Below are 144,179 nucleotides of genomic sequence, written 5' to 3'. Positions count from 1 at the left end.
TGTGGTGAACACTTACTCTAGAACATAGCCATGAGTCCCTAAAGGAAGATCCAGAGGGCACGCGCGCGCGCACGCGCGCGCGCACGCGCACACACACACACACACACACACACACACACACACACACACACTGAGATGCCCGTCTCTTCATGGGATCTGAGTCTGAGGACTGACGCAGATGTAGAAAGTACATGAGGACTTATGGTTCTGGCTGTGGTGGATGCCATCTGGCTTCGCTCCTCATTTGTCTGGTTATGCAATCAAATGCTACTTAGTCAGCTTCCTTCTCTCTTCCCCCGGAGGATGCTGCCGAGGGTTAGTCATCGCGACAGATACTTCTGTGTCAGGGCACCGTGGCTTCCAGTCCAGGAAGTACGACCACCTTAGCTCTGAGAAAGTGCCTCCACCAGCCTCTGCTGTTCTGGAATCTTCATTCCCATTTACACTATGAGGTCCTGTCCCCCTTGGGCTGTGTGAACCCCACCTTCAAGTTTCTCACTGACAGCAGACACCATCTCACTAGGGTACCCTGCACTGCATCCAGGGTAAAGGACCACGGAGCTTTCTCCTTATTCTCAGGCGGGCCAGGTAACCAGATGTTGAGAGCAGAGAGAGACGAAGATGTCAGAAACAGGGAAATCTGAAGCAAGTGGCTTTATCTGCTGAGCTGTCTCGCTAGCCTTAAAAATACTGAGTTTTCTAGTAATACTTTCTGCTGAGTCATTCTAGATGGAAAAATGTTAACCGTATTATTTCTTTATTTTTATTTTCAATTGTACGTGTGCGTCTGCGCACGTACGCCGCCGCCTGTTTGCAGAGGTCAGGTTGCCTGGGGCTGGAGTGACAGGTGACTGTGAGCTGCCTGACTTGGGAGCCAGGAACACTCTTCCTGGGCCTGTGAGGAGGCCCTGCCTCCAGAATGCTCATTTCCGGGCATGTCCCTCAGAAAACACAGGAGCCACGCTACTATATTTTCTGTTTCTTTAGCATCAAATTTGAATTTACTAATTCTTTCCTTTCTGTTATTGTCTTTGTCTTTTGGTTCTTTGAGATAGGATCTCCATATCGAGCCCAGATTGGCCTGAAACTCGAGATCCTCCTGCCTCAGCTGCCTGAACGCTGTGATCACAGGGCTGCACCCCCCACACCCGCCATCCACTTCTGTCCTACTGCTCATTGCACATCAAGGGCTCAGACTTGGGCCAGTCAAAAGAAATTTTCTGCAATCCATTTTGATTGTTACTTGCGGCCCACACTTATTTTATTTAAAACAACAACAACAACAACACAGTAAACACTTATGTAGCTGCTGCCCAATGCCTGGACTAGAAACAACAAAGCTGTCTGTCCCTTTTAAACTGAGGAACACTGACTTATCTGACCTCATGACACGCAGTTACCACTTTTCTCAGTGTAGCCACTTTGACTCGAAGAAATAAAGGAGCAAACATACTTAGCCTTGGCTGCTTTTGTGTCTGGTAACAGCACCCAAATGGTTTCCCGGCAAAGGATCTTTGAAGTTCCGAGTGTCCTTCCTTGTTCTGGGAGATCCCTTGTTTGGCCTCAGTTCAGCTCCACAGAATTTGGGTGCTATTTGTTTACTTCATAAATGTCACAAAAATACAGTTGCTGCCCTGCTGTCGAGGGAATAATGACAAGAAAAAAATATCTGCACGTGTTCAATACATATTCTGAGTTGTTTCTAAATATTTTCGCTTTCTGACTGACTGAATCCATGGATGTAGGACCCATAAACACGTGGGACCGATTGTGTGGGGGACCCACACCCACTTTTTCCCCCCAGGGTACTTTTGAGCAGGGAGAAGTGGGAAATATTTAGATAGAAATATAGAGGGGAGAGAGACAGAAACACAGGATAGCCTCGGGAGGGCCTGAGTCAAAACCCACCAGCCCCTTCTGTCTCTTCTAAAGAGCTTTCTAAAGGAATGTCAAGGGGTGGAGCAAAAGACCTCCCCCCAGCACAGGCAAGTGCAGACCCTTCCAAACACCTGGTAATCACGCACATGGTCAAGCCATCCCCGTATGCAGCCCTGCTGGGTAAAGCAAGCTCAGATCTCACTAGGAAACCTCTGTGGACCCCAACACAACTGTAATAGACTATTACTATCTTTTCCCTGTCACGATTGCACTGTGTTCTCCAGAGATGTACCCAAACCTATGAGGCTAGTCCCGTGCTTTAAAATAATGCCATCATGTCCTTTCTCCGCAATTAACAAACCACAGTGTGCCAAAGCCTTTGAGGTCACATATTTGCCAATTTAAAAATTCTTCCCTGAGCAAGATGTGGTGGTGCACGTCTGTAACGTTAGCACTCGGGAAGCTGAAGCAAGGGGGTGAGTAGAAGGGGAAGAAGGGAAGAGGGAGGAGGAGAAGAGGAGGAGGGGGAGGGAGGAAAAAAAAGGAAGAAGGAAATTTATTTCCTGATTGTGGTTTTCTAGACTGAATTGCTGGGTTAAGAGGCTAATATTCCCCGGGTCTTTTAAGCCTTCCTGCTCCCGAGAAATGCCTTCCCAATTTACCCAGGGGCTATTGTCTAAGCACAGCTCCCTACACCCGCACCAACACTGAAACGTGGTCATTTGCTAAATTAAACACTACAGCATTGTGTTCAAAATACAAGTTCATTTCTACTGATCGTCATTTGAAAATATGGAGCAAGAAATTTATATTCTCTGAGCTTTAGTATAAATAACCTCAGCCTACTTCCAAGAAATATTATGAATAATTAAATGATGTAGCACACTTGAAAGTATTTTAGGAAAATCAAGAGCAATACAGAATGCAAGTTCTTAAAATATTGATGAAGGGATGGCAATCGCTAGGGTTTGTGATCTCTTTCCGAAAGAAAATAGACGGCATCGATGGTTGCTAGGCTGGGCACCAGGCAGTGTATGAAATGCTTGATGTAGTCTTTAAATAGCCCCACGGTGGTCAGATGAGCATTTCAGCCTCATTTGACAGGTGAACAACCAGGCTTCATGATATTGAAGAACTCTTCCTCCCTTCAAAGGAAAAAAAGCACTTGGAAAAAAATAATAACAGGAATCAGGGCTCATCTTCATTATTTTATTGCTGTTCTTTCTTTCTTTTCTTTTCTTTTTTAAGGGGCTGGAGAGATGGCTCAGCAGTTAAAAGCACATACTACTCTTTCAGAGGATCCAAGTTACTGAACTCAAAGGAGTCACTCATCACCCACTGTCTTAGTTAGGGTCTCTGTTGTCGTGATAAAACACCATGAGTAAAAAGCAAGTTGGGAAGGAAAGGGTTTATTCAGTTTACATTTTCACAGCACTGTTCATCACTGAAGGAAGTCAGGACATGAACTCAAACGGGAGGATCCAGGAGGCAGGAGCTCATGCAGAGACCATGGAGGGGTGCTGTTTACTGGCTTGCTTCATGGCTTTGCTCAGGTTATTTCCTTATTGAACCCACCAGCCCAGGGATGGCACCACCCACAATGGGCTGGGCCCTCCCTCATCAGTTACTAATTAAGAAAATGCCCGACAGCCAGATCTTCTGGAGGCATTGTCTGAATTGAGGTTCCCTCCTTCCAAATAACTCCGAAAGTTTGTATGTCAAGTTAACCTACAACTAGTCAGCACACTCAGATCATGTGGCTCATAGCTGCCTGTAACTCTAGCTCAGAGGGAGTTGACGCCCTCTTCTGGTATCCCTGGGTACTTGCACTCACATGCACACACCACACACAGATACAAGTACACATAACTAAAAAAAAAACACACAAAAACTTGTGTTACATTTATGTATGGTGTATGTGTTCGCAGTGCATTCATGAACAACTTTTAGGAGTCGGTTCTCTCCTTTCACCATCTGGTCTTAGGGATTGAACTCAGATTGTCAGGCTTGGCAGCAGGTACCCCAGTTGAGCCATCTCACCAGCCCAGGGTGGCTTTGTCAAAGCCTGTGCTCACCCACTCGTGACTACATTGTGAATTCTGAATTTTAAGTATGCATGGTGGAGACCAAAAGAGTTTTCATGGTCTCCTGGGAGAAGACGAGCTGCTGGAGGGCAATAGATAGTTTGGGCCTGAGACCCTCTCAAAGTGGTCAAGAGAGACCCCAGACTAAAACTGTGTGCTACAGCCACTTCTTTTGACTGCAAATACACCACCCAAACATTGCATGAGTGGATGAGTCCTGCCACATCTTCTCTGTCCCACGAATAAGAGCTGTTACGATGTGACAGACCACATGGAAGCTCTACCTCTTCCACTGAGATGCCAACACACAGCTATTCCCTGTGCCTGGGGGAATCTGTCCCTTTGGTGCTGCCATGCAGGAATTTAAAGATTCAGAGGTGACAATTTCATCACATCACCATTTAACTCTCATGCATGAACAAAATACAATGAGACATTTTCACAAATGCTGTCAGGGTGGTGGCAATGCTCAGTTGGGCCCATGGACAAGCGACTAGAGCATGTGTGGAAATGCCGCATGAGAGATGACCTGGCTATAGAGGAAGTAATGGAGTCTGTGCATGAGTTCAGCAGGATGGCCTTTCCTCTCACCAAGGCTGCCAAGGACACGGTCCTGATGAATGTCCAGCCCACTGTAAACAGAGGCCAGAGATGAGCAATAGAATTCTTGGAAGTGCAGCTCAGTCTAGCCAAGTTGTCACACTCCAAAGCATCAGGCCTAGTGGCCAAACTGCTTTACTAAGACAAATGGCCAAGAGAGGAGCCAAGAGGGACATTCTAAAAGCTCTGATGTGTGTGTGTGTGTGTGAGAGAGAGGGGGGGGGGGCTCTTGTTCTGTAGCCCCAGCTGACCTAGAACTATATAGACCACTTTGGCCTCAAACTTGCAGTGATCCTCCTGCCTCTGCCTCTGCCTCTGCGTGCTGGGATTACAGGTTTGTTGAGTATCCCAACTCTTAGTGTATTAGCTGGGCAATGTCTGAGGTTTTGCTACAAAAGACATACCACGGCAAAGCTAGTCCAGAAAGCAAACACGTGACAGTCCAGTGTGGAGGGCCACAGTTGTGTGCCCAGAGTGCGTGGATAAGAAGAGAACAGCAGCACGAGAACGTGAGAGAGGATGGCAAAGGTGAGCCACACTGACACCAACAGAGGGTGGCCAGTGTGGTGGGTGTGCCTGGGACTGGCAGAGCCAGTGCCCCAGGAATGGGGCTTTTTTCCCTGTGTGACTCACAGGAACCAACTCTTGGCAGAAGTCACAAGCCTGGCATTCAGTAGAGTCCTCCGCAACAGGGTCCTACATTTTGAGCCCAGTGTATGATGGGAAAGGCAGTGTTCTGCTCAGCGGGATGACAGACAGCCCGGCTTGCTCAAGGCTTGGCTCCAGCCAGTCTTCACTTTCTTCTTCCACCCCATCGCCTCCACCAGGGCAGAGGTCTTGTCTGTTTGTGTAATCTCCAAACTTAAAGTGGACAAATATATGCTTTTGTTCAATTTCTTTTTTAACTTTATTTTTAACTAATGCACAAAAACATAAAATGTGTACATATAAAGAGAGTTCTCCGGAAAGTTGTTATACATGAATACATTGCAGAATATTTTAAAAAGTTTACACATATCTGTCTCCTCAATGATTTTTCATTGCTCTATGACCAAAACTCCTAAAATCCTCTGTCTAGCCTTTTGAAATATAGTACATTGTATTACCATGCACTAACACACCAAAATGTTTGCTCCTGCCTAACTGTAGCTTAATGCCCATCGATCAGCCTTTCCTCATCCGAGTTTACATTTTTGAAGAGCTGCCAGCTTGGTTTCCAAAGCAGCAGCCCTGTCTCCCATTCCCAAAAGACAGATAATGCCACCACAAAGGCGGCCACAGGCTCTTTATGATTTCCCAATTCCCAATACTGCCAAACTTCTCATTTCTTCACAAATTACATGAAAGTCTTGATTTTCTAAAAAGTTAAGTGGTTTTGTTGAAATGAAGGCAAAACCCCTTAATGAAATAAATGTTAGTTGTGAGTTCTATTGTGTCTATTTTATTACTCATTCAACTATCACAAACCTCACAGATCTGAACAGCTAATGTTAAATGTAAACATTTTAATAAGTTGCCAATTTTCATCATATAAAAGCCAAAGCCTTATACTTTTTTTTTTTTCAATTTTGTTCATGTGAAATGTTATTTGCCACAGCAGGAGGCTGGCACACATTTCATTTGGCAGCTTGTTAACGTATTACTTTTGAATACTGGATGTGTTGGTGGGAGGCCTCTGTTTGCATTGAGGACTTGGATGCAAACGATGGGGCCCAGATGGGAGCTGCTGTCTCTGCTTTGGATCTAGGCAGTTAATCGCATGGTTTGTTTTTTTTCCAACCTGATAGATATTGAAAAGGAAATGCATGTGATGGAAAGATAAGGAACTAAGGTTAATATGAGAAAGGAGAGAACAACTCTCCCAAAGAAAGCTAGTGGGACCAAGTCAGTATTTGATTGACATGGGCCCCCTGTTCTCTCTCCAGGGCTATTGGATAGTACCAGGACAATGGCTTGAATGTGTTTTAAAGCAATAAGTGGGGCTAAAGTTCAGGAGAGTGCCTGCCTACATGCACACAATCTGTGTGATCCCCAGCACTCTGTGAAACCAGGTGCTAACATATGCCAGCGTTCCCAACTGCTTGGGAGGTGAAGACTGGATGATCAAGTTCAAGGTCATCCTAAGAATCATATTTTGTTGGAGGCCAGGCTAGGATTCATGAGACCCTCCATCTCAAAAAACACAAGAAAACAAAAGGCAGGGGCTGGAGAGATGGCTCAGTGGTTAAGAGCACTGGCTGCTCTTCCAGAGGTCCTGAGTTCAATTCCCAGCAACCACATGGTGGCTCACAACCATCTGTAATGAGATCTGACACGCAGGCAGAACACTGTATACATAATAAATAAATAAATCTTTAAAAAAAAAAAAAAAGGCAGAGACAGGGTTTCCCTGTGTAGCTTTGTGCCTTTTCCTGAAACTAACTCGGTAACCCAGACTGGCCTCGAACTCACAGAGATCCGCCTGGCTCTGCCTCCCGAGTGCTGGAATTACAGGCATGCGCCACCACCGCCCGGCTGCAGAGTTACTCTTGTTGGGATGTCATATTGTAGAAACGGCACAAACCTTGTTTGGAGGTGATTTCATTTGGTGTCACTTATTAATACTTCCATGGACAAACATGAAGAGACAGTGTCCCCTCTATGAACCAAGAGTCTCTCAAGGATTCTGATCATAGGAAGATGTGTGCAATGAAAAAGGTTGGCCGGGCAGTGGTGGCACACATCTTTAATCCCAGCACTCAGGAGGCAGAGGCAGGCTGATCTCAGTGAGTTGGAGGCCAGCCTGGTCTCCAAAGGGAGTTCCAGGAAAGGAGCAAAGCTACACAGAGAAACCCTGTCTTGAAAAAAAAAAAAAGAGTTTAGGGGTTGGAGATTTAGCTCAGTGGTAGAGCGCTTGCCTAGCAAGCACAAGGTCCTGAGTTCGGTCCTCAGTTCCGGGGGTGGGGGGTCGGGGGTGGGGAGAAAAAGGGTCTGTCTGAAGTGCTGAGGACCAGCAAGCAGCTTTGGGACTCATGGAATGTGGCCCTAGCACAAACAGGCTGGGTAAGCCTTGAGGGGCAGAACCCTGGAGTCCCGAGGACCTCATGCTGTTACTGAGCACTGCTCTGATGGTTGCCTTCGGGGTCACCACGTCCCTCATAATCTAAGGGTTGTATGAAAACTCTCAGGGGGCTTCTAGCCCCTCACTGAGCAGTGCTTACTCGTACTCACAATAATAGTGATCAATTTTTTTTCCAAGCATTGCTGCTAGAGCAGATTAAGGATTCAACCACCAGCCTTAGAAAGAATTTAGACATGTAGAATTGTTAGTAATGTTACGTTAAGATGTTTTTGTTAATGGCTTTGAGGTAGAAAATCTTAGGGAACAATTTAAAGTTTAGAAAGGCACACTTTTAATGGCTGAGCAAGGGACCTGTGGAGGTCAAGGAACAAGAACAAAGGTGGCCTGGTTATTACTAGCTGACATGCCTTTCCTGCTAGGATAGGTTGGTGATCAAAGGTGATGATTAATTCCTTGTACCCATTTCTGCCCTCAGCTTCCTGATGTAAAAAACTGTTGATGAGTGGGTGTGCACCCTGAGGATTGAAAGTAGAGGTGACTGATTGTTTTCCATATGTAAAAGTTTAGATTTATGATTCTTTCAAGATTTTTTATAGCATTGCCTTTTGAGGTATATAATAAAGTAACTGATCCTTTCTTTATAATCAAAAAATTCAACCAGCCAGTAAAAGAACTGGCTTGAGAAAAAACCTTGCTTGTAATCTATAACAAGATGTTTGGACATGAATGTATATGGGTCTTTGGGAAGAATTTGGTTTTCACCTGTAATATGTAAAATGTTTATTCAAGTAAGTGTAGTGAGAAACATGCTGGTTTTTTACTTGTATTCATTGTAATCCTTCACTTGAAAAATATAATGTAACCACATTATAATTTTTATATTTCTTGAAAGATTTTGCTGGGGTATATAAGGTGTAAGGGAAAAAAATAAAATTAGTTAGAAGGAGACATCAGGAAAAAGTTAGAAGGGGACATCAGGATAGAGGTAAAAAAGAAATAAAGATAGAGAGACCCTGCCATGTTGAAGGGGTGTGTGTGTGTGTGTGTGTGTGTGTGTGTGTGTGTGTGTTTCCCTTTTTCACCAGCCCCAGAGAATTAAGTTCTACCCCCTCAAATAAAAGAGTCAATTGAGTGACTAGATCGCCAGCTCCATGCCTCCCCTCCAGTTCCTGAGCTGCCAAAAGCTGGTCTGACCAACAGCACTGATGTTTCCACTTCTGACATTTTCCCAGTGGTAACCTTCACGCCTAAGAAAGCTGGAGAGGATGGCAGCTCGCCCTAGGAGGGGAGAGCAAGCCCAGAAAAGCCTGCTCTCTCCCAGGAAGGACAGCCAACACAGACTCATAATTGTTAAGGGAGGAAGACACCCCACAGAAGGAGTCTTGACTTGAAGGACTTGAATAGAAACCAGCAAAATACATTGATAAAGTCTCCAGTTTCTCAGGGAAATGTAAAAACCAAAATGCACAGAGTGCACATGCTCACAATTGAGTAGAAGATGAATGATGAGAAAAGTCAAAAGATGCAAAAATGTTGTTTAGTAGCTAAAAAACCTTGACTTTGGTTTTCTTTTTTTTTTTTTATTATGTCTTGCCTCAGTTCCTATCTGGTGGAAGAGAGGGAGGGTCAAGATCACAGGCTGTATAACTTAAGAGGTAGGAAGTAATTCTTTCAAAATAAAGACAACGGCACAGAAAACCACAGGGTCCTGAGATGCACGCGCAAAGGGCCTCCATTCATATAGGGTATGGGATGCAAGCTACAGGGCCTCCACCTGAGCAAATGGCTCAGTCTATGGAATACAAGATTGGCATGAAGGAGAAAATCCAAAGTGAAGATGACCTCACCAGGGAAGACTGACAGCAAAACTGACTCGGGATCATTTTATTTCTGCTGTAAAATGAAAGGGTAACCGGATAGAGGGCCAGGCTTCAAATATGAATTAGAGACCTTGAGGGGAAAAACCAGCAACAACAATAATAAAGATAAATCTTATATTCATTTTACTTTTTTGCATCCCGTGTCTGACTTGGCGATTTTTTTTTTCCCACTTAAAAACACATGCTTTCTGGGAGAAGTATTACCCTCTCACTCCATTCAAACTCCTTTCCAAAGGGGAAAATCATATATTTTTAATTAAGTGATGGGTTGTAAAGGCTTCCCATGCATCCTCAGTTGTTGTTGCCCCTCCCTGCACCCCTTCCTCTCCCCCACCCCCCATCGCCATCCCTGAGTCAAGCTCTCCAGCCAGCATCTGCAGCTCTGCCTTCATGTCTCTCAACCCCTCTGCCCTCTCATGGTCTCTTCCTAGTTTCCTGATCTCTGTAGCATGAATAAAACACACAAGTCAGGGCTGGAGAGATGGCTCAGGGGTTAAGAGCATTGACTTTTCTTCCAGAGGACCCGAGTTCAATTCCCAGCACCCACGCATCAGCTCATACCTGTCAGTAACTCCAGTTTCAGGGGACTCCGGCACCCATGGCAAAAACACATAAAAATTAAATAAAATATATTTTTTTTAAAAAACCACACAAGTCTAAAAATTCAAAGCTAAGATCTGCATATGAGAAAGAACATGCTGTCTTTTTCCCCCCAGATCTGCGTGACCACACTTACTATATTTCCAAGTTTCATCCCTTTTCCTTCGAATTTCATAATTCCATTTTTCACTACAGCCGAGCAAAATCCTACTGTGTGTTTGTGTGTACATTCCCATTATTCATTCATCATTTGATGGACATCTCTAGCTTCTGTGAATAGAGCAACAATGAAAACGGCTGAGCCAGTATTTCTGTGGTGGGAATAGATCCATTTGGGTAAATGTCCAGTAGTGCTCTCGATGCATCAGACGGTCATTCTATTTTTAGACTTTGAAGAAACCTCCACTTAGATTTGTATAGTGGCTCTCAGTTTAATAATGCTAAGTATGTATAAAATGCTAAGTATGGATGTCTGTGCCCTTAGCATCACTTTTTGTCTCTGTGTCCTTTCCTCTCAATACAGACAGATGTACACATTTTTCTTTTTGGAGCTACTTAAGAATAAGTTACATTTCCTTTTTCTTTTTTCTTTTTGGTTTTTTGAGCCAGGGTTTCTCTGTGTAGCTTTGCGCCTTTTCTGGAACTCACTCTGTAGCCCAGGCTGGCCTTGAACTCACAGAGATCCACCTGGCTCTGCCTCCTGAGTGCTGGGATTAAAGGCGTGTGCCACCACCGCTCAGCAAGTTGCATTTTCTTATGTTCATTCCTAAATACTTCTATGCTGCTATAGTTAGTATTGACTGTCACTCATCTTGACAGAGCCTAGAATCTTCTCAGAGATGAGGCTCTGCGTTTGTCTGTGAGAGATTTTCTAGATTGGGTAAGACGGGAAGGCCCACCCTACATATGGGTGGCAGCACTTCGTGGGCTGGTGTCTTTATTAAAAAGAGGAAAGAGAGATGAGCACCGGTACTCATGCCTCTCTGCTTCCTGACTGAGAATGCAACGTGACCAGCAACCTCACACCCCAGCCACTGTGTCTTTCCTGCCATGAAGGAGTAGACCCTCAAACTGTGAGCCAAAGTAAACCTTGCATTCTTAGTGAATATTTGTCATAGCAACAAGAAAAGTAACTAATGCAGATGTGAATCTCTTAAGAACAAGGACATGCATTTAGATGAACAAAATAGCATTCTCAAACTGAAGACATTTAACACTGATACACAACTGCCGTCTAACACACAGACCATGCCATATGTCTCCAGGAGTCCTGGGATGGCTTTTAGAGCTTCCCAGGGTCTTTTAACTGAGTGCTGTTCCCTGGGATTTGTCTGTCTTTCATGATACTGACATTATTCAAGAACCTAGAGCAGTCATTCACAGCGTCTCTCAGTTTCAATAAGGCATTTCTTAATTCAAGTGGGACCACAGTGAAGAGTTTATGGTACTGCTATGAAAACATACAGAAGTGGAAGCTTGACTTCTGTGGTGATCGGTAGAGAGAAGGATCTCAAAGGCACTCTTGACTGATCAGATAGCAAGGGGTAGAGGATCACACTAAGCTAAGCTTGGGATGGACAGGCCAAAGAATACAGGCCGAGTCTGAGGTCAAGCCCAGAAGAGGGCTCACAGGAGGCCGACTGAAGTTTGGTCTATGAGTAAGTCTTGGGCAGGTGTTGACTGGTGAAGAGCTACAGAGATGAGAATTGAAAAGAGAAGCCACATGGAAGTCATTGGCAATCTGGATAAAGCTCAGAGTTTGAGGATATTTTCCATCTAGAACTGTGGCTATACTAAAAGTACCAATTTTAGATATAATTCATTTTCAGTATCTACATAAGGAAATATTATGTAGCCATAAAAAGAATTAGTTGTTTATATATAATATGGAGTGACTGCAAGTTAAACTTCTAGATGAAAAGGAAAGGGCAGAACACTATATATAGTAAGGTAGTGTTTTTGTAAAAAGGGATAAAAATACACATTTATATATGTAGGAGTATGTCTGCACATGCATGCATTTACTGATATATGCATAAAATGTTTCCAAAAGGATAAAAAAGAAACTGGTAACCTTGGTTACCCATGAGGCGAGGAACACAGACCCAGAGCACCAGTGAAAGCCATCTTTTCAACACAAACTTTCTGAACCTTTTAAATTCTATATGATGTGCAACTATTACTTATTTTTAAAATTAAAAATGCTATTTAATTCTGAGATCACATACTTGTGATTTACATCTTATTGGACATTTGTTCAAATGGCAATGTAAGAGTTCTCACACTCTTTCTAATTGCTATATGCATCTCATTTTATAGACTAAACATTGTTCAATGTTCCCAGTTATTTGTTCTTGTAAACAATACTGCAAGATGTGCCTCTGGACATTCCGGTTTGTGCCCAGATAAATTTCTGCAGCGTAACTTCCTACAAATGGGACAAGATTCTTCTCCATTGCTTTCCACAAAAGGCTGTTCTAGGACACATAGTGTGACCTCCCTCACACTAGAGCTCAAGGTATTCTAGAGCAGTAAGTATTCTCTCCAGATTGTATGGGTATTCTAGTTTCTCTTCTGTTGTTGTGATAAAATACTCCAACCAAAAACAACCTGGGGTCGGGCAGTGGTGGTACACCTTTAATCCCAGCACTGGGGAGGCAGAGGCAGATGGATCTCTGTGAGTTCTAGGCCATCCCAGTCTACGGAGAGAGTTCCAGGACAGCCAAAGATACAAAGTGAAGCTCTATGTTGAAAAACTAAACAAAACAAAACAAACAAAAAACCTGGGGAGGAAAGTGTTTATTTGACTTACACTCCCAGGTCACAGTCCATCACTGACTGAAGTCAGGGCAGGAACTCAAGACAGGAACCACACAGGACTGCTGCTTGCTGGCTCATTCTCTGCCTGGGTTACTCATTCTTGCTTAGCTAGCTTTTTAAAAACTACAGCCCAGGATGTTTTGCTGAGGGATAGTGATACCCACAGTAAGCTGGGCCCTCCTATATCAATGAACGATCAAGATAATCCCTCACAGATATGCCCACAGTCCAACCTGATCTAGGCAATTCCTCAGCTGATATGTTTCCTTAATTGTCAAGTTGACAATTAAGGTTAACCAGGACAGTGGGACATCTGTGACAAGAATGGTACTGAGTGCTCACCTGCTTTCCTTCCAAAAAGTAGAGGTAGGCTACATTACTCAGCAAGACTTGCAATGAGGTAGGCCTGAGTCCTGATGAGAGTAACAATGATGGGCTTCTAGAAGCACTTCTAGAACTAGCCGCAATAAATGTCTCCCTGACCTTGAGCCTGACCTTTTCCTTTATCTGCTTGTTGTGTGAAGAAGGTTGGGTGGAGGACTCCAAACCCTCCAGTGTTTCCTGGCAGAGTAAAAAAGAAGCGGCCTGAGCACCTTTGAAGCACACGGCCAACTTATTCTTGGTGGAAACTCAGACTTCCTTTGACCCTTCCTGCCCTTGGCAATGAGTCCATCCTTGATGAACCTGCTGGTACCACTTACAACAGGAAGTAAGAGAAAGCCACAGCTGACCACTAGGCCCAGACCCTCTGCCTACCACACCATCACTACTCCAGTGTCTTCCTGCCCTACCCAAAAGCCAACCATGTTCCATGTTGAGACCTGGAGAGGTCATGGTGACCACTGCCTTCACTTGTCCAAAATGTTTTCCATCAACCAGGCATGGTGGCACACATCTGTAACCCAAGCACTCAGGAGAATGACGCTGGAGGATGGAGAGCTCAAGGCCAGCCTGGGTGACTTGGCAATACCTTGTCTCAAAAAGCTAAAAGAAAAAAATTCAAACACTTACTGTGTGACATACACTATTCTAAATGCCTTTAATATACCAGCAAACAAACCAACAAGAAAAAGATTCCTGCCTCCTGTCCCCTGCTAGTAGGAAAGATGGGAATGTGGTGATATTTTATGCATGCTCTGACAAACAAAGATTGCCTGAAGATCGGAGAAGCAGAACAGCCAGCCACTAGAGATCTTACCTCTACTGAATCCTCAGATCGAAAGGGCCAAGCTCCTGTCTTCACCCTGCCTTATCACTTCCTCTCTCTGCCCAGCCATATCACTTCCTATTTCCTCCTCCCAAGAGCTGGGATTGAAGGTGTGTGCCACCACTGCCTGGCCTCTAGTGGCTAGCTCTGCACTCTGATTTCCAGGCAAGCTATCACATAGATGGGTAGAGAAGCTAGTATCTTAAAAGGCATGAGGCAAGCCAAAGCCCAATGTGTTCTAAGAGTAGAATAGGGTCACATGCTTGGGAGCTTGGGAGAACATGGGTGTAGAGAGTAATGAGGAGGAGGAGCCCCATTGTGTTGGATTTTGGAAGCTGCTGTAAAAACTTTTGGGTTCTGCTTTGAGATTAAAAACTTTTATTATTGTTATTATCGTCATCGTTGTTGTGTTGGTGTTGGTGGTGGTGGTGGTGGTGTGTGTGTGTGTGTGTGTGTGTGTGTGTGTGTGTAGAGAGAGAGATTGAAGGTCAGCTTGTGGAGTCAGTTCTCTCCTTCCACAGTGGGTTCCAGGGATCTAACTAAGGTCATCAGGCTAGTGTCAGATGCTCTTTTGCTCTCTGAGCTATGTCCCTGGCCCTATCAGTACAGGGGGTGCTTGCCTTTGTACACTATTAGACAGAGAAGTGGTATATGTTCTGAATTCTGTCTTACCCAGCAGGCCTCCAGCTGTTACATCAAGGGCATCTAGAGAGACTGAAGCGGAGGAGAAGCTGAGTACCAGAATGGTGGCTGCCGCTGAAGCCACAAGACGATGGTGGTGGCTCCTCTGGGCGTGGTGACAAGCAAGCAGAGGAGTATCTGGACGGCAGGTATGTTTTGTAGGTGGTAATAAAGGGGGTCAGAGGACCCTGAAGTCTTGGGCCTGAGCAACAGGAAGAATAGATCTGCCTGCCTCAGGGAAGGGTGAGCATGGAGCCAGTTCAAGAGCAAGGTCAGAGGTCAGCCCTGAACACAGCAAGACCAAGACACTCTAAGACATCAGATGGAGTAGCTGGATGGATATAGACAAGCCTGAGTGGAGGTTAAGTTCCAGAAATTTGCTACCTTCCATAAGACACCACTGCTGCATTTCTGTGGCCCACACTTTCGAATCATCCACTGCAGCGCCCTTTTGAGTACTGTGACACACTACATGACTTCCTACCTTGGAGTTCGGTGTCGACAGAACTCTGACTATAGGTTAACTATTGCATTCTGTGTTGAGACGATGATGGCTTAATTGTTCAACATTGCAAATGTCATCACTTAAACAGAGAAATGAGGATGCTAAGGAGACTGTGTCAGCATGACCCAGATATCACTGAAAACAAAGACTAAATGATGATGTTGTTCGTTTGACAAGCAGAAAGATTTATACAAAGGGATTAGGAGAAAGAGAGAGTAAGCAAAGAACTCATACTATTCCACATAGAGAAGAACGTGGGATTGTATGTACTCAAAATACACACAATGCGAATGGAGACTGAGTCTCACAAATGCACAGCATAGGCAAACGCTCCCAAATCAATCAAAAGTGGCATTTGACCAGGTGTGGTGGTACATGCTTACGATCCCAGCCTTGTTGTGACACTCATAGGCCTCTCACATCTTACTGATTTTATGTCTTTAGGGGCCTCAGAATCAGTTGAACATCCTTTAGGACTACATTTCTAGGCAAGAGAATATGTAAACATACATACATACATACATACATACATACATACATACATATACATATACATACATATATATGTGTATGTATGTATGTATGTATATGTATGTATGTATGTATGTATGTATTCCTCATTCCAAAAATGAATTTTATCAGAGTGGTGGTTCTCAGACTTCACTACATATTCAATCAATTTTTAAGCTTTTTTTTTTTTTTTTTAAAGTTTGGATTTCATCCCAAGAGATTCTGGCTTAATTGGCATGAACACAACCCAGCTTTTAATAAAGCAGCATGCCGTGTGGTAAAAGCCAGCATACTTTCTTTCAAGATTGATTTTTCTTACAGGATCTGGCTTCTATTTGCACACATTCCCTCTGAATGACTTTTTGTTATTGCTTTGTTTTTGAGACAAGGTCTTGCTATGTATCTCTGCTGTAGATCAGGCTGGCCTCAAACTTACTATAATCCTCCTACCTTAATCTGTCAAGTGCTGGATTCCAGGTGTGTATCACCAGCCCTGCCTTCCCAAAAGTTTTGATGGTACTAACTGGTTTACTCATTGGAGATTGGTGCTGACAGATACTATCATTATTACAGTGAATATGTTCTGTAAAAGGATACATTCCATAGCAGCTCAGAACTCCATCTTGAAAGCCACCAAAGGTAAATAGGGGTTCTTGAAGACATACTTTGCTTCCTAGTTGACATCCCATATCTTTTTACACCCAAAGCCCATTGACTGGCATTTTTTGCCTCTTTAGAGTTCTAAATAACCATCAGTTGTCTTACAAACCACACCAGCACCAGCATATCTCCCTCCACATTGCTACCTGACTCCACCAACGTTCTCAGTTATCCCCCATCCTTCGTGCTCAGCATATCGACTTGGCATTCTTGGTTGACTGTTGCCATTCTTTGTGAAGTGAGTCAGAATTATCAAAGTCCTTTCACCAGTGATGGTGGCACTGGCAGGCAGGCAGGGTGGGTGGAGATGGTGGCACTGGTGGCAGGCAGGGGGGGGATGATGGGGCTGGGGGGAGGGGGGTGAGATGATGGTGGCAGGCAGGCAGGGTGGGTGAGATGATGGTGGCACTGGCGGCAGGCAGGGTGGGTGGATGAGGTGGACTGGTGGGGAGGGTGGGTGAGATGATGGTGGCCACAGCTGTGGCAGCTGAAGCAATGCACGGTGGCCATAATGGTGGCTGACACTGAAATGAATTTAGTGGCTGATAGCAGCCAAGAGAGCCACGTTTGGCTGACTGACAGCCTGCATGCATGGCAAGCAGGAGGTGGCAGGCAACAAAGACCAAAGCCCTCAACTAAATAGTCCTCAGTGAGAGGGAGGGTGGAAGCCGGTGTTTCTCACCCCTTAAGAGGGAATGTTCTGTCTCCCAGAGTTCTCCAGAGAACTAAGCTGTTGGCCACCATGACAGCTTGCTTGGTGAGACCCTTCCCTTCTTGGTCACATTTTTCTTTCTTTCCTTTCCTTTTCTTTCTTTCTTTCTTTCTTTCTTTCTTTCTTTCTTTCTTTCTTTCTTTCTTTCTTTCTTTCTTTCTTTCTTTTCTTTCTTTCTTTCTTTCTTCTTTTTTTTAGATTTATTTATTTATTATGTATACAGTATTCTGCCTGAACATATCCCTGCAGGCCAGATGAGGGCACGAGATCTCATTACAGATGGTTGTGAGCCACCATGTGGTTGCTGGGAACTGAACTCAGGACCTCTGGAAGAGGTTAAGTGCTCTTAACCACTGAGCCATCTCTCCAGCTTCCTGGTCACACTTTTCATTGTTCTACTACCATGGCTTCCTGGGAGATGTCCTGAATCCCTGCCTCACATCCCTAAGCTAAGATTATGATTCAAGAACATATGGCATATTAACAGAACTGAGTCTCTGCCAAGCCATAAAGCTGTGACAAATTTTAAAAGACCGAAATGTAAAAGATGTTACCAAACCGATTTAATTAGGCAAGATAACTAGAAAAATTCCCATATGGTTAGAAACTAAGAAATATACCTCTGAATTTCTAAATAATCCAATACCAATAAATAAAAATTAGAAAGAAATTTAAAAAATCAAATTTGTAAGCAATGTAATACATATCTCTTAGTAAAAGAAAAGCCTGAAACTTTCATCTCAAAAAGGTACAAATTATATGTGGTGTGGTGGCACAGACCTGTAATCCCACAGCAAGAGGATCAGGAGCTCAAGGTCAGTTTTTGCTACACAATAAATTTGGGCCATCCTGGCCTACAAGAGACCAGGTCTCAAAACAAACAAACACAAACCAAAATAAAGATCAACAAGCTAAAAGTAAATTATAGAAAAAGGTTTATGAACTTGACATACCCTTGTCCATATTGATAAAGAAAGAAGGAACAGGTCCAAGTACAGAGTCTGAAGCGAGAGAGGCGGTATTACAGCTGCTACAGTCCTTAGGATAACATGGATATTGTGAACAGATTAGTATAGCCCCAATCATAGACAATGTGACAAATTCCCAGAAAAATACAATTACCAAACCAGACACAGCTAGAGAAATAAAACACCATAAAGTTGTTGTTAGCTCACACAGGCACAGATTCATTGCAGCCAAATATCACTGGGAAGTGAAGTCTCCATTCTTGTAATGTGTGAGACCTCAAGAATGCTTGGGCCAATAGAAGGTAGCAGCATGATGCCTTTAAGGTTTCCCATTTCACTCTGTTGGACCCTTTAGTCCAGAAAAGAGGCCATTAAAAATGTTCTAAAATGTAGTCTGGACCTCCATTTTGTCTGTTCTCATCACACTCTTGGGAGAATGAGACAGAACCTCATTTGAACAAAACTAGCTGGCTGGAAACACCCTTCAAAGTCTGAGGGTTTAAGCCAAAGCCCAGGAAAAACGAGCTGGGAGCAGAAGGCCACCAGAACCAAGGCAGCACTTTCAGGCCTACAAGAAGCGATTTTCACCCTCTCCTCAACACCTGTTCCCCCGAGTCCTGCAACCCACGCCTGGTAGCTCCTCCAGTCTTGACAAGTTAGGACTTCCACCTTGACTCCTAGGCCAACAAATTTCTTTTGTTTTGGAGGCAAACATTGAGAGGGAACTCCCAATGGGTCGGTTCAGTTTTCTAAGCCATAATACTAATCTTGGGATTCAAGTGGCTGACTCCTTCTGGAGTCGCTTCAAGGGAGAAGAGATTTGACTCAATGGTTAGTCTGCATGGAGGTCATGGGCACTGTTGAACCAAAAATTCTAGAGATCTAGAGCTCTCTGAAATAAGGGGTTTACTGAGCCATTACAAACACTAGCCAGAAAAGCAAAGGTCCAGGTCCAAAGACGAGCTATCACCGTGGCCAGCAGTGGGCCAGACAGCAGTTCAAAAGAGCCTGCGGGACCAGAGCGAAACCTATTGTTTTGGGTTGTATTTCTGTGCCTTTTCAATAGCACTGGGGAAGGAGAGCAACATAGCCCCTCTTGTTCATATAATTTTCAGGATGGGATAATGCAAAAAGCCTTGGGCTGTGAGGACAGCCCATAGGAGTATTGTTACTGGTCTGGGGATAACCAATTGGCAGGGTGTTTGCTTACTGTGCACAAAGCTTTGGGCTGCATCCTCAGTACCAAATAAACTGGGCTTGGGGACACACTCTCTACCCTTGGGAGGTAGAGACAGGAGGAACATAAGTTCAAAGGCTTCCTTGGTTACATAGCAAATTCAAGGCCAGTCTGGCATACAAGACCCTGTCTCAAAATAAATAACGTATTTAGATTGGCTGGTATTAACAATCTAGAAAGTCCATACATAAATAACAACCCTAGTGGTCTGCACGATACAATTTAAGATTTTACTATCCTTTTGTCAACATAAAACAGCCCTTTCCTTTCATCTTATACCTGGTTACTGATCTAGCCACTCTCACTTACCTTCTGGCCTCTGCCCCTTAGCAATTAAATTTAGGGTAGTTAAGGTTTTATCAGAGTGCCACCCCTGGGCTTTCTTACCGCTGGATGCTGGACTGTTTCTTCATGACCTGACCAAGCACACTGGAGAGTCAGTGGACAACCAAACCCCTGTGCTGTGCCTGCGAACTCCAGAAGGTAGCACTAACTCAGATCTCTGACGAAGGCTTCTTACTGGATCCCATTACTCTGTGCCATCCTCTCCTGAGGAGGAGCTTGCTGAGTCACATGGAAAGAGGTGCCAGAGGGTCACCGCTGTGACAGTGGCCCTCTTTGACAGACAGGGAGCTAAATACACTGATTTTCCAGACACAGTAGCTAAGTCCTATGCCGTTCTCAGAAGTCTCATTTCTCAAGATGGTAACCAGCTTGATAATGCACTTTTTAAAATTACGTTTTATTCGTTTGCTTTACTGGGGTGGGAAGCAGGGGATGTCATGGCATACTTGTGGAGGTCAGAAGAAACAGAAGCTCTGTTAATATAAACAGAACTGCTTGTATGAGTTAGCTCTACCCTTCCAACATGTGGGTCCTGGGGTCAAACTCAGGCCCTCACGTGGCAAGCACCCTTACCCACTGACCCATCTTGCCACCCTGATAATACTTTGGACTGGCTGCCTTCTTGTCTCCCGTTCCCACTCCTCCTCACTATTTCTGGATTCAGACTGAGAATCTGTGCCCCATTCTGAGACCCGGCTTCTAGTTGTTTTCAATACTAAGGCCAGAGTTTTTACAACCACTGCCCAAGGCCCGTGTCTACTTCTCAACCAGTTCTGATTCAGCAGTGGAAAAGATGTGCTGCTATTAAAGATGAGCTTTTTACTGCTCCCCTCACAAGCCTCAAGAAAACCATAGAGAGTTGGAGTGAACGCAGGCTCAGGGCACATCTGACTGGCATGAGTGAGGGCGTGGGGAAGAAGGCGGGCATGGTGGTTCACAGCTGTAACCCTGGCACTCAGGGAGATTTTCTGAGTCTGAATCCAGTTTGGTACTGAGCTTCAGGATTGCCTAGACTCAAAAAACAAAAACCAAAAAGCCATCTGGTGAGTGTGATAGGAAAGTCCTTCCCCAGCGTACAGACAGGAGGGGACAGGAGGGACAGGAGGGGACAGGGAATGGCTGTCTGAGTCCTCTTAAGGCTAAGCCCAGATCAGGAGCACCTTGGCTCCTCCTGAGCTCTTACTTGACAGACCAAGTAAAGCTGGTGGGGCTGACCAAGCTCTCCTCCAGCTCTCCTAGTGCCTCCTTCAATGTCATAGGCTGAACCAAAGCCCAGTACTCAGTCTTTATTTATTTAGAGTCCTGAAGTCCAGGGAAGCCAGACCCACACCAGAGCCCTCAAGACTCCAAAATGGTCACTCTTCTAGATGAGAACATCAAGTGGGCTAGTCATGTCCAGTTTTCTCCAAGTCCAAGGGGGTCTTCAGGAGGCAGGAAGTGGCTGTGTCTGTGGAGAAAACATACCAACATTTACTGGCCTTGAGACCACTGATGGGGAAATGAGGCAGACACCGCAGAGGCTGTCCTCAAACCGTCCAGGACAGAGGGGAAAGGTGCCAAGTAGTGACCTTGGCCATTTGCCATGAGAACAAGTTGTCCACAGTAAGCTAAAACCTGGGGCTGGGACTCTGTTTCTTCTTTATTTTTGGAGGCTGGAGAGAGATGGGTTCTAACTCTAGCCCAGGTCAGCTTGGAACTCACCAGTAACTGAGGCTGGTCTAGAGCTCACTTGTGGAACCCACGCTGGCTTGAACTCCTAGCAACCCTCCTACCTGAGCCTCCCTAGTGCCAGGATTACAGGCACGTGGCAGCATCATTACAAGTGCTGGGACCCAGCAGGCAAAGTCTCTCATTCTAGGAAACTTCCTTTCAAAATCAGAGGGAGAGACATCCAAAGACTAAACTAGTCACCTGGTAGGCAAAGAGCAAAAGGCTGTATGCAGGAACAGGGAGACTTTTGGACCACCAGCACCATAAATACGAGTTCTCCCACCAAGGCCTTTCTATCACACGGTAGATGAAGACATTTGCATGTCTAATGATGTGAAGATCGGAGAACACAGGAGGCCTGAATCTCCCAGCCCTAGTCAGGAGGAAAAGCTGGAGTTGTGACGCCATCAGCACGAAGGAGCAGGACGAGGAAGGGATTGGGCGTTAGTCTGCCTAGTGCATTGGAGAGCCTGGAGCCACGAGAGCAGACAGGTGACTCCACTTCCATTTTGTTTTTCACTCTTACATTTGTTCATTCATCTTGGGGGTGCATGCATGTCAGAGGACAACCTGCAGGACAGGACTCAGGAGACCTGGCAGCAAATGCCATAACCTGCTAAGTCACCTCCCTGCCCTGATTTCCATTTTTAAAAGCTCTTTCAGTCGGGCGGTGGCGGCGGCACACATCTTTAATCCCAGCACTCTGGGAGGCAGAGGCAGGTGGATCTCTGTGAGTTTTAGGCCAGCTGGTCTACAGAGCGAGTTCTAGGACAGCCAGAGCTACACACAGAGAAAACCTGTCTTGAAAAAACGAAAAAAGCTCTTTTAGTTGTAGGGAAGAGGAACTGTGGGGTCACAGCGGGAATGGCCAGAGACGGAGAAGAGGATGGCTGCTTGTCTAGGGAGAACACCAGCCAACCTTAAAGGAGGAGGGGGCTGAAGAGATGAAGAGATGGCTCAGCACGTGTTCCTCTCACAAAGAACCTGGGTTCAGTTTCCAGCACCCACATGGTAGCTCACAACCAGCCACAGTCACTCCAATTGTGGTGATATACTGTGTACCCTAATAAAATTTGCCTGAAGATCAGAGAACAGAACAAGCCACTAGATTAAACACAGAGGCCAGGCAGTGATGGCACATACCTTTAATCTTAGCACTTGGGAGGCAGAGATCCATCTAGATCTCTATGAGTTCAAAGCCACCCTGGACTACATGAGATTGACTCAGTCTAGGAGAGAAACAGAGGCAGGCAGTGGTGGCATAAACCTTTAATACCAAAACTTAAGCTCTCCTGCCTTTGCTTGAGAAGCACACATGCCTTTAATCCCAGGAAGTGCTGGCTGGGCAGAGAAAGGTATATAAAGCTTGAGGAGACAGGAACTAGAAGCTTTTCAGGCTGAGGAGTCCTAGAGGTAAGAGGTGGCTTGATCATTTGTCTCTCTGATCTCTCAGCATTTACCCCAATATCTGGATCTAGGTTTTTTATTAAGACTATTTAGGAATTCGTGTTACACCAACTCCAGAGGATTCCAGGAGATCTGACACCCTCTCCTAACCTCCATGGGCACAAGGCACACACATGGTCCACATACATAGAGGAATAACACTGATGCACATAAAGTGAAAAATAAAAACTAAAATTAAAAACAAGAAAAAAAGGAATGAAAGGGCTTATTATCTAGATGCTGAAAACACTTGAAAGAAAGAAATATTCCTCTGAGATGGCTGAGTAACTAGTAAGGGCAATATGCAATCATTCCTGAACATTTCCTGTGGAGAATTAAAGTCCTTCTGTTCTCATAGCCTAAGTCTTTCATCTATTCCTGTTCTATACAAAGAACCAATGAATATCAGGTATAATTAGAGGGCAACCTTTAGCCAAGAACTCTCCCGAAGTTCGAGATACAAGGAAAACAGTGGAGCGTGACCAGGATGGAGGGAGCCTAAAAGCCAGGGGATAGGAATGGGGGAACAGAGAAGCTTTTCTGAGAGAAGTACCATGTTAAACAGGGTAAGAACTAGACAGGAAATGGACTGGGGAGGGCAGCCCAGGCAGAGCAAAATATCTAGAAGGAAGGCAGACACCCCAGCTGTCCACTGGGGATGGAACACGGAGCTGGAGGCGGAGGTGGAAGAGGTGGGACCAGAGTCATCGGAATCAGGTGGCACTGGAGATGAGAACCAGTCTGGTAGAAGGGAAATCACAGAGGTTTCCATGTAGAAGCAAACTTGGTAAGATTTCCTCTGAGAACACTCTGGGACCATCACAGAAGAAGGATTAGAAAGGACAAATGTACCAACACAGAAGTCCAGAAGACATTGAAGCCCAGGGTTGCAGGGACAGAGGAGCCCATGAGAGGTGCTCGGAGGAGGGCTGGTTTAGGGAGTGAATTTTCCCGTTGGAGTGGTCCAGCAGGAAACATCCAAAGGAGTGTTTCTCATGCTTCCATTTCTGCCAATCCCAGAGCATGTTAAGGCTTTTTCTAATTGCCCCATCAATAACATTTTATTATCTCAGATATACTGTATATGTGTTTATGTATTGTGTACATTAAGATCATTTTGTGTGTGTGTGAATCCCTCCACCCCATTCCTCACCCCCACCAGTACAGCTGAAAGCCATGAAGTGGATAAGATGGGCAAGGAAGGGAAGAACACAAGGAATCCAGTAAGAATCAGGAACGCGTTCCCAGTCTGAAGGGGAAACCACTGGAGAGTTTTAAGCAAGGGTGCAATGTGACCAGAATTCAGGTCATTATATGGAAGCAAGAGGTTCAGGCAAGCCAGGGAGAAGGCTGGGGCAGGTGCCCGAGCAGAGGAGGAGTGTGAAAGATGGTGAGACTAAAGGAGAGGCTGCAGCTTGGAGCAGAGAACCGTGCTTTGGGCTCTGGATTCACAACCAAGGCAGGTGTGGGAATCAGGTGTGGCTAGGACTTAAAGGGTATTTACTTTGAGCCAGAAAATGAAGGGAGTTGTGAAGGGAAAAAGATGATCTAGTGAGCCTCCTTTACCTCTCCAGTTGTGGGTGAACTTGGCGGCTGCACCTGCTCAGCACACTGCAGGAAGCGGCGCATGTGTTCGGCACAGTTGCCAACCGCTGCCTCATTCAAGCGAAGACACTCCTCAAAAGCTTCAAAAGGTTCAGCGCAGGCCTGGCGGATCTGGCGGATGATGGGGCTGTGGGAGCAGGGCATTTCAGACCCGGAGCATTCACACCCCACTGCCTGGCACCCTCTGGCCCCACTTTTACACTCACTGGGAGGATGTGCAGCGGGCAATGCTCATCTTAAGGTGGTGACAATCCCGGTGCCAAGATTCAGGCTTGGCTGCCACACATTGGCCATACTGATCCAGCTCCCGGCTGCAGTATCGAGCAGTGACTTCCAGGGCTGCCTGCCTGTGGGACAGGGTAAGCTGAAGATAATCTCAAAAGTAGACAAGAAAAAGTTCCGATCTGGGTCTGTGGTTAGCCTAGGGATCCAGGACAGATTTGTAAATTTTAAGGATCCTATGATAGGGACAACCAACGAGGGGCAGAAGTAAGGGCTGAGCCCTGAGCGTTGTGGTACAGGGTGGGAGTTTTTAGAAAGACAGTGGAAGTTCTGAAAGTCTGGTTACGGTGAGGCAGGCCCGGGGTATCTCCAGCCTTGAGTGCAGGCGTTTCCCATTGGGGATCATGCAGCCTGGTAAGCCTGACCTAGAGTTGTAGGGAGTTATAACTCACATCTCCAGGCGAGTTCAGCCGCCGATCAGTCAGGGAGAAGAGACCCGCCTTTTCCGGTATCAGGTTGACATGGCAGCGCCCAACCCATACCTCCCCGCCTCACTCTTCCGGTCGCCGAGAGTCCGGCCACTCATCCCACCTAAGTTCAACCATCATGGCAGCGCTCTGCCTCGCCTTCCGGCTCACGGCTTGTCCGGGCGGGACCTCACGTAACTACTTCCGGTCCGTCGGCTTTTTTTGTTTCAGTTTAGCTTTTTTTTTTTTTTAACTTCCGGCTTGCGGTGGTAGCGGCGGCGCTTGGAGCTCACCGGAAGTAGGAGATCGGAAGTGCCGCTGCAGCTCGGCGCCGGAGCGAGTCGGGTTAGCTGTGGGTCTCTGCGGTCTGCAGCCGCTGGCGCTGGCGCTTTCCTGGCTGGAGTCAGTAGCCTCCGGCCGGCGTAGCTGCTGCTGAGTCGGCAACCATGCCCGCCGCCGCCGGGCTCGGGAACAGGGGACTGACCTCTCAGCTGAGCCGTCGGCTTTACGCCGGTGCACACTCCCCTCCTAATAGCCACATGGGGCCTCCCTTACGGTTATTAACTCATACATGTCCTTTTCCTGGCGTAGGTGGTAAAGGCAGGATGAAAGCGGGTTTTATTGCTTGCTCTCCTTGCAATCGTGGACAAATTACTTCCTCTGTAATTCCCCTTGTTGTGGTTTCCACCCTCCATCTATGCCTTCAGATGATAAGGCTAGACCCGGGAGTCCATGTCCCTGTTTAAAAGGCTAAATGCTCCTTTCTCAGAGAATTGAGCGTCTGTTCATCTAGTAGGAAGAGGTCTTCTGAAAGCAAAAACCACCGCAGTATGCGGCTGTGAGATGGGGGATGACTGCGGTAGCCTCCTTCATACCAGACGTAGCTCAAGAGAAGGGCTCAGTGCCTGAACACAGCAGTTCCCGGTAAAGGAGGTGTTGACTGGAGGTTGTAATCTTGAGTTCTATGGTAGACTGTTGACAAGGGATGACAGCTCCCGGCCATCTGTGTCTGCTTCACGTGACAGATGTAAGATTGAAGCCACACCACACATGACACTTTCATCTTTGGGAAACATGACACTCGTACCTCCAGACTTCAGTTGCCTTTTGGCTAGTGACTCTGTCAAGAGTGTGACTAAGTCAAATGTAGAGAACCATAATGTTTGAAACGAAGCAGATCTGAGAAATGACAATCTCAGAATTGCTTGTTACTGGGGTTCCCTTTGGGGGAGCCGTCCATGAAAGACTTTTAAAATGTATTCGTTAGGAAGCTCAAGGACGATGTTGTTAGTTTGAGAGAAAACACCAGGGCAGGCAAGCTGTAAACAGCAGCAGCTGCTGAGGAGAGGGAGCTGGGAAAAGGACTCTAGTCAGACCAAACATGGCTGTCAGGCCTTGCCCTTCTCCCCCATTCTCGGCACTTAGCTAAAAACCATGAAATTCCATTCCTAAAGCTAGCCCTAATGTCTATTCCTTTTCTTGGCCACTTCCTCCTGAGGCTGACTACCAAGGTCCAGCTATCAAAGTATTGAAGTCCAGCAATCAAAAGCCCCCTTTGGCTCACCTAATTAACATATCCAGCCAAAATTGAACACCTCATCCTAACACAGGGTTTCCTTTCCCTTTATAAACTGCCATTTGTCTATGGGCCACATCTGCTTCCTCTCTATCCGGAGGCAGTCCTTTGTCCCTCCAGGACAAATATCCTTTCTCCTCCTTTGCCTGTGTCCTGTCTCTGTCTCTGATTCCCTACTTTTTGTCCCCCTGTAGCAAATAAATCTTTGTGCTGAGAACTTAGTCTTGGGGTTTCTTGTGCCAAATACCAGGTCCATTCAGTGTGTATGGTGTGTGTGCAGGTGCATGACTGCAGGTGCATGATTGTGTGTGCAGGTGCATGACTGCAGGTGGATGACTGCGTGTGCAGCCCAGAGGACAGTGGCAGGTGTCTTCCTCCACTGCTTTGCACCCTAACTTTTTGGAGACAGGGTATTTCACTGAACCTGGAGCCCACCAAAGTTTGACTGGCCAGTGAGCCCCTGGGATCCAGTCTCCACACCCCAGCACTGGTATTCCGAGTGTGCCCTGCCGTACCTTCTGTGTGGGCGCCGGCGATCCGAACTCAGGTCCTAATATTTGCATAGCAAGCACTGTATTTAGCCACTTCCCCAGCCCCACGGCTATATCTTATAGAACTATGACTCAGTAATTGTTCTCGTCAACATTTGTCCCAGATAAATGTTCTTCCAAGTGCATGGTTAAACTAGACCACCCATACTTTGGAATACTATACAGCAATACAAAGGCATGAATTAATATATACAATTTAGATGAATTTAAGGGGAATTCCGTTAAGTTAAAAAAAGTCTCAAAATATGATTTTTTACGATTCTATTTACAGTATTTCTCAATTATTATAGACAAGGATTGAAGGGTTAGCGATATTAACAGAAGTGTCCTATGTGTAACACCAGTCTACACAGAGAATAATATTCCATGCAACTATATGTAAGAATACATAAAATTGGAAAATTTTGAGAAATTTTTTTCGGTTGTCTTAAATTCATGTCAATTTATTGGTTAAGAAGCTACAAGATCAGCTGGGTGGTGGTGGTGCACACCTTGAATCCCAGCACTCCAGGCGGATTTCTGTGAGTTTGAGGTCAGCCTGGGCTACCAAGTAAGTTCTAGGAAAGGCGCAAAGCTACACAGAGAAACCCTGTCTTAAAACAACAACAACAAAGAATCTACAAGATCAAAAGTTAATTTTTGTTTTATTTTGTTGTTTGTTTGTTTTTTTAATAAATCCAAAGGACGTTAAGGAAAGAGCCTTTTTTTAAAAAAAATATTTATTTATTTATTATGTATATGGCATGTATGACTGCAGGCCAGAAGAGGGCACCAGATCTCATTACAGATGGTTGTGAGCCACCATGTGGTTGCTGGGAATTGAACTCAGGACCTCTGGAAGAGCAGTCAGTGCTCTTAACCTCTGAGCCATCTCTCTAGCCATCGTTTTTTTGTGTTTTTTTTTTTTTTTTTTTTTTTTTGAGACGGGGTAAAAGTTATTTTTTTAAAAATTAGCTGGTGCTGGGCAGGGATTGTGCACGCCTTTAATCCTAGCACTTGGGAAGCAGAGGCAGGCAATCTCTGAGTACAAGGCTAGCCTGGTCTACAGAGTGAGGACAGCCAGGACTACAGAGAAACCCTTTATCAAAATAAAACCAATTTAGCTGCGCATTGTGGTACATGTTGATAATTTTACCACTCTGGAGGCTGAGGCGGGAAGATGACTAGGCTGAGGCAGGAAGATGACTTGTTCATAGCCAATCTTGGCTTCATAGTGAATCCTACTTTCAACAAGGCCCTCAAAACCACACCTATTTGTGACACTAGATGTGAACAGTACCCTCAGCCACAGGACCGTGAGGCAAACAGAGAATGGGATAGCTGGGTCCAAAGCTGAGCTTCTCTTAATAGCAAGGGGAAGTATCAACCATTCAAGGTGTTTTCCATGGATGTTTCCAAACACCCATTAACAGGGAACAATACAGCTGGATAAGATATTATATACAAGCACACACAAAACCCTACAGAGTACAAGAAACTTATACAAAGGTTAAAAAAATAAGCAAAGGACCACAGCTGCTCACTAATCAGATACATTCAGCCTTAAAGGTGGAGGAAGTCCTGCCAATTTGAAGACATGGCTGAACCTTGAGGACACCATGCTAAGTGAAACACGGACAGGCCTGCATGATCCCACTGAGTTACTGAAAAAGCCGAACTCACAGACACAGAGTAGAATGGCTTTTGCTGAAGGTCAGGGAAATAGCTGCTTGTAGCTGACAAGTGCACTTGGAACTGTGAAGAGAACACAACACACACATGCATACATGCACGCACGTATGCACCACCCACCCAAGGAAACTTTGTACAAGGAAACTTTGGAGATGACAAGATATGTTTATTTACCTTGACCATGATGATATCACAGACTATACCTATGCTATAATCCATCAAATTATATACATGAAATAGCTTAACTTTACATGTATATAAAAATAAAAATTACATTTGTGGCTTCCATTTTCTGTTTGTTATACTGCCCTGCTCTGGATGATGACAAACACTGCTTCTGAAAGCGGGGAGCAGTGAACCTGGGCCTGGAAAGGAGGTGTCCCTGCATGATCTGTGATCAACAAATCATTGTAAAGAAGTCATTTAAGAACATTTTAAAACAAATATAACAGACCAACTTCAGCAGGTTTCAGAGGCACGGAAGTCTTGAATTCTCAGCTGCCTGTTCTTGGCATCAGTATTGAAATTCTTGTATAGATCCAGAGTGAACCCATAATATCTTCACAGGATTAAAGTCACCTTTTGTTCTAACCTCTTAACTCAGATGGCCGGTGTTGTTAAAAACAGCAGGCGAGAGCCGAAAGGCACACCATGTAATAGGGCTCACGAGGAGGGTTTATTGAGGGGGAGACAAGAGTTGAGAGAAGAAAAGGAGAAGGAGGGATTGGAAGGGAGAGACGCAAAGGTCTGCCTGCCTGCTGGCCTCTGGGAGGGGCAGTGGGAAAGAGGAATGGGCGGAGCTTGCCTTTAAAGGGGGTCTTAGCGCATGTGAATAGAGGCTTACACAGCCACAGCAGTGCGTAGATTAGGTAACATAGGACCCTAAGGCCCTGGGTGCTTGCTAGGTATTTGCCTGGAATGCTAACATTCCCTCTTTTGTTTATTAGAAAAAAGCGAGGAGTTAGGGTGGCAAGTGGGCGGGCAATGAGGGCGCTGGGTTATTGAGACTGCTGGAACACCTCAAACCACTCTCTCCTTATCATCAATTAAGCTTTTCTATCTCCACCTAACCAAACCTTAAAGCACCTGTTCCTTTCCCATCATCATAGTGACACCTTAGCCCCCAGGAGACACAGGCAGGCAATAGTAAAGAGTTATTCTGAAATTTGTTCTGTGAGTCTCCTTTTTGAGTCTGGGAGTTTCTCATAGTTCACTGGTTTAAGGGCAGTCTTACAGAGATCCTCCAGGAGCCAGGTTGTAAACTGGTCTCTAGCTAGAGCACCTCTTGGGGTGTTATAATCTCATCGTGGGTCTCCATCGATCGGGGACCACCTTGGCCCTGGGTGGACGTGCTGCATTAGTTTGATGAATTTTGTCTGCATGTATTTTAACCTGTTCCCAAACTTGCTTGTGCTCCTCAGGAAACAGGTTGTTAGTTAGGATCATGTATGTATCATGAAAGGTGAGACTATAAGATTGGGTAATATATTAAAATTCTTTTATGGAAAGCTTGTATGTAAGGCAACTCCTTCCATCTACCCATCCGCGGGCAAAAGCTGGAAAGCTCCTGTAAAATATTGAGGTATAAAGTGACATTAGGTGGCCATTTTAACTGGTTATCTAAGTGATATTTAGGCCATTTCTGGGTGCAAAGGCAGATGAGTTTAGAAGTCTTTAAGCAGGGCATTAAGCGTAGAGGTTTAAGGTTTTTCTAAAGACATTCCTGAGGAGATGTCGGGCTTATATTACTGTTAGGCTTATTCCCCATGGGGGTGGGGCAGAGGAGAAAAAAACAAAATGAAAAAACTGATATCCAATGGCTTGGGAATTTCTAGTATCCCAGAAATTAAGCGAGGATCAATTGAGATAGCATAGGCTTCTCAGTGATTCGTCAAACACAGAGCAGGGGTCAGGGCTAAGCCCGAGGGATGTTTGGGTCAGAGAGATGAGACATGAACAAGCTGCCCAGTGAGTCGTCACACAGAGGGCAGGGGCCAAGGGACACGTAGGTCCCATAGACGAGAAACGAGACCTCACTCATGGGGTATGGCCAGAGGTGATGGCTGGCAAAAGGGACCAGCGTAGCCCTGAAGGCGGTGCTGCCCGGACCCCGCCCCCATGGGGCACCGGAGGGTCATCGGTTGTTCCCACAGTTCCAGGGAAGTGTTTATGCTGACTGGAAGAGGGGAGACTCAATAATCATAGTAGCTGGTGTTGTGAGGAGGGGGTCGTAGATGAACCAGGTTCAGGGTTCCGGTGTACCCCAGACTGCCAGCACCAGGATGGCCTGCCAAGTCACACGTCACCAATGTCGTTTAAAAAAAAAAAACAAACAAAAGGTGGGCAAGAGCAGACAGACAGACATACTATGCGTCAGGGTTCACATGGAGGTCTTATGGGGGAGGGGGGGCGGACGAGTTGAGGAGAAAAGAAGAAGAGAAGGGAGAGGCGCAAAGGCCCATCTGCCTGCTTGCCTCTAGGGGGAGCGGTGGGAAAGAGAGCGAGGAATGGGTGGAGCTCGGCTTTAACAGGGTCCTAGCACAGTGCTCGCCACACAGTACATGTGCATAGATTACATCATGCACGGCCGAAGGACCCTGGGCGCTGGCTAGGCATCTGCCTGAAAGGCTAACAGCCAGGATCGAGTTAAATGACATCCAGTTTTACTTTGATATTCATAGCTGCCAACTCGGCTACGAAATACCGGAACACATACGGCACAGAGACAGTGTCGATGGTGTCACTGCGGCCACAGACAGTGCAGTTGTATTTTCTGTTGCGCATTGCAGACCACGACGGAGGAGGTTTCTCGAGCAGCGGGGAGAGCAAACTGCCACATTTCACACATACGTGGGCCACCGAGCGGTCAGAGCAGTTGAAGAGCCGATCGTGAAGGAGAAAGGACGTACCATGTGCCAAGAGAGCATCCCGTTCCATCTCCCCAAAGCGGATTCCACCCTGGACGTTTCTTCCCCCGACAGGCTGGTTGGTGACTTTGTCCCTGGCGCCAGTTGTCCTAACTTGAAATTTGTCTGACACCATGTGGCGTAAGCGCTGGTAATAAACCACACCGATGAAAATATCTGCTTCCAGCTCCATCCCGCTAATGCCGCTGTACAACCTCTCCGTGCCATAGAAGTTGTAGCCAGCCGCCTTTAACATCTCCCCAAAGTAACCCAAGGCGGAGCTCTCCTCAGAGAAGACGAAGGGCGTGGCGTCATGGCAGAGACCGTGCAGAGCCGCAGACTTCCCAGCCATACTTTCGATTAACATACCGATGGTCATCCGGGAGGGAAAGCCATGCGGGTTAAACAGAATGTCTGGCACCATGCCGCTCTCAGTAAAAGGCATGTCCTCAGCTGGCCACAACCTGCTCAGAATGCCCTTCTGTCCGTGACGGCTGGCAAACTTATCTCCAATAGTTGGATTCCGAGGGACTCGTATGGTAATACAGATAGACTTGAACTTCCCACTGCCCGTGTCGTTACTACACACTTTGATGTTGTCCACAACACAGTTTTCTTTACTCCTAGGAAAAAACCCATGAAATAAAAAGTCAAGCTATTTGCTCTGTTTGCCGAGTCTCACTAGGCTAGCCTTGGCTAGCCTGCAATGCTGACCTAGAACTTGCAGTGATCCTCCTGCCTCTGTCTCCATGTGCTAGAATCACAGGTGTTTTGACACAAAGCCTACCCAAGCTTCGTTTGAAAATAAAAATACTTAAATTTTGTTGACATGATTAATGTTCCATAGAGTGTATATGTAAATGTATCTCCTTTATGCTCACCAATATAAATAGATCTTAAAGTTATTCATGACTAGAATTACTAACTATGTTTACCTGAGAGAATATTAGCTATGGAAAGCAATACCAAGCAAGCCCACAGAAGCCATTTTTATCATTGTAAAAGCAGCTAATTATTGTCTTTAGGAAGAGGCATAATGAACCCGGTATTTTGGCCAGGAACCATCCTTAATGCCGTGCATGAAGGAAACAAAGATAGACCACCACCCCAAAAGCAAGGCACCGGACTCAGCAGTGCTCACGTCCGCAAGGACCATGAATGACATCATCGGAATGTGGTCACCCCCTGCTCTTGTGGGACTCCACCTCTACTGCTGTGTATTAGGAGTGAGGCCTTTAGGAGGGATTTAAGTCCTGAGGATGGAGCCTCATCAGCAGACAGTGTCTTTACAAAAGGGGTCTGAGCTGTTCCCTGCTGTTAGCCTTTCCATCTTCCCCCACGCCAGGACACGGGGGCAGTGGAGTCCACCTTAGAGAATCCACCAGTGCCTCAATCCTGAATGCTCTAGTCCCCAGGACACAGAGACTTTGTTTTATTTCCCAGTCTTACGTATTTTGTTAGAGCAGCAGAGACTGAAAACAATAACTAGATTACCATATATATACATATATGTATACATATATACACATATATATATATATACACACACACATATATATATATGTATATATATATATAAATTTTTTTCTTCTGTTGAGAGAAAACTTCATTGACCTCCAGTAATCTCACTAAGAAACAGCCTATAAAAACCAGCACAGGGGCCAGGGCGGGCAGCACAGGCCGATTATCCAGCACTTAAGAGGCAGAGGCAGGGGCATCAGCTGTTACATCAGGGCCAGACTGGCCGACAGTGTGCTCCAGACCAGTGAGGGCTCCTGGTGACACACTTCCCACTAACAAACCAGCCAGCAGTCCAACCCGGCCCCAAACTTACTTATAGTAAACCACGAAGCCTTCCCCGGTGTTGAGGTTCAGGTAGCTGTAGTAGGGGTCACCAAACTGCAGCTTTGCCCCTATGAATGGCAATCCATCACTGTCCAACTTCTGCATGACCCGCGGGTCGCCAGGCTTGACCCCAAACACAAGACTATCGTCCCCTTGCTTAAATTTTTCAGAGAGGTCTATGAACTCAGACTTGTAGACACTTCCATGAGCAAAGCCTCGTTCCCAAGAAGCCTTATTCACAATCTGTGGAGTCAAAGAATCAAATTAACTTATAAGACTGAGGGCAAACGGTGTAGAACGTTATTTTAAGGTGTGTTACTTTTGTTTATGTTGCATTTGTTTAACTTTGTGAAGCTGTGTTACTGTGCCTGTCTAAAACACCTGATGGTCTAATAGAGAACTGGACAGCCAATAGCAAAGCAGGAGAAAGGATAGGTGGGGCTGGCAGGCAGAGTAGATAAATAGGGGAAATCTCAGATGAGAAAGAAAAAGCAGCAGCCAGCGAAGGAGGAGGACTCCAGGGGCCAGCCACCCAACTACACAGCCAGACACAGAGTAAGAAGGAAAGAAAAGGTATACAGGAAAAGAGAAAGATAAAAGCCCCTGAAGCCAAAAGAAGATGGGCTAATTTAAATTAAGGAAAACTGGCTAGAAATAAGACAAGCTAAGGCTGGGCATTTATAATTAAGAATAAGCCTCTGTGTATGATTTATTTGGGAGCTGGGTGGCGGGCCTCCCAAAAGAGCAAAAACAAACAACAACAGGCAAACAACTTTCAAAATATAACCAGTTAAAATTTACTAATACTCGGTTTAGGGTAACTGGCATTTGATTTTGAAACTGCATTTCCAAATTACCAATGCTATCAAGATCCAGACTCATATGGCTTAAGACATAATCAAAGATATAAAAGGTAAATATACTAAGACCTCACATCAACCTTTACCCATAGTATGTACACAGATAGGGAAGATATATGTACACTGGATATCTTTCAACGTTTCCCTTCATTAACCTTAGACAGGAATTAACCATTTAAATGTATTTGCTATTATGTCCTTGAGGACATATAAACATTCCTTCAGTGCTCTCACACTAAGGAAGTTCACAAACAGCAATGAGAAAAGACTAGACTAGCAACCCTTACCATGGCATCTTCCATATCATAGCCAGTGTAGGAGATCACAGCTACAATGGCGTTTGTCCCAACTGGATAGTTGTCCATGTCATAATAGTCATACATGCACGGTCTCACTAGCGGGCTTTGAGGTGTCTGGAGACGGTAGAGTTTATTATCCGATCGGTCTTGATAAGTGAGCAGTGGGAAGCCCATGGTCTGTTTACCTACAGAGGAAGAAATGTCTTTGCGTCGTTTCCAATCATCAATTCTCAACGTGCTTCATAAAAGTGGGAACAACTAACCACACGTCACAGGGAATGGGTAACGCAAGCACGATGGCTCTGCTTAGTATAGACTAACATCAGCTTTGAGAAGGAAGACGCTCTACAATACGCCTAGCCTATGAAAATAATGCTGGTCAAGGGAAGTTCAGCATTGCATTGAATGATACTATTTATAGGCACTTGTAACACACAGCAAACAACACTATAATTTATGGACACAAATGTATAATATAATGGAAACATTGAAAGGTATGAGGATACGTACAAGTATAGCACATGTGGAGATACACACAGAAATCATAAAAGTATAGCACATGTGGAGATACACACAGAAATCATACAAGTATAGCACACTGGAGATACACACAGAAATGCCAATGTTTCTAAATTCTGCGTAACAGAATGTAAGGTATCAAATTAATAACACACACACACACACACACACACACACATACACAGTCTTAGGGTTTCTTCTTTTTTTTTTTAATGTATTTATTTGTATTTTATGTACGTTGGTGTTTTGCCTGCATGTGTGTCTGTGTGAGGTTGTTAGATCCCCTGGAACAGGGGTCACAGACAGTTGTGAGCTGCCATGTGGGTGCTGGGAATTGAACCCAGGTCCTCTGGAGGAGCAGCCAGTGCTCTTAACCACTGAGCCATCTTTTCATTCCCCCTAGTTAGGGTTTCTATTGCTATGAAGAGACACCATGACCACGGCAATTTTTTTTTTTTAAAGTTTTATTCACTTTGTGTATATATGAATGCTCTATCTGCATGTACACCTTTACACCAGAAGAAAGCATCAGATCCCACGATAGATGGTTGTGAGCCACCATGTGGTTGCTAGGAATTGGATTCAAGACCTCTAGAAGAGCAGTCAGTGCTCTAAACCACTAAGCCATATCTCCAGCCCCTGACCACGGTAATGCTTATAAAGGAAAACATTTAAGTGGGGCTGGCTTGCAATTTCAAAGGGTTAGTCTGTTATTATCATTGTAGGAATCATGATGGCACCCAGGAAGACTGGTGCTGGAGAAGGAGCTGAGAGTCCTACATCTAAATTCCCAGGCAGCAGGAACAGAGAGAGAGAGAGATACTAGGCCTGATTTGAGCTTCTGAAACTTCAAAGCCTGCCTGCATTGACATAGTTCCTCCAACAAGGCCATACCTCTTAATCTTTTCAAATAATACCATTCCCTATATGAGCCTATGGGGGCCATTTTCATTCAAACCACCACAAACACATATGTACATAGAAGGAAAAAAAAAGGACAAGAAAAATAGTTAAGATAAATGATGCATACGGGCTGACAAGATGGCTCAGTGGGTCAAGGCATTGACTGTGCAAGCCTGGCAGCCTGAGTTCAATCCCCAGAACCAGCATAAAGACAGGAGAAGAGAACCAACTCCACGAAGTTGTCCTCTGACCTCCACCCTCATGTTGTAACATGTACACACACACACACACACACACACACAAACACGCACACACGATAAAAACATAACCAAATGTTTTTACAAATAATGGATGACTAAATCTTGGAAGAGAAGGAGAAATAAAGAGGAAGAAGCAACATTTTGGAAGCAATGGAAAATGCTCCAAATCATTGTTTTTCTTGTAAAGACCAGTAAATGTAATCAGAAGACAAAGAGAACCATATCTAGACATCCAGCCAATCTCCTAAAAACAAAAATAGAGGGCAAGTCTTAAAGAGAGGGACAACAGCAACACAGGGAAACTGTACTTTACAAGCCCTGCCTTCTAGTTAGCAGGAATGACTAAAAGGAGACAGTGGAGCAACTTTAACACACTGAAAGAAAAGGGCCTGTCCACTCAGGATTATACAGCTGGTATAATAAGGCTTCCTTCAAGTGAGTGTGAAAAAGAAATTTCAGAATAATGAAAAAGAATTTGCAGAATAATGAGTACAAGAGAATTTGTAGTCAGTAACCTGTACTATAAACAAACAAATAAACAAAAATGCTAAAAGGATCTGGGGTGTGTACACCCATAATCCTAGTACTCAACAGGCTGAGGCCTGAGGATAATGTCTGCATGTACACATGTACACCAGAAGAGGGAATCAGATCCCGTGGGAATACAGACAGTTACAGATGGTTGTGAGCCACCATAAGGGTACTGGGAGTTGAACTCAGGACCTCTGGAAGAGCAGCCAATGCTCCTAACTATTGAGCCATCCTTCCAGCCCTGGAGGACACTGAATTCAAGACCAGCTCAAGGAAGGTTGTGGCGGTAAAGAGAACACCAGACGCTGACGCTTTCATTTCAGGTAGAAATCAAAAGCACTGAAAGTGCTAGTATGTGAGTGACGGTAATGGTTTGAACCCCTCAAAAGTCAAGTCATGAGGTTCGGACAAACACAAGCCATTTCTCTGGAAATGTAAATGTCAAGAACGGCACCAACAAGCTTAAGAGTTCCGCTGCGTCAAAGGAGACAGATACATGCACTGCAGAACCCCAGTGATCCTGACGGGCCTGGTTCTCCGCCTCGCTCCAAATCAAGAAAGGACTAAAACATGGAGTGTGTGCTGCTCCTGCAGACACTGCTCCTGCAGGCGAGCGAAGTTCAGCACCCATGTCAGGTGGCTCCCAACTGACTGTCACTCCAGCTCCAGACGACCCAATGCCCAGCCTCTGCAGACACCTGCACATGCACACAGTACTCACACAAAGACACACATAGACGTAATTCAAAGTAAAACATTTCTTATGAGGAAATCAATGCTAAACTTCCTGATTTTGATAACTATCCATGACTAAGAGGTCTAGTGGTTGGGAATATGCACTGATGTGTGGGAAAGGGCACTGTGCTTGCAATTTTCAAGTGAACAAGTAAAAGTATGAACTGGGCAGAATGTTGTTAATGGGATAGATGACCTATCTGTGGGCATTCTCTATACTATTCTTGAAACTTCTCAGATTACTTCAGTCTAACTTACACACGCTTTGTGTGTGTGTGTGTGTGTGTGTGTATACACAACCACCACCTCCACCCACCTTACCCATCTGGCACTGGTACATGTTCCGAGGACTCTGGTTATGATCGGAGAAGGGAATGAAGTTGGCGATCACACTCAGCAGGCTGTGAGGGAAGAGTTCCTGGTGTGTGGAAGCTCCAGCAAAAACCTCATCCTCAAAAATGGCCACGTTCATGAAGAGCTGGAGCAGAGGAAGGGTAAGGGGGGCAGACGCACAAAGTAACTGTGGCTGTCTCGCTGCTTTCCAGGGGATAGCGCTCAAGGCTGCAGAGTACTTTCCTCGCCCCAATCATGAATGCCGAATTGCTACTGTTGTGGTGGAGCTGGCGTTGGACCCCGGGACGGTGTGCGCTAAGCACCCCAACACTTTCCCCTTAGGTGGCTCATCCTACTCTGTCCAATTATGAAGGGCCGAAAAGGAAGACAAATATTTATTTATTTTAGATAGGCTTTCTCTGTGTAGTCCTGGCTCTCCTATAACTCACTCTGTAGATCAGGCTGGCCTCAAACTCAGAGATCCCCCTGCCTCTGCCTCCTGAGTGCTGGGATTAAAAGCGTGCGCCACCACCGCCCGGCTTGTTTTTTTTTTTTTTTTTAATAAAAATTTAAACTCAGCACAAACTCCAGTTTGGCAGCGGCAAAGATGTAGGGTGACAACTGAGAGTGAGTCAGAGATGCCTCGGTCTCACCAACTGGGGCAGAGCCAGGTGCAAAGGAACCGTGAACACTGGGCAGGAAGGGCCGTTCTGTGAGCACCAGGCCTTCCTCAGGTTCCCTGCAGGGTGGCAAGATATCCAGACTACTTAGTGCTGAACAAAGAGGGCCAGGAAAATAAGATGGACTTCCTTCCAAATGCTTTTAAGAGTGAAAGCCGAGCCCCTGAAAACTGTTCTATATGAGCGCACACTCCAGCAGGAACCCACCTGTTCCATAGTTCCAATGAGTTCTTCTTTACCCAGTTCCAAGTTCTGCACAGGCCTCACCAGCCTGCAGGGGGTGGTGAAGAGGAACAGCCCTGGGTACAGGCTTGGTTTTCCTGTCATGGGGACCAGGACCACCTCCATCCAAGGAGGAATTCTTTTTTCTCTCAACACCTGTTTTGACAAATTTGACAAAAATGTTTTACTTTGAATTAAGGACAAATGTATGTTTTATCCCACCCTCCCTGCCGCCAGAGCCAGGTAGAATGGGAAAGGAAAAGCATCTAAGAAATTACATCATCCAGCTGGGTGGTGGTGGCACGCGCCTTTAATCCCAACACTCGGGAGGCAGAGCCAGGTGGATCTCTGTGAGTTCGAGGCCAGCCTGGTCTACAGAGTGAGTTCCAGGACAAGCTCCAAAGCTACACAGAGAAACCCTGTCTTGAAAAAACAATCCTCGCCCCCCCTCAAAAAAAAAACAGGAAAAAAAAAAGAAATTACATCATCCTAGTAATAAACCTAGTGCCCCAAGGCCACAGCTGTTCATCTCAGCCTCACCCCACATACAAGCTCACTCAGCCCACACAAGAAATGGCAAAAGATTAAGAAAAGGCAAGCTTATTCTCTGATGTCTGCAATATGGATCAATGAATTTCCTTTCAAACAATTACATTGAAAGGGTCTTGCATTTGAAAATTAAAAACAAAACAAAATGGGGTTGCTGAGATGGCTACATACTAAGAGTACATGCAGCAGGCACGGTACTCACATGTGTATGCCCAAATACAGACATGAACATATGCACGTAATTATTCTTTTTTTAAAATCATAAAACACAAAAACCAAAACGGCCAGAGAAATGGTTTGGTGGTTAAGAGCACTTCCTGCTCTCACAGAAGGTGGGTTCAGGTCCTAGCACCCACGCCAGGTGGCTGTCAGAACTCCACCCCCAGGGGTCCGGCGCCCTCTTGTGGCCCTCATAAGCACTGCATGCATGCATAAAAAGAAATCTTAAAACTTATTTGAAAAATTCCTAAGTGAAGGGAGAAATACAAACCCAAACTACAATAATCTAAAAAAGATTATAAAACCTATACGCACTTAAGGGATTCACAGCTCACCACATTATCAGTAAAAATGGAAGGTGGGGGGGAGGAACCAGGAAATGACAATTAAAAGGGACAGCATTCCCGTCGCAGCAGCAGCACTGAGTTCTGAAACCTGCCATGGACTCTTCAACCTCAGTTAACCCAGCCACACCACACAGAAACACCAAAAAAGGCCCCTCAGAGGGAGACAAGAGTGAAAGCCAAACTAAAGGTGATGGCTATTCCTCTGTGAAGCCCTCATTTGCCTGGATCACAGGTGTAAACCACCACGTCTGGACCAAACTGAATTCTTTGCTTACTTTTTAAAGATTTATTTATTTTATTTTATGTGTATGAGTGTTTTGCCCGCATGTATGTATATGTACTCTGTATTTGCCTGGTATCCATGGAGTTCAGAGGAAGGAATCAGATCTCCCAGAACTGGAGTTACAGACAATTGTGAACTACCACATGGGTGCTGGGAATTGAACTTGGTTCCTCTTGAAGAGCAAGCAGCAAGTGCTCTTAACCACTGAACCCTCTCTCCAGCCCTTGAATTCATGGTTAACTGATTCACTGTATGCATGTGTACAGGTCCATGAGTGCCAGAGTGTGGAGCAGATGATGAGCCTCAGAAGTCAGCTCTTTCCTGTGACCTTGAGGGATCTGGGTGATTGAATTCAGGTCACTAAGCCTCACAGCAGGTGCTTGTACAGGATGAGACATCTCACCAGCCCCCAAACCGAATTAACATTCATGCTAATAGAGAACAAATAAAAGAAAGCCAAAATGCAGAAAGAAAAATTTTAAAATCATTGGCTCTTAAAACAAAGATAAAAATATTCAGTTCACCAAGCTGGGTGGTGGGTGGTGCACACCTTTAATCCTAGCACTCAGGAGGCAGAGGCAGGCGGATCTCTGTGAGTTCGAGGTCAGCCTGGTCTACAAATCAAGTTACAGGACAGCCAGGACTGTTACACAGAGAAACCCTGTCTTTAAAAAAGACAGGGCTAGGAATATAGGCTGTAATCCTAGCTGCCTGGGGAACTGATGCAGGAGGATGGCTGAGGCAGGACAACTACCACAGTCACAATCAATTTAGCTAGTGAAGAGAAAGAGCAGAGAGAGCAGTAATAACTCAGCAGAGAATCATCAACCAGTGGGCAAAGTTAAGTTAGACGAGGAAAGGGAGGAGCCGTCCCACAGCTTAATTCTCTCCACAAATTTCCCCTGAGAAGCTAACTATCCAGCGACGAACCAAAGAGGCTCAGGTTGGTAGATGCTCGCTTGGCTGGGAAGCAGACAGGGACCAGCTGGTGGCACGCCTATGAAGTCCAACTGGATAGATAAGCAGGCCAGGAAGTGCTCAGAGGTCACGTGACTGTCACTGCCCCCTGGAATTAGCTTCAATCCGACTGCTTTACCACCCCAGACCATCCCCAGGACACCACATCAACTAGGAAAGGACTGCAAACTAAAGGTGAGGAGAGAAGTGAGACCACCCACGGAGACCCAAGATCACCTTAAAGCGACGGAGAGCGTCTGCCACGTCAGGAGCAAGCTCCTTGTCCACCCAGCCCACCATGACGCCGTCCAGCAGGACAGGGTAGCAGTCACTGTAGGGCCGACAAGGTGCCGCGTCGATAGGGGTGACTCCTGGGGAGGGGACAGCAGAATAGTAACATCAGAAGGTTTCACCCAGCGTTTCCGGCGCCTGGAGGCACTCAATGCATTCTTAGTCCGGCTACCCAACTGCTCAATCCTACGACACAATGCTTTCATACTGCTGTAAACATGTAAACTGCTTCATCAAGGACACACATCCTGGGAGAGGATGGCTAGGCACAAGGGAGCCTTTGCACAGAATGCCTTTTCATTTGTCGATTCCTAACTCCTGTACCCTGAATACCCTTTCCCAAGAAAAATCTAATTATTGTCAACCCTCCTTATCTGCAGACTTTTGCCATTTTGACATTTGCCTGCTTGAACATTTTATTTGTAACCACAAAATTATACTACGGGCACCTGCAAAGTCACACAGCAGGAATGTTTCTTGGTGCCCACACCCTGCCATCTTGTCCCCGTGCTCTAATTGCAAGCAAATCTTTCAACGTCTGTTCAAGGCCATGCAAACACTTTGTGCTGAGTGCTGCCCAGTGTCTCTAAGTGCAAAGTGGCTGTCACAGGCCTCAGAGAAAGTTAGAGAAGCTGAGGCTGCTGGCTTAGACTTGAGCCCTAACCCCCGACTCCTCCAAGCAATGGCTCAGTACAGGCTAACGGCGCTGCCAGTTAATGCAATACAGGGCTGCAAACGAGAACCAAGTCATTCAGTGAAAACAACATCTGCACACATCACAACTGCCACGTGAAAACAGTATTTCCCCAAGTGTCAAAGGTCACCACTCACTGCTTCATCTGTCACCCACACCAGCTCGCCAGGGCTCGTGCCTTTTATTCAGCCCTCTTCCTCAGAGCCATCTCTTCCTCCACAATGGGATGCACTGTCCACCTCTCTAACCTTTTCTGTTTCCTTCTGGACTTTGAGACAGGGTCTCCTGTAACCCCGGCTGACCTCAAACTTCCTATACCACCGGTTACAGGTGTGTACCACTATGCTTGGTTTGATTTTAATTAACGACAGAACAAAGTATTCTCTGCCTTGCAGTCAGCAAATGGACAGATTGCTTATTTCTTATTGCTTTCTCTAATGTTCCCTCCTTAATGGTTACTTTCCAGTTGGGTGAAACATTTTACATAACAAGTTCTTGACTCTTGACTCAATGTCCTTCTGGTTACTTGAAGCACCTACCTATCACCTGACTCTTAGAGGAGTCTTTTTTTTTTTTTTTCTTCGAGACAGGGTTTCTCTGTGTAGCTTTGCGCCTTTCCTGGAACTCACTTGGTAGTCCAGGCTGCCTCGAACTCACAGAGATCTGCCTGGCTCTGCTCCGAGTGCTGGATTAAAGCGTGCGCACACCGCCAGCTCTTAGAGGAGTCTTACAGGTCATTTCATAAACCTCAGTCCACTGGTGAGCTCACCCACTCACCAGTAAAGATACAATACTATGGTTTTAAAATCACAACTGGAAAATCCCAGGACTAAACTGTTACAAAATACTCAAACAAAAGGATGACACCTTTAACTGTGAAAGTAAACTGAAACCAACTCCCAAGCCTAGAAGAACAATGACTGAGTTTTCCCGTAAAGCGGAGACAGTGGCTGCAAGCTACCAGGAACCAATGTCACTGATCTATGACATCAGCTTTACTGCATAAGCTACTCTTTAACTGAACCCCCCCAAACCAACAGTTTTCTACTTAGAAATGCAAAGATCTACCAGGGCACAGGAGAGTGGCCCAGAAATCTACACAAGAGCACCTAAACTCTGAACACTAATGGCCGTTCTATTTCACTTCTTTCTATCTTTTCCTTTTACAAAAAAGGACAACACCGATGGTATTTAACGTGCTTTAGCTCCAAAGAATGCATGAGAGAGAAGCCAAGAAAGCAGCTCCGCTCATGCATGGAGGACTGAAAAAGAATTCCCTGCAGAATCCCAAAGGGTGACACCATTGCCTGCTGCCGTTCAAAGCCGTGGAACGCAGCCGCACTGCTGAGTGTTCATACCTAAGCCGCAGAGCAAGGCTGGAACAGACGCCGTGTACACACACTTCGTGACGACCTCGCATACGGCGGTCAGGTGGTTCAGCAGCCCACACGGTGCCCCGTCTGGGGTGTGCACAGGGCAGAGGAAGCCCCAGGACTCTGGAAGCAGCCTGCGCACCGTGGTGGTCCTCATCTTAGCAAAGTCGGCCCCTCTGTGCACACAGCGGAAGTGGGAGAGATAGCGAATGAAGTTCAGCTTGTCAGCCACAACACACAGGCCAGAATCTTGCAGGAAGCCGAGACCTTAATTAAAAAAGAGTCACTCAAAACAAGCAAAAGTCCTTTTTAAAAACCCAAAACTGCCTGTTTCTGATGTTTTGATAAAACGAAAAAAACTTCAGGGCTGAGGATATAGCTCTGTGGTAAGAGCATTTGCTTACTATATAAATGGGCCCTGGGTTCAATTCCCCAGTACCAACACACACGCACGCAGGTGCACAGGTTTACAACACTAGTATTAGTTCTGATAAATGGAGAAAACTGAATGAGATTGGTCTGAGAGCCCCGAAGTTACATAAGCACTCGCTGGCATACTAACGAGAGAAATTAGTGGCATCTGTCTGAAAAATGAAAGCGGATTTCTGGATCGCAGTTGTCTTTTTTATTTTCATTCCAATTGTTCATTCCAATACGAGTGGTTTAGGGAGGGGCACAAATCCAAACCTTCCAGACTGCAGCTGGTAAGCCCGCCCCAGGTATATGTGGTCATCCGCTTTCTAGGAGTCACAGAATGCATTTGTTCACTGGCACTGGATTTACAGAAACAAGACACCTTGCTGAACCCTTCGGGTCGGCAGACATTTGTCAAAATTTACTATAACATAAAATCTGACTTCAGTGAAGGTGAGCTTACTCTGGAATTCTGCAGCAACATACTTTTATTATATTATGCATATTATTTGAAAAACATAAATATGGCCTATCTGTTTCATTTTACCTGTTTTTGAACGCAGATTCCCAGTAGCAAGAAGATATTCAAATGGTTTTGTTAGTTCTGATCCCATACTAAATATCTTCAGCAAATTTTCATTGTTTATGGATACGTTGGTCTTCTGAGCCCTCTTATCTAAAGCAATTTTAATAGACACTAGCCAATTTTCCATTTTTTCCTAAAAGAAGAAAATGTTAAAGTAGTACATACTTTAATTATCTCAAATGCTGTATCTCCTCCCACACAATCTACACAATCCAGAATAAAGGCCCACTGTTTATACATGTGACAAAGGATGTATCTATCTTTAGCACAGCCAGGGTTGTAAAAGACAGTCCTTCAATGTACAAGAGAAAGGAAAGCACTCCTAAGACAGAGACAGGAGGGATCAGGGGCTTGTTGCGAGGTATTTGATTACACTATGTAAAGATACGTCGTTGTGATTGCTTTAATAAAAAGATAAATGACCAATAGCTAGGCAGGAGGTATAGGTGGGACAGAGAGAGCTCTGGGAAGAAGAAAAGGGAAGTCACCAGCCATATACAGAGGAAGCAGGACACGCAGGAGGAGAGATAAAAGCCATGAAGCACACGGCAGCACATAGATTAATAGAAATGGATTAATTTAATATAAGATAATAAAACAAGCTATTTATAGTTAGAGCATTAGCAAGCAAGTCGTTCAGCTAAAAAAAAAAAAAAAGACTGCGGGTGGGCACGCTTAATAGCACTCGGAGCAAGCAGGCATCTGTGAGTTCGAGAGCTGGTAAGTGAGCTAGGAAAGGCAAAGCTAACAGAAACCTTCGAACAAAAAAAAAAAAAAAACCAAAAAAAAAAAAAAAAAAAAAAAAAAAAAAAAACAAGCCTAAGCTAAGACCAAGCCTTCATAATTAGTAATTCTCCATGTTGTTATTTGGGAGCTGGCTGGTGGGAAGAGAAAGACTCATTACAGGGGCTGGAGAGATCGCTCAGTGGTTAAGAGTGTACTGCTCTTACAGAGCACCAGCACAAATGCAGTTCCTAACATCCATGTCCACCTGCACTGATCTTTCTCCACTGTGACAGATTACAGCCCCCAAAACCATGAGTCCCAATAAATCCTCCCTGCTGTAAGTTAGCTTCTGTCAGGCATTTCGTCAAAGGAAAAACAAAGTAACTAATGAAGTATTACAAATTAATTTTAGCAAGTAGTTGAACTTGATGATGTGGAACAAAAAACAAAAAAAAAAACAAAGATTAATTGTATCCAAGGATGTACTTTTATACTTGGTCATCAGTGCTATGACCAAGATTTGATGTTACCTTGAGATTACATAAAAAATATTAACTAGAACCAGGCATGGTTGTACATAACTAACCTCAGTATTTGGCGGGCTCAGACAGGAGGACTTATAAATTAGAGGCCAGCCTGAGCCGGTAGAGAGACCTTGTCAAAACACTGAAGAACAAGAAATCAAACAGCGCCTGAGGAGACGGCTCAGTGGGTGGCGTGTAAGCAGGAGGATGTGAGTTTGGATACCCAGCACCCACAGGGGAAGCAGGACATGGCAGCACACCATGCCTGTAATCCCAGTCCTGAGGAGGCAGAAACAGGTAGGTTCCCGGAGCTTGTTGGCCACCCAGCCCAACCAAATCAATGAGCTCTACGCCCGTTTCTTTAAAAAAAAAAAAAAAAAAAAATGTCCAGGGCTAGAGGGATGGCTCAGTGGTTAAGAGCACTGACTGCTCTTCCAGAGGACTGGGGTTCAATTCCCAGCACCCACACGGCAGATAACAACTGTCTGTAACTTCAAGATCTGACACCCTCACATAGACATACATGCAGGCAAAACACCAATGCAAATAAAATAAAAATAAATTTTTAAAATGCTCAAATACACGCACATACACAAGAACAGGCACACACACATAATGCACACACACAATTTTTTTTTAAAGTCCAACAATCCAACCCATAAATGAGCTAAATGAGGAGATGGTTTTCAGAAAATGGAGTACAAATGTGTAATCAACATATTAAGAAATGGTCAAAAAAAATGGGGGGGGGGCCCCCGCTGGAGAGATGGCTCAGAGGTTAAGAGCACTGGCTGCTCTTCCAGAGGTCCTGAGTTCAATTCCCAGCAACTACATGGTGGCTCACAACCATCTGTCATGAGATCTGGTGCCCTCTTCTGGCCAGCAGGCAAACATGCAGGCAGAACACTGTATACGTAATAAATAAATAAATCAAAAAAAAAAAAAGAAAAAAAGAAAGAAAGAAAAGAAATGGTCAACATCACCAGTCATCAGGGAAATGCAAATGGAAACAACAGTGAGATTCTATCCTAACCCGTCAGGATGGCCGTCATCAAGAAATAAAAACACGACAGAGAGGATGCAGACAGAAGGGAACCCGTTGGACACACTGCTGGGTGTCACACACAGAGAACGTGAACTAGCTCTGCCATTATGGAAGTCAGTATGACGGTTCCTCAGAATGTTCAAAAGAGACCCATCACTCCTGTGGCCCCGAAGAATTAAGTCAACGTATCACAAAGATTCTTGCACACTAATGTTTACACACCAATACAGCACTGCTTACAGTAGCTAAGCTATGAACCAGCCCAGGTGTCCAAGAACAGAGGAGAGGAAAATACGGTGCATGTGTGTTTATAATAGAAGGATTTGTTTGTTTGTTTGTTTAGCTATAAGGAATGAAGTTTTATCATTTGGAGGAAAATAGATTCAACTGAAGAAGTCCATTAACTGAAACCATATTAAACACTAAGTCAGCTGGGCGGTGGTGGCATGCATCTTTAATCCCAGCACTCAGGAAGAAGAGGCAGGCAGATCTCTGTGAGTTGGAGGCCAGCCTGGTCTACTGAGCAAGTTCAGGACAGCCAGGGCTACAGAGAGAAACCCTGTCTTGAAAAAAATAAATAAATAAAAATTAAAAGAAAGAAAACTAAGTCGCAGAAAAAAAAAACCCACTATCTCTTATTTGAGAACCTCAGGTTTTACAAGGAAACATAAATCACAATCATACAGGTGACCCACGGAAATCTGGACCTGGTATAAGTAGAGTTTTGATTCAGTTCCTCACTGCTAAACAAAAGGGAGACAATGTAAAATGCCCAAACTAGGAATTATCAACATGCAGAGCATATTTCTGTCCACCCACCCCGCCCAAGTGGCCCCACGCCTGCAGAACGCACTCACCTTCAGAAACATTAGGAAGAGCTGACCAGGTGTAAGGACTTCTTGATTCACTAAACTATCAGGGTTGTCCTCCATGCACTCTCCTCTGGCTAAAGCAAAGAGCTTCCGGGTCATAAGACAAAGCAGATAAAACTTCTCAGTATCGGATTTCAAGTGGATACAGATGCACTCACTGAAAAAGAAAAAACCTTAAAGCGGTTCTGCTCGCTCCGTCTAGCTCCCTACTGACCAAGGTGCCTGTTTCACGTTTACTGAACATCCCTTACTCCCCAAAATGCTTCCCACCTTCACTGGCAACAGTAACAGAATCCCGCCACCAAGTCTGGAGCTCTGCTCAGCAAGATGGCAGCAATTAGTAACCACCTGTAGTTACTCCTGTTCCGTTAAATAAGACTTCATTTTCTCAGCTGCACTGGCCACATCTCAAGTGCTTGGCTCCTAATGCTAGGGTGGTCTGGAACCACGCTCTTTAATACAGCGGTTATGTAAGACAGAGTCATTGCTACAGGGAATTCAGCAGCACAGTTGCCTGCCACTGTCAAAGATACAGAAAGGAAATGTGTATCTATGTAGAGACCAAGTGATCACCGTAACTAACAAAATGTCAACATTAGTGACCTCCGGTGTCCACTGTCTTACTTGGACACTGTAGCAAATCTGAAATTAATGCAGAATAAAAGAAGCAAAGCTGCCCTCCTGGCTAGGACCAGCATCCTACCCAGGCTCACTTCCTCGGGCACGAAGCCATCCTTCTCCCACCCCCACCCAGGCACACATACTTGAACAGGAACTTGGCCGCTTCCTCGTTCGGGTACCAGTCGGGAAGACTGAGCTTCACTCTGAAGCGCTCACCCAGATAGTTAAGGACCTGCTTCTGCGTGGAGCAACCCTCTTCCATCACAATCCTCAACATCTGAGAAACAGAATTCTTAAAGAAAGAGTCTTCCTCTTTGCCTTTGATGAGCTCCTGGAAAATCTGATAATCGGAAAAGCTCACAAGAGCCTGAAATAGAAAAAAAAATTTTTTTTTAAGTTACATTTTAAACAACTACCAAAGGTTTAATTCACTTAGACACAATCCTCCCCTCTAATAATTTCTAATGCCCAAGCAAAACATTCTTTTTACACCAGCCAAACATCAAAGTCCCAATGATTCTATTTCTGGGTATTTAAAAATGGAATCGTCTCCTCTTGATCTGAATTAGGGCTATCCTATCTGACCAAAATATGGCTAAAAGGAGATGCCAGATTCCCAAGGCTAGGTCATAAACAGACTGCCCTCTACCTCATTCTCTGGGTTGACTTCCAGGAGGAAGAGGAACTGAGACCAAGGGCCACCAAGGGAGCCAGCAACTCGGCACCGGATCCTGGTTAATCCAAGTGACTGCAGCACTTCGTTTATTTTAAAAATTATAATTCTTTATGTGAGAGTGGGAGTGTGTGTGTGCGCGTGCGTGCGTGTGTGCGTGCGTGCGTGCGTATGCAGGTGTATACAAGTCACGCACACATAAGAAGGTGAGAGGACACGTTTGGGGAGCCAGGTTCCCCTTCCACTGGGGGTTCTGGGGCTAATTCAGGCTGTCAGCCTTGCATGGCAGGGGGAGCCATCTCACCAGCCCAGCAGGACCTCCAAATACTTCACTGTGACCTATGACCTATGCCGTCAAGCTACTCTAATTCTACATCTCCAGAGACTCTGAGAAAATGTTCATTGATATTTCAAGCAACTGATTTTAAGAATGGAGCAGGGACTAATTAGTATAGCATGCATGGTTTGGTTTTGTTTATGGTGGGGGTGGGGGGAGACAGGGTCTTGGTATGTTACCCTAGGTGGCCTCGAACTTGCAACCTCCAGTCTCATCGACTCTCCAAAAGCTTGGGTAACATACGTGTACATGTACTTGAACAAAAAGAAATCACCCACACATCTACAGGACACAGCTCCAAGGAACCTATTCATATCAAAGACAGATAGATATTCATTCACACCATCTCACCTTAAGCGCAAATCCCAAAGGAAGGAAAAACAGCTCTTTCCGGTAAATAAAGTTCAACATCACCGTGCCATTCTCCACATAGTGAAGGTTCATATTGACAGCAGAATGCTCTTCTCTCACACAGTGCATTGAAATCCCTATTCAAAGGAATGGCAAGGAATCATGGCCTAACTGTTTCATTTTCCATCTGACCATTTTACCACCATAATCACAGCCAAATCACTTGTTAAGATTAGCCAAGGCCCCCAGCATGATGGCAACGTTTGCAGGTTACTGCACTGAGTGCTTTATTATGTGTGGTGTCAAGCAATGAGCCCAGAAACTTCTGCAGGTTAGGCAAGCGTGCTGGGGACAATCTCTGTACCCTGTAAATGTGCATTGCTCTCATTGTTAGTAAAAAGCTGATTGGTGGATAGCTGGGCAGGAAGAGACTGGGGGAGACGGCCTGAGACAGAGAGAATGCCGGAGGAAGAAGGGCGGGGTGAGATGAGCCATCAGCCAGATGCAGAAGGAGTCGGATACACAAAATGGGATAAAGGCAAAAGGGACATGGCAGAATGCAGATTAACAGAAATGGGTTAATTTAAGTTGTAAAAGCTATTTAGTAATAAGCCTGAGCTATCAGTCTAGCATTTGTAATTAATATAAGCCTCAGTATGTTTATTTGGGAGCATCTGGGAGGCAGGAAAACTCCGCCTACAAAGCATTCTATCACCAAACCAAACCAGTCCTTGCCTCTAAGTACATTTCTTTTTTTTTTTTTTTTTTTTTTTTTGAGATAGGTTTATGTAGCACTGACTATCCTGTCCTGGAATTCAGTGTAGCCCAGGTTGGCCTCAGACTCAGAGATCCACCTGTCTCTGCCTCCTGAGTGCTGGGATTAAAGATGTAACATACCATGCCTTTAATTTTTTTTAAAAAATTAAGGCAAATTTATTTATTTTAAATTGTGTGTGTGTGTGTGTGTGTGTGTGTGTGTGTGTGTATGTGTGTTCCCATGTGTGCAGATGACCAGAGGCCAGAGATGTCAGGTCCTCTGGAGCTGGAGCTACAGGCAATTATGAGCTGCCCAACATGGATGCTGGGGATTGAACTCAAGTTCTCTGGAAGAAAAATAGATGCTCTTTAACTGCTGAGCCTTCTCTTCAGCCCCGCTAAGTGCATTTTTTTTTTTTTTTTTTTTTTTTTTTTTTTCGAGCTTTCTCTTGTTTTGCGCTTTCTGACTCACTTGTAGCCCAGCTGCCTCACTCACAGATCGCCTGCTCTGCTCCGAGTGCTGGATTAAGCGTGCCCACACGCCCATCTAAGTGCATTTTTAATGTACAGTACTTTCAATTTACTACAGGTTTATTAGGAAACATCCATGTATTACATAACAATTACCATAATCAAATTGATTAAAACATTAATTACCAGGGCTGGCAAGATAGCTCAGAGGTTAAGAGCACCCCTGCTCTTCCAGAGGACCTGAGTTCAATTCCCAGCAACCACATGGTGGCTCACAACCATCTGTAATGAGATCAGGTGCCCTCTTCTGGCCTGCAGGGATATGTGCACTGTGTACATAATAAATGAATAAATCTTATTTTAAAAAAAAACCTTCAATTACCACATATAGTTACCAACTGTGTGTGTATGTATCAAGACACTTAAAAATCTACTCCATTTTCAAATTTCAAATAAGCAATACAGTATTATTAACGATATTACAGTGCCGTATACTAGCATTAGATTGTATACATGTCTGTGTGTTCACACATGTGTAGTGGGAGCACTCTCTCCCTTGCAGGCACAGGTAAGAGAGAGAGAGAGAGAGAGAGAGAGAGAGAGAGAGAGAGAGATTCTCTGTGTGTGTGTCTGTGTCTCTGTGTGTGTGTCTCTGTGTGTGTGTTACTTTCCCATGCACGCACAGGGAGAGGCCAGAGACTGTCATCCAGATGTCTTCCTCAATCGCTTCTTCACTTTGCTTCTTTTGAGACAGGGTCTCTCACTGAACCTGGAACTTCCTTCTTGACTAAAAAGCTGGAAGCCCTGTCCACCTGCCCCTCCACTCCAGTGCTAGGAGGAGATGTGCACTGCCATACCCTTCCGTTATTGTTTTTAAATGGAGGATGGGAACTCGATTCCTCACCTTCTGTAGGGAGCACTTTCCCACTGAACCACCTCCCAGCCCTGTCCTTGGCCTGTAAGTTCATGCTCTGATCAACACTTCCCGCTACCAACACCGCCCTGAATCTCACAGAAACACTTAACGGCAAAACAAACAAAAGTCATGTAAGAGAAACTCATTAAAGATTGTGTATAGTTAGCCAGGCAGTGGTGGCGCACGCCTTTAATCTCAGCACTGCGGAGGCAGACGCAGGCGGAGTTTGAGGCAGTCTGGTCTACAGAGTGAGTTCCAAGACAGCCAAGGCTACACAAAGAAACCCTGTCTCGACACCCCCTGCACCACTACCCCCCAAAAAGGTTATTATGTATAGTTGTATCTACTTAAAAAAAAATGGTTTCAAGTTGTCTAAAACAACATTCCAATGTTCACCAAAACTTACCGAAATGAGTGTAGCCAAGCCCTCTACCTTTCCACTTTGGTCTTACCATCGCGATGGGGAAATTTCTCCGAGGCATAATCAACATTCGGATGACTTTTTCAATGCCATTGATTATAAAATAACCTCCCATTTCCTGCCAAAGACAGGGGTTATCATCTGTTAAACAAAAGCATATGGCTAAGTAAACACGAAGCTATTTCTAGCCACATGGATTGCCAACCCCAGAAGAGGTACACTGGTGAAACAGATACCTGGTCTCTGGAAACAGTCCAGGCTTCAGAAAGACTTGTCAGATACACAACGGGATCCCACACAGGAAATGGAGGGCGAGAAAACAGCGCCACCCCTGCCAACCAGGCAGACCCAGTCAAACTTGTCTTTCTGTCCCAAAGTATTTCAATTTCCAAGCACCATTTAAACAAAACTTATTCCAAAATCTAAAGATAAAAATGGTAAGTTAAGGGCTGGAGAGATGGCTCAGAGGTTAAGAGCACCGACTGCCCTTCTAGAGGTTCCGAGTTCAATTCCCAGCAACCACATGGTGGCTCACAACCATCTGTAATGAGATCTGGCACCCTCTTCTGTATACATAATAAATAAATAAATCTTAAAAAAAAAAAAAAAGGTAAGTTAAAATAAAAGGTGTGTGTGGGGTGTGTGTGTGTGTGTGTGTCTGTATGAAAGCTTTGCTAACTAGAAATCTGGACTAAAATACAGGAAAATCTGTTTAATAATGAAGAGTATTTGCTAACTGCCTGATGGCCAATAAGCACATCCTGCTGATGCTCTGCTAACGAGGCACTTACTCCTCCCAAGCATGAGCCTGCCTGTTTATTCCAGAAGAAACTGAGGCTTGGGGTAGTTTAAATTCTCCAAAGACCCCACAGCTGATAAATGAACGGCTGAGTGTCACCTCCTGACCTGACACCAAGGCATAACAGTCTCCCCTAAAAACAGGCCAAAGCTGCCCAGCCTCATTCCAGCTCAGTAGCCCGGAGCCGCCTCACACCGCTGAAGAAACCAAAGAAGAAGGGACATGGGTCATTCAATAACCCCAGGGGGTTTTACATCAGTAAAACAGGCAGTTCCTACAATACTTTTCTAAGTATGCCTCTGAACATGTATAATCCAGCTAACTAGCACCAGAAAGATGGCCCAGCGGGCAAAGGATGGAAGGAGAACCAACTCCTCACATCTGTCCACTGACCCTTTGACCTCTACACATGGGCCATGTTACTAAAGCACCCCCTGCCCCCCCCACAATAAAGAAACAACCAGGCTTGGTGGTACACACCTTTAATCCCAGCACTCTATGTGTGTGTGGGGGGGGGGGGGGGCGGGGAAGCAGATTAAGATGGATCTCTCTGGGAGTTGAAGGCCAGCCTGATTGATGTACACAGTGAGTTACAGGCCAGCCAAGGCCACAGAGCAAGACCCACTCCACCCCACAAAAAGAAAGGAAGGAAGGTAATAAAAGAGAAGAAAATCTGGGTTGGGAGTGTAGCCCGGTGGCACACTTAACGTCTCACATGAGCAAAGGTCCAGGGTTCCATGCTCAGGAAGAGGAAGTAGAAAGAAGGAAAGGGAAGCAGGAAGAGGAAGAGGGAAGGAAAGGGAAAAAGAAAAAGGTTTCGGGGGAAAAAAACCTAGTACACTGCCCCAAATGATAACATTTTTAATGTCTGGCTGCCCTCCACACTGCCTCCCTCAGTACACGGAAGAGGCATGCACAGTACTCAGACCCAGTATCAACGCTCCAGGCGAGAGCTCCAGAAATCAGAAGTCAGGAAAGCTGACTTCCGTTGGCAAGCTTCCTGTTTCCCCACGGCCTGGGCCCCTGCACTCACCTCTGCCTCCTCATGGTGCTCAATGAGGGCTTGAGGAGGAAGGTTGTACAAGTTGCAAAGCTTAGACTTGACCATGATGGGAACATAGCCAAGAAACTGTTTAATGATCCCTTTGGGGACGCCATTCACTGCCCAGCTGATGTCGGCCTATACGAAAACAAAAGAAAAAATAAACTATCTGGACCTGCAAGAACAAGTGAATATTAAAAAAAAAAAAAATTAGGTGTATTTATTTTTATTTCATGTGTATGGATGTTTTGCCTGCACATACATCTGTGTACCAGTATGTGTCTAGTGCCAGTGGAGGCCAGAAGAGGGCATTAGATCTGCTGGAACTAGAACGGCTGGCAGCTGTGAGCCACCATATGGTGCTGGGAACCAGATCCTGGTCCCCTAGAAGAACAGTCAGTGCATTCAACCACTGAGCTATCTCTCCAGCCCCACAGATGGGTATTTTAAAAGAAGGAAGAAGGCCACAGTGAACTGATTTCACAGAAGATACAATTCCTTAAGTGGCAACACTAAGAAAACAGAGTCTCAGAATTGCGCAGGGACAGCCACTTCGTGTCCCCAATGCTCACCGTCAGCTTCCCGCGGTAGGTGCTCCTCCGGCCCCGGCACTCGGCTGGATAAACACTGAGCTCTTTGCAGATGGTCCCTTTGGGCACCGACGGCGGACTGATGACAGCGTCCACAATAGTAAGAGAGATGCGCTCATCTTTGAAAGCAAATTCAAAGGGAGGTATGGCCTGAAAGGCAATTCACACTGCTAAACCACTTGCACTGTTCAAGGGACTTTTCAGAAGCTGAGACTCTTTGAAATCACACGTTCTACACTCACAGGTGTCTATCATGCCAAGGCAACACATCTAAAAGGACAACTAAAGCTACAACTAACTGGTTGGTGACTTCACCAACTACTTAACCATAATGCGCTCGTTAAGGGCCTTTGTGATGATGTCCTATGTTTCTGATAGTGCAGCAGGCTCTACAGACAGGGAAAAGGCTGAGCTAATCTACCTTCTCTGCACAGTTATACAAAGAGAAGAACTGCTGCTCTCGGTGCCATCCTGCATGTCCAGCTTTGCACATTTTATACCCTCAGGCTGAAGTCTGGCAATTCAAAGAGTTCTAAACGGCTCCCATAATTTTGAATGTCAGTCTGGCAGTCAAAGCTCTCCAATGCATCTCCATCCCTATCTCTCACAACACGGTTGCTCAGCAACGAAACCTCAGGGTAGTGTCCACTGCATACATGGCTCTCCCTGGACCTAACCTCCCCTTGGAGGGAACGATCCATCCTCTTCCCTTGACTTTATCTAACGCTGAGCTTTCTAAACACCTGGATTAGTCTCACTTCCCTCCTACTCCTGACTCAGTAAACTACATTTTCGGGCAGTTCTCGAGAGTATTGGCATTGACTCTCTGCTGGTGACTGCTTCCTCTACACAACCAACAACCCCGAGGAGCACTCAAACCTGAGATATAGCAGGGGAACTGGCATGTTCTTACTCTCAAAGCCTAGCGCCAGGAAAGACTAAGGATGCTAACAAAAAGAGACTTCCCTCCATTGTCCTTACCTGAACTTTGCTACCATTGTTAGATTGATCCCTAGGACTTTTTAATCTTCCTCAACATGCCTAACTCAGAAGTGTAGCCAATCTTTCTCTTTAAAACCCTAAGAGAAGGAAGCCCGGTGGCAGTGGCGCACGCCTTTGATCTCAGCACTCCAGAGGCAGAGGCGGAGGATCTGTGAGTTCGAGGCCAGCCTCGTCTACAGAGTGAGTTCCAGGATAGCCAGGGCTACACAGAGAAACTCTTGTTTTGAACCGCCCCCCTCCCCCAAAAGAAAACTTTAAGAGAAGGAAACTGAAGGATGACCTTCCTGCAGTCTGTCTGACTCAGCTTGGAACCTTCTGAGGTAGTTTTAAAACGTGAAAGTTCAGGTGGCAAAAGGTGAGCGCTGTGAACGGGCAGGCAGAAAACACAGTCCCAAATAGATCACCTCCTCTCTCTCATCTCACAGTACCCTGAAACGGACCGCACAAAACCAGGGTTCGTACTCACACATAAAGCCAGAAATCACAAATACATCTTTTCCTACACTACTCCGCCACAAGTCGTAACGAAGCGTTTTTCTTTCCGAACTACCAAAGCAGTGCACAGTGAGTGAGCGTCACTACTTGAGGCCATACTGCGGCTTCCCGGCCACCTCCTCCAACCTCTGGGACCCTCGGGACCCCACTCGGGCGGCTCAGGAGCCCGGGTCGCGCCGCTCACCTGCACCGCGTGGCTCAGCCCCTCCAGCACCGCGTAGTTGAAGGAGTCCACGTGCGCCCGCGTCAGGTCCTGCAACGCCGCCTTTTGTTGCTCCGGAGGAGTCGCGTACGAAGGGTCGGTCAAATGCTTTAGGCTTGGCCCGCTAGGCAGGCTCCGCCACCGGCCGTCGACTTCCATGCTTCTGCCACCCCGGGACCGGAGACCAGAGTTGTGACTCGACTCGGACCGGCAGGAATGGCCGGAGTCCCAGACCCCACGGCCTGCTGGGAAATGTAGTTCCTCTTGTTCTGCCCGCCCTACCCTGGTCCTTCCATTTTGCAGGGTCGACTGGGAACCAAAACCGTGGTGTGATTAGGCCGGTTAAACTACACACAGGCGGATCCGCCTCTTCTCTCAGCTGTATCCTGCAAACCGCTCTAACTAAAACACACTCCACTTTAGTGTGTGACCTCTGTGGCCCTTATTCGAACAATCAGTCATTTAGGACCTAATAGAACTATCTTCAAAGATTCTCTCCTGACCTGTTCCTTTGGGCAGCTTTCCAAGTACATCCTGATACTGATCCTAAGAGACTCTAGAGTCTTAGCTTCAACCAAGATGTTGGGAACCAACCTCTGTCCTCTGTACCCAATTCTTCATTCATTCATTCATTCATTCATTCATTCATTCATTCTCTTTCTCTCCCTCCCTCCCTCTCTCTCTCCCCTTCCTTCTCTCTCTCGCTCTCTCTTCATTTATTTATCTATATTTTTTTTTTTTGAGACAGGGTCTTTATGACAGAAGTTCTCAACCTGTGGGTCTCAACTCTTTGACAAATCTTTACCTCCAAAAGATATTTACATTACAATTCACAACAGTAGCAAAATTAGTTATGAAGTAGAAACGAAAAATAATTTGTAGTTGGGGGTCATCATAACACGAGGAACTGTATTAAAGGGTTGAAGCATTAGGAAGGTTGAGAACCACTGCTCTATGTAGTCCTGGTTGACCTGAAACTCGATTTGTAGGTCAGGTGAGCCTAGCACAGAGAGCCGCCTGCTTCTGCCAGAGTGCTGGGATTAAAGGCATGTGCCACCACACCCAGTACCTCTCTACTCAACTCCTAATGAGTGAAGTTCATCACTGGGATGGTCAACAGAAATCAGGCTGTGCTAACTAACATTCTACGCCAAAAGAAAAGAAGCTACTCCAGACCGACTTCTAGATAGAAATCTCAGGGTAAGACGTGGGAAGGTGGTTGGGTGGTGTCAGATGGCATTTGTGTTGTTTATACTGTTTGGCTTTTAGGAATAATGCTGCTATGAGCATCAGTTTTTGTATGTCCATGTTTTCAATTCTCTTTAAGTATTGAGCTCAGAACAGAATTTCTGTATCATATATTTACTCTATATTTAACTTTGTGAAGTTCTGTGAAACTATTCAAGGGAGCTGTACAATTCAACATCCCCCAGCAACATCCTTACTGATACTATCTCTGATTATAGCAATCTTATCACTTGTATGATAGCATCTATTTGTGGGTTTTCATTAGCATTTTCCTAGAGGATAATAGTGTCAAACATCATTTCATGTTTTTATGGGTTGATGGGATATTTTCTCTGGAAAAAAAGAGTCTGCTTAAATACATTGCTCATTTTAAAATCACTTGTCTTCCTACAATTGAGTTGTAATATGCTAGTCATTCTTGGGCTTGTGATTTGAAAATATGTTTCCCCTTTTATGGGTTGTGTATTTTCTTTTAAAAATATGTGTGTAACTGAGTATAGTGGCCCATGCCTTTAATCCCAGCACTTGAGAGGCAGAAACTGGCAGATCTCTAAGTTCCAGGCCAGCCTGATCTACATATCGAGTTCTGAAACATCCAATACCATACAGAAAGTCCATGTTTTTTAAAAAAAGAAAGGAAAAAATGTTTTGTACAAATGAACCTGTGTGCTAGGTGTGGTAGGTAGCACATGCCTTTAATCTCAGCACTGGAAGGCAGAGGCAGGTGGATCTCTGTGAGTTCTAGGCCAGCCTGGTCTACATAGAGAGTTCTTAGACAGCTAAGGCTACATAATACAGAGACCATGTCTCAAAACAACAACAAAAAAGAACTGTGTTAATTCCTAAACCATTGTTTTTTGTGTTGATTAAAGAGAATTGCTTTCTGATTTCATTTTCAAATTGTTCATTTGTAGTGTTCAGAAATGCAATTGAGTTTTATGTGTTGATATTGTATCTAGGAATCTTGTTAAAGGTTTTCTCTATGTACGATCTTGTCATCTGCAAAGAGACATACTTACACTTCTTTCCAGTTTGGATGTCCTTTTTTTCTTTTGGCTAATTGTTCTGTCTAGAACCTTTAGTGCACTGTTTTTTTTGTTTTGTTTTGTTTTTGTTTTTGTTTTTGTTTTTTGAGGTTGGTATGGCTAATATAAGGACTCTATATGTAGCTCAGGTTGGCTTCCAACTTGTGATCCTCTGCTTCAGCCTTGAAAACTCTGGGATTACAGGCATACACAACCACATCTGGTTCACCTTTAAAACACTTTTGAAACATTTTTTTTTTTTTTTTAAGATTTTTCAAGACAGGGTTTCTCTGTGTAGCTTTGCATCTTTCCTGGAACTTGCTTTGTAGACCAGGATGGCCTCAAACTCACAGAGATCCACCTGCCTCTGCCTCCTGAGAGCTGGGATTAAAGGTGTGCACCACCACCACCACCACCACCACCACCACCACCACCACCACCACATGGCTGAAACAATTTTTATGTGTATCATTTATTTGTGACAGACACAGATGTATGTGTGAGGGTTCACACTTGCCACCATGAACATGTGGAAGTCAGAGCCACTTTCAGGAGTGGGGTCCCCCTGACTGAGGCAGTCTCTCTCGTCTTTACACTCTACAATAGCTGCCCCAGGAGCCCGATCTCTCACCACAGAAGCGCCAGAACTGCATGTGCAAGCCACCACATCTGCCTTCTTGTAGGTTTCTGGGATTGAATTTGGGTTGTCGGGTTCGTGAGGCAAGCATTCTTACTTGGAGAATTAACAAAGTAGTTATTGGTCTCTAAGTTTATCCCATTGTGGTCAGAGAACATATGTGTTTTGATTCCCTTACATCTATTGTGGCTTGTTTGATAGCTTAGCCTATGATCTATAGCACAGAATGATCCAAGTGCACTTTAGAAGAACTCGATGAGATGTGTGGCAAATACCTGTTGGCTCTACTTCAGATAGTGTTGTTTTCCTGATGCTCTTTTCTGGAGATGTTCTATCCACTACTCAAAGTGCAATGTTGAAGGGTCCCAAATCTTACTGCCGAATTGTCTTTCTCCACTCAATTGCGTCAGGGTTTTGCTTCATGGACTTTGGCCTCTCTTGCTGGATGCTTATGTTTATGATTGTATCTTCCTGAGGAACTGGTCCTTCACCATAATAAAATGTTCTTCTTAGTAACGACCTTTTAAAGTCTACTTTGTCTAATAAACAACATTTGGTTAGGGAACTATGGTCATCTCTGGCTTGGCTCTGTATAGTGGGTGAGCTTAGAATTATGTTCAACCATTTTCAGAGTTGATGAAAGAACAAAGGATATGCAACAGAGACCTGGGTGGCTCACAAGAGGCCAGGATGTTTGCTGTCTTGTTGTTTACAGGAAAGTCCTGTCTTCCTCTAGGTGGTGTCATAGACTGAGATAACCAGTGATAGCCAAGGCTAGTCAACACCCACAGTAAAATGACACAAAAACACTTGAAATATCTTTACTTTACTTTAATGCTCCAGGCATTTAAAACATTCATATAGTTGCCTTATTTCAGAAATCCATTTCCACTTAGGTGCAGGTTCTGTGTCCAGGATTGGAGGCACATACATCAACCACCGAATCCTCAAGACAGTACCCACATGCCACATGCAACCTACTTTGGCACCTTGTCATTTTGGTTCATGGATCCCCTCTCTGCTACACCCATGAACACAGCCACAACTGCTCACAAGAACACTTTCTAGCATCGTTGACACTGGTGGTTCTGTGGCTCACAGCCCATTTCCAGTGCTCCCCAATGTTCCGTGCATGAGCGTGTCATCCCAAAGAGCTATGGAAGCACGCTGTCAGCTAGCGTGCATGCCAGCTCCTGCTCTTCTCTAGCTCACAACACAGAGGCACTTCAATATTCTTGGCAAAATGGACTTTATCATTGCCATTGAAGTCAAGTGTGAGGGGAGGGGCTTTTCTCCCATAAGTAATGAATAACTCTGATATATATTAGATTTATAGATTCTTATCTGTTTACATTTGCTACCGAGGACTTAATAAACTGCTTATGTAAATGAAAGCATGTTTGATTTTTCCAGATGCTTGGATGAGAAGCAAACTGAGAAATTGCTTGGCCAATACTTATACCACAAATATATATGTCAATATCTGATTGTTCTTACAGAATTGCTTGTTTCAAAGTTTTTTGTTTTTTGTTTTTTTTTGAGCCTTAATCCTTAAAGTGATTCTTCCAAGGTAATGATGTGTTTGTCCTGCTTCCCGAAGTAACAGTTCAAGGCACCTCAAGACATATTGTTACCTGAGGTTCGGATTCAATCGGCTGCAGGTGGGAAGGGTCATCAAGTTCTTTTTAACTTCATGGGAAATTAAAGCATGTGGTCAGCACTGAGAACCTTGGGACTAAAGGCCTTGGAGTCTTCCTCCTGCTCTTTCGTTCTCACAAAAAGCCCCTGAGGTAGTCCCTGGGTCAGGGAACATCTCCTCCATGAGATAAGAAGCTAAGGCACAGAGGTTATTTGGCTCCTGTGACATTGTGCAGTCAATGACAGAGCCAGGAGTGGAATCAATATCTCCAAATAAATAACCCCCTCCCCCAGCAATGGGCAGCACTTACACCAACGACACATGGGAAGCCAGGCATGGCCATCTGCGCCAGCGACACCATGGAACGACGTGAGGCAGTTCCGTCAGAGCCACCCTTCTTTCTTGGTGGGAAGTAAATGCATAAAATGGCTGGAGCTATGTGAGGAATGAACTCAACCCTTCCCATTTCCCCTTATACAGATGTTATGGATTCGTTCACGTTTATTACAAAACCTGTCAGGATTCATAAAGACCCACTGACATCTGCTTTGGCAACTCTTCCACCTTAACAGCCGCACAGTTTTGAAGAGCTCCATGACTTGGATCTAAGAACATACACTGACCACCTTGCTTTCTCCACTACTGGCCCACCTAGACTAGCCAAGGACCCAGCACCCTCCACTTTCTCAGTGAGTGTGCATCTTCCCCAACGTGTCCAATCCTCTGCTTTCTCAGAAGTTCCTCAGCGCTGACCTATCAGCTGTGCTGGGCCTCAAGGACTGACTTCAGATCGAATGTTGTACTTTGCTCTGGGAGCCAACTTTGTGACCCATATTCTAGGCAACCATGACACCCTTACCCCCTAACTCTGGATTCCCGTGAGCTGGGACTTTCTTCACTTCAGTACAATGCATTCTGCTACCCACGGACACATGGAATAAATAACCTCATCACTCCTTTCCTCACGTAAGTTCCCACCTTTCATTCTCTAGCTCTTTCGTAAAAGTCCCATTTGACTGCAGACCACATCAAGTAGATGCACATGAAGAAGCAATACATACACCAGAAAAAGCCACACTGTGCTCCGGGCAGAAGGGCCGCATTCCCTGTGGCTACCTTGGTTTCCAGGACCCTCTTCAGAAGAAGAGCCTGTTGACTCAGCTAATACTGAACACACATGACAGCTTCCCACTGCTTCCGGAGTGGGCTCCCCAGAAGCCTCTGAATGCGAATGGACCCCTGACATGGAAACCAGAGGTCGTACACTTTTGTTGACACAGGAAGCTGTGCAAAGCTCCAAAAATACTTCTTTCTCACTCAAGCAGGACACACCCTTATTCAGGGCCCTTTCTGGAATGGAACCTGTCCCTCCAGGCCCTTGGAGCCAACGAGGACAGTTGTAGGCAGAGCTATGAGGTGAGGATGAGGATGAGGAATGGAGTTCTACCTTCCCTGACTCCCAGAGAGGATTGTTACAAAGGTTCAGAGGTGGGCAGAGGGGTAAAGGGAAGGAAAATCGCAAAACTGCATTCAGAATTCTGATTAAAATCAAAGATAATGAGGCTTGTGGTATTTCAGAGACCCTCACCCACCCACACCGTTAAGTAAAGTAAGATATCATGTTTTCTTTTTTCTCTCTTTCTCTCTCATGCTTATTTGATGCTTGCAGATTCATCAGGCCTGGTGCTTTTGTTTCTAAAACATGCAGTGAGCAAAATACAGGGTTTGGTGCCCACAGGACCCCTGGCAAGTGCCCACTTATAGGCCACCAGGAAGGTGACAAGCAAGAGGCCTTCATGACAGGCCAGTACCCAGCACGAACTGTGCTGCATGCTTGTCCGGGGTTTCGTGGGACACAGTGTCACAGAGGGGATGTGCAGGGAACATGTGGCCACCTCCAAAATGCTCTCCGGTCCAGTCTGGGTCCAGCGAGGCTGCACTGGACCCAGAGCTAAGGCACTAACGCTGCAGCAGGTGAGAGGACCGCCACTCAGAGGTCTCTGGGCTGCATCCTGGGGAGGAGGGGGCTCTGCTCCCTGTGCCACCCAAGGCCAGACACTGCTCAAGGGATGGGCTCACACCACAACCAAATCCCCGGTGCCCGGAAGTGTTCGGGTCTCCCTCTCAGCGACTTGCTTCAGTTTCCTGGGTCTCCACAGCACTGAAGGCAGCGCCACCCTGCTCTCCCGCAGCCTTCTCGTCACACACTCTTCCTGCACATCTGTCCCCAGCATGCCTCGATAAGGAGCAGTCCAGTCACCTCACGCTCCTCCGGATGCCACACACTTCCCAAGGCGGCTCTGTAGCTCCCGGGTCACAGCTTGATGAACGCAGCCGGCTGCGGCACCTGCTCCGTGTCCGGGGGTGGGAAGACACTGGATATGGCTATGTCCACGATTCCCTGGCACAGTTCTGCATAGAGCTTCCTGAAATAAGTTGTTAAAGATATCACTGAGGGTGTTCATCAAAGTGCAAGAGAAAAATCAAAGCTGGCTGTGGTGGTGGTGATGGGGGGTGGATTTCAATGAAGATCTGCCCTAGAAATGCCATCACGTGACCCCCTTGTAAGACCCCCTTGTCTCTGTAGATGAAGAGCCAACAGGAGGCTCTGCACACAGATAAAACATGGAAGGCAGTATTTAAGGACTTTAGAAGAGCCTTGACGGTTACAGAACGAACAACTGCTGAGCAGCAGAGAAGGTGATTCCAGCAGCGTCAGGAGCCCCACCTCGCCTGTCTGTGAGGGCGTACATGCGGGGTAGACATCATCCAAGAAAATCCCCACCTTCTAAGGGAAGATGGACACCAGCTAAGACTCTGAGACTGAGAGTTAGGATGGCTCCCAGGAAACGGAGAGCAGGCAGACACAGAACAGATGACAGCTTAGAAAGGCGGGGAAGAAGAAGAAGGGAAAGAGGCCGTGGGTCCAAGGAGGAGGCTGTGAGTGTGCATGCTGGTGTGAGAGAGGGAAGGAGGCTGTGAGTGTGCATGCTGGTGTGAGGGGGAGGAGGCTGTGAGTGTGCATGCTGGTGTGAGGGGGAGGAGGCTGTGAGTGTGCATGCTGGTGTGAGAGAGGGGGAAGGAGTCTGTGAGTGTGCATGCTGGTGTGATAGAGGGGGAGGAGGCTGTGAGTGTGCATGCTGGTGTGAGAGAGGGGGAGGAGGCTGTGAGTGTGCATGCTGGTGTGAGAGAGGGGGAGGAGGCTGTGAGTGTGCATGCTGGTGTGATAGAGGGGGAAGGAGTCTGTGAGTGTGCATGCTGGTGTGAGGGGGAAGGAGGCTGTGAGTGTGCATGCTGGTGTGAGAGGGGGAAGGAGGCTGTGAGTGTGCATGCTGGTGTGAGGGGGAAGGAGGCTGAGAGTGTGCATGCTGGTGAGAGAGGGGAAAGGAGGCTGTGAGTGTGCATGCTGGTGTGAGAGAGGTAAGGAGGCTGTGAGTGTGCATGCTGGTGTGAGAGAGGTAAGGAGGCTGTGAGTGTGCATGCTGCTGTGAGAGGGGGAGGAGGCTGTGAGTGTGCATGCTGGTGTGAGGGGGGAAGGAGGCTGTGAGTGTGCATGCTGGTGTGAGAGAAGTAGTGTGAAGGGAACACAGTCTATACCGACACAACAGAAGAACTCAGGGTCACCAGGAGAAGTGGAACTGGAAAGTGGCGCAGTGCATTGTAGACTCCCTGAGGCCCAAGGCTTAACCTCCAAGGGCAACAAAGCCCATCCTCTTGTTTCCTTTGCTGTGGTTCCAATCAGCACACCAGGGCTTTCCCTCCAGTGCTGCTGACCACTAACAAGCACAACTGCAGGGCAGAAGGCACGGGAGGGGACCCATCTCTCTGACTGGGTACCACGAGTCCCCAGAGCCAGCTGCTTGGGATGGAAGCTTAGAGCAGGCAAAAGCCTGAGATGTGAGGACCAGAGGAAACATCTGAAATGACACTTTGGCTGATGTGACTCCCACATCTTGCTCAGGAGGTGTTGGGAATCCAAGTGGCCAAACCCAAGGTCTTAACCACTCTAATTCCCAGAAGATGCTGTGTCCCACCAGCTAGGAGGAGGTCCTCGTACGCCATTCTCACCCCTGTTGCACAGTGACATGTCCACCCAGCAGACTCCCCATCACAGAGCTACCTCTCCCACCCCTATACTAGGCTGCCAGGTCTGCATTTCACCCCGTTATAAGACCTCTGGGAAGCCATGCTTCCATTTTCTCTCTTAGGAAGTCCTAACTGCTGGCTGACCTTTATCTGTCCTGCTCTTTCCTCTCTCCACTTCAAACTCCCCAGCCCTTCCCTGTGTTCACACAATCAAGTCCCATTTTCATCAGTTTAGTAGCCCAACTATTCAAGCTCCCGTTTCTGAAGGGACAGAGCCATGGCAGCCCTTCAGTGCAGGGTGTTAGGTCCCCACGAACCACAAGCTATAAAAATATACTGTACACATAAATTACCACTGTGAGCCTCTCCCATGAGGAAAGCTGGAGCAAAGAACTGATGCACAGACCAGCTTCAAGGTGGCCAGGCCAATGTGTATCTTAAACATTGGTGACATGGGAAGACTTAGTGTGTCATAGGTGTCTCACAGCCACCGGGCCATCACTGGAAGCCCAACCCTAGGGGATCCATGCATAGAACCATGTCACTACAAGAATTTGGGTTGGCTCGTAAGGTTGGGCATACTATAAAGAAATCTTTTGTATTTAAGCATTACAGTTACTAGCTAATAGAAAGACATCTCTACTTAAATAAAATCCAAACAACTGCAGATCAGGTGAGGCTGGGAAAAGGCACTTACAGCGTAAGTGTGACAACCTGAGTTCAGTCCCTAGAACCCACATAAAGGCCAAGAGAGAACTGACTCTACAAGGTTGCCCTCTGACCTTCACACACATGCTGTGGCATACGTGCCCCCCCCCCCCCGCTCCCCAAACACACACAATCACAAGAAAGGAAGAGAAAAGAAAAGTCGAGTGAAAACCTATCCAGGAAGTAGGGTTTGCTCATTCAAAGAATATGGGCAGAACTGTGTAGCAGGCACAGGGCCAGGCTCAAAGATTTAAAAGCGAGCAAGGAAAGCAAGGCTGGAGACATCACAGTGTGAACACTCCATAAAGAAGACAGACACTCGCCGGGCAGTGGTGGCGCATGCCTTTAATCCCAGCACTCGGGAGGCAGAGCCAGGCGGATCTCTGTGAGTTCGAGGCCAGCTTGGGCTACCAAGTGAGATCCAGGAAAGGCGCAAAGCTACACAAGAGAAACCCTGTCTCGGAAAACCAAAAAAAAAAAAAAAAAAAAAAAGAAGACAGACACTCGTCTGATAGCAACTAATCCAATGGAAGAGACACTAAGGGTCGGGGCAGAGAAAATGGAAGCCTTAGTGAGGGAGGCAGGGACTCCACAGAAAGCAAAGAGCACACGGCAGGGAAGAGCTGTCCTAGGGAACGGCATCCATCTTTGGTGGAGCTGCGGGGGCAGGCGAGGCAGAAGGGGGAGTCTGGCTTCTATTTTCTCACCCCGGCTGCTCTGGGGAGGAAGGATTTTACGGGGGCAGTGAAGAAATAGACATTATTCTGGTAAGGAGGCTCTTTGCAAACTTCCCCCAATGATGGGATGTGACTCACACGAAGAGACTAAGGAACAGGAGGCTGGAGGCCGAGTCCACACGAGCCGTGGACTGAAGTGATGGATGGGAGCAGAAGGCGAGCTCTATGCTAGTTCCCAAGGAGCTATGGAAAAGTCTGGACAAGGAGGAGGACAAGGGGGTGGTGCTTCCTGTTAGAGCCATAGACATCCCACAGGTGCAGATGCAGGTCTAGAATTCAGGAGCTGCATTAACTTGGTGGCTTTATTATGAAGATAAATAAGAACACACACAGGGAAGTGGAGCAGGGTGCTAAAGGCCGCCCAGAGCCAGAACCTGAGCTCCTTGGTGAGGAAGAGAGTCCAGCTTGCTTGCAGCCCCCTACTCAGCCCCATCTGGCATACATGGACAAGAAGTCACAGAGGACAAAGACTCAGCAAGAGGGAGGCAGGCGCCTCCAAAGCTGCCCCAGGGAAATGAGGACATCACTGCAGGCAGGTTGGTCATTTCCAAGGATGCTTCCTGGAGGAAGAAAAGGCAGCTCCTGAAAGCGCTGTGGTCCACAGATTGGTCCATGAAGGGGGCAGGTCAGGGGTGCACTCCCTGGAGCAGTGTGCAGTTTCATGGAGAAGCAGCTGGAGAATCAACACAGCCATGTGGTACTGGGAGCCCCACAGGCATGAAGGACAGGTGGCGTGGAAAACGGAGAAGATGGGAGAACTTCAGGAGGAGAGGGTGGGCACAGCACTCTGGGGGAGTGTCTTTGACAGAAGGGGCAGGAGGAAACACTACACATGAGCTGTCAATGCCGAGGGAGGAGAAGGACCACCTGCCCCCCTCTACCCTCAGCATCTCTTGCTGGTCCTCCTCCAGGTCTGAGTTCCAGCCATCACCCTGAGAGGGCCTGGGTTAAGTCATTGGACCTTCTTCTCTACTAGAAAGCTTGTCTCAGTCTGTAATCACATTCACCCAGTCCTTTCCCTTACCCACAATCCTTCCCAAGAACCCACACCCACTGTGGGACCGGGAAGGTTAGTCAGAGCCTAACAGATACCTGTTGGCTGCAGGGACTGAAAAATGCACGTGAATCATCCAGTGAGTGGCAAAGGCCTGGCCTTTAAACTATTATGTGTTCACACTGTCCCCTGTGGGTGGGGCTTTCTCCTAAACCACAGGAAAAACACCTCAGCTTCTCTAAGAGGCAGACATGAGATCCATGGACGGTTCTTGACACGATGAAAGTGCATCTTCAGAACATCGGACAACAAAGGAGGCTCACGCCCTCATGGCTTGCCTGTCCGGCAAGACCCTCCACAGGAAACCCAGCTCACTCTCCTGCCCTTCCTACGCTCCACACACTGGCGCCAGACAGGGGGAGGACGGTGCCTTCCTGCTTCTGAGGGCCGGTTCTCCTCAGCTGAGCGCCTAATCTGGCACACAGCCCAGCACAGAGCAAGGTCCCTGTGTCCCTTTGAACAGTCTCCCTGCTCTGCAGCTGAGCCCTGCTGTCTTACATGCTAGCCCAGGCTCTCCTGTGTCCTCACCGCCTGCCTGGCAGCCCTCGAGTTCACTGTTTCTCTTCCTCACAGGGTCTAGCTTATTCAACCTGTCACATGAACTTGTCCTGGAATTCACTGTGTAACCCAGGATGGCCTTGAACCCACAGTGATCCTCCTGCCTAGGCCTCCCTAGTGCTGAGCTTACAGGTCTAACCCTTCACACCCAGGGAAGAAAGGGCTCTGCTAAGCCTTCCTGCCAGCCAGGGTCTCCCAAGGACTCCCCTCGCTGTGACAGCTATCCTGACGGCAGTCAAAGGGTCCACGCTTGAACCTGTCAGACCGCCCAAGGTGCACGGCCAACTCTGAGCTGTTCAACACAGGCGGGTTCAGGCTTACTGAGCGCACGCAGGGGCACCGTTGACTTCGATGAGCCAGACCTTCAGCTCCTCGTCCACCATGAAGTCGAAGCCGAAGAGCTGAAAGCTCTGGTAAGGGAGGTGTCTGGTGCTGATGGCCGGCTCCACACTCATGAGGCAGCTCCTGCGAGGTTAAAAAACGGGGAAAGCTCGCTGAGAACGGAGTGGTCGGGGCAGAACAAACACACAGACTATGCCTGGAAGGTCGTGTACCAAGTGTGCATAAAAATCAGCTTCAACTTACTTATCTTTTTCAGTCGATAAATCCACCAACAGATTACTCAAGAGAAGGTTCCTTATCAAACAACTTTGTTAGGGACACATGCATGGCTCCTGTTCTTCCAGGTCAAAGCTAGCTCAGGCCTCAGGACGGGCAGCTCGGCACAAGTCACCAGGCATCTCCACTTATACAGATGCCACCAGCTGCTGCCAGAGCTGTTCATGGCTATCACCAGCTGGCCAGTGAGCCCCAGCCAGCTGTCCGTCTCTGCCTCCACAGGGCTGGCGTTTCAAGGCACTGCATCAGGCTCTAACTAGGGGTGCTGGGGATGGAATTCAGGTCCCCATGCTTGCACAGCGACGACTTTACCAACTGAGTCATCTCCCCAGCCACCCCCTGCATTCTGCCATGTGAAAAGTGGACTGGCATTTGTTGGAAAATGCCAGCTAAAGCAGGAGTTGCAGAAAGGAAGCTGGGCAGCATTGACTTCTCTTCCTAGCTCCAGATCTGCTGCCCAGTACTGCTAATGGAACAGTGAAGACTACAAGTATTCAAACTAAACATCGAGATCTATCGCAGAATTCTTATCAGCACCAACTATTATTTTAAACTAGATTTTAATAACTCAGAAAGAAGTTAAAAATTGAACCTTACAAACATACTGAGTAAATAGAGGAGGTTTGTCCTTGTGAGTGGACACTTTATTCGGGTGACTCTTCTTAACCCTCGGAGTATAAACTGTCTGAATAAAGTTGGCTATTGCAGGAGACTTTAGTCTGCCCATTTATTGGCTCCATTCTCCCAGGTTCCACCACCTCAAGAGTGGTAAACACACCACCACGCCTGGCTATTTAAAAGTGTTTTAATTAAAATATATTTAAAATACTATAATTAAGAAGAAGTGGAGGTTTAATGAAAGGGGCAACCGCAGAAAAGGATGGAAATGCAAGCATTCAATCTGACACACAAGACTAGACTTTCTATCTGCTGGGAGGCTAGGATGAATAATCCACAGTGAAGGGGTTTTCATCATTAGAAGCTGCAGGCAGTGCACCTTTTTTTAGCTGGAGTGGGAGTCAACAGGAGGCTGTCTGGGGAAAAAGAAAAGCTGAGAGCTATGAGCAACATTCAGGAACAGCACCCCGCACTGCATGGAATGACCAGCAGGGGGGCGGGCAAGGAAGCGCCCAATAAACAGTGAGAAGTCAGGATTACTTCTGTGTATTTTATTTTCTCGGTGTAGGAATTCTAACCATCTCCAACCTATGACTACCAGAGAACTTGACATGTAATGATTCTGGATAAAGCATAGGTCTAGAATATAAGATAAAAGAAAAAAAAAAAGAAAGGTGAACAAAATAAAACATAAGGAATAAAACCCATAGTCACACAATGAAATAATACACAGTAACACAAAAGGACAAAACTACAGCTGTGTAGATAAATACAGCGACATGATGTTGACAAGAGTTGACTTTAAAACAGGAACCACAGTGCGATTCCATTTACACCGTTTAAAACAAGCAGACAGGACTCTGTAGTGACGGAAAGGGAAGGCTACCTTTGTCAAGGGATCTTATCTTAAGGGAGTGAATAGGAGTCTCTGGGGATGCCGAATTCCTCCCTCCCTCCCCTCTTCTGGGGGCAGGGTCTCATTACATCACCCAGACCAGCCTGGAACCCCAAACCTGCTGTTTAGTCTACCAGGTGCTGGGATCAAGGAAGTGTGCATACTATAAATATTTTATATCATGATCTGTATGTTCATGGTTAGGTGAGTACGTGCATAACTTAAAACTCTGAACCATACATACTTTGGGGTACTATACTTCATTTTTTAAAATCACTAGGTTTTGGAACCTATCATAAAGAATACTGACACTAAAAATCTACTTCTAGTTATACTAAGGAATGAATCAAGGAGAAAAAAAGACATTGGAAACAAGTCAGGAGCAGTAAATACAAGCACAAGATAGACTACTAAATACAAGATGTGCAGACAGGGTCCCTACAGCTAGCCGTCTGTTGGAGCAGATGAAATCAGTGAGCTCTGGGTCAAGTGGGAGACTCTGCTTCAATATTTAAGGTGCAGGCTGGTCCCTACCCACACAAGCACCCACACATGTGCACAGGCACCTGCACATACACGTGTGAACACACATACACACACACATACCACACATATCTACACCTGCAAAAAAAAATTAATAGATAATAAAAGTGAAAGCATACAATGTCCCTGTGACCATGATGGAATTATGGAGAATCCACAAACAAAGCAAAAATGTTTATATCACACAAGGCAGGGTGTGAGCAATAGGGAAAATAAAAAAAGGTTTTGATATGATAAAAGTATAAATATAACCTCATATAATCTCTGGAATGCAGAAAAATATAAAGACATTGAATGATTTGTTGTTACAATGTTTGTGTTTGTCTTTTTTTAACAGAAACATCTCAAATCAATTATCTAGCCTTTCACCTTGAATAACTGGTAAATGAAAAACAAAGTTTCTCAAAGAGACAGGAGAAGATAACAAAAATCATAAGAAACAACAACAACAAAAAAAAAAGTTAATAAGGTCCAAAGTTAATTTTTTTAAAAATCCATCCAAATAAACTAGAGAGAAGATAAAAATTATCAATACCTAAAACAAATGAAGTGGCCTCACACAGACAGATTCTACAGACATTGAAATGAAAATAGAGGAAAATTACAAGTGATCTCTGCCCATCAATGAGACAGTGGGAAAATTCCTTAAAAGGCATAAACACCAGATCAATCCAAAAGGTTACAATGATCTTACCTTATTATGTGTTTGATCTGCAGCAAAATGCTGCTTTCTAAGGTAATATTCAGAGCGCTGCTTAGGTACTGATTGAACTCCTCGAAGAACATTTCATTCCCTTCTTCGTATTTCCCATAGTTCTTTGAGTACTCTTTCTGAATGCAGTGATTGGTCAAATGGGAGGTCTTGTCTTGGAAATTATCAACATGATACGGTTCTGAAGCTGTTCGGAGCACACCCTCTCTATAGAGGTAGATGTTATACTGGTGGTCAACCAGGACCCAGCTTCTGCAAGCCAACAAACACACAGTTTTATTCAGATCCCAAGTTTTTAGACATATTCTCCACACCTTGACTTATTATTATTATTATTTGTTTGTTTGTTTGTTTGTTTTTAAGACAGGGTCCTACTGTGAGGCTGACCTGGAAACCTCCTTTGAAGATATCTGCCTGCCTCTACCTCCTGTGCTGGGTCAAATGTGCATGCAACCACCCAGCACACATCTGAATTTTTGCAGGGATGGGACAGTGAAAAACAAGAAAAGGTTCTAAAGTTATAGAAGGCAAACCGTGAGTTAGCCAAAATATGAGTTAGCACCATAATGAGCAAATGAAGTATTTCACCATAAACAATGAGACCTGAGTTCCTTTTAGACAATTGTGAAGGCTATGGATGTGTCGGAGGTTAACCAATACCCATAAACATATGCACATGTATGTGACATGTTTGCCTTTCCATATCTTGACTGGCACTACAATCTTAGCAACACTTTCTAGACAGAAGAACTCAAAGGGGAGTAGAAACAAAGATGAGAGACCCGCTATCCTCAGGGTGGCAACATGCTGGAGATAGCCAAATGCTCCATCCAAGTCACAGCTCCTCACCGGGCCCGAACACAGTCTGAAAAGATGACTGAAATCAAGGCCGTGGACAGCAAACATTACCGGATGTCAAACTTGCGGTGGCCGGGCTCAAGGAGCAGAGGGTGCTCGAGGTATTTCTGGATCACGTGCACTTGACCCTGGTTGTCTATGAAATCCAGAAGCTCCGACGCCTCTGAGGAGATGAGGATGCCTTCACCTGGCAAAATAAAAGCGGCAGAGACCAGCCCTGCTCAGTTCAAGGAGAACAGCTCCCGATCAAAGTCAGAGGGAATGGAAAAGTCTACAGGAGAGTTTTACTGGCCTGTTACACACACACACACACACACACACACACACACTGCTCCTTGCCAAGAGCATCCAGGGTCATCCTATTAACTTTCTCGATATTGTGTTCTCAATACTAACTTGGCCAGCCATTAAGTTTCAGGTTTTAAAATGTATAGTCATTATTATTTTGTGTGTGTATGTGTAGATGCCATACTGCTTGTGTGGAGGCCAAGGGAGTTGGTTCTCTCCTTCCACCATGTGGGTCCTGGGGATTGAACTCAGGTCGTCAGGTTTGGCAGCAGGCACCTTTACTGGCTAACCATCTCTCTAGCCTGAAATTTCAGTTTTATATATACAATTTCTGAGTAGGTTAAGATATCACTGTCACTGGGCAGTGGTGGCACATGCCTTTAATCCCAGCACTCGGGAGGCAGAGGCAGGTGGATCTCTGTGAGTTCGAGGCCAGCCTGGTCTACAGAGTGAGTTCCAGAAGAGGCTCCAAAGCTACACAGAGAAACCTTGTTTCAAAAAACCAAACCAAAACAAAAAATACCCAAATAAATATAAATAAATAAAAATATTTTTCAAAAAGATATCACTGTCACCGATTACTGATATAATAAGAATTATGGTCTGTGATCATCAAATTCACTTCGAAGACAATGCCCTATAGAAATGCCAAGAAGGTGAGGACTCCAGAGCAGAAGGGTTAGGGTACAGAGGTAAAGCAGTGTGCCCTGCGGCACACTAGGGAAGGCCGAAGGCGTGGAAACTGTCCATCAACTGTAACAAGAGACATGGCCTTTAACAACTGAACTGAGATACACCACACTAGGAAATCCAACTTTGTAAAAGCACAGTTTGATGGTTTTTAGTATATCTAAGAGTTCAACTGTCATCAGAATCTATTTTTAGAACATTTTCATCATCTCCCCTTAAAATTCTGTGGCCATCATCCCTTCTTCATCCCAGCCCCTCAACTAAGCCCGTCTCTATGGAGCTGCGTCCCCACACATTTCATATGAACTGCATCACACAGTTCATGGCCACTTGTGTTCTCATGGTGTAATAAGTTTTCAAGAGAAGTTTCACAGAGAAAGATTTATTTTCATGAGGTTTAATTTCTAGCTCTTGATCTTATGGGTTAACAACACTCTTGGTATCATGTTTAAAGATTCTTTGCCACTCTCTCACCCAATTTTTGTTTTACCTTTTATATGAACTATGAATTAGGTTTGGCTTGATGTATGATGCTGAATGTTTTGTTTTTCTGGTGGTATATTTATGTATACCACCACTTGTTGAAATGTTTATCTTTTTTTTGTATATACATGAGTGTGCAGAATGTATATGTGTATTAATGTTTCCATGTGTGGGGGTGCATGTGTGCAGGGGTCGGGTCCCAGCTTGCTGCCGGATATTTTTCTTGTTTTTTTTTTTTTTTTGTTTTTTTGTTTTGTTTGATTTTTGTTTTGTTTTGTTTTTGTTTTTTCGAGACAGGATTTCTCTGTATAGCTTTGCGCCTTTCCTGGAACTCACTTTGTAGACCAGGCTGGCCTCGAACTCACAGAGATCCGCCTGCCTCTGCCTCCCAAGTGCTGGGATTAAAGGCGTGCGCCACCACCGCCTGGTCGGATATCTTTCTTAAACTGTTCTTTTCGACTTTAAATATTTAGACAGGGTCTCTCGCTGAAACCAGAGCTTGCCATTTCAGCTAGTCTGGCTAGCCAACTGCTCAAGGGAGCCCTCCAGGCACCAAGATTACAAGAGAGCTTCCTGCCCACCTGGCTATTACCTGGATTCTGGTGATCTGCACTCTGTCTTCATGCTTGCTTTACCCACATAAGCTACCCCCAGCCCTACCATTCTTTGACAGTTGTTGTCAATCTGATGAACTCCAGAATCACCTGGGAGCTGTGTCTCTGGGCACTCTGTGCAGGGGGCAATATCTGGGCTACATGATCTGAGGTGAGAAGGCCCATTTTACTTGTGGGTGAGACCATTCCCTGGGCAGGGGATTCTGGACTGTGTGGATGGAAATGGGAACTGAGCCGCATACATCCACCACTCTCTTCTCCAGGCTGCAGAGGCAATATGCCTGGATGCTTCAAGCTCCTGCTGTCCTTCCTTCCTGGCCACAATGGACTGTACCTTGAATGGTGAGCTACAATGAACCCTTCCTTCCTTCAGTTCTGTGGTCAGGATATTTTATCACAGCCACAGGAAGAGAAAGGAAGACAAAAATGCCTTTTGCATCTGTCAAAAATCAGGTGGACATCTATGTTTGGATCGCTTTTGCGTTATCCATCCTGTCTTCTGGATTCATGCTTCTGTCCCTCTGCCACACTGCCGTGTCCTGGGCACTACAGTGATACAGTACACCTTAATACTACCCGGTGAGTAGATGTGAGTGATTCTACTTTATCTTTTTCAAGATCATTGAATGTACTCTATGGCCTTGCTTTTCCATGTGAATTTTAGAAACTACAGGGAAACCTTGCTGAGCTCTTACCTGGAATCACAGACCAGCTAGGTGAACCGACACCCTCCCTCCGCTGAGCTCTGCAGTCTGCTAGCACACCTGCCCCCAGTCCACAGGTGCCCTCTGATCTCGCTCACTATCCTTCCAGCCTCCTGAGCCCACGCAGACTCCACCTCACCGTTTCCCTTTTTAATTGTCTTTAAATAATTTTAAATCATTTTTAATGTGTTTTAATTTCGTTTCCTGCATGTCCTCATATGGAAAAGCAATGGATCACGGTGAATGAACCAGGCCTCGCCCACTTACGGCGGAAGACAATAAACACGAAAAGCAATTACATTATGAGCTAAGACTCTTCCATTCCCCTTTGCTGTCACATTTATATGTGATAGTGGTTTTTAAAAGTTATAAAAATAAGGTCTGGGCCAGGTGGTGGCGGCGCACACCTTTAATCCCACCACTTGGTAGGCAGAGCCAGGCAGATCTCTGTGAGTTCGAGGCCAGCCTGGTCTACGGAGTGAGTTCCAGGACAGGCGCCAAAACTACACAGAGAAACCCTGTCTCGAAAAAACCACACACACACAAAAAAAAAAAGTCTGGAGAGATGACTCACTGGTTTAGAGTACTAGCTGCTCTTCCAAGGGCCCAGGTTCAATTCCCTACATCTACATGGCAGCCCACAACCTTCTGTAACTCCCATTTCAGGGGATCTGAATGCCTTCTTCTGGCCTTCTCAGTCACTGCATCCATATGGTGGACAGACATACACACAAACAAAACCCATACATTAAAAAATAGTCACAAAAATATATCTCCTTGCCTCTCTTCCTGTGTTACTTTTCACAATCTCCTTGAATAGACTTGAATGTGGGCCCACAGGCACCCTTTATCTCCTCAACCCTTAAAACAAGATTCTTCAAAATGTTATTCTCTCTTTGCCGCTTGCTGATGCTTAGTGCTTCTCTGCCTTGTCTTGGTGGGGTCCAGGGACCATTGATGTCCTCCCAATGGCACCCTGACTTCTGGACCACACCCTAGAATACCATAGATGCCTAATCTTCCAAGTCCCCGCTTAACCACCAGAACCAAAAGATAGTGGAGTTACAAGAGAGAAGCAGAAGCAGGTGAGGCCCCTGGCTTGTGCAAGACTTGAGTTCACCCATTTTCAGAAGATTCCCAAGGATGCCTTCCTGACCTACGATTGGTGGAGGAGAAGATGAGGTCCAGTGGAGCAGAGACAGAAATGAGTAACAAGGGTCAGATGGTCTTCTGAACCATGAAAAAATAAATTCAAGATACTACAGTTTTAAAAAGAGCACATGACAGTAGTTATGAGGGAGACGTGTGCTTATTACATTAGGAGCCTTCTCTGTTTTAAGCCTGAGTTGATACTGTGAGTCTTATCCCTTTCTAGGCATCCATTCCACACACACGTACTGAGTGCCTGTGTACAGGGTACAGAAGCAAACAAGACATAAAATCTGTCTTATGTCATACATAGGGCTTATATATGTAAAGGGAATGGCCAGATGTGTAACACAGTTGAAGATACAGAAAGCAATCGGTGTGGAGGCCACTGTAGACCAGAAGAGCCTTCTCCGACAAGGCAATGTCTAGCTGATGGAGACACATGCCAGGTATAATTTATCTTCGCATTTAAGGGATGATCCAAGGCAGTCTCTGTGAGCAAGGCCAAGAATAGGAGATGACATCAGAGACACCAGGAAGTATCCGATGGGGTGGGCTCCCACCAGGACTCTGGAGCCATCCTAAATGCATTAGGAAGTAACATGATCAGATTTGTGTTTTTAAATCATCACTCTGTCTGGCAAGATGGGAGCTGGCTGAGGGTCATATTGCGGCAACTGTCTAGAGAAAACGTGGCTCTGACTTAGAGTGGGACTGAATGGAATATAAGAACCTAATCCTGAATGTATTTTGAGGGTAGCCCTGGCAAGACATTAATGCACTTGGTAGAGATTATAAAGAAAAGGAGGGACCTGAGATTTGGGGCTTCAGAGACGGGGTGGACAGTGAGATCATACACTAAACAGGAAGCATGAGGGAGCCGGCTGAGGTGGGAAGGATACGAAAAGTTCTGTGTCAGACACTTGGAGCTTGAAATGCCTTTTAGAGACAGAGAGGGTACCACTGAATCCAGAGTTTAAAGTGAAGACTCAGGCAATAAACACTCAGGAAGCCACAGAAATCTTTAAAGGGCTGTAGCCGAAGTTCGGTAGGTAGAGTTTTTGCCTAGCATGCATAAAGTCCCAGGTTCCATCCCCAGAACCCAATAAAACCAAGTGTGGGAGTGCATGCCTGTAATCCTAGCATTCACACGGACAGAGACAGCAGGATCAGGAGTTTCAGGTCATTCTTGGACACTTAGAGTTTGAGGCCAGCCTAGGCTACATGAGATCTTATCTCAAAAAAAAAAATTTTTTCCCCCAGGAAAAAACTGGACATGGTCTTCTGATTGTGACAATTCTGAATTGAGTCATTCATCCAAATACATCAGTCAGGGCCTGGGAAATGGTCCAGCGGGCAAAGGCACTTCCTGTCCACCCTAACAACCTAGATTCAGTCCCTGAGACCCATACAGTGGAAGGAGAGAACCAACTTCTGAAGGATGCGCTCTGCCCTCCACATGCACACCTTGACATACGTGCCACTGGCAAAACAAAGAAATAAACTCTTCATTAAAACCCAGCGTGCCACGGAATGACGCTCTGGAGCATCCCACAAGTGACAGAGGGCGGCAATGGTAACTCACCTTTGGCACCAGCGGACGACTTTGCAATCCAAACGTTACCCTCCCCGTCCTCTTTCTTTTTGTTATAAGAAGCCAGGAAGAATTCCCTCTCATCCGTCCTGGAGTTAGTGACCGGAAGCTGGATGCCATTCTGCGCTGGAGCGACGGGCGTCTTGAGGTTAGTTGGATAAATCACATAGGACTCGGGAACCAGGTGCAGGATTCAGACAGCTCTGGACTGGTCTTGACTAGCCTGGCGGATGACAGAGGGTCAGTCTCTGTTGATGTCACCTTGCTCAGAAAGGCTGCTGCTTTCCCCCCAAAGCTTTTCCAGAAGCCAACGCCCAGTCTGGCTTCTTCTCTATTCACACTTAACCTGTAAGGCAGACCTCTAATGCATCACACTGTCTGGTGTGGATCCAAAGCCACATCCTGGTTAATCCAAAGGCTCACGGTGAGCTGGGAGTGTGGGGCCCTAGGTTGTAGAATATTATTTTAAGGTGTGTTACTTTTGTTTATGCTCTGGAACGTTTGTTTAATGATGCAAAGATATGTTTGATTAAATAAAACTCACCTGCCGTCAGGAGACTGCGTCAGCAACTAGCTGACAGGAAGTGGGAGGGAGGAGCCAGGTGAGAAAGGGTTTATAAGGAGGGGTGAGGAGAAGCACCAGGGCTTTTTGGAGGACGAAAGCAAGGAGAGGAGGTGAGCTACTTGCTATTCAACCTCTCCGAGGAGCAGAATTCCACCTTAACCTTTGACTCTGGAGTTCTTTAGAGGGACGGAGGTTTAGTTAAGTTCCCTTCCTAGCTCTGAAAGACTCAGGGCCTGATGGAGCAGCTCTCCCTACGGCTCTGGCCCTTGTGGTCTAAGTGTTGCCACAGCAGTGGAGTTGCAGCTGCTGATTCGACAGCCGTGGCTTAAAAGGTGGCAGCAACAAGAAGCCAGGCGGCGGTGGCGGCAGCAGCAGCAGCAGCAGCAGCAGCAGCAGCGCACGCCTTTAATCCCAGCACTCGGGAGGCAGAGCCAGGGGGATCTCTGTGAGTTCAAGGCCAGCCTGGTCTACAGAGCAAGATCCAGGACAGGCTCCAAAGCTACACAGAGAAACCCTGTCTGGGGGTGGCAGCAACAATTTAAAAAGGGACAACAGCCCCAGGTTTGATCCTCAGCACCACACACCAGATTGGTGGTGCATGTCTACAATCCTAGCATTTGAGGGGTGGAAAAAGGGCAGAAGTTCAAGGTCTGGAGAGCAGCATGAACCACAGGAGGCCCTGGTTCCAGACAACGCCACAACAGCAAAATTCCCAAGGCTCAGAACTGAACTTTTTAACTGTATCTCTGTAAAAACTCAATGCAACCCTAAACTGACACCTTCAGCCAATGTGTTTCAACTAGCTAGATCCAAATAAAAACAGGAGCACACCTTTAATCTTGGCACTGGGAGGCAGAGGCAGGTGGATCTCTAGAGTACGAGGCCAACTTGGTCTACATTGAAAAAAAAAGTGAGAAGAGAGAAAAATACTTGAATAAGTAGCAACAATACCATCTTGGTGCAGCTGGAGGAAAATCTAGGGGAGAAAAGCGACTCTGTCTACTTAATAACTCAGTCTGAATCATCCAAATACTATTTTTAAGTCCTTTGTTTCTTGCTTTTAGCTCAGGCTGTTATCCTGGTAGAATAAAGAAGGGTCCTCCCAATGGGACACAGGACAGGAACGGACCTAAGGAAATGCCTTCTGCTCCCAGAATGACATAACCCCACAGAAGATAAAGTCAGGCCCTGGGCAAGGCAGGTAAATTCGAGGGCTTCCCACCACACCAACTCTCCGGCCACTCCCAGATCTGGGGATTCAAGAACCTGTTCCACAGATGAAGAACTGAGGCACAGACATGTCAAGTTCCTACATCACAGGCGTGCAAGGTCCAGCCAGGATGCCATCTTCAAACTCCTGGGTCCTAACTCTCATGCTAAACCTATCCCCAGGAACTGGAGTCACTGAGGACAAGCGCAGGCCTCCCTGAAGCTGCCATGCCCTCTTCTGTCTAGAACAGAACTGCTCATGTGCGTTCTGTATCAAGACTCATCTACAACACCCAGTCTGAGCAAAGAGCAAAAACAACCACATTTTAAATGAAGATTTCAGATCAAATGGCTGGAGAGATGACTCGGCTGCTCGGTGTGCAGGCATGAGGAGGACCTGAACTGGTCTCTAGAACCCCCACGGAAGGCAGCGCGCTCTGACGTGCCTTCTGAGTCCAGAGGTCGGGGAGCAGGAGACACAGATCCCCAGGCTTGCTGGCCAGCCAGCTTAGCCTACTGTCTCAAAACAGTTTTGGTTTTTCAAGACAGGGTTTCTCTCTGTACCCCTGGCTGTCCTGGAACTCATTCTGTAGATCAGGCTGGTCTCTAACTCTCAGAGATTCTCCTGCCTCTGCCTCCCAAGTGCTGGGATTAAAGGCCGGTGCCACCATGCCTAGCAAAAAAAGAAAAGAGAGAGAGAGAGAGAGAGAGAGAGAGAGAGAGAGAGAGAGAAAGAAAGAGAGAAAGAAAGAAAGAAAGAAAGAAAGGAAGAAAGGAAGGAAGGAAGGAAGAAGGAAGGAAGGAAGGAAGAAAGAAGGAAAGAAAGAAAGAAAGAAAAGAAAAAATTTTTGAAAGGTGACTAGTACTTAAGAATGACACCAGAGGCCTGAAGTTATTCTCTGGCCTCCATAAACATGGTTATCAAATACATGTGTGTATAAACACACACACATGCACTTACACACACACACACACACACATACACACACACACACACACACACACACACACACATACACACACACACACACAGGCTTTAAATAAAGCCATTTTAATAACAAACAGGATTTGAAAGTTTCTTCAACCCAAAGAGACTCAGAAATATAAATGGACAAACTTCTAGCTCCTTAGATGTTCAGCTCTGCACCACTGTCCTGTACAGTCATCATGGGTCACATGCAGCCACTGAGCATTTGAATGGTGGCCAGTAAGACTCAGGAAGTAAACTATCAACTATAATTTTAATCAGAAAACTAATGCACAGCACTAACATTTTTTCCAGTAAGCACAGCTTTATTGATTTAGCAGGATGGCATTTCCTTTATTAGTGTACTGCAACACTCAGGTCACACACGGATGTTGTTTACACACACTGGTGTTGTTTCTAGGAGCGCGCACAAAAGCACCACTGTTCTATCCAGGAACAACAGATCAATTCAGCTCAAGCAATGCCTTTTTCTGTACAGAGATGAAATGTGATGTGTTCATTATACAGTGAGGAAAGCTAGCTACCTATGCACACCATGAGTGGCATCTGAGGTGGAATGTGACTGTTTTTCTAGTTAAAAAAATAAACACCGGTGCTGGAGAGATGGCTCAGTGGTTAAGAGCACTTGCTGTTCCTGCAGAGGACCTGGGTATGGTGGTGGCTCAAAACCATCCTGGGATCTGACACTCTCTTTCGGCCTCTTTAGGCACTGCATGCGTGTGGAACATGTACAGACATGCAAGTTAAACACTCATTCACATAAAATGAGTACATATCGACAGTTTTAAAATTTAAAACATAGGTGAACTATTAAGAAATTGAAAGAGGGACGCAGAAGCTAAGAAAATGCCCAGGAGAGTAAAGAAAAAAAGGAATAAGTAAATGAAATAACTGGAAAAGATATGCCACAAATTCACAATCAATGTTAATGACTCTGCTCATGGCACAATAAAATGAAAAAGCAATCTGTTTGGTAAAGGCAATATTTTCGGCAAAGAATATTTGATAAGTACTTTTCCCTCCACAGTCAAGAGAGAATCAACAATATTAGTGGTTGAGATCATAAATACCTAACCAAAACATTATTTTTAAAAAGATTTATTTTACTGTATTTAAGTGTGAGTGTGTGTGTGTGTGTGTGTGTATGTATGTATGTATCTGTGTGCATATGCACATGTGAGTGCATGTGCCAAGGGCAGGCATAGGATGCCCTGAAGCTGAAGAGTAGACATGATTGTGAGCTGCCCTGCGGGGCTGGCAACCACACTTACATCCCCTGCAAGGGCAGTGTGTGCTCTTAACCACTAAGCCATCTCTCTAATCCCTAAACATTCTTAAACGAATCTTTCCTCTTGCAATGCTGAGGACAGAATCCAGGGCTCCCACATCCAGGAAAGTCCTCTCCAACTGAGTTACACATCCTCTGGCCTGCCAACAACTTTTTAACAGGACCTAAACTTGTAACTTCAGCTGGCCATAAAATAGCTTTCATTCTTACACAAAAAGAAAACCATTGTACATGGACAGACGATGAAATAAATTTTTTTTTCCAGTGCTGAGGACCGAACCCAGGGCCTTGTGCTTGCTAGGCAAGCACTCTACCACTGAGCTAAATCCCCAACCCCGAAATAAATTATTTTAAGGAAAAAAAAACTTGAAAATATATTGTGTTCACCAGTTTTATGTGAACTTGACACAAACTGGAGTCATCTGAGAGGAGGATCCTCAATTGAGAAAGGGCGTCTATGGTTAAGACCCAGCTGAAGAGCATTTTCATAATTAGTGATTGATGGAGGAGGGTCCAGGCCATTGTGGGTGGAGCCATCCCTGGGCTTGTGGTTCTGGGTTCTGTAAGAAGGCAGGCTGAGCAAGCCATGAGGAGCAAGGCAGTAAGCAGCATCCTCCATGGCCTCTGCATCAGCTCCAGCCTTCAGGTCCCTGCCCTGTTTGAGTTCCTGTTCTGACTTCCTTTCGATGATGGATTATGATGTGGAAGTGTAAGCCAAATAAACCCTTCCCCCTCCACAGGTTGCTTTATGTCAAGGTGTTTTCATCACAGCAATGGTAACCCTAAGACAGATATTTCTCAAGTTTTATAGTCAATCCCCAAGCAGCCATTGGCTATAAACTCTAATATCAATGATTGAAAAAATTTAAATTATTAAAGTTTTCCTTAGCCTTACATAAATTATGATATAAGCAGACGTTGCCCAACTAATGCTTTGGGCATGCTTATCTGGAAAAATAGTGTCCAAGTTCAGCCTAGAAAGTGTGAACTCATGATGTAGGCATCTTTTAACATTTTGCATCTATCAAAGAATTTCATCTACATGTAAAAAAATAGTTTCTGTCCTAACAGAACTTCACCAGGTTGGGTTAAAATGTGAATTTACTAGTATGGTGATAGATGTTTCCTTTTTTACTCATTCCCAGACAGTACATACTGGAAACACTTGCTTCCCTGCACCTGATGATACAAACTGGAAACATTTGTTTTCATGGCCCACTCTATAAAAAGTATCATGGCTACAGCTGCCCAAATGGCTCAGCATACACTTGCAAATGCCATGTCACCTGAATCACCAGTTCAGGAAACTAATGAAAAACAAACAAAAAAATTGAACAGAAGACAGTGACCTTAATGAGTGAATGTTTTCTCCCAATACTCTCTGGTGGAGAGATGAAAGCATTTTCCTGTATTTACTCCAATTCATATGTTCTTGAAGTAGAAATACTTGCCAAGTGATTATTTTCACCCAGTAAGCCATTAATTCATTCAATGTTCATAGATTTATAAATGGCAGTGTTACACAAAATCTCACATATATTCATTATTGACACATAAGCTAAATGTACAGGTCAAGGAAGAAAAAACTTTGTAATCTATCATACACATATAATAACTTTTGTTCCAATTTCATACATGCTAATAACCATGATTTTTACATATTTTTATCATGCAACAAAATGCAGAAGATTTTGCTTATAATGATGTTGTGAATGTTGGCTGAAAAACTAAAAGCTTGAAAATATGTCAAAAGTAACTTAAAGTTACTTTTCAATATGTTCAATACCCCTTTAAGTCCAACATTAAAAAAATGAGCTCACATATAATTGGAATTCAGTTAATGTGGACATGTTTTTTTTCAAATGATATGTTTTTGCTTCGAACTCAAGAGGAAAGGTTTGCTTGATGATCCAGTTATTAAAACACTTTTACATATGTTGGAACAATGTGGATACAGAAATCTACTTTTTTGTTTATTTGGTGTGTGTGTGTGTGTGTGTGTGTGTGTGTGTGTGTGTGTGTGTGTGTGTGTGTGTGAGAGAGAGAGAGAGAGAGAGAGAGAGAGAGAGAGAGAGAGAGAGAGAGAGTCTCATGGAACCCAGGCTGGCCCCCTTGGGACTTTGCTGTATCTATTAGGTGAGCACTCTACCAACAGAGCCTTACCCCAGCCCTAAATCTACTTTTTCAACCATAGTTTATGAAATCTAAATTCAGGTAAAGAGTTTCCAGTGAAAATGTAACCTGTGACCTAAGACATGCTACAAATGTAACATATGTCAGATTTTGAAGACTTACAATGAAAAAAAAAGTATGATTCATTTTTTTTATATTAGTAGCAAGTCAAAAAGACAATTGTAAGTTTAGGGTGTGGGTTTTTGTGGGGGCTACTTTTTATAATGCTGAGGATCAAACTCAAAGCTTTGTATACTAAAAGCAAGTGTTTTACCAATAAGTTACACCCTCACCCCCATTGTCTCATTGGGATTACTATTGCTGTGATGAAACACCATGAACAAAAGCAACTTGGGTATGAAAGAGTTTATTTCACTCCCAGTTCCATGGAACAGATCATCAAAAGCAGTGATTGTAGGAAGCCACACAGGGCAGGAACCTGGAGATAGGAGCTGATGCGGAGGCCATGGAAAAGTGCTGCTTACTGCCTAGGTCCTCATGGCTTGCTCAGCCTGCTTTCTTATAGAACCCAGGGCCACCAACCCTAGGATGGCCCCACCCACAATGGACTGGGCCTGCCCATGTCAATCACTAATTAAGAAAATGCCCTACAGCTGGATCCTATGAAGGCATTTTCTCACCTGAGGCTCCCTCCTCTCAGATGACTCTAGTTATGTCAATTGACATAAAACTAGCCAGCACCCCCATAATTCACCCCCATAATTTGGATTTATTTGCTTAAATAAACTAGATTGACTTAATGGCACCTGTACTTTGCCCTTGCTATTTTAGGTTTAAAATTACACATGTGACTGGCATCCTGTTTCTGCTGGGCAGTGCTGATTTGTAAGGTGATCTTGGCTTGGAAGCCCTAATTTCTAGGACAGAGGCACGGCTAAGCTTTGCATGAGGTCCTTTGCATTTCTTCCCTCCCTTCGGCGGCCAGTTTGGGAAGCAATTGTGCAATTGCAGGTTTATCCACAACTGCAAGGGAGTGATGCTCAGAAGAGAAAAAGCCTGCCACCCTGCCGGAAGGTGAAGAGTCCTTCGAGGGCTCTAGGCTGTGGCCATAGGGTCTTCATGAATTTCCGATACTACCTGAAGTGACCGGAAGAAGGAACGGGTTGTCCAAGATCCAGCACAGAACCTCATCAAGGCTCTGGGAAGCCTCTCAGGCATGCCTGGCCATACTATTCTATTTGTACAGATCAGAACCTTCCTGGCTCAATATGAACTGCCGTGGCCTTGGGACCCACAGCGGACACCCCCACCCCACAGAATGAGAGCGGTCACCTTCTAACTCTCCAGTATCCCTTCAAGCCACACACAATCACAACAGACAGACACACTGCAAAAGGGAGCCAGCCTCTCCTGGAACTGCTACAGCCCCTGGCAGAACCCTTGGAGGACAGAGGAAGCTATGATGACGGTGACAACAGTCAGCATTTATAAGAGGCCATTACAGATGATATCTCATGTTACTCCAGGTCAAGGAATGGGTACCGGCACCAACATCTAAGCCCACTTTGCAAATGGGAGTCAGGGATTCAGCGTGGTGCTGTCCAAGGTAATAGAACTGGTCATGACTCCAGCCTGTATTCTCTCTGACTCATTACAGCTGTTGATTATGCAAAAATGCAAAGCGCTATTATTTTTATAGCATCTTCTGCTTCCTACTTATAAAAGCAAAAATTCTACTTTTGTCTTTATGTCTCTGTGTGAGTATGTTCACGTGCCAACGAGTGTAGGCGTCAGTTTCGAACTGTGTATCGTGAGTGCTGGTATCCGAACACAGGTCTTCTGGAAGAGCAATATGTGTGCTCTTAACTCCTGAGCCATCTCTCCAGCCCTGGTCATTTACATTCTAAACACAAAACGAATACATTGGCTGGGCAGTGGTGGCGCACACCTTTAATCCCAGAACTCAGAAGGCAGAGGCAGGAGGAACTCTGTGAGTTCAGGACAGCCTGGTCTACAAAGTGAGTTCCAGGACAGCCAGAGCTATAAAATAGAGAAATCTTATCTGGGGAGTGGGGAGGGAGACAGCAAACAAACAAAATACATTATAGACTTTAGGAAGCCTCACTCTCTTTTAGAAACCCATCCTAGAGAAGAGAGGTGGGAAAGACACCAGAACCATACATCCAAAGAAAAACAGAGTGGCTATGATATGCATCCAACCTCTTAAGTCCCAAAGAAACATTAGCAAGGAAAAAGAGCATTTGTCCCTACGAGAAGGCTTTTTGACTATCCATATGTATTTACGAATCACAGGGAAAGAGTCCAGGAGACAAACCATAGCCCTGACCTTAGGGACCAGACGGAGAGCTTCCATATGAAGACGACAGTCATAAGGATGATGACGGCAAGAGTCTCGTTAGGTAGTTACCACCGTTCACTTTCAGAGAAGAGAGTTAAAGCACAAATACCCACGTGCAGCAGGCCCTTGTGCTGCGTCCACTCACACACGTCTCCTGGTCTCACCCTCATAATTGCTTTATGAGGGAGGTACTCAGGCTTAGAGGGATGAGAAGATCTGCCCGCTAATTAGATTCTTCAAAGAGCTGGGGTTAATCCCCAGGTGCTGACCCTGGACCTCAGTCACTGTATACTGCTGAATTCTACCTTACAATACCACCCTTGTGATAGCAGCCATACCCCAACGGCTCAGAGATGGATGGCTGTTGCTCTGTATCTGAACATCTTCTGAGGACCCCCCATCCCCCCCACTGCTTGAGAGTCTTCTGAGGAGGCTTGCACACACCCTTCTCCAGGGACCGGAAATTCCTGGAAACCCCACCCCCCACCCCCAGCCCTTTCCCCACAAGAAGAGAGCAGAGGAAAGTTTCTAGGTGAGCAGATGCCAAGAAAAAGTGGAACTGTTCCCGACTGACACTATGGCAGACGTTCAGTCACTTTGCTTCAAGTGTGACAGCTCTGAGGTGTCATCCACGTCAGAGCACTCGGGTAAGACTTCAGCTAAAACTACTTCTTTGCTTGGCTTTTAATTTCACCCTGCCCTACTCTGCCCCCCCACCTCTCCATCCCCCCACCCCCACCCCCCGATTGCAGATGGATTTGCCTTGAATATCTTCCAAGAAACCACTTACACCAGAACCCCCTTCCGGAGAGTCAGGCATTGCTCTAGGAGCTCACCTAGGAGACAGGCGGGCTTTAGTAAGAGATACACACAGCAACGCCTTAACTGTAGTCAAAGCAACCCAGAGGGGCCCACAGCCCTGATATCTGTTGACTTTTAAAACAGTAAAGGTTTTTTTTTTTTTTTCTCCTCCTCATCTTGGCCTAAGCACTTCCGGATGAAAGCTAGAACCATTTATATAAAACACGGAAAACGGAGGTCTTCGGGGACACTTACTTCACCAAGGAAGCTTTCCGGCACAGTTTGTCCGCCCCCCTGTAGTAATTCACCAGCTGTGCCAGCCCAGGCTCGTGACCTACGAAGAAAGCAGCAGCTCAGAATGGAAACAGAACAGGTGCGGCGTGACAATGTCAGCAGCAGCAGCAGCAGCAGCGTGCGGAACAGATGTGTCAACCCCAGCTTCCCTTTCTCTCCTTTCAGGCTGGGTGTCCCACGCGGAATACTTTTGGCTCTGTGTCCCTCGGTCCCTCTTCCTCTCAGTATCCTACTCTCAATTCTGCAACATGAACACTGCCATGCAGGTCAGCTGTGGCATGGCTGCCTTTTTTCTTCTTAGGAGAATATTGGGTATTGTCTATTTCATTTCTTCTTGGTCCTAACACAGCCCTCTCTCAGCTTCACACACACAGGCTTGTAATCTGCTGAGCAAGGTTACTTGCTTACAGCCACACATCCATCTCCAACCCTACTTTTTCCAGACATCGAAGAAGGCAGCGGAGTATGGCACATCCACCTCAAGGAGCTTCTAGAAGTCACTAAGAAGTGAAAGAAGGCAGTAGAAAGGCCCTGTGACGATGTCAGAAGCCCTGAGAACTTCTCTGCACTATCCCATGAGGAGACATGGATTAGCTCTTACTACAAAAGCTGTTCTAAAACCACAACCGGAGGTCTGCAGTGTGGCTCAGCGGCACAGTGCATCATCATCAACACCTAGGAGGCCATGAGTTCAATCCTCAGCACCACAAGAGATGAAATAAATCAAGACTAAAAATTAGAAATAACATGATACAATAAAAATACATTTTATTAAAAAAAAATTTAACTCCTAATAAAATGCTTTGCATCTCCAGTAACAAAAGGTAAGATTTTAAAAGAGACTTTGAGTTGGTGTCAGGGTTAACAATAATTAATCCAACCATGGCACATAACCAAATCAGAACTTTCAGACACTAATTATCTGGTTTCCACAGTCTCCCTGGGGTAGACAGGTCCGATTCACTGTTGACCTGGTGACTTCTCATGCCATTGGCCCTGGCTTCCAGCGCCTGCACACGACTCTGTGCTTTCCTCCTTGGGTTTTGCCGCCCACTTTAGACAGAAAGGGAATACTCTCAACAGTGAGGGTGCAGAACCATTTTAGTTAAGAGGATGCATCTGTCTTTTCCATAAAGATAAAACGTTTGCTGCTCATCTGCTAAGTGTGTGGTGCCTTTTTAGGACTGGGATCACAAAGGGTTTCTCTTTGTCATCACAGCAGCAAGGCCAACTCCCGCTGCCCCAGCCTGAGCAGAGCCTTTCCATGTGTTCTCAACACCAAGGCTCTACCTAGGCTCTTACCATCAGGCACTGTCAAGTGCCAAGAGGAAGGGAAGTCAGGAAGGGGGTGACAGAGGAAGGGGACAGACTGGTGGCTGTTCCTGTACTCCTTTCAGGAAGTTCGTTTAGTGGGATTTTCTTTGCTGAGCCCTTCCAGAGGAACCTGGTTAACAAGCACATTTCTATTCTGAGATTTCTGAGACTTCCAACCAGCCCCTCCATGGGGTTGCCATGCTACAGTATAAACTTGTATGAGAATGAAAAGTTGTCCCTGGACTATTTCAGTATGGTTAAGCCCTTACACACTTCATTCTTCAAGCTATCACATCTTGATAGGGCTGTAATGTCACCCAAATGCCTTATGCAAGCTTGCCAAAGAGCCAGTTAATTCCAAACGACCTGCTTTTCAGTCTAGTCATGCATCTCTGACCACACCTATTTCTGAAAACACTCTCCTCTTCAGGACACGGGACACTACTCTGTGGGGTGTTCTCCAAGGTAGAGAGGTCTCTTCTTTGCCATCAATTCTCCCCTTCTGTCCTTGGAACACAACCGACCCCACCCCCAAGTGAGTTTTTGCAAAAGAACCAGCTACCCAGAGAGAGAGACAGGCCCTCCGCAGATGACCAGGCTCAAGTCTGTGGGATGCTAGTTGAACCCATCTGGACAACTTTTGGATTACGTCATTTAAAAGGGGGTCGCTGTCCCTTCCTACGGGAAAGTATGTGAATAAAGCTTCGCCCACGTGGATGAGGAGACCAAAGGGCATCCAAACTCCTGTAAAAACCATCATTAGACGCACAGTTGAGGATGCACACTTTTGGTGCAGCTAAAAGAGAGGTCTGAAATGGAGCACCCCTCCACTCCCACCCACCAGCTTCCCTGGAAGCTCTCGCTTTGGGTAATTCAGTGAGTCTTTCCCAAATTCCTTGGGCCTCTCAGTAGCACAAGCCTCTGGGGTTTCAACAACGACAACTCCCCCTCCACACCCACACCACACAAGGCGGAATCCTCGGTGGCAGAAAGCTGCAAGATGATTGCAGCAGGCCCAGGGAAGCTCGGAGTCGAGGCCGACACTCCGGGTGCAGGGCTAGGGCACTGTCAGCACACACAGCAACCGCACCGAGGCTCCGTTCCGAATCCAGCTATGGGTTTAGGTCTTGGTGGATCCATTTTAGATCTGCCCGAGCGAGCTAGCGCCTGGAGAAGATTAATGACCTTAAAAACAAAAGCGCTGGCTCCCCGGGGCCGTGCGCGCCACGTCCACGAGGGAAAGGCTCACCCAGTCTCCCGAAGGGCAGCCGGTTCCTCTCGCCCAGCATCAAGTTGAACCTGGGGTTGTCCCGCCGCAGCCTCTTCCAGTGGCCGGTGGCCAGCAGCAGCCGGGAGACCTCGGCGTAGACGCTGCTATTCTCGTCGCGCACCACGAAGGTGTACATGGCGAAGGGCCGCGCGCCCCGCAGCCGCCGCACGAGTCCAAGGCACCACGGCGGCCCCGCGTGGTCGCTGCCCCAGCCCCAGCCCAGCCGTCCGCCCAGCTCCGGGACCGCGCCTCCGGGTCCCCTCAGTGCCGGCCCCGGGCGCCCGCGCCACCGCCCGAGTGGCGAGCGCCACCCGGACGCCGCGCCCACCGCCGGCGCCCCGCCCACGACCGTGATTCCGCGCGGCGCTCGGGGCAGGTCTGCGGACCGCTGCGGCGGGAGCTCGGATGCAGGGCCCGCCCCGGCCGGCCGGCGCTCTGCGAGGAGCCGGTGGCGTGGGGCGCTGGTGGGTCACAGTATTCGCGAACTGCGGTGGAGAGGCCGAGTGAAGTGATTTCTGCTGTGCCCGGGTCACAGCCCGCAAATATTCCTTCCTGCAGTCTGTCTGGGTCTCCCACCTAGTTCAAAATCAGATTTGATGGGTGAAAACAAAAGATCCAGGCAGAGGATGTAGCCACCACCGAGCCCTGGGTTCCATCTCCAGCCCTGTAAAATCAGGCACGCTTCTAATCCCAGCACTAAGGAGGTAGGGGAAGAAAGACCAGGTATTCAAGGTCGTCCTCAGCGACTTCGTGAATTCGAAGCCAGCTGGGCTACATGAGGCCCTGCCTCAAAATAAACCAAAACTGAAGTTCTAAGGTCTCATCCTGTATCCCAGTGAAGCTATGCTTCTCTTGCGATCTGCTCGCTTTTGATTTCGGGGGTGGGAGGTGTCCTCTGGACTCTGAGGAGGGCTCCCCTGGAGTCTGCCTGTGAGTCAGTCCCAAACAAAACCAGGGAAGCTCTGGACTCCTCACAAGTCCTGCAATTCACCGCTCACCCTTCTCTGGACCCCAGCTTCCCCTTTTGAATGGTGGCAGATTGGTCCTTTAAAGGATTTTTGTGCCTTTGCCTGATAGCTAAGGAAACCAACTTTGGTTCTAAGAGCATCTCTATCTTCACTCATAAATGCTCCCAGCAGACCCAAGCTTCACATTTTTAATTAGTTTTTGGGGCAAAGGGGGGCGGGGGAGGGGAGAACACCACGGGGCCTCCCTCTACTCCGCTTTCCTTATCTACTGAGTACAATGTGAAGGCCCTCCTGCCTCATCTCAGCCCATCTACCATAGACATACTCTGGCTTTATTTAGTGCTGGGGATCACACCCGGGCTTCATGTATGCCGAGCAAACGTTCTACCAACTGAGCCCAGCCCCAGCCCAGTACCACATCATTTTCATTTGTTTTGGTTTTTGTACATCACTCCTTTTCTTAGTGGTAAAATTCATCTTTCCCCTTCAGTCACCATTTTCTGAGGGTCCAGTGAGACTAACACCGAGGGAAATGAATATCAAGTCTGCACTAATGGGGCCACCCCGTTCCTTTTGTCGTGGTGGCTGGTGACACAGAAAAATAATCCAAAGCTGCCCAGTCTGACTCTGAGCTGTAGAAAGTCATTAGCTTTTTCAGCTGCCATTACTCAGATGTAAGATGTGGAACACCTTGGAAACATCTTGTCATCTTACAGAAGGGGGACTCGTCTGAGACTTAGACTTCCCACTCCCCTTTGAATTAGTCCTGGTCACATGGACTTGCCAACACATGTAAGGAGTATGCTACACTGCTAGTCTGGACTTTAGAATTTGTGTGTCTTCTCCTTCTGGGGATGACCCAGCCCCTCTTCTTTCTTATTCCCTGGCTGGTGATAGGGTGAGTGTGTTTTGCTCTGTCATGTGTTCTTAGCATGGTGTGGCAGCCACGCCACAGGCCCAAGAGCAACAGAGCCAATCAGTCACAGCCCAAAACTGAGATGCAGAATAACGCTTTCTCTTTATGAGCTTATTATCTTGGGTATTTGTTGTAGCAGCAGAAAGCTGGCCAACTGTTAGTTTGTCAACTTGACCCAAGCTAAGTCATCTGGGAAGAGGGAACTTCAAGTGAGAAAATGCCTCCATCAGATTGTTCTGTGGGCAAGTCTGTGGGGGCATTCCTCTTGATTTACTATTGATGTAGGATGTCCCAACCCACTGTGGGTGGTGCCAGCCCTGGGAAGGTGATCCTGTGTTGTACTAAAAAGCAAGCCCAGAAAACCATGTGTCTTATTAGTTAGAGTTTTATTGCTATGAATAGACATCATGACCACAGCAACTCTTATAAAGGAAAGCATTTAATTGTGGCTGGCTTACAGTTTCAGAGGTTTAGTCCATTATCAGCATGGTAGGCAGACATGGTGCTGGAGAAGGAAGGAGCTGAGAGTTCTACATCTGGACCTGCAGGCAGCAGGAAGAGAGCGACACTGGGCCTGGCTTGAGCTTCTGAGACCTCAAAGCCCTCCTCCTCTGACAGTGTTCCTCCAACAAGGCCACACCTCCAATAATGCCACTCCCTAGGAGTCTACGGGGCCGTTTTCATTCAAACCACCACACCATGAGAAGCAAAACAGTAAGCAGTGTTCTTCTGTGGCCTCTGCTTCTGTTCCTACCTCCAGGTTCCTGCCCTGCCCTTCCTTATGATGGACTGCGACTGGGATGTGTAGCTGAATAAGCCCTTTTCTCTCCATATTGCTCTTGGTCAGAACTTTTATTAGAGCACAGAAAGCAAGCTAGCGCACATGTGGATGATGTGCTTCCCCTGTCCAGTTCATTCATCCTAGCTCTGGCTGTTCCTCCACAGAGGGTCTTGGCCCCTCAGTAATAACAACTTGAAATTGTTCATCAGTAAAAAGACCCTTGAGGAGAAAATAGTTCTTCTGTATGTAGCAGACAATTCATGGAATAGACTTTGTCTTAGTCAATGTTCTATTGCTGTGAAGAGACACCATGACCATGACAACTCTTATAAAGGAAAACATTTAATTGGGGCTGGCTTGCAGTTTCAGAGAGAGGTTTAGTCTATTATCATCATGGTAGGAAGCATGGCAGTGTGCAGGCAGACATGGTGCTGGAGAGGGAGCTGAGAGTTCTATATTCAGATCAACAGGCAGCAAGAAGAAAGAGAGAGAGAGAGAGAGAGAGAGAGAGAGAGAGAGAGACAGAGAGAGAGAGAGAGAGAAAGAGAGAGAGAGAGAGAAAGAGAGAGAGATTGGGCCTGGCTTGAGCATTTGAAACCACAAAGCCCACCCCCAGTGACATATTTCCTCCGACAAGACCACACCTACTCTAACAAAGCCACATCTTCTAGTCTCTATCAAGTATTGCCACTCCTAGTGACCAAGCATTCAAATCTATGAGCCTATGGGGGCCATTCCTATCAAACTACTATAGACTTCTCCAGTCAAGTGTCAGAGAAGAAACACAACTGGGTGATTTGATGTTGTATGGAGTGTGAATGCACAGGAACACACACACTCAAAAGAGGAACTGGTAGCCTTGCTCACTCCATAAACATCCATGAGCACCTCTCCCAAAGGCCCAGTCTCATGGCAGATAGTACCCTCAGCTCAAGATCTTGTCCCTCGCTTTTTTCTTTATTTTCACTTAAAGTTAATGAGAATTCCTAGTGTATCATCTACATCACCCAGAACTCAGCATAAAGAAGGATTTTGAGCTGCAAAACCAGGATCTGGATTTTAAAATGATGCCATTTGAAAGTCATGAGGACATTTTCATAAGGATGACAGAACTTGGAGCCACTTACCTCTGAAGGTCATGTAATTGTGGGAGGCCAGCCCCCACTTTTTCCAGGTTCCTATGAGGAGGAGAGAGCGATAAGAAAATATTAGATAGAAAGATAGGTAAGAGGAGAAAGACAGAAACACAGGATAGCTTTGGGAAGACCTGGATCAAAACCCAATGGCCTTTTCCATTTATTCAAAAGGGCTTTTTATAACAATGCCAAGGGGCGGGGCAAAAGACCTCCCTTTTCCTAGATCAAAGCACACCACACAGCCAAGTGTAGACCCTTCCAAACATCTGGTAACCATGTCCATGGCCAAATCATCTCCTTATGCAGCCCTGCTGGGTAAAGCAAGCTCAGATTCTCAGACTCTGAGTAATTTGGGCCTCCACAGGTAATATAGCATCTGGGCTTGTGATGCTGCACAAATAGTATCACAAAAAGTCAGACTCTGGAGTCTGAGATCAGCCAGGCCTGAACTAGTATCCCAGCTCTAGAAATGATTCCCTAGTTGTCTCGACAAGAGTATGGCTCAATCATGTGATGGTCGTGTGGATTAAATGGCTGTAAAATTCCCAGCACATGCCTGGCATATCATAAACTCTCCATAAGTGGGAAATTATCACAGTTAGATGGTGTGCTTACATAACTGACTAAAAATAATATTTTTGTTAGAAAGAAAGTGGAGCCTGTAGAGCAAAAGTATCTTGGTGGAAATGAACACACTCACTCCCTGTTCAAGGCCGGTCATCTCCAGACACATAGTTCAAGTTTGCAAACTTTATCAAACACACATATAACTTATATACGTACTAACATAGGGAAATGCCAATGTCGCTTCTTCCCTGATCATAGGCTATTGGTTATTTATAATGTGTGAAATAGTTACTTTTCTGTTGTGGTAAAACACCTTGACCAAGGCAACTTATAGAAAGAAGAGTTTATATTGACTTATGCTTTCTAAGGGATAAGAGTTGATCAAGGTGGGGAGGCATTGAGCAATCAGCAGGCATGGTGGAAGACATGACCTGAGAGAGACTGTATCTTCATCTGCCAGCAGGAAGCAGAGAGCAAACAGGAAGTTCAAGAGGTCATAAGCACTCAAAGCCCACCGCCAGTGACATACTTCCTCCAGCCAGACTCCACCTCCTAAAGGTTCCACAGCCTCCCTAAACAGTGCCACCAACTAGGGACCAAGGGTTCAAATATGTGAGTCTCACTCAAACCACTACAATGTGTTCATTTTCAGATGTAGCCTGAGTCCCTCCATAAATACACATGAGCTTCGCAAATTGTCTTTTTGTTGTTCATGTGCAATTTAAATTGATTATGGTCATAGAAAATACTTCATATGCTTTCATTCCTTTTATTTATTGAGACCTGATGTGCAGCATGACTGTAGTCTGTGGAAATACTTCATGTGCTCTTAATGAGAACTGTGTTCTCTACCTAATCATTGGAGTGTTCTGTTTATGCTAAGTGGAGTGCCTTTCTGGATGGTCTATTCAAATTTTGCTAACTTTATGATGAATAATTCTACTAATTATTTACACAAGGCTTGAAACCTGCAACTACAGTTATTAAACTGTATGTTTCTCCCTTTAACTGTCAACGCTGGTTGCATGACTATGAGGCTGTACTGTAAGGTGTATTTTCATTTATGGTTGCTACATCTTTCTGGTGTGTCAAACCTTTCCATCATTATGAAATTAACTATTTGGGTTCTAAAAATAGTTTTGTAGTACAGTCTATTTTGTGTTATAATAACATAGATGTTAGACATCTTAACGATAGCATAATAAATCAGAATAAATTAGATGACTTAAAACAAGAGAAATGGTCTCACAGTTCTGGCAGCTAGAAGCCTTAGAACAATGGTTTTCAACCGATGGGTTGCAACCACTTTGGGGGTCAAATGACCTTTTCACAGAGTCCATCTAAGACCTTCAGAAAGCACAGATATTTATACTTTGATTCATAACAGTAGCAAAATTACAGTTATGAAGTAGCAATGAAGTAACTTTATGGTTGGGTCAACCACTACGTGAGGAACTGTATTAAAGGGTCACAGCATTAGGAAGGTTGAGAACACTGTCTTAGACTATGCTACCAGCAAAGCCATGCTTCCTCCCAAGCTGCTAGAAGAAAATCCTCTACCTCTTCCGGCCCCTGGTGGCTCCCCTGGGGATGAGCACATCACACTGATCTCTGCATCCATCATTCCTTCTGTGTCGTTGTGTCCAAATGTCCTTCTTCTTATGAGGTTATCTGTCACTGGATGGGGTTCACTCTGATAGGTCCACCTCTTGACTTGCTTACATCACCAGAAATAGATATATCAATTAATTGCCCATCTTCAAATAAGATTGTATGCTCAGGTTCCTAGTGGACATGAGTTTGAGAGAAACATCATTCTGTCCAGTACAACACCCCACCATTATTACTTCTTGTAAGGGATATCTTTTCTCATCACTTTAACTTTCAGCTATTACACCGTGTGTCTCTGTTGTCTGTATGTGTTCACAGGAGGGATGCATGTGCATCATTCGAATGTGGAGGGTAGAGGTCAGCATTGGGTGTTTTCAAACACTTGCCACCTAATTTTTTTGAGTCAGGGACTCTATTGAACCTAGAGCTCACTGATTTGGCTGGCCAGTGAACACCAAGAATATGTCTAACTCCATCTTCCCAGTGCTGAGGTTACAAATGTACTACTGCATCCAGATTTTTCTATTTTTATTTTTTAGATTTATTTTATGTGTATGAGTGTTTTGTCTGCATGTGTGTGTAAGTGCACTACATGTATGCAGTGCCTATGGAGGCCAGAAGAGGGCGTCAGATCCTCTAGAGCTAGAGTTATGAAAGTTGGGAGCCATCATTTGGGTGCTGGGAACTTAGATCATCTACAAGAGCAACCAGTGCTCTTAACTACAGAGCTATCTGTCCAACCCCTTTATCTGACTTTTTATGAGTGTTGGGAATCCTAACCAGGGTCCCCTTGCTGGGACAGCAAGCTCTTTACTAATTGGAGTTACAGGTGGTTGTGAGCTACCCTGTGGGTGCTGGAAACTGAACTTAGGTCATCTGCAAGAGCAACAGGTGTTCTTAACTGCTGAGCCATCTCTCCAGCCCCCTTATTGTATTTTTAGATCAAAGTCCCGTGTCTTAAAGACAAGAATGGAGGCCAGGTATGGTAGTGCATGCTTGTAATTCTAGTCCTGTGCCTAAGGACAACCTGGAATCCATAGTGAGACAGACAGAGAAAGAGATATAGATATAGATATAGATATAGATATAGATATAGATATAGATATAGATATAGATATAGATATAGATATAGATATAACATAACATAGAATAGAAGAATATATAGATAGATAGATAGATAGATAGAGATAGAGAGTAGATAGAGAGACCGATTTAAAATCATGAAATTGCTTTGTGAGGTGATTTTTGGACACACACGTGCCTAACACACATTTCAATGTATTCTCTCTCCAATTTAAGCCTCCACTTCTTTTTAGTTCTCAGGAAACAGCAGCCCGATGTCTGTTCACCAGCCAAATTTATATGAAAATCTTCCTTTGAAGGACTGGAAATAAGAAGCCACATAAAACTGCTCAGCAATTCACCTTCTGACTTCCACGACTCTGGAGCATGATTTCTCTTCAGGTCTACACAGCACAGCTGTTTTAGACCTGTAGCTGAGCCCTATTCTGATTGGGTTGGTTCAGATAGCTGTCTTCTCAGGCTCTTATTATCAGTTCTTATCTCTGTGACAAAGCATCGGCCCCGCCACAAGGCCATGCATAAGTTATGTTGCTGCTGGTTCATGATACTGTCTGTGACGTCAGGGGTGGAGTCGGTTAACAGAGGCTGGAGATCCTGTCGTTTGGAACTGTGCAACCCCAGGTGGATTCCTGCGGCTGATAAAAACCACCTCTTCCTCAGGGGGAGTGCAACTGACTGTCTCATTTGTGTAGAGTGGAGAATCTCCCCACTAAGGTAAGGCCAAGCTCCTATTTTCTAGCCTCCTACATGTTCTCCGTGGGTTGTTATGCTTGTGATGGCCAGTCAAAGATGGATTGTAGGAATTTTTCAGTTTTTATGCGATAGCATCCCCCTTTTCTTGTCAAATTATTTGTTATCTGGGCTAGTTTATTTTATAGTACATTTTGATATTTTATTGTAGTGTAGTATATTATTGTAGTATTTCATTAATAGAGTTCATGCTGAAAATATAATGCAGGTTATCCACCACTTTAAAAATGAGGGTGCCAGAGTTTCTAAAGTGAAAAAATTAAAAGCATAGTACTATATACAGCCACCTCTCCTTTTGGGTCATTTTAGGGGCATATCAAGATCCTGCGTGTCCTATCTCCATGTCTGTGAGTGGTCCATATTGTCCCTTGCAGCTGTTCGAAAGCAAGGTTTCCAGAGGGACAGGATACACAGATGTGCCTGTCAGTCCACCCTAACAAAATCAAAATGGTTTAAGACAAATAAACAAACAAAAATGTGTGTGTACAGAATAAGGCTTTGCCTGAATCTTAGAGTTTAAGCAATGTCCTCAGGAGTTGGGCTCAGTCTTTAGACCCCATGGTGGCTACACTTTCAAAATGGCTTTGAGCTCCTGCAGGCACATAGGATGGCTTTGGGGTCAGGGACAAGCTGACTGACGTGCCCTCCCTGAATCATCCTGTGCAGCCTATAGGATCTCAGCAGCTGTAGTTTGAAGACATGCGATGTTCTGCAGAGTACCCTTCAGGAAAGGCTGGTGGGGGAGGAAAGCCCGTAGGCGAGGGTTGGGGAAGCAGCCAGGAAGGATGTGGTGTCAGGTCCGTGCCAGGGTCTGATCTGGAAAATGCAGTCATTGCAGCACAGACTGCATGGTAGATGTCTCCCAGAGACAAAGAGACTGGCCATTTGGATTCTTTCTCATGAAGTCACTGGCTATTCCTCAAGGAAAGCAGCTCATTCATCAGGTCCATTCTCTGGAAAGCAGGGGATGTGTGAATTCAGCAACCAGTGTCATACAGCTAGGTCACGAGCAAGTGAAGGGATCCGAATAGCAGCATGGCATCTTAGACTACGCTTCTGGGCCAGTCTCTCTGCCCCTTGGTGGATGTGTGTTTCTGTGGGACCCAGGGACTCTGCTTTATGCTTATTTATTTATTTAATGGACTTTAAATTATCGCATCCCTCACACACCCCTCCTACTTTCATATCATCTGCATGTTTACACTTCCATTTAAAACTGGATTCCAATTATAAAAAATAGGCAACACTCCTTTGCACACTCTGAGTTTGACTTGTCTTCGTGTAGCGACCTCCAGTTCCTTCAATTTCCCTGCAGATGGCATTATTTCATGCTTCTGTATGGCTGAATAAAACTCTATTGTGCAGTGTCTGGGGGGAGGGAGGCTGTGCGCATGTGCTGTGCTGCATTGGAGACAGAACAACCTTGTGCATGTCAGCTCTCCCACCTTGTACAAGGCCACTCTTGTTATTTCTGCTCCCCTGCCTGATCCTGGCTTCCTGGTGATGCTCCTTCCTCTGCCTCACATCCCCCAAGGAGTGCTGGTATTTCAGATGCTGCTCCCATCTGCCTTTTCTGTGGGTACCAGAGTTGGACAGTGGTCAGGCTTGTGTGGCAAGAGCTTTTACTCCCAGAACCATCTTGCTGGCCCTCCAATGCATATTTTTGACACATTTGTCAAAAGTTAGTGGCTGCAGCTCTGAGAGTTATCAGTGTCTTTTATTCTGTGGCATTGGCCTACGTGTCTATTTTTGTGCTAGGGCCACGCTGTTTTCATTACCACGGCTCTGTGGTATAATTTGAGATCGGGTCTTATGATAACTCCAGCATTGCTCTTTCTGATTAGAATTGCTTTGGCTATTTGGGGTCTGTGGTGCTTCCATATTGTCTTTCCGATCGCTTTTTTCTAATTCCGTGAAGAATGTCATTGGGATTTTGATGGCGGTTGTATTGAATTTGTAGGTTGCTTTTGGTAGGATAGCCATTCTACAACATTAACTCTGCCACTCTAGGAACATGGAGGTCTTTCCTTCTTCCGGCGTGTTCCTCAGTTTCTTTCACCATCACCATCCTTGTTTCTCTGGGTATGTGCATGTGTTTTCACATATGCATATGTGCAGCGGGGAGCCAGAGGATGAGGAACGTTAGGTGTCTTCCTCAGTCATTCACCATCTTACTTTTTTACAAAAGATTTCTGTATTTTCTTTTTATGTGTATGAGTGTTCACCCTGCATTTATGTAAGTGCAGAGCATGCATGGCTGCTGTCCACAGAGGCTAGAAGATGGCCTGGAACTGGAGTTCCAGATGCTTGGAAGAACAGCCAGTGTGCTTAACCATTGAGCCATTTCTCCAGACTCTGTCTTTTCCAGTCCAAACTGGCTGGCATAGATTCTTTTAATGATTATTTTATTTTACCACTATGGGAGTTCTGCCTGCATGTATGTCTGTGTACCACGTTCATACAGTGCTCACAGAGGCCCGAGCATGGGATCATGACAGGTGTGAGGCTCCATATGGGTTCTGGGATATGAACCCTGGTCCTCTGGAAGAGCAGCCAGTGCTCTTACCCATGGAGGCAGCTCTCTAGCTCCTTTTTATTATTGTCTATTATCTCTATTACTTTCTATCATTCCTGGGTAACAATTTTTCAGTTGCACATTCTTTCATCTTTCCCAGTGGTTCACCTAAGCAATTGTGTCCTTAACACAAATGTGTGAATTTTTCCCCTCACAAATTTCTAATGATGTTACAACCCTAAAACCTGTCAATGTTTCCTCTCTCCTGCCTCCTATGCTGTGGCCATCTGCGTTTTACTACTGTACAAGATAATCAACTATTATTGGTATTTTCCCACTCATTTTTTAAAATAAGCAACTGTCTTAGTTACTTTTCTAATGCTCTGACAAAACATCATGACCAAGGCAACTTACAAAAGAAAAACGTTTAATTTGGGGTCCCAGTTATAGATGGTCAGAGTCCATGACCATCATGGTGGGGAGCATGGCAGCATACGGGCAGGCATGAAGCTTGAGTAGCAGTTGAAGCTTGTGTCCTTATCTACAAGTAAGATGCCGAGTCCAGCTCGACCTTTGGACAGTCCTTGGTATAGGGGAGTGTGGATTGAGAAATAATAAATAGGAAAGATAGAGATGTACGATGTAAAAAAAGACCGAGACATGGAGGGCTCTGGGTTAATACCACAGTCGCCCGGAGTTTATTCCTCATGGGCGTTTTATACACCAGCAAGGGGAGAGGCAAAAGACCTTCCCTTCTCAAGGACACTATGGTTCAAGGTACAAAGTATAGACAAGCGTAAACACTTCCTCAATTCTCAAAACATCTATTAGCCACACTTTATGGCAAAACATCCTGTAATTAGGCCTTGAAGTATAAGACACCTGGTAACCATGCCTTTGGCCAAACACATCCTGATATGCAGCCTTGTGTGATAAAAACAGGCGCCAACTCTCTGACCTTGAGTCAAGATGGAATAAGGCCACACTATGGAGTATCTTTGGGCCCCCACAGTAGGAGGCAGAGGGAGACAGCTTCTGGTAATGGCACAAGATTCTTAAATATCAAAGCCCACCCCCAGTGACACACCTCCTCCAACAAGACCACACCTTGAAATTCTTCCCAAACAGTTCCACCAACTGGGGACCAAGTATTCAAATATATGAGTCTATGGGTATCATTCTTATTCAAACTGCCACAGCAACATTTTTTGTGTGTGTCTTACCTATGCATTATCCTAAGATTCTTTAAATTTTTATTTGTGTGTATGTGCTTGTATGTGCATGCCCACTTGTACACACATGTGTGTACACATATGTATGTGTCTGCTGCTTGGAGAAGAGTGTGTCAGATCCCCTTAAGCTAGAGTTATAAGTGATTGTGAGCTGCCTGATGTGGTTTCTGGGAACTGAACTTAGGTCCTCTGTAAGAGCAAGTAGTGCTCTGAACCATTGAGCCATCTGGCTAACCTGAGTCTTCTCTTTTAATCTTCATTTGGGGAAATAATTTGAACAAGAGAATAAGATTGAATAAGTTGTAGAATCCTTGTAGCAAGCCTTTTCTTTTGGGCCACCAACCAGCTCCCAAATCATGACATGGAGACTTATTATTAGTTATGAATGCTTGGCCTTATCTTAGCTCTTATTTTAATCTGTTTCTCTTTATCTGTGTTTTTGCCTTGGGCTTTTTAACCTCTCTTTCTGTATGTCCTGCTCTGTGTCTGCTGGCTGCTGGCTGCCGGCTGCCTGGCTGGCCCCAGGCATTTCCCTTGTTCTCTTCTCTCTTCTTCTTTTCTCATTGTTTCTTAGCCTAGATTTTTCTTCCTGTTTATTTTCTCTGCCTGCCAGCCCTGCCTATCCCTCTCCTGCCTAGCTATTGGCCATTCAGCTTTTTATTAGACCAATCAGGTACCTTAGACAGGCAAAGAGAAACAAATTCAACATATCTTTACATAATTAAACAAATGCAGGATGACCAAATGTAACAGATCTTTACATCATTAACAAAGACAGCAGAAACAAATGTAACACACCTTCACATAGTTAAAGTAATATTCCACAGCAGAAACAAATGTAACACATTTTTGCCTGTAGCTGGAGTTATCTCCAGTCCCACCCAGGCCAGCCCACAACCACTCAGACCCAAATAAACACACAGACACTTATATTATTTAAACTGTTTGGCCTAATGGCTCAGGCTTCTTGCTATCTAGTTCTTATATCTTAAATTAACCTATTTATATTAATCTGTAAGTTACCACGTGGCTTGTGGCTTACCGGTACTTTACATGTTGCTTCTTATTTATCAATCAGAGCAACACATTCGCAGCATACAGAAAGACATCCCGAGCATTTGCCCAGTTAAAACAATGTTCTACAACAAATCCCAGCATTGGATTGCCATTAACCACTTCTTAACTGTGTCTATTTTGTGGTTTGTGAGTCTTCTTCTTCTTTTTTTTTTTTTTTTTGGTTTTTCAAGACAGCGTTTCTCTGTATAGCTTTGCGCCTTTCCTGGAACTCACTTGGTAGCCCAGGCTGGCCTCGAACTCACAGAGATCCGCCTGGCTCTGCTTCCCAAGTGCTGGGATTAAAGGCGTGCACCACCACCGCCCGGCATGAGTCTACTTTTTAATTCTGTTGTCTTCTTCAGGGCCTGACCTAATGTGTCTTTGCCCCACCCCCCACCCCTTTTCATATGTTTCTGCTAAGCCACAAGGTCTTTAGTATAAATTAGTATTAAGTATCCTTTTAATATTTTATAGATTTTTCCTTCTATAGATGTAGAATTAGGTGAACATTGAATCAAGAGAAATACTTTCATATTTCATATGTCAACAAACCTGAGTTTATGGTGTCATCATTTCTGTTCACAGACTCATGAAGATGGACTCTTTCCTCTGGGATGACTTTAGTCCTATGATACGGAACAGGGCCATGGAGCAAATCATTACACCAATGACTGTCCAGCTTTGTCATCTGCTCATCTCAGTGGAGAGGAAAGATGTACAGAATGAAGCACTTACCTCCTTGCAGAAGGTGGCAGAGGGACTGGCCAGTGCTAGTGAGGAGTTTGTGCATGTTGCCAGCAGGTAATATCTCCATGGAACTTAAGCCCATTTCCTGACAGATTGGCAGACAATAGAACATATAAGTACAATCTGATTATAGTCTTTAATGCTTTGGGAGCTGGTGGATGTAGCTCAGTTGATAGAGCTCTTGCTAGCATACAAGAAGCTCTGGGTTTCAACCCCAGCACTGCATAAACTGGATGTGGTGGTGTGTACCTATAATCCCAGAACTCAGGAGGTAGACTGTGGAGGCCAGAAGTTTAAGGTTTTCTTTGACTACTGTCTTAGTCACTATTCTATAGCTGTGAAGAGACACTATGACCAAGATAACTCCTATAAAAGAATGCATTTAATTGTGGGCTTGCTTACAGTTTCAAAGGTTTAGTTCATTATCATTATGGTGAGAAGCATAGCAGCATGTAGGCAGACATGGTGCTGGAGAAGTAGCTGAGAATTCTGTATCCTGATCTATATGGAGAGAGAGAGAGAGAGAGAGAGAGAGAGAGAGAGAGAGAGAGAGAGAGAGAGAGAGAGAGCTTGCAATGGGCTGTTTGAAACCTCAGAGCCCACTCCCAGTGACACACTTTCTTCAACAAGCCCATTAACTCCTAATCCTTCTAATCCTTTCAAATAGTGCCACTCCCTGGTGACTAAACTTTCAAACGCATGAGCCTGTGGGGGCCATTTTAATTCAAACCACCACAGCTACATAGCTAATTTGAATCCAGACTGAGCTACATGAGAAAGCATTCAGAAAGGCTTTCTGAAAAAAGATGTGTGAAAAATAAATTAGTATAAGAATGGATGTAGATTGTTTTGGTTTGCTTCTCTGTTGCTATAGTAAAACAGTGGCCAACAGCAACTTAGAGGAGGGGAGGGTTGACTTGGCTTAACAAATTGTAGTTCACAATTTGTCAAGGGAGAAACTCAAGGAAGGACCTTGGTGGCAGGAACTCGAGCAGAAACCGTGGAGGGACTGTTTATTGGGTTGCCCCCTTGGCTTGCTCAGCTCTGTTCTTAGATAGCCCAGGCCCATCTGCTCATGAGTGGTACCACCTACAGTAGGCTGGGCCCAACTATATCAATTGTCAATAAAGAAAATGTCCCCGTCCACTATGTCTACAGGTCACTCTGCTGAAGGCAATTCTTCAGTCCAGGTCCCTCTTCCCAGGTGTGTTGACAGCCCAGATTAGCCATCGCAACTATGGAGTTGGGCAGGGCCTAAAGATCATGTGACTCTAGTTAGATTAAAAAGAAAAATTATAGTGAGAAATAATGTAAAATGTTTGTTATAAATTATGTATAAGAGCTGGAGAGATGCCTTAGCACTTAAGAGTGCTTGGTGCTCAATCATGAACCTAAGTTCAGATCCCAGAACCCCTCTAATAACACACACACATACATAAAATGAATTATATAGGAATTTGGTAACAGAGTGATTTTATACTGATTTAAGACTTTCCTATAGATTCTGAATTTATGACAATGCATTTTTTAATCACAAAAAGTACAGTAAGTTTTGAGAGAGACTAGATGTTGTTTGTGTTCATAGTCGTATAAATGCCTTTGCTGTATTGTCTGTTCCTGGCAAGATAAATTATTGATACAGAGAATTATCAGTGTTCATGACTGTGGGAAACGGTCCAGCCTTTCTTATCCTAGCAGAGCCGTAATAATAAACACTTGGACTCAAGTTTGGCTCCACCATCCCTGAGTAGTCCCCAGGTTCCCAGAGAAGCCAAATGGAGGCAAACACCTCACTAAGTGTTGGGCTGGCAAGTTCCTGCCTTCCTCTGCTGGGCAAGCTCTCAGGGAGCCGGAACCTGCCACATCAGCTGCTGTCTGTCAGCGTGTGCCAGCGAGAAGAGGCCAGCACAAGGCTGTGTTTCCTCTTGCCACAAGCACATCTTATACTGAACATTTAGGAAATATGAATGAGCAAAAGAAAGAAAAAATATTACCTACAAACCTGCAACCTAGAGACAGCCACACTCTGAATTTTCGAGTATATTCTTATTCCGAATATTTTCTTTCTCTTTTAATTTTTCCCTCCCCTCACTCTGCTTTCTGTTTTTTAAGAACTCATATAAAAATATCTCTGTAGAGGGCTGAAGAGATGGCTTCTGCTCTTGCAGAAGACTGAGTTTGGTTTCCAGCACCCATGGCAGGTGGCACACAGCTGCTTGTTACTTCAAGATCCAGGGGATCCAACACCTTAGTCCCTATGAGTACTATACTCACTCGCATGCAGACACACACACACACACACACACACACACACACACACACACACTAAGCCTTTAAATAATATCTTAAGATGAATGGGTGAAGGAAATATTATACATATGCATATTCATACAAGAAAATGTGATACATGTAGACAATAAAATTACATTTTATTCACCCACAGAGAAATTGTGGCATTTACATGACAATCAAAGATGCTAGTAATCATTATGTGAAAAGAAGTGAGACAGACTCAGAAAGATAAACACCATGCTTTCCCTCACACGCAAACTTAGATTTAAAACTGCGTGTGTGTGTGTGTGTGTGTGTGTGTGTGTGTGTGTGTGTGTGTGTGCGCGCCTGTAAGTTGTGAAACTAGAAAGGGAATCATTAGAGGGGAGGAGAAGGAAAAAAAGAAGGAACGTGGTGAAATCTATCTGACATGAAAGCAGAATAGGGGAGCATTTGGAGGGGTCAGAAGAAGAGGGAGGGGGAGGGAGCATGGTGGAGAGAAGAGATGAGTTAGAATCACACCAGTGTGTGGGGATGCCTTGATGAAATCCATTCCTTTCCACACTAGCTTCAATTAATGTAAGATTTTTAAAACCTATGTGGATGTTCCTGTCCACATATATGGTATATGTGTGTGGACACATACATGTGTGTGCAGGTGGCTGTCCACATATATGGTATATGTGTGTGGACACACACATGTGTGTGCAGGTACTGTCCACATATATGGTATATGTGTTCGTCCACATATATGGTATATGTGTGTGGACACACACATGTGTGTGCAGGTGCTGTCCGCATATATGGTACATGTGTGTGGACACACGCATGTGTGTGCAGGTGGCTGTCCACATATATGGTACATGTGTGTGGACACACGCATGTGTGTGCAGGTGCTGTCCACATATATAGTATATGTGTGTGGACAAACGCATGTTCGTGCAGGTGCATGGGCACAAAGCTGTCTACAGTGATGAGCCCCATTTACCCTGGGTCTGTGTGAACAGTACTCTGAGACTGGACAGCGCACAATGTCATATGCATCCTGGTCGCTTTATACATGTTTAACTCTTTAAAAAATTGCCAGGGGTGTGACTGGGGTGAATCTGGGAGGAGTGGGGTGAATATGACCCAAGCACATCATATGCATGTATGAAGTTCACAAAGAATTAATTAAAATACTATATATTTGAAGTTGCCAGAATATGTCATACAGTGTACCGCAGTATGAGAAACCCAGTTCTCACACACATTCCTCAGCACTTGAAATAGTCAGAACTTTTCATTTGTTTGTTTTTGTCTTTTGAGGCTGGGTTTCTCTGTGTAACCCTGGCTGCACTGGAACCCACTCTGTTGACCAGGCTGACCTTAAATTCACAAAATCCACCTGCCTCTGCTGGAATTAAAGGCATGTGCCACCCACCATCCAGCTGATAGTCAGAATTTTTAATTTAGCTATTCTAGCAGATATTTTACTGTGATTTAAACTTTAATTCCCTTGAAATAATGCCATAAAACATTTTTAGTCATTCGAAGATTTATAGTTTTTATTATTTTTAGTTATGTGTGAGGTTTGTGCATGTGAGTGTTAGTGCCCATAGAGGCCTTGAAAAGGGCGTTGGATCCCCTGGAAATGGAGTTACAGGCTGTTGTGATCTGCTTGACATGTGTGCTGGAAACTGTAATTGAACTTGGGTTCTCTGAAAGCACAGTATATACAGCTAACCTGTTGAGAGATCTCTCCAACCCCTTAGAGATTTTTTTCAATTATGTTTATCTGTGTGTGGGTATGTGCATTTGAGGGTAGTTGCCCTTAGAGCTCAGAAGAGGGTGTCAGAGGCCCCATAGCTGGAGTTACAGATTGCCGTGAAATGCCAGATGTGTGCTGGGAACCAGACTTGGGACCCATTCAAGAGCAGCAGAGCCATGGCTTTAGCCGCCTATCTGCTTATATATTTCAGCTGTACAACTTCCCATCTATGCTTGCTGATTTGTCAGGCTATTTGGTTTATCCAATATCTTCACAAATTTTCTCTTGGTCTGTACCTTGTCTCTTCACTAATTTAACAATGCCTTTCATAAGAAATTTCATAGAAATTCTTGGTTTTGGTGAACCAACTTTACAATTATATTTGTCTATGGAGTATGGTTTTTTGTATCTAAAAAAAAAAAAAGTTTGCCTAATTCACGACCATAAAACCTTTCTCTAGCCAGGCGTGGTGGTACATACCTTTGGTCCCAGCACTGGGGAGTCAGAGGCAGGGTTCTCTGTGAGTTTGAGACCAGGCTGATCTACATACCAAGTTCCAGGACAGTCAAAACAAAATTAAAAAAAAAAAATTTCTCCTGTTTCCTCCAGGAATTTTGTAGTTTCACACGCTTGCATTTTGATCTAGAATTTACTTTGAGTGTACATGCTACTGTGATGCAAGGTGCTGATGTTTTCACGTTTTTTTTTTTCTTTAAACATTTATTTATTTATTTATTTATTTATTTATTTATTTATTTATTTATTATGTATACAGTGTTCTGCCTACATGTGTTCTTGCAGGCCAGAAGACAGCACCAGATTTCATTATGGGTGGCTGTGAGCCACCATGTGGTTGCTGGGAATTGAACTCAGGACCTCTGGAAGAACAGTCATGTCTTAACCATAAGCATCTCTCAGCCTGTTTTCACGTTTTAAGTGTGGATACCCTGCATTCCAGAATCATCTTTTCTCCATTCAGTTGCCTCAGCGCCTTTGTCAAAATCAATAGATTATATGCATGGGTCTCTGTCTGGAGCTTTTTTGTTTGTTTTTGTTTTGAGACAGGATTTGTCTGTGTAGCCCTGGCTGTCCTGAAACTCACTCTGCAGACCAGGCTGGCCTTGAACTCAGAGATCCAGCTGCCTCTGCCTCCTGAGTGCTGGGATTGAAGGTGTGAGCCCCCACCACCCGGTTTTGTCTGGAGCATTTATTCCACACTTCTGTGTTAACACAGACAGCTGCTTCAACACGGTGGCTTTATGGTGAGTTCTTGAAATAACATCATTTACAACCTCCACATTTTCCCTCTTTTTAAAAGATGTTTACTGTAGGGCCTTTGCATACCTTTGTGAACTTGAGAATGCGCTTATAAATTTCCATTTGGGAAAAAAAAAGCTTACTAGGATTTTAAATGGAATCATGTCAACTCATGGATCAAAACTGGGTAAATATTGTTTATTCTTCCAATCTAAGAACAGGGAATTTGCCTGGGGGGATGGTGGTGGTGGGGTGCATGCCTTTAATCCTAGCACTCAGGAGGCAGAGGCAGGCAGATCTCTTTGAGTTCAAGGTCAGCCTGGTCTACAGAGCAAGTTCAAGGACAGTCAGGGCTCTGTTATGTAAAAAAAAAAAAAAAACTATGTCTCAAAAAATTAAACACAAAACAGAACAAGGAATTCAGAAACATACTATAGATGTGCACATCAATTCAAAGGAGACAGAGAGAGTTGGGACACTTGGCTATTTTTAGGCAAAAGTAAATGTGGAACTGTATAAGATCAATTCAAAATCCATCAAACGTCTATCTAGGACTCCTAAGCTTATAAATGATTTACAAAGAAACAGAGGGATCCGAGTCTTTGAGACTTCTCAGGTTAAGTATGGAGTTCCAGAAATAAAACTGGAAGCATGATTCAGGAAAGGACAAAACAAACTTCTCTTCAGAGGAATCCATTAAATAGACAAAGGGAAGAGCAGCTGGAGACTGGGAAATACTTTTTAATTGAGGTGTGCTCACATCATCTCAAAAGCACATCAGAACTCACGGGAACTACAGAATCGTAGCTCCTTTTGCATTTAACATCATGTGCCATATAAAATAAATACACTTCCACAAATGGACATTTACTGGAGCACACAGTATGGTACACATTACAAAAATATACAATTGTTGTTTTATAGACATATCCACCGATACAGACATACTCTTATTGTTTGCTACTTCTATTATTTGTCTTTTTGATTACTAGATTGTTAAAAACATTTTATATTTTTTTGTACTTTTATGATCTCTACACATATTGCTACCATACAATTTTTTGCTCAGGCAGGTCAAAAGAGATGCTTTTGAATCATTAAAATACAATCACCAACACCCATTTTTTCATCAATAAAAAATAGTGGGTGGTTAGATGGCTTAGCAGGATGAAGTGCTTGTTGCTAAGTGTGACGTCATAGTTAGATTCCCGTTGCTGTGGTAAAACACCATAACCTAAAGCCAGGTAGGGAGGGGAGGGTGTATTTGCTCAAAGGATACAGTCTGTCGTCAGGGAAAGCCAAAGCATGGGCAGAGGCGGGACCCGTGGAGAAGAGCTGCTTACGTGCTTGCTTTCCATGGCTTGCTCAGCCTGTTTCCTTACACAGCCCAGGACCATCTGCCCGGGGCTGGCACTGCCCACAGTGGGCTGTGTCCTCCCACAACCGTTACTAATCCAGTCTGATGGGGGCTTTTTCACAGCTCCAGTCCCCTCTTCCCATTTGACTCTAGCTTCTGTCAAGTTGACATAAACAAGGCAGCACACCCAATGGATGGCCTGAGTTCAATCCCCGGGGTGGGGGTGAGGGTCCCACACGGAAGGAGAGTTGATTTTCACACTTTTTACTTTCATTTGTCCTTTGACCTTCAAATATGTGCCGTACAAAATAATTCAAAAGAAAAATAGCAGTTTTCATTTTTTAAATATCTTTTTGTGCTATTGTTAATATGTAAAACGGCGAAATAAATACAGCAATCTGCTCTGAATGTGACAGGTGTCATGGCAGAGAGTCACAGCATCATGTTGCTTTGACTAACAATAAGCCAGTCTTAGTGTTCTATTCTGTGAAGAGACACCATGGCCAAGGCAACTCTTATAAAGGAAAGTATTTAATTGGGGCCTGGCTTACAGTTTCAGAGTTCAGTCCATTATCATCATGGCAGGGAGCATGGCAGCACACAGGCAGCATGGTGCTGGAGCAGTAACTGAGAGCCTTCCGTCCTGATCCTCGGGCAGCAGGCAGAGAAAGAGCAAACAACGCTCCGCCTGGCATGGGCTTTAGAAACTTCAAAGCTCAATCCCAGAGACACACTTTCTCCAACAAGGCTGCATCTACTCCAAGAAGGCCACACCTCTTAATCTTTCCCATGCCCTGGTGACTAAGCATTCCAATATAGGAGAATAAATAAATGTTTTTCTGTTGTGAAATGCTTGTCCCCTGTCTTGCCAAGAGTCAGTTAGACTGAAAACTACACATTGTGCTTGTTTTTTTTTTTTTAAAAGATTTGTTTATTCATTATGTATACAGTATTCTGCCTGCATGTGACCGTGCACTCCAGAAGAGGGCACCAGATCTCATTACAGATGGTTGTGAGCCACCATGTGGTTGCTGGGAATTGAACTCAGAACCTCTGGAAGAGCAGTCAGTGCTCTTAACCTCTGAGCCATCTCTCCAGTCCGTGCTTGGTTTTTTTTTAAGCAGTGTCCATCTCACATGGCCACTTGGTGGCTCTGACTTCTAAAACCCAAGTACTTTGGTGACATAGTGAAAATAGTGTTTATATTTTTAATATAGTATAACTGAATAGTAGCAACTTGCACTCTGCGTAAATTTTCTGGAAAATAATTCTTTTTAATTTTTTTAAAACTTTTGATGCAGAGTGTTGCTGTGTAGTCTGGCTGGCCTAGAACTCACTGTATAAACCAGGCTGGCCTGGAACTCTCAGAGGCCTGTCTGCCTTAGCCTGCCCAGGACTGGGATTAAAGATATGTGCCACCATGCTTGGCCTGAAAATAATCTTTTTAAACATATGTAGAAATAATCTTATAGAATAGGCGTGTTTTCCATTATTTTAAGGGGTGTGACAATTTCTGATCTCCTGTCACAGTCGTAAGTGTCCAGCCATTGACTCTCTGAATGGATTGCTAGTGAAGATTTGTCCAGAATTACATTGTTACGTCTCCACTGAGAACCATAATTCATATATCCCATAGGTAATGACAGATACACAGTGGACATTTTGTTTAAAGGACACTAAGTAGCAATAGTTGGGGAACTGAATCCATATCAAAACCCTTTGCAACAACACAGAGTGTGTTAACAGTAATCTGAGCATTCCGCAGGCGTGAAATCCTGTATTAGTTACTTTGTTGCAACTTAAGGGAGAAAGTTTATTTTGGAAGAGGTTCCAGAGGAAGAGCCCAAATGGCAGGACTGCAGAAGCATGACAGCAGGCAGCTGGAGCAGGAAGCTGAGCGCTCACATCTTCAGCAACAAACACCAAGTAGGGATCAAACGGAGCTGGGATGAGATGATACACCCTCAAAGCCAGCCTCCAATGATGCACTTCCTCCAGCAACTCTGCCCCTTCCCTAACAGGGCCACCAACTAGGGACTGGGTATGCAAGTACCTCAGCCTACAGGAGACACTTCTCATTCAAACCACCACAAAGCCATACACATGCCATTGAAAGCTTAGTCTTGGGGCTGGAGAAATGGCTTCTAGTCTGATGTTTTAGAAATGCCATGTGGCCTTGGTGGATGTCTGCATCAGGAATGGCAGTATCAACAGCATTTTGCTTGCCTGGTGAGAGCTGTTGTGTGACCAGCCTTGTAAAGACATCCTGAAGCTTCCAAACATCTCCACATTTTATCCCTGCCCCCTGCTTTTTTCTGCATGTGTATGGAGTATGCGTGCATACATGCACGTTTATATGTGTGTGGGTTGCAGATGTGCTGTTGTTTGTTTTTGCTCTTTTGGGGGGCCCTCTACCCAGCTCCCAAATAAATGACACATGGAGGTTTATTAATTATGAATGCTCGACCTTACCTTGGCTTGTTTCTTGCCAGCTTTCCTTAACTTAACTTATCCCATCTACCTTTTGCCTCTGGGCTTTTCCCATTCTCTTACTTCTGTAAATCTTACTCTTACATGGCTTGCTGTGTAGCTGGGTAGCTGGCCCCTGATGTCCTCCTCCTTCCCTAGCCACTTCCTTCCTCCCAGATTTCTCCTTCTATTTATCCTCTCTGCCTGCCAGCCCTGCCTATTTCTCTCTCTTGCCTCAATATTGGCCGTTCAGCTCTTTATTAGCCCATCAGGTGTTTTAGACAGGCACAGTAACACAGCTTTACAGAGTTAAAGAAATGCAACATAAACAAAAGTAAAACATCTTAAAATAATATTTCCCAGCACAGGTGTGTATGCAGATGTGTGTGCACATGTGTATGGGGCGTGGAGCCTGACTTGAGTGTCTTCATCCATCGCTCTCTACCCTATAAATTGAGGCAGGTTCACTCACTTGAACCAGGAATTTGCTGATTCATTTACTCTAGCCAGGCAGCTTGTTCCAGCCCTGTCTCTGTCTCCTAAACCCTTGGATTACAGATAGGCTGCCACGCCCACCCAGCATTTGTGTGGGTACTCAGATCTCAACTCAGGTTCTTGTGTTTGAACAGCAAGCACTCTCTCACGGAGCCACCTCCTCAGCCCCTGGTTTTTACATTTTCTATGTACTTGGTAGTCTAGATCAGCAAGAGATATCTTCAGAGAGTAATGGATTCTTTCTCTGGCTTCATGCTCTTGTATCTCATTATCAGCTGCAGGACAGCATTCCTCAGGTGAAGAAAGCTGCTAATCTGGATTGTTCTCCATCCATGATATCAATCATCCTCACAGACAGTTTCATCCTCAAAGGAAAGGGATTGTTGTATGACACCAAGGATCAAAACTTGCATTCAAGCACTCTGCAGAAGGCTCATTTGATGTTCAAGAAAAGTCTGGAGTTGGTTTTACCTATTCAATGATAACTACTCTTGGGATGTTTAAAATGAAGCACCATTTCAAGTGCTGATGCGAATATGTAGGAACTTGAACTCTCTCATTGCTGATTAGAACACAGTATGTTGCAACTACTTTAGAAAATATTCTTTAAAAGTTAAACATATACCTGTTGTTACTAGGCATTTATCCCAGAGGAATGGAATCCTGGGTCCAGGTGAATGTATACCTGTTGTTACTAGGCATTTATCCCAGAGGAACGGAATCCTGGGTTCACTTGAATGTATACCTGTTGTTACTAGGCATTTATCCCAGAGGAATGGAATCCTGGGTCCAGGTGAATGTGTACCTGTTGTTACTAGGCATTTATCCCAGAGGAATGGAATCCTGGGTCCACACAAAGAACAAGGCATGAATACCCACAGCAACATTCTTTATTTTTAGTTTGTGCCCCAGTACTGGGGATTGAACTGAGAACCTGGCACCTCTAGGCAAATACTGCATTACTGAGTTGTATCACCAGCCTTTTTTATTTCAACTTTGGAAACAAGTTCTCAGTAAGTTGTCCAGGCTGGCCACAAACTCACTATGTGGCCCACACATGCTATGAATTTGTGATCCTCCTGCCTCTGCCTCCCAAATAGCTGGGATTATGGGTGTGCACCACTATGCCAAGCATGGCGGCTTTATCTTATTTCTAGTAGCTAAGACAGTGGCCTCCGCCAATTTCTTACCTGAAACTCTGAATATACTGGGATCAATTTTCTACAGGCTGCTGAGAGGAAAAGCCTGGGACTCAGAATTCTCTGCCTAGATGTCTGTCCTTAGCCTGTTTAACCTAACAGTGTGGCGTTTTGTAAAGGCTGAGACATATATTGAGGGAACAACTCTAATTCACAAACTAAGACACTTGAAGAAAGGCTGAAGTGAGTTTTTTGTTTGTTTGTTTGTTTGTTTGTTTGTTTTTTAGCTCAGCATTGTGTCTTTGGCCCCTAAGCACAGTCATCAAGGTTCCCTTGAATGGCCGTCTGGTGCTCTGTACCTTCTGTGTATCCTCGTTTCCATGTGGTTTTCTTGGTTCTGATGTGATAACATTATAAGTGCAATGTGTCTGTTCAGGCTGGCAGCTGACTCCGAGGAGGAGTGGTTTCGGGAGGAAATGCAGACCATGGCGAAGTCTCTAAGCCTCTCTGGGAGGAACATCCTGATGGTAACCGAGACGCTCCCCCTGCAGCCAGAGAGTCAGCATCACTGGGAGGAGCTAGTGGCCACCGCTCAGCAGATCCTGGTGGACACTACCAAGGTGAGGCTCTCTCAGAGCTAGCTGACTGCTTGGTCATTGCTGGAGAACACGCATGGCTATGCAGTTCCCACAGGAACTCCTGACTGTCCCTTGATTTGAAATCTGCCCAGGTGCTTGCCAAGATCCCCCCACACACACACACACAGAATTCATTACCAATTTAATCAGGGCTAAATTGAAGCTGCAATGGGGCCAGTACAACCTCCCAGTTTCCAAATACTCTCAACTTTTCACCCTGACCCACATTCCTTGCTAAATACAACTTCAATTTATTTTTTGAGATTTTATTTATTTTTATTTTATGTGTATGAGTGTATGCCTGAATGTGTGTCTATGCACCATGTCTGTAAAATGCCTGAGGGAGGTAGAGGGGGACAGAGGAGTGCATAGGATACTCTAGAATTGGAGTCACAGAAAGTTGTGTGCCCCTTGTGGATGCTGGGGATCAAACCCAGGTCCTCTGGGAGAACAGCCAGTATTCTTAACTGCTGAGCCGTCTCTCCAGCCCCAGTGCGCAACTTTTAGCTTGGAATATTGCTCCTGGTTCAAACACAGATCCCTCAAAATGTTTTTGCTGTTGTGTGTTGTATAACATGTGTAGTGTGGTTTATTGACAGGTGTTTGCACAGACCTTATTGGAAGGTAGTTGCAATGTGGTAGGGGAAGGTGAGGGGCAGAACCAGAGGGTTTGGGGCACCTGCTGGCGGCGAATGAAAGAGAGAAAGGCTTTTGACGTGGGTACCAGCCCCAGGGGTAGGGAGTGGATGGAGCTGTCTGGGAGAGGTGGAGTCAGGCTAAAAAGCTGTCTCAGGGAAGAGCTCCAGCCCATCGTTCTCATCTAAATAATAATCCGTCTTTGAACAGTACCGGGAAGAGCCCACAGTAAATATGGAGAGAAGGCAGCTACTTCAGGCCTCTGGTTTACAAAGAAATGCGCACACACGCAAACCTCCAATTCTGGAGTGTGCGCTCTCGGGTCCAGTCACCTAGACGGTGCCTGTATTTGCCTGTATTTGGTTACGTTCAGGTTAACTGACAGTGTAAGGTCTCCTAGGCTTAAGCTACATGGCTCCAAGAATGTTCAGTCATCTTCAAGTCTCTTTCCTGTGACTGCCCCAGCAGATCTTGCTCCTCGAAGACGCAGCAATGGTGAGGAAGACTGTGCCAGTGGCTGGTTGGTGTCTGACATGCTTGGAGGCTCTGGAGGCCGCAGAGGACGCCACGTCGCTGCGCGCCTCGCTCGCTGACCTGGCGGCTGCGCTGCTGCAACTGGGCGGCCTGACCACGCGCTGGGCCCAGGACGAACGCCTGGGTCGAGTTCGCCACCAACTAGGGTGCTGCATCCCAGCGCTGCTCGCAGCCACCCGCGGCCACCTCCGGCACCCGTACGATCCACAGCTGGCGGCCTCACGGCGCCGTGTCTATGCTCTGACCAGGCAGAGCCTCAGAGAGCTCCTGGTTGTGCTGCAGCCCGGCGTCGCAGGGCACGGTGCGCGCTCTCAGAATGGCGCATTGGCGCATCGTCTGCAGAAGCTGCGACAGGTCCTGGAGGAGCCCGGGCCGAGTCACCTGCGTGATGGGCTGCTGGATGCGCCACTGGCCGCCGTGGTGTGGCACTGCCTGCGCCTAGCCGCCTGCTCCACGCCTCGGGAGAGGATGCACCTAGTGTCCCATTGCCACCGGCTGCTGCAGCTCCGCCCCGGGGTGCACCGGCCTCCCCAGCCCCTCTCAGGAGCAGAGTGCGAAGCTCTGCGGGCCGCGACTGATGCGCTCTTTCAGGGAGTCCGAGCTGGGTTACTGCGCCAGATTGTGGACACGTTCACAGATACCCAAAGTCCTCTAGAGAGGCTGGTCCAGGCCGCCTTGACGACTTCCACTATCAGGTCTGAGTGCAATAGCGAAGCCTTGGCAGAGACTCTCCGGCTTCTCCTTGATGCTTTCCACAACCAAGCGAAGCAAATGATCCGAGTGGCACGCTTGGTTTGGGTCTGCTGCCCCCAACAGCAAACTGGCAGAGATGTGGAGGCTGCCGTGGCAGGTCTTTGGGGGCTTGTGGTCAAAGCGAAGGAACTCTTTTCCCAAGGTCCCCAAACACGTGGCCTGGACTGGAGCCTGCCACCCTGCAGGCACTGCTTGAGGCCTGGGCCAGGGAATCCGAACACCTCTTGGCATGCTTTGATGTCGTTCTCGATATTCCTGAATTCCTGAGTTTGTCCATCCAGGAAATGACGGAACACTTGAACCTGTACACAAGGGCTCTGAGGAGCGGAGCGTCCGGAGAGTTTTCCAGATCTGTGGCGTTCTTACGTGGAAGAGCCACACACATAGTGCAAGTGATGAGCAGGTATGTGGGTCAAGACCCAGATCCCATTTTCCGAAACGGGATGAGAGTCGTGGTTCAGCAGCTGGCACAGTCTTCCTTGACGCTGGCTGCAGCCACTGATGGTAGCACAGGTCGAGACAGCGCTCAGGACGCGGGTGCCTTTGTAACTATGGCAAAACATCTCATCTATTCAGCTCAGCAAGTCCGTGAGGGGCTGGATGGGACCAACCACCCAGACATCCTCAGCCCGCTTCGATTCCAAGTCCAAAGGTTTGATATTGCAACGCGATGGCCTTATTTCATTCTCCCCAGCCTCCAGCATCCCACAGCTCCCGCAATGAAATACCAGCAGCAGGTACCTGGGTTAGAGGACAGTGGCACAAACAACTCTTTCCTACCAGTAGAACAACTTTCCTACACACTGGTCCCTGGCCCCTGCAAACAGGGGTGGGGCTCCCCATTCCTTGCTGTCAACGAAGTCATCACTGCTATGGAGAACCAGGATCACCGGGGAGTGACCTCACCACGCGCCAGCTTGCCAGAGCGGCAGTCATCTGTGAATACAGCCCAAGAAATCCAGGCTGAGGAAGAACCCCTGGGGCCAGAAAGGACAACAGCAAAACCACATGAATTTTCAACAGTGGTACCTTTGATTACTGACCTAGCCACGGAGGAAGTCCATAGCACAAATACTAGAAGTAGCAGGCTTCTGGGAGTGGCTTTTCAGCAATCTGGGTGGACCAGGGAAGCCAGGCAGGCTCTGGTAGCCAGGGCTGGTGACTGGTACCGTCTGTGTCAACAACTATTTTTCCATAGCCTAACGGCTGAATTACCAGGAAGCACGGCAGCGTTTATGGAGCTTCAGCAGAATTTGGCCTCAATGGTTCAACTAGCAGGCAAAAGTGGCCCGGTGAAGAGCCCTGACCCAATGGAGCACCCGGGAGTGCTTTTAGAGCTGCAAAGCAGATTGGAAAAAACAGAGACCCATGCTCAACAGTTGTTGGACCAAGTTCTGTCCTCTGATGGTCTCCAAGCCTCCACGCTGAGGGAAGAGGACATTGGCAGTGGGTGCCTTCTATGGGCAGCATCTGTCCAGGACCTGATGCAGTGCATGGAGAGACTCAGCAGGAGACCAGGCCTGTTTCTACTGCCCCTGCAGCAAGCCGTGAAGAACCAGAAAGGGTTGCAGGAAGGGTTGGATCAGGCAGCAGATGTTTCTCAAAGGTTACAGGAGGCTGCTGAGCTGTCTAGCGTTCTGTGTGGGGATGAGCAGGTGAAGGGTGAGGTCTCCTTTCTGCGTGGGGAAGTTCATGTACTCACAGATGCATTGCTGGAGGTGGTACCCATCTTGGTCTCCTCCCCCAAGCCATGTCCCAGTCTCTCCACACGCTTTGAGCTTCTCTGCTTGGAACTCAGCCTTCGAGCCAAGGCCCTGACGGACTACCTGAGTAGCATCAATGCTGTCTATGAGCATATGTTCCAAGATGCTGTCGGCAAGAGCTCCCAGACGAGGATGCTGTCTGTCATCCAAGCTGTGCAGGGAATCATAGCAGGAGGTCAAGAGTCTGGATCCTTCCAGGAAGACCTTCTTGTGTCTCTAGAGAGCATGCTCATGCTCACTAAGGAGGTAGCCAAGAGGGTCCCTGTGCTCCAAGAACACCCAGAGAAACTGGGGTTGCATTTGCTGGACCAGCTTCGATGGGAATGGGCAGCCAGGGCTCACCATGCAGTGACTCAGCTCCAGGCCTTGGAAGGTTGTCACACTGAGGCCTGGAGACTCCTGGTCCAATGCCTGAAACCCAGGGAGGAGCCAGCCAAGGGCCTAGAAGAGGATCCGGTCCAGCTCCAGCCATACTGTAAAGAGGGTGCTCCAGGAACCACTGAAGGGGGCAGTGGGAATTCTCAGGATGCTGTTCCCAAAGGCACCCCAGAAAGTTCAATGGAGACCTGTGCAGATGAGCTCGCCACCACCAGGACCCTCACAGCAGACGTGAGCATGGTAGGCTATTTGGTATCTTTCATCTACCTCCACCTGGGCTTGTTTTCTAGTAACCAAAGACCCTAGCACATCCCAGAAACTTGACGCCAGACCACATGTATAATTCACACAGGCCAGGCAGCATGAGCAGCCTCTAAAAACCTAGGCTTGGGGTTCAGATATCCTAACCGGCAGCTACCTCTGCCATGCCTTTACCAAAATCACAGAGCAGTCTCAGCACCGTTTAGACTCCAGCATTCTAGTCTCATAGAGGGCTAATGAGTGAGTCCCTGAAAAAAATAATTTCCCTAGAAATGTGTTCTAGAACTAGTGCCTATGCTTTTCATTGGCTTTTGTGGAGTTTTTCCTTACCACTTTAACTGAACTTTTCTGACTGGCCGTACAGGCTGCTTCACCCACCTTGATGTCACCTCCCTACTCCAAAGTGACAAAAATACAACTAGAATCATTGTAGTAGGGGGTAAAGTGGTTTATTAGAAAGATGGTAGCTAGCTCTGTTGAATACCTCTCCTACATAATCTGCTTCCTTCTAGGACAAGACAGAACTCTTAGGCATTAAGGGTCTGAAAGATTTTATGTATTTCCACTGACCATAACCAAAGTCAGTGGGAAACAGCAGAGCTTAGCAGGACTCTAGTAGTTTCTAAGTAGCTACACTTCATCCAGTGTTTTCCACTCTAGAGATGGTGGGACCTGGAGAGCAGAGCCTAAAAATGAGGTGTAATAGAGTCTCACACCACAGCCAACTTTATTCAGAGCACCAGACAATTTATACTCTGAGGGTTAAGAAAGGTCACGTGAGTAAAGTTCTCATGAGTTCAAGCTGTATGCAATCGTCAGGACAAGCTGCACATGGCAAAAACATGTTTTTCCACAGAAATGTATAACCAACAACAGCCAGTTGTAACGCGAGGTCTGAAGTAGCTCACTCCTGTCTGCTACACCCAGGAGAAGCACGACAGGACATTCCAAAAACAAGTCTGTGTTTTTGAAGAAACTGAGGTCAGAAGACTCTTGTCTTGTCTTGGAGTTTTCTCACGAGCACTCAGAATTCCCCTTGCAGGACTCCATTCTTGGGTCACGTTCTGACAATCCAGGACTTGATAGTTCAGTTGCCTCCTCGATCGCCATGATGACCTTGTGGATGGCTGAGCAGAATCTCCCAAACCTCCAGAGGGCTTTTCTCAAGATAAAACTGACCACACCACACCACGATTTTACCCCTGCCCTGATTAGCCTGACTTCTTTTTTCTCATCAAAAGGTCACCTGCACAATTCTGGACCCTGTGACCAAGGTAACATGGAGAATAACAGACACCATGCCCCTGTGCTCTAGGCTCGCCTGCTCATCTCTCAGTCTTATAAATCCAGATAGCTTGCAGGCTCCCCCTCCTTTCTGGTTCTCCATAGTCGTTAGCATGCCAGCCTCTCACTGACTTACCTTCTGTTTCTGTCAGCGCACCAGAAGCATCTCCCAGAGCTGCAAGGCAGGGTGGCAGGGCAGGGGGATGCTGGCCACCCAGGTCAGAAGGCTCTGATAACAAGACAACTACACACTCTTTAAGTCCCGCCCTCACTCTTGTCCCTGAAAGGACACCCTCGGGAGGTGCTTTACTCCAGTTCTGGAGGCTCTAACATACAATCCTAGGTCCACACTGAGAAGCTTGAAGTCATTCTAGATTTGGATGCTTAAAGTGTCTGGTAGGTTTTAAAAAGGTCATTTCCTAAGTTTCCTTGCCACACTAGTTGGGGTTTCTATTGCTGTGATAAAACATCAATGACCAAGTCAACTTAAAAAAAAAAACAAAGCCGGGTGGTGGCGGCACACGCTTTTAATCCCAGCACTCGGGAGGCAGAGCCAGGCGGATCTCTGTGAGTTCGAGGCCAGCCTAGGCTACCAAGTGAGTTCCAGGAAAGGCACAAAGCTACACAGAGAAACCCTGTCTCGAAAAACCAAATAAATAAATAAATAAATAAATAAATAAATAACAAGTGTTTGCTGGGTGGGGGGCTCACACCTTTAATCCCAGTACTCGGGAGGCAGAGCCAGGTGAATCTCTGTGAGTTCAAGGCCAGCCAGAGCGAGATCCAGGACAGGCACCAAAACTGCACTAAAAAACCCTGTCTCAAAACAAAAAGCAAGTGTTTATTTGGCCGGTTGGCTTCAGAGGGTTAAGGTCCGTGAGGGCAGAGTGAAGACATGGAGGCAGGAAGCTCAGGGAGTTAGTTCACATCTTCATCTACAGTAGGAGGCAGAGAGAGCACTGGGAATGCTGGGAAACTTTTGAAACCTCAAAAGTCACACATAGTGACACACCTCCTCCAAGGCCACGCCTCCTCACCCTTCCCCAAAAGTTCCACTAACTGGGGACCAAATAGTCCAACACATGTAGCTTTGGTGCCTGTCTTGGATCTTGCTCTGTAGACCAGGCTGGCCTTGAACTCACAGAAATCTGCCTGGCTCTGCCTTTCCGAGTGCTGGGATTAAAGGCGTGCGCCACCACCGCCCACTGGTCAGTGAGTTCTTAATACCTTCTTTTCACTTACTCCTGCCTTCCCAACTTGCAACAGGCTGGCCGGTGGTCCTCTCTAGAAAAGATCTCTGCCCTCCACTCCCAGCACATAGGGACATTCTGATCTAAAGTCAGGCCGTTGACAAAGCAGATGACATCATCCATTTTCAGAAGGCGAGGATGCCTTAATTGAAAAAGTCAAGACAAAAACACCAGCAAAGACAGGTGATTAATGAGTACTAGCTTAGTCTCCTAGTCCACGCCACAGGGCTACTACAGAGTACCACAGATGAAGTGATTTGCAAAGGGAAGAAATTTAACTGGCTCACAGTTCTGGAGGTTGGGGCATATCTGGTGAAGTGAGATAACCAAGGATATCCTCAATTCTTTGTTATTGGGGTCACTTCCAAGTGCATGACATTTTTGTCTGATTTTGGAGTCAGAAAGAACGTAGGAGAGGCTCCACTAAAGATCCACTAGAAAAACACAGCAACTTCATTAACTGACTTTTCAGATGTCGGGCGGGGCTGCTGTTTCCTTAGGGGGAAGCAAAGATCAAGTTACAAGAAAAAAAAAAACACAATTGTTCACAGCAAAACTGTAAAGGCCTTTGGTATAGAATGATGTGAGTGTGTTCAAATTTGGTATAGAAGGGTGGGTGTGAGTATGTTCAGGTTGAAACATTCAAGGATTCCTGAATTTCCTTTTTTTTTTTTAAATGAACTATCTTTTATTTTTCTCCAAAGCATTTAGAACTGCTGTATGGCATAGGGATATTGTATGCTCATCATAAGGGGTTTGTACATTCCTGTCAGCAAAACATCCTCACTAAGTATTTGATCTTGGCAGATCACAAAACCTCTGAGTTTACCTTGTTGTTTTAAATCTCTTGCCTCTTCTCTCAACCAGCTTTTCCACTGTAACTGCTGGCTATATTCTAGAACAGCTGAAATTAACTGATGCCAGTCATCTGGAATGGTTCTATGTGAGGTAGACCACGAATTTAACGTTTGTCTTATGTATGTGGAGTGTATCCCATATGTTACTACTGTTTCCTTTATACTTTTAAAGTCTCTTGTTGAAATTGGTTGTAATGTATATGTATTATATGGCTAGGAGTGTGTGTCATCTGTTGGCTTCTCATGGATGATAACAGGATAAGCCAGTGTATGAGAACCATTTGGAGATGTTACAACCTCTATGGTCTTGCCCTCCTGTTTATTAGGTCCCTTGTTTACTGAGAGTTTCTTCTAGGGCTTGCAAACAAGCACCTAGGGTCTGTTCTAGGGAGTGAACCTCCTCTCTTGCAAGGGACTCCAGATTTCTCATGGAATCATAGAAGTTTTTACGTTCCTCAGAAACACATGATTCCATGGACCTTATCTTATCAATTAATGATAATCTTTCTTCCTTATATAGTGTCTGAGTAGCCATAACTTCACTCTGGAGAGTTAGTGTTCTATCCATTAAATATTCATATTTATTATCAATAAAATCAATTTTGGGTACAAGCCTGTTTTGTAAATCCTGATTAGCAGATTCCAGAGAGAGAATCTTTTTCTGTAAGCCTTCATTGTTATCTTTTAAAGCCTGTACCAGTCCCAATAATGACTCATCTTTGTGTTTATTATTAAACCAGTGTTTGAATACTGTGTGAATTATTACAATGAATGCCAAAATGGTACAGGCCAGATATGCCTTAGGGAGGTTGTATATTTTCAGGAAAATGTCATTTATCATACAGGCAAAAAGGTTTTTAAATTTTTGTGAGGTAATGTTGTTGGCTATATTACAAGAATTACTCAAAATTTGTTAGTCAGTTTTAAGGTGTAAAATTATCAAGTACTTTTACTTGAAATAAGACGCTTGTTTGCCTAGCTTACCTTTCTGCGGTTTGGGGGTGTAGTAGCACTTTTCAGCCAGCAGGAGGCGTTGACATAGCCCAAAGCAGGTCCTGTTGAATGCCTTGGCTGGCGGCAGAGTGAGCACAGGCAGTAAGTAGGCAGTTCTTCCGGTGACTCCCTGGAGCTTCAGGGCATGGAGAGTTCCAGGCCGCTCTAAGCCCCTCTCTTCCTCTGCAGACAGGAGGTCTGCCAGCAGGCCCGGCTCCAAGCCCTCTCTGTGCCTCTGTAGGGTACCGCTGGGACAGTGCCGTGTCAATTTTAACTTTTTAACTAGGTGAAACTGTGGAAGCCTCGGGCTAGGGTGGGGAGCGGGCACTCAGGGAGGAGGGGGAACGCCCACTCACAGTGGTTTGGCTGGTCTGGGGGCTAAACCTGCGGAGGAACTGAGACCGGATTAACTACTTTTCAGGAATGGAACCGTGTAGTTTTTTCCTGGTTTTACAGAGCTCTGCAGGTGGTAACCTGCAGCTTCAGGTGCCCGCCAGCCAGGAAGGAAGCTGAGGGTGGGAGCCACCCAGGCCTTTGGAATTTGCCCCATGTTGGGTGCCAGATATTGGTGAAATTATTAAGGCCACTCCACGTAGTTAAAAGGGAGGTTTGTTTTGTGGGGGTAACTTACAAGTGAAGGGATAGGTAACAAGGTCTGGGAGAGGTATAGCGCAGTCCGGTGGTGTTCTCTGGAGAACTCTGCTCGGTCTACCTCTAGTGTCCAGCATCCAGGAACCAAGAGAGCTGGTGCTTCAGGTCCTTCCTTGGCTCCACCTAGTAGGCGTGACAGTTACCGAAGCCTCAATGGGGGTTGAAACTTCCAGATCAAAGCTGGAATGGCTACCTACTACAGCCTTTGGTATAGAAGGATGATGTGAGCGTGTTCAAATTTGGTATAGAAGGATGTGTGTAAATGTGTTCAGGTTGAAACATTCAAGGATTCCTGAATTTCCTTAAATGAACTATCTTTTATTTATTCTTTGACAATTTTACACATGTAAATAATGTATCATACCCATTCCCAAACATTACCTCTTACTTGCCCTCCAGGTCCCGGTCCCTCTCCCACTTCATGCCTCCTCCCTGCCCCACCCCCTTATTGAGACAAGGTCTTACTGTGTAATCCTGCCCAGACTGGAACTCTCTGTAGCCCAGGTTGGCTTTGAACTCAGCTTGTCTCAGCTCCCAAGTGCTGGGATTGAAGGTGTACACCACCATGTCCAGATTCCTGTTTTTATTTTATGTGTATGAGGGATTTGTCTATCTGTACTTCTGTGCACCACATACATGCCGCACCCTAGGGCCAGAAAAGCGCATCAGATCCCCTGGAACTGAAATTACAGATGGTCGTAAACTACCAAATGGGTGCTAGGGTTTGAACCTGGGTCCTCTGGAAGAATAACCAGTGAAGTTTAACTGCTGAGCCGTCTCTCCAACCCCTGCTAACAAAAAACAAAAACCAGGGGGTGGAGAGATGGCTCAGCAGTTAAGAGCACTAGTTGCCCTTCCAGAGGACCTGGGTTCAACTTTCAGTACCGACATAGCAGCCCCCAACTGTCTGTAACTTCAGTTCCAGGGCATCTGACACACTCAACGCAGATTATATACAGGCATATTAAACAAAAAAAATTAAAGAAAAACAAACAAGCCAAAAACCAGAAACCAAGCAAACACACAAAACTGAGTCCAATCATGCTGCCTGCTGAAATGTTAACAGTTCGTGTTGGCTTGAGTTTGTCCCGATAACCATAGCTACAGTGAGTCTGTGAGTGCAATGGCCCTGTCCAGAAGACAGCATTGTCTAGATTCCCACCCTTCAGCGCTCGTATTCTTTCTGCCGCCTCTTCCTAATGTTCCCTAGGCCTTGGTGGAGTCTTAGTACCAATGTCTGAACACCCAGGTGTCACTTACTCTCAGCACCTTGACCAGATGGGAGTCTCTGCTGTAACTGCAGGGGCGGCTTCCCTGGCCAAGGTTGAGGGGGGCACAGATTCATTTCTCCCCGGGCTGTCAGCAACCTAACACTTTATCTAAGTCCCCTTCAAGAGGCTGCATGTTCTTTCTTCTCCCTTGTAAAGCCTGAGCACTCACAGAAAGGAAATGCACTCGTTTGCCCAGATTGAGATTCGAGGATGCCACGTTTCAGTCTCTGCAAATTCCGGATAAACGGAGCACAAACTCATAGGGAATCATGTCTCTCCTTGCTGTTTCCCTACATTTGGAAGATTGCCAAGGGCTCCGAGGACTCAGAAAATGCACCTTATTCCCTTGTGCCTTCTTTTAAAATGGTTTAAAGGCAGTTAAGGGGATGATGGGAAGGCTCAGTGGATAGAGCACTTACTGCATGTGGTAGTGTGAAAGAAAATGGCCCCCAGAGGGAGTGGCACTATTATGAGGTGTGGCTTTGTTGGAGGAAGTGTGTCACTGTGGAGGTGAGTTTTGAGGTCTCCTACATGCTCAAGCCACATCCAATGTCTCAGACCATTTCCTGTGGCCTGCACAAGATGTAGAACTCTCAGCTACCTCTCCAGCGCCATATCTGCCAGCACGCCGCCATACCCCGGCTGCCATGCTCCCCACCATCATGATAATGGACTAGACCTCTGAAACCGTGAGCCACCCCGTTAAATGTTGTCCTTTCTAAGAGCTGCTGTGGTCTTCACAGAAATCGAAACTCTAAGACACTGCAGAAGCATGAGGATTTAAACTCTATTCCCAGCCCAGGGGAGGCAGACATGGGCAAATCCTTGGTCAGCTAGCGTAGCCTGACCAGGAGGCTGCAGCCCAATGGTAGATTCCGTCTCAAAGACCAAAGCACACAGCTCAGAACACTTGTATGTATAACACACACACACACACACACACACACACACACACGCACGCACGCACGCACGCAGGCAATTAACATCCTCACTGCAGTTGAGAGGCCCGAATGTCAGGAACTCTTGTTCTAAACCTCTAACCGGATGTCTCCTATTTCAGCGCCGGAGTGGCAGCCCCTCTCTGCCTCCTGCTCAGATGGACCAGACTGTTCCGACCATGGCAGTGCACACAGTGAGAACAGAATCACCCAGCTCACACAAGAGATGGCCAAGGAGGTGCTCCTGATGGCTCAGAGCTTGAGGAAGAGAGGGCCAGGCCTGGTACTTGGTCTTCAGAGGGTCGTGGTGGCGGGTGATTGGGCACCATCACATGGGAAAGTAGTGCCTTGGCCTCCCTAGACAGTGCCGGAAGGAAAGTCTCCCTGAAGGTCCAGTCAGTGCCCCATCTCTGTAAAACTCACTTCCCCCTGCTCCTCTTGCTGGCATGGCTACTGTGGTTTTTATCAGTTATATCAGGGAAGATCATTTTGCCGAATCTGCACTATAGTAAAATTAGCAAAAGTCAAGGAGTTATTCATTCCCCAGAACAATGAGTCAAGAGTGTCATTTATACCTTTTGAATTGTACTTTAAATTTCAGTATTCCTCTATGTGTGTGCATAACCCATGGAGGGTGTGGGGTGGCATGCATGTGGCGGTCAGAGGACATCTTTGTGGCATCTGTTCCTTCTTTTTTTGTGGGTTTCAAGCTCAGATTGTAAAGCTTGGGTAGCAAGTACCTTTTCCTCCCAGCCACCTCAGCAGCCCGTTATTTATATCTTTTAACGTTGATTTTCGGGACACGTCTCCATCCCCATCAGACCTTTTTCAGGACCCTTCTACCTCAGTCTCTCGAGTGCTGGGATTACAGGTCCATGTGTTAACACACCTTGCTGCTTTATAAATACGCCCCAACAGAGTTCATGGAAAGAGCTGAGACCTCTCCAAAGCTAGCCTATTGTGGCTGGCACAGTCCGGGGGAAGAAAGCCTCTTTTCCACTAGTTTCTAGAGGCTGGCTTCCACAGTGAGCCTGTCCCACTCCCTGTATCCCTCTCCTTGGTTAAACTGAGGCAGATGTTGTTTGCTATCAACACACCAACATGGAAAATCAAGAAATCCACTTACTTTGTGTATGGACCAAAAGGAAGACACAAAATGGCAGGTGAAAAAAAAAAAACTTCCAGTGTGGGCCTACTGGGTACAGATGACTCCAGAATCCAAGACTGAGCCACAAGGGACCTGACTTTCCTATCCTGGGCAGGGCAGAGGGTTCAGGGGAACAGGGAAGGGCAGCCCCTGGCAATGTAACTACAAGGTCAAACCCAGAGCCTTCATCATACCAGACTCAAACCTTTCATTGTTGGGTCCTTCTTCCCAGCTCCCCCTCCCCCAGCCCGTCAATATCTGGTTGAACTAGTGACCCCCAAGGTCACCAAAACAGGTCTGGCTTCTCAGAATGTATTTCAACTTGACTATAGGACTCAGGTGTCTGCAGTGGTGTGTGACTAAGGACCTAGGAATGTGCACTCTCTTGTGTTTCTGGAGAGAAGTACATTTTTTTTTTTTTTTTTTTTTTTTTTTTTTTTTGAGACAGGGTTTTGGTGCCTGTCCTGGATCTTGCTCTGTAGACCAGGCTGGCCTCGAACTCACAGAGATCCACCTGGGTCTGCTGGGATTAAAGGTGTGCGCAACCACTGCCCAGCTGAGATGTACATTTGAAAGGAAAATCCAAGGACCATTTTAAGAGTGGGGCTTGTTTCTGGTAGGAAGTGGTATGCAGGATTCACCTCTGAGTTCCCCAATCTCACATCCCGATCATAATGCCAATCATTAAAAAAAAAAAAAAAAAAAGGAACTGAAGTATTCTGCTCTTGAATGAAACAGGGAAAAAAATCTAGTTAAGACTGGGGTTATTTGGCAGAGCTTATTTGGTTGAGCACTAACGTAGTATGCACAAGGCCCTGCATTTGACCCCAAGCACCACATAAGCCAAGCACATGGTACGTGCTTATAATCCCAGCACTCTCCAGCTGGAGCAGGACAGTCAGGAGTCCAAAGCTATCCTCAGCTATAGAGTGAGTTTGAGGTCAGCCTGGAATACGTGCGCCTAGGAAGCTGCGTTTTCTTGCCTTCTGAAGCCCCCACACAAGAAAGGAGATTGTTCCTTGTTCAGTCAGGGTCTTTCTAACCCAAGAGAAAGCCCTTAGAGTTGGCTCAGGAGATGGTGGTTTAATCTCATATATACTCATTTGTAGCTGGAGTTTTCCTGCCTTGCCCACAGTCAGGACAAATCTTTGTCACCTGCCAGTCCCCCAGCCGCTCAGACCCAACCAAGTAAACACAGAGGCTTATATTGCATACAAACTGTATGGCCGTGGCAGGCTTCTTGCTAACTGTTGTTATATCTTAAATTAATCCATTTCCATAAATCTATACCTTGCCACGTGGCTCGTGGCTTACCGGCATCTTCACATGCAGCTTGTTATGGCGGCGGCTGGCAGCATCTCCTCCCACTTTCCTGTTTTCTCAATTCTCTCTCTCCTTAGTCCCGCCTATACTTCCTGCCTAGTCACTGGCCAATCAGTGTTTTATTTATTGACCAATCAGAGTAATTTGACATACAGACCATCCCACAGCACTCATTTCCAGGGGCAGAAGTAAGCTGAGCCAAGAAAGCTGGGGCAAGCATTGTAATTTGTCCCTGATGTCTCAGGGACACCTATGAAGACAGTGCCTACTTCTAACATTTCCATCTCTGATACAGACCAAAGATCAGCTCATTGCCTCAGCCAGAAAAATCTCAGCTTCCGGGAAAAACATCACCAGACTCATCGGCATCATTGCTAAGAACTGCATAGATCAGAGATGTTCCCACGAGCTTCTGTGTATGGTGGAGCAGATTCAAACCATGTGCAGCCAGCTCAGCATCATCTCCAGGTAGGAAGCAGCTTGGGGGAGAATGGCTAAGTTTCTCTGAGACCCGGGAGGGATGGAAGGTGAGTTATTTGTATATGTTTAATGATTTACCCTCCTAGAGTTTACACTGGTCTCTTTCCCATTCAGAACACAGGCCCTTACTCCATGGTATTGTTGTACTCACCACACTTCAGGGGTAGTTAGTCTCTGACACAAGCGCCTGACACCCTTCCTTTGTAACCACTTGGACATTTTGACAATTAGCCTCTGTTTTCATATTAATCATCTCTAATGAAAAAGCCAACTATCTTTTCAAACATGGTGCACAGTGATGTGCTGGACAGGGAAAGACTGGTACATCCGATGGCGGTTCCATGGATTAATCATGTAATGACAGCACAGCCATCTTAGTTTGTAAAAGTACACTCTGTGATACTCACACCAAGAGCAAATCACCAATGACATAATTCTCAGATGGATGCCTGTCACTGAATCCCGACTGTCCATCAATAGCAAGTGATTGGGCTGGGCATGGGGGTACATGCCTGTAATCTCAGCCTGTAATCTACTTGGAAGGTACAGGAGGACCAGGAGTTCAAGGCCCGCCTTGGCTCCATAGTGAGTTCAAGCCTAGTTCAGTCTACTCAAGACCCTGTCTCAACAAACAAACAAAGATAGTGAGTGAAAACAGAAAAACTACCAGCAGGAAGCATGTGGAAAGGTTAACTCATTTTTAAACTCAGAGTGGCAGTGTACTCCTATAATCCTAGCATTCAGGAGGCAAAGGCAGAACTTCAGGGCCAACCTTGGCTACATAGTGAGTTTGGGGTCAGCTTGGGCTACATGAGACTCTGTCTCACAACACCACCCCCAAAAAAGATCAAGTCATTTCATATGCCTCAATTCTGGGGCTGCGTCAGTTTCATCCATCGCCTCCCTATAACAGCTTTCCTCTTGATGTAAATTTCACAACATCGTGATAGAATTATAAAAGTTTTATTTTGACTCGAGTCTGTCAGAACCCGCAGCCACACACTGACTAATAAACTCGCAGTAGTAACAGTCTTCTATATGGAAAGGCTTGGCTGTTAAGACTACTGTCAATTGTGAGTGAAAGGTCTCAGGTACAGTAGAGGACACCAAACAGACATGGACAGACAGACAGACAGACAATAGCATGGTGGGGGCTCCGAGGAATGTTCAGGTTCTGGCACCAGAGACAGACAGCATGGCAGGGTTTCTGAAGAGAGGAATCGGAGTTCACGTGGCCGGAAGTGGGAGTCTCTTCTTCCACCTTTCTGAAGGGGAGGGAGATTTCACAGCATAAGCCTGCAGCCAGGCTGATTCTCAGGCAGAGGCCGGGAAGGGAGTTCAGAGCAGGATGTGTGGTGCCAATACCCACTTTGATGTAAACTCATGTCTTCAGTGAGTGATCCAGATCCCAGCACCAGGAGGGGATTAGCAAGAGACTCATGCAGCAGCTAGACTCTTACATTACATTCTCATGGTGAGAAATAAAAATAACATTGCTAAACGAGTGTTTTCACATTTACTGATTTATTCATTTATTTAGTGTATGCACATGCACGTCCATGCCAGAGAACACATGTGGAAGTCACAGAACAAATTGTAGGACGGCTCAGTGGTTAAGAGCATTGGCTGTTCTTCCAGAGGACCGAGGTTTGATTCCCAGCACCCATATGGCAGCTCACAACTGTAACTCCAGTTCCTGGTGATCTGCACCTTCTTCTGACCTTCATGGACACCGGGCACACACGGTGGATGCAGGCAAAACACTCATACATATAAAAATAAATTTTTAAAAATTAATAATAAAACTTGGCAACTGTTCTCCAGGAAATACCTTTTCAGATGCATGACCATCTCAAGCTTAGCTGCCAATATTTTTTCTATTTAATATACAGACATAAAAATGACCACCACAAACAAATAAGTTTTATAATCAAAGTGAGACCCCCTAGATACAAGAGGGTTAGAGCCAAGCAGGGATGGCTACATGAAAAAAACTTCCCTGTGGTTCTCCTGGGAACGAACGGGCCAGGCCAAAGGGGGAGGCCGAGCATGTGCAGGAGCAATTATTTTGAATTTGGAAGGCGTGTTTGCAGGTAAGTCATTTGCCCTTTCTGGGAACTGGTGAGCCTTAGAAGAGGCAATCCCTCCAGCCTTAGCCGTGTCCTGCGCACAGTTCTGTACAGAATTTGTTCTCTTTCATGATTTGATGGCAGTTGGCATCTGTCCTGTGACCTCTCTTCAGCTGTTTCCACTAACAACATATTCTTTTTTGTTTTCATTATAGTGCTATAGGATTCACATTTCCTCAGCATTAAAATAACGTTTGCATTTAAAGATGCAAAATTAAGCCCTTAGAATAGTCTTCCCCTTGGGACTGTGGACACAAATCAGTTGGTAAGGTGCTTGCATGAGGCAGACCTGAGTTTAATTCCCACCTAAGAGCTGGGTGTGGTGGCACATAGGTCTGATCCCAGGGCTGAGGAGGTGAAGACGGGCTTCTCCAGGACTTGCTGCTATAGTCAATCTCGTAAGCTCCAGGCTCAGTGAGAGGCACTGTCTTAAAAGGGGGGGGGGATGCTATAAATGCTGGTACTTATTGGTAACTGCCTCCTAACCTGGGATAAAGACTCCTTTCTTTTCCAACACCCCCAGTGTAAAGGCCTCCCTAGCAAGAAGCAAGTCCTCTGAAGAGCTCCTTGTGGAAAATGCACAGAGGCTCCTCCAGGCTGTCTCCAAGACTGTGAGGGCTGCGGAAGCTGCCTGTCTTCGGGTAAGTGCCACATGGACCTGGTAAATGGCAGGCAGTCACAAGGATATCTTCTCTTAGCTACTCAACTCTGTTCCTTCCATTAAACCAGTGACCTCACTTCTGTGTGTCTTTATTTGCATGATTTCCATTAGCCTGGCTCTAATTTTATCGTTTCTTTAGCCATAACCAATCTGCAGATGAGACAACCATAATGTTCTGCACACTTTTTGCTATGTTTTCTTCTGTTTCCAGAATTTCCCTTTGTTTGTTTAGTTAGCTGAATAAAATTTTGGTTTTTTTTTTTTTGAGACAGGGTTTCTCTGTGTAGTTTTTGTGCCTGTCTTGGATCTCGCTCTATAGACCAGGCTGGCCTCGAACTCACAGAGATCTGCCTGGCTCTGCCTTCCAGTGCTGGGATTAAAGGTGTGCGCCACCACCGCCCGGCCAAGTTTTGGTTTTTGAGATGAGAGCATAGATAGCCCATGCCGGCTTCAAACCCAGCATTTTGCTCAGTCTGACCTTTAACTCAGAATCCTTTTGACTCAACCTCCTGAGTGCCCAGGTTATAAATGTACACTACCACACCTAGATCTATTTCTTCTCTTTTGTAGGATTTATTATTTACCTGTACATCTTGGTCCACATTTCAATTATAGTTGTGAAGATATTAATCGTAGGCATATTTGCTTTCTTCTCTGATAACATGGCTCAGATCTGACTCTAGCTGATTTGGGAGATTTGGTTTTGCCTTGTTTATTAACGATGGGTTGGGGGTGTTTTGTTTGCATATCTCATAACTTTCCATTGGAAACTTGACATTATATGTAGATTTGTCTTGTAGGCACCTGGTGTGGGAGGTGAGGCAGATTGCCAGGCATTGACCTGAGTCAGGGGTTTATCGCTGTGGTCACTGTGAGGGTGTCAGACTTGCTGGCCTTAACTTGTGTTTGGTTTACTGTTCTTTTCTCTCTGTCTCTCTCTCTCTGTCTCTCTGTCTCTCTCTCTCTCTCTGAGACAGGGTTTCTCTGTGTAGCTTTGCATCTTTCCTGGACCTCACTCTGTAGACCAGGCTGGCCTCGAACTCACAAAGATCCGCCTGCCTCTGAGTGCTGGGATTAAAGGTGTGCGCCACCACCGCCCGGCTACTGTCCTTTTCTCAATGGCTGAAGGCTCTTATTCAATGAAAAGGACAGATATCAGCCGTGATTCATGCCTGTGTGACAGGGGTTGCTCCTTCCCCAAAGCCTGCATCTCAGAGAGGTGTTCTCAGCCCCCTGTTCCGACCCGAGCCTGTCTCAGGAGCACCAGGTGAGGTCTTAGAAAACTCTAAGTACACATGGACCTTTCTTGTGGATGGGCGCTGTATCACACTAGTCTAATTTGGACATTAGCTTTTTGTTAATTTTACTTTTCAGTCCTGGAGGTCAAAGACAGTGCCCTGAAGATACAAGGCAGATACTCTACTACTGAGCTACATCCATAGCCCTGTTAAAACTTCCCCCCAAGCCTTATAGTCAGTTACATGGCTGCCCTGTCTCCCTCCAGGCTGAGTCTTGTACAAACCAGTCCCATCCCCACCTCTCCTCAGAGATGTCTATTTTCCAATACATCCGAGGCTGGAGAACTTCAAACAGCTTTTGGGTTGGGGATTTAGCTCAGTGGTAGAGCGCTTGCCTAGCAAGCACAAGGCCCTGGGTTCGGTCCTCAGCTCTGAAAAACAAAAAACAAAAAAAAAAAAACAAAAAACAAACAAAACAAAACAAAAACTTAACTTTCTAATAGATCTGAGAAAAGCACAGTTTTGTGCATTGACTGACTTTGTCTCACTTGGGTGAAAGCAACACTTTTCTGGCTTCCCATATCTTAAACAACAGCTTTAAATGGATGCTGTTGGAATGCCTAAAGGAACAACTCCCTGGGTGTGATGCTAGGACTCTAGAGGTAGATGCAGGAGGACCGGAAAGTTCAAGATTATCTTTAGGTACACAGCAAACCGGAGGCCAGCCTGGGCTACTTGAGACCCCATCTCAAAGCAAAACAAAACCCAAAGCAAAAACAGATTAAATAAATAAATAAGAGTTTGCTTAGGGTCTTTCTGTGGGAGGCCTAGCTCTGTCCGCATCCCTTCTTCACAGGCCTGGCTGCTTCTCCTTCAGACCTGAACTTAACTCCTCTGAAGAGACCTGGCCACTGTATGGATGCCTCTTTACTCCTAATGGAGTTGTGCCCCTATAAACCCACCATCAGTTGAAAATATGGTTAAATAGGGTCATAATTGCATTTCAGGTCGGACGTGGTAACTCCACCTGTAATCCTAGCAGTCAGGAGGCAGAGGCAGGAGGACCGCAAGTTGTAGGCTAGACTGGGATACATAGTGATGAGACCTTGTTTCAAAAAGGGAAAAGAAGAGGGGGAAAAGCTAAACAAACAGAAAAATAGAAGACACATTAAAGCCGGGCAGTGGTGGCACACGCCTTTAATCCCAGCACTCGGGAGGCAGAGGCAGGCGGATCTCTGTGAGTTCGAGGCCAGCCTGGTCTACAAATCGAGTTCCAGGACAGGCTCCAAAGCTACACAGAGAAATCCTGTCTCAAAAAACAAAACAAAACAAAACAAAAAAACGAAAAAGATACATTAATAGTTTAACCTAGTTTTTAAAATGACTGATTTTTTATTTATGTGTACGAATGCTTTGCCTGCATGTCTGTCTGTACACATGTGTGCAGGGCCCTCAGAGGGCAGAAGGAGGTGTGAGATCCTGCTGGAACTGGAGCTACAGATGACTGTGAGCCAGCATGTGCGTGCTGGGAATCTAACCCAGCTCTAGAAGGGTTCTAACTTTAGAAGACCAGCCCGTGCTCTTAACTGCTGAGCCATGTCTCCAAGCCCTCACACCTAATAGTAATAGCTTAAGACATAATCCTACTTCAAAGCTGAAAGATTGTAAATTGGTAATCATAAGTCAGGGACCATCTGTAATGTAGACTAAATCAGATCCAGTTGCCCTTGTTTTAGTTCTGTGTGTGACAGAGGCAAACAGAGGAAGAATTTTAATGTTGTCTGGGTATTTTGGCCTGCATATATGTTTGTGTACATGTGTGTGCCTAGTACCTGAGGAAGCTGGAAGAGAACACTGGATCCCCTGGAACAGGAGAAGTGGCTGTGAGCTGCCATATGGGTGCTGGGAATTGGACCTGGGTCCTCAGGAAGAGCAGCCAATGTTCTTAACTGCTGAGAGAATTGGAAAAAAAAATGTCTACATTCTCAGAACATTTCACAGGGATAAATATGCACTTTGTTTTACCTTTCGTCTCCTTTCAGGGTGGGTGGTCTCTACCCCCCTTCACACAGGATATTGGATGCTGTATAATGAGAACCGTGACACCAGCAAGGCATCCCCAGCCCTCTAGAAGGAACCCCACAGAACAAGCTCCAAACTGATGACCCTGAAAACAGTGTTCCCAGTACTGAGCTTGATTGTCTTTCTGCTCCTGCAGGGTTTGAGATGGCTTTCTTCAGATCCAGAGGAGCTGGAGGTTGCCGCCTTCTGCTCACAGTGGAAGAGGAAACTCCTACAACACCGACTTCAAGAAGCCTCAAACAAAGACTGTGATGAGCTGGGCCTACGAAAAACAAGCACGGGGACCCTCCCCGCACTGGCAGCCCTGGTTCAAGAAGCATGATGAAAGCTGAGGCATATTCTCCAAGGCAGCCTGTGTGGGCCAGTCCTTTGGCAGCTTAGCATGCCTCTTGGGTTGAATCCCAGACACAGACAGGTATGTGTGGCCAGGGCTTGTGCTTTACAGAGCTTCCCTGACAGCCTTCCTGGTTAAGGACATGGGGCACTGATGGAAATTTAACAGGGGATGCTCCTGTCTCTATGTGATACAAACATAGGGATTTTAAGAAGAGCAGTGCAAACAGAAAATGAATGGCATGTCCTTTGAAGAGAATTAGGCCCTTTCCTGTCTGTTTGTCCTATCCATTCTTTCACCCTGTTCTGCTCACTCTGTTTTTTAAACTTTATTAATTCACAGATCATAGCATTCATACATCTAAAATTTATCTTTAATGGTTTTTAATGCTCACAGATTTATGTAAGCATCAACACAATTAGTTTAGAATATTTTAGTATTCCCTGAGAGAATCCCTTTAGTGGTCTTCTCCTTTTGCCCTAGCCTAGTAGCTAATCCGAGAAATGCACGGAGTCTGCTTAAAGGGCAAAGGGACTTACTAAGAAAGGAAGACTCACAAAACAGAACAGAGGAATTGTCGAAGGGTCCTGGAAAAGGTGAGGCACAGTCCACGCTGCTCTTCTGCGCCTGAGACTGTCCCAGCATCCAATTCCCAAGAGGGAGCAAAGAGAGTGTGCCTCTCAGGTCTTAAGGGTAGCCAAGAGGCCACGCCCCCCGGGGCATGTTCTTCACCATCATAGGCAGGTAGAACAGTTACCTGCTATGTCTTTAGGGCCGATATCCCTAGGGCTATGTCATAGATCAGATATCGGCTAGTGGGATTAATCCACAGAGTCTATTTAATGAGCAAAGGGATTTATTTGGGGGTTAACTCACAACCATGACAGATTTATCATAGGGTCTGGGAAAATTGAACTGTGCCCCACGCTGATCTGCCTGGTCCAAGATCTCAGCATCCAAAACGAGGTAGCCAAGAGAGAGTGCATTAATGCATCCCAGGTCTTAAGGGTCCCCAGTGGCCAGGCCAGGGGCATGTACCTCAAGGTCATAGGCAGGTGTAACAATTACCTGCTACCTCACTAGGGGCGGTGCTTAAGGGCATAGCTCAAACAACCATCCAGTACAATCTGCTACAAGTAGCTGTTATTACTTTCTGTATTTTTTTATAGGGTTTCCTAAACTGGACACTTCCTACAAATAGACTAATATAAGTGGTTCTTTGTGACTGGCTTACATTGTTAGCATTGAAAGTCCATTTGTATTGGTACTTCATTTCTTTCTGCCAAATATTTCCCTTGTGTGGACATGGCACACCTTACTTACGTGTTCACCAATGGCTGGATATTGGGCTCTTTCCAATTTTAACTCTTCTGAAGAAAACTGGTATTGAGCTTATTGGAATGGTGTTGTGGATAATACTTTTGTATTCTATATCTTTGTCACATCTTTCAGTTTCTGTACAGTTTGTTTGTGCACCGATTTCCCTCCCCCCATTATTATGGCTAGTGGTTCATTGGTTTTATTAAACTTCTCAAACAACCATATTTTGGTTTTGTCAATTTTCTTGTATTGTTTTTATTTCCTACCTCACTCATAGCTGCTTAAGGCAGAAGGATAAACCTTGTAACTTCATTACAACCAGAGCAGAATTGGGTGGCTTGGTGTGTAGGCAGAGAGAGTGCAGAACTGAGACTAAACCTGATGGGAGGACAGTCATCAGCCATCACAGCCGCCTGTAGATCCTGTGCGCTCCAGTACTGATCACCGGGCAAGATGTGCCCACTGCTGCAGAAGTGACTCGAACGTTCTGGGAGTGACCGATTCTTTCCTGACTGGATTTGAGGACTGTTCCACAGGATGGAATATGTGCCTGGCATTGTGGACCTGGGCAAAACTTTTATGTCTAGGTGGGACACAGGCCCTATCAGGAATGTACTACTGATGTTTTGCCAACTTGTAGCTACATTGCCTTATAAATACTTTTGTTTACACCCATAGACTAGTGCAGTTCTTAGCCTGTTTCGGCAGTGGGCGATGGTCAAAGAGGGGACTCATAACTTGCTGACTCATAACAAACTAACTCATAGTCAGGGTCTCATAACTAGTGTTGGAAATAAGTCACTGTCGAGTGCTTGGCCCTAAGGGGGACATCTGTGTCACCTTCTCTGAGGCCCAAGGACACCAAGCAAGGAGGGTAGAAGGACTATGGAAACCAAGCATGGGGAAAGTATGGTGTGGTGGTATTGTGTTCCCCAAAATATTGTTCACCCTAATAAACGCATCTGGGATCAGAGACAGAACAGCCACAATATTAAACATAGAAGTTAGGCAGTGGTAGCACACGCCTTTAATCCTAGCATTCCAGAGGCAGAAATCCATGTGTTCAAGGATACAGCCAAGCATGGTGACTCATGCCTTTAATCCCAGGGAGTGGTGGTAGAAAGCAGAAAGGTATATAAGGCGTGAGGACCAGAAACTAGAAGCATTTGGCTGGTTAAGCTTTCAGGCTTCTAGCAGCAGTTCAGCTACAGCATGGTAGGGTACTGAATGTGTGTTCTGAATATGACACAGCTATTACATCAGTTCAGCAAGACCAGCTGACCAGTGAGCTCCGGGGATCCTCCTGCCTCCCTGGTGCTAGGATTATAGGTGTGTGACATCGTGCCTCGTTTTTCACATGGGTGCTGTGGATCTGAACTCTGTACAGCAAGTGTTGAGCAACTCCCCAGTCCCTCAACTGTTCTTGAGCAAATGACTTTGCATCTTGTAGATGTGGCATGGGATAATCATTTAAAGCCTGAATGATACTGCTCATCCAGGAGAGGCACCAGGACTAGACTATGCTGTCTCTCAATGAAGCAGTCTCTGATGATTAGATTAATTGCCCAACAATTAAATCCAGTAATCATGTAGGCTCCGATAAGGCAATGAGCACTTGACCACTGAACAGACTAGGACAGAGGCCAGAAAGCATCCTATGGTGTTCCCTGACCTTGAAGGGTTGCTGAGCATCTGCTGCAATGAGATTCCATTCTGACCCTAATGAGTTCCTGCAGCTCATTTTCCAGCAACCTGTCAGATTCACATATTCTAGGCATAGTCAACCTACAGCCCCTGTGTTCTGCACATCCCAGAGTAGCTATGAATGCAGCCCAAACAAAACCATCAGCTTAACTACGATGTCGTTTCTGGTTATATAGTCCTCCAGTGCAAACTCTGTAGATCGCATGATGCCACAGTATCAAAAGAATACATGCGCCTGAAAGCTAATGTGAGAGGCTTCCTAGAATGAAAACAGAGCTGGGAAACAGGGCCTTGCATGCTGCTAGTCTGTACAGTTAGATAAGGCATAATTTTTCTGAACAAAGGATTTGCTGAAGGGCGGTGTTCCTTTTTTAGGAAGCCGTGGGATATGTCCATTTACCAACTCTTGTATGTGCACAAGGCTCCCCTGCCTTGAAGTGCTGAAATAAGAGCAAAACAGCACACTTCCAGATGCACACCATTAGAAACACTTTTAATTTAAATTTAATAGATTACAGAAAAAACACAACAGAAACTTGCAACAGCACCACTGAGAATGTCACTCAGAAAACCGATTAGTAAATTAAAAACAATCCAGCATAATCTGCCTTTTTCCAAGTGATTTGTTCGCTCTTAATGTTACAGTCGACCAATTCAACAAAGTACACTCTTGGTTGTATTCTCCCAACAAATTAACTATTTAGTTAACCCAGTAAATTGGTGTATATAAACCTTCCAAGGTGAAATAGTGAAAATTTCCCAAAATTTTGACATACAATTTGGGGAAACAAAATAACAACACTGGAAACGTCAAACCAAATACTTGATCCTGAGTAGGTGTGACCTGGATTTCACCCCGGAGAGATGGTGCTGGTGGATCTGAGGGCAAACAGACCAGCAAGTCTGGATACCTTGCTCCCTACAGCAGTCCTGGGGCACAGGGGCTACCAGATGCCCCGGGCTTATGCAAGCACCACAGCCCTGTGTAACCCGAACCTCGGGTCTATGCTGAGCCCCTTTCTGAGTGAGGTGGCTGGGGCGTCATGTGTAGCATAAGCAATATCAAAATGTTTTTAATTTGGGTAAGTCAATATACAAATGATTACTTCTTGACTGTCATTTTTATATGCGAGAAAGTATACCGTTTCTTGAAAAAAAAAATCTATTTTAACTTCCCTCCTAAGCACCTGGAGGAAAAACTGTAAAACGGAGGTATGAGACAACCCTTACCTGAAACAAATGGGTGATCACAGTCTTCTTTGTGTTGACTTAAGAAGCATGTAAAATCTGAAAGTGCATCACTGACAGCCCCAAGACATGATGACAATGGAGGTCCAGGGAAACACCGTTACTGTTTACAAATTCAGTCTCTTTCTTTCTAATAAATTATTATGGAACAAACCTCTTTGACAAGAGACGGTCTTAGGGTTTTTATTGCAGTGAAGAGACACCATGACCTCGGCAACTCTTATATGGAAAACATTTACTTGAGAGGGCTTGCTTATGGTTTCAGAGGTTCAGTCGATTATCATTATGGCAGGGAGCATGGTGGCATGCAGGTAGACAGTACTGGAGATAGCTGAGAGTGCTACATCGTGCAGGCAACAGGAAATTGACTGACACCCTGGGCAGAATCCTGAGCACAGGAAACCTCAAGGCCCACCCCACAGTGACACGCTTCCTCCAACAAGGCCACACCCACTCCAACAAAGCCACACCTCCTCATAGTGCCACTCCCTATGAGATGATGAGGGCCAATTACATTCAAACGACCACACTAACGAAACGCAAATTTTACTACTACTTTCGAGCTTAATATCCTCATGAAGATACTTAAATCCACAGTGAAGGGCTGGGAAGGGTAGTTCAATGGTAGTTCTCGCCTGGCATGCTGAGGTGCTAGGTTCCATCTCCAGCACTGCAAGGAAGCAAAAGTTGTTTGTGTAAAATCAACAGAGTCAGAAGTATAAGGACTGATCGCTGGAAGAGCTGTATATTTTCATTCCTTCTTACACATTTTACATTTAAAACATGAACAACTCATGAATAAACAGTGTGATCACATGCCCACCTGAGCCAGTACCTCTGTTGTTTCTAAGAACCAATGGCTTTTATACTGACTAGATGTCCACTCCGCCCTCACATGCTATTCCAGCAGACATACAACATGGCCCAGCGGCAAAGCAACTGGCAGCTTCTATCAACATCCATCCTGTATAAACTGGGCGGGTCAGGTCCTTATGACAAACTAAAACCAAACACTTTTGTGGTTAAAAAGTTCCGTAATTCTTACACGCTGACATTTAAAAACTTGCTAACCTAATGGGTTAATAGTCTCTGAAACAACTTCTCCTCTTACGATTTCCACGCACATGTAAAGCTTTATAAAATTGGTAAGCCACACAGGTCACTCCTGGTTGTTCTGAACAAGAATGAATAACTTAATAACCTGACTGTAGGAATTGTGTCTCTGATGTACAGAAAGCAATTTTGTATTTACAAATAAATTACAAAAACAATTCCCTCCCTACCTCAAACTTATGAACAGTTGAAATGATTTATATATCACAGATAAGAAACTAGATGTTGAGATAAAGCTCAGAAGTCAATTCAGAACAAGAATGTGAATTCCTTTGTCCTTAAACTTTGAGATCTTCAAAAGTTCTCTGTCCACCCAGCTCCACAACTATTCAGGTTAAACAAGACTTAACTACTTAACTCTTCTCCCACTTTTAAAATAAATAGGACTAGTGGGAGCACTAAGGTCTGGAATACTAAGGCAAGTTAAAAGACAAAACCCAAGCACACTTCATCACATAATGTGGTTTTTTTTTTTTTTTTTTTTTTTTTTGGTTTTTCAAGACAGGGTTTCTCTGTGTAGCTTTGCGCCTTTCCTGGAACTCGCTTTGGAGACCAGGCTGGCCTCGAACTCACAGAGATCCGCCTGCCTCTGCCTCCCAAGTGCTGGGATAAAAGGCGTGCGCCACCACCACCGCCCGGCCATAATGTGGTTCTTTTCATGCAGTCCAGTTCTAGGTTTTCCAGTACAGGGTGAAAAACATGGAGGTTCCATACAGAAATGGGACCAAGTAGCTAAGAGTGAAACCATTTCAACATTGGTTCAGATACAGGAAAACAGATGACACATCTAGATTCTTATGATCTTCGAGTCCAGGTTTCGTTGATTGGTACTCTACTCAACCAAAGTAAATAGGTGTGAATTCTGAGATCCAGCATGAAGGCTCAATCACAAGAGATGAGCCTGTGCAGTCTTTTCAGACACCAGTTGTTTCTGCTATGTGTAAATGTGAAGCTTCTAAGAATAGGACCTAACTTACTTTCACTTGATAGTATACACCAAGTTCCATGAATTAAAAAAAAACCAATGATATTAGCTACTTTCCTGTTGTGATGAAATCCCATGACCAAAGGAATGTACAGAAAGAGGCGTTTCTTTTGGCTTGTACAAGAGCCCATCATGGCAGGGTGGCATTGAAGCAGGGAGGCATGGGTGCAGAAGCCAGAAATTGAGAGCTACATCTTCAAAGACAAGCAAAGAATGGGCAAACTGGAAGTATGTTGAGTCTTTTTAACTCTCAAAGCCAGCCACAAGAGACACACTTCTTCCAACCAGGTCACATGGCCCAAACCTCCCCCAAACAATGGCTCCAACTGGATCCAAGTATTCCAAGTATCACTTTTTAAATCCCTATGCAACCCACTTTAAAAAAAGGGCTTACTCACTGAGAGAGATAGATATTTGTTACATTTGTGTGTGTGTGAGTGTGAGAAAATAATAGGGATTAAGCAATTCTGTATTGACAGGCTCTATGTACCCTAAGTGAGTATCTCAATCCCAAAGAACTGTGTAAGTTAAAAGCACTATTTTAAACATAAAATACTTCCATATAAACTGTACAGTCAAACTTGAAACTAAGGTCAAATTTGCTTGTAAAATAACCTTTAGGGCACTAGCTAATAATATAATAGACATCCAAGAATGAGTGTGAAGGTTTGAATAGTAATGGCCACCATAGGCTCATATATTTGAATGCTTAGTCATCAGGGAGTGGCACTACTTGAGAAGGATTAGGAGGTGCGGCCTTGTTGGAGGAAGTGTGTCCCCGGGAGTAGGCTTGAGGTTTCAGAAGCCAGTGCCAAGCCCACTTTCTCTCTCTTGGCCAGCAGATCAGGATATACCTCTCAGCTGCTGTTCCACCACCTTTCCTGCCGTGCTGACACTGGTTCTGAACTAAACCTCTGAACCTGCAAGCAAGCCTCCTGTTAAACGCTTTCTTTTGTAAGAGAAGTCTTGGCCATGGCGTCTCTTCACAACAATGGAACAGTGACTATGAAAACGAAATGAGTAAACAAATATTCCATTGTTGGAATTAATAAGTTTTATATTCTACTTTTAAATTATTCATCTAATTTCCTTTTCAGTAATTTAAAAAAGAGCTTTTATTAAGTTTCATGTTTAACAAGCCAAATTATCTTCTTTTGTATATTCAGAATTATTACTAATTCAACAATAAGGATAAATGTATGAGTGGAACTAACATTTGTTACAATTTTTGATTCACTAAAATTTAGGTATTTTATTGATTTTTTTAAAAAAAATTTTCAATAAAAGAGGAAATCATACTACTCTGGGATACATTTTTTGTCAGTTTTATCTATTTTATTGACTTTTCAATTAACAGTCGAGTTCATTTGAACAGTAGTCAGAAAATGGTTTTTATGGAGGCTTTAAACAGTATCTTTAATCCTACCCTGTTATCCAGAGCCATTTTAGGCAACAGATAAAAACAAAAACATTTGTTTTGAACTGTGAAAATTGCTTCTGTAGGAGCTCTCTTTGACTAAGGACTGGAATTATTACCTCCTTTGTCTCATAAAAAATTGTCCTTTTCAAGCGATTTATTGGGGCCATCCCAGCAAACATTGCCATACACCAGCAGTTCAAGAGACCATGCTAGTGTAACACTGTGCGTTATGACTTATACCAGAAACATGGGGCCATTGCCTATACACGTCAATGATTACAATGGATGAATACAAATTACTTTTCATAAAATACAATTTCTAATCAATTTAGAGTTCTTTTTTTTTTTTTTTCAAGACAGGGTT

At 45.5% G+C, this 144,179-nt stretch overlaps 4 protein-coding genes across 4 annotated transcripts; 1 reads left to right on the top strand and 3 right to left on the bottom strand.

The window, feature by feature from the left end:
* Nucleotides 1-18,116: 18,116 nt before the first annotated feature.
* Chchd5 (coiled-coil-helix-coiled-coil-helix domain containing 5) lies at nt 18,117-25,381 on the bottom strand. Its single transcript, XM_028893394.2, has 4 exons — nt 25,184-25,381; nt 24,716-24,856; nt 24,471-24,636; nt 18,117-21,195 (listed from the first exon to the last, which is right to left on the bottom strand). Coding segments are annotated over exons 1-4 (333 nt in total). The 5' UTR covers nt 25,186-25,381; the 3' UTR covers nt 18,117-21,171.
* A 3,760-nt stretch (nt 25,382-29,141) lies between these two features.
* Nucleotides 29,142-56,894, bottom strand: Polr1b (RNA polymerase I subunit B). Its single transcript, XM_028893396.2, has 15 exons — nt 56,628-56,894; nt 54,929-55,096; nt 54,348-54,494; nt 52,501-52,633; nt 49,952-50,088; nt 48,734-48,957; nt 47,955-48,126; nt 44,764-44,935; nt 43,788-44,069; nt 41,682-41,815; nt 39,075-39,245; nt 38,176-38,332; nt 34,895-35,091; nt 33,737-33,990; nt 29,142-32,525 (listed from the first exon to the last, which is right to left on the bottom strand). The coding sequence occupies exons 1-15, from the start codon at nt 56,802-56,804 to the stop codon at nt 31,643-31,645; spliced, it is 3,408 nt and encodes a 1,135-aa protein (XP_028749229.1). The 5' UTR covers nt 56,805-56,894; the 3' UTR covers nt 29,142-31,642.
* Nucleotides 56,895-60,371: 3,477 nt separating this feature from the next.
* Nucleotides 60,372-90,638, bottom strand: Ttl (tubulin tyrosine ligase). The gene is given in 8 exon segments (XM_028893388.2): nt 60,372-63,620; nt 68,659-68,802; nt 71,706-71,975; nt 72,633-72,768; nt 78,095-78,277; nt 78,280-78,326; nt 87,702-87,780; nt 90,304-90,638. Coding segments are annotated over 8 exon segments (1,128 nt in total). The 5' UTR covers nt 90,461-90,638; the 3' UTR covers nt 60,372-63,508.
* LOC114709529 lies at nt 90,459-136,041 on the top strand. Its single transcript, XM_028893409.2, is given in 9 exon segments — nt 90,459-90,832; nt 114,861-115,044; nt 116,164-117,151; nt 117,154-119,366; nt 126,754-126,805; nt 126,808-126,914; nt 129,397-129,569; nt 132,234-132,351; nt 135,828-136,041. Coding segments are annotated over 9 exon segments (4,395 nt in total). The 3' UTR covers nt 136,014-136,041.
* Nucleotides 136,042-144,179: the final 8,138 nt, after the last annotated feature.

Source organism: Peromyscus leucopus, chromosome 4 (assembly GCF_004664715.2).
Source record: "Peromyscus leucopus breed LL Stock chromosome 4, UCI_PerLeu_2.1, whole genome shotgun sequence".
Taxonomy (NCBI): domain Eukaryota; kingdom Metazoa; phylum Chordata; class Mammalia; order Rodentia; family Cricetidae; genus Peromyscus; species Peromyscus leucopus.
The sequence above is the reverse complement of the archived record's forward strand: the minus strand, read 5'-3'. Positions and strand labels throughout refer to the sequence as shown.

What these genes read in the sequence shown, in the direction of transcription:
- Chchd5 (XM_028893394.2), bottom strand. An exon ending in GCCCGCTGCACATCCTCCCA is followed by an intron (nt 24,637 to 24,715) that starts GTGAGTGTAAAA and finishes CTGCTCCCACAG; the next exon opens with CCCCATCATCCGCCAGATCC. An exon ending in GTTCACCCACAACTGGAGAG is followed by an intron (nt 21,196 to 24,470) that starts GTAAAGGAGGCT and finishes TTTTCTCCACAG; the next exon opens with ACACAGCCACTTCCTGCCTC.
- Polr1b (XM_028893396.2), bottom strand. Translation starts at nt 56,804, where the DNA reads ATGGAAGTCGACGGCCGGTGGCGGAGCCTGCCTAGCGGGCCAAGCCTA. An exon ending in AGCACCATGAGGAGGCAGAG is followed by an intron (nt 52,634 to 54,347) that starts GTGAGTGCAGGG and finishes TGTCTTTGGCAG; the next exon opens with GAAATGGGAGGTTATTTTAT. An exon ending in TCTTCCTAATGTTTCTGAAG is followed by an intron (nt 44,936 to 47,954) that starts GTGAGTGCGTTC and finishes TTCTTCTTTTAG; the next exon opens with GAAAAAATGGAAAATTGGCT.